This window comes from Podarcis erhardii (assembly GCF_964252035.2).
Source record: "Podarcis erhardii genome assembly, chromosome: 11".
Classification (NCBI taxonomy): domain Eukaryota; kingdom Metazoa; phylum Chordata; class Lepidosauria; order Squamata; family Lacertidae; genus Podarcis; species Podarcis erhardii.
In genome coordinates this window covers 56,357,083-56,495,255 of record NC_138501.1, presented here as the reverse complement: position 1 = coordinate 56,495,255, position 138,173 = coordinate 56,357,083, and the positions used below count along the sequence as shown (strand labels likewise).

The 138,173-nt window shown below is 50.5% G+C and overlaps 5 protein-coding genes, 2 long non-coding RNA genes and 1 pseudogene across 15 annotated transcripts; 4 read left to right on the top strand and 4 right to left on the bottom strand.

Moving 5' to 3' along the window:
* Nucleotides 1-10,157: 10,157 nt before the first annotated feature.
* LOC309352417 (small ribosomal subunit protein eS4) lies at nt 10,158-19,447 on the top strand. 2 transcript variants are annotated; one of them, XM_081880842.1, is made up of 7 exons: nt 10,158-10,162; nt 16,684-16,761; nt 17,285-17,465; nt 17,607-17,704; nt 17,940-18,111; nt 18,306-18,463; nt 19,202-19,447. In XM_081880842.1, exons 1-7 carry the CDS (start codon nt 10,160-10,162, stop codon nt 19,301-19,303), a joined length of 792 nt encoding a protein of 263 aa, XP_081736968.1. In that variant the 5' UTR covers nt 10,158-10,159; the 3' UTR covers nt 19,304-19,447. The 2 variants fall into 2 exon arrangements, with proteins under 2 accessions (XP_081736968.1, XP_081736969.1); XM_081880843.1 differs by lacking the exon at nt 10,158-10,162 and adding an exon at nt 16,121-16,143.
* LOC309352418 lies at nt 11,417-15,776 on the bottom strand. Of its 2 annotated transcripts, XR_014161306.1 has the most exons (4): nt 15,613-15,776; nt 15,163-15,272; nt 12,275-12,711; nt 11,417-12,168 (listed from the first exon to the last, which is right to left on the bottom strand). It is a non-coding gene; the product is annotated as an uncharacterized lncRNA (long non-coding RNA). The 2 variants fall into 2 exon arrangements; XR_014161307.1 differs by lacking the exon at nt 15,613-15,776 and having other exon boundaries at nt 15,163-15,586.
* A 21,912-nt stretch (nt 19,448-41,359) lies between the features above and the next one.
* On the top strand, nt 41,360-46,223 carry LOC309352587 (lysozyme C-like). The gene is made up of 4 exons (XM_081881150.1): nt 41,360-41,540; nt 41,835-41,996; nt 44,509-44,587; nt 45,884-46,223. The coding sequence occupies exons 1-4, from the start codon at nt 41,405-41,407 to the stop codon at nt 45,948-45,950; spliced, it is 444 nt and encodes a 147-aa protein (XP_081737276.1). The 5' UTR covers nt 41,360-41,404; the 3' UTR covers nt 45,951-46,223.
* An 8,928-nt stretch (nt 46,224-55,151) lies between these two features.
* Nucleotides 55,152-56,119, bottom strand: LOC309352450 (FANCD2 opposite strand protein pseudogene; annotated as a pseudogene). Its single transcript has one exon. The product of its transcript is annotated as an FANCD2 opposite strand protein pseudogene (transcript).
* A 2,455-nt stretch (nt 56,120-58,574) lies between these two features.
* MRPL17 (mitochondrial ribosomal protein L17) lies at nt 58,575-60,603 on the top strand. Its single transcript, XM_081880869.1, has 3 exons — nt 58,575-58,778; nt 59,481-59,549; nt 59,635-60,603. Exons 1-3 carry the CDS (start codon nt 58,605-58,607, stop codon nt 59,917-59,919), a joined length of 528 nt encoding a protein of 175 aa, XP_081736995.1. The 5' UTR covers nt 58,575-58,604; the 3' UTR covers nt 59,920-60,603.
* Nucleotides 60,002-77,911, bottom strand: ARHGEF39 (Rho guanine nucleotide exchange factor 39). Of its 4 annotated transcripts, none has more exons than XM_081880865.1 (11): nt 77,845-77,904; nt 76,521-76,612; nt 76,078-76,226; nt 69,195-69,289; nt 65,820-65,940; nt 65,420-65,538; nt 65,153-65,223; nt 64,860-64,988; nt 62,708-62,937; nt 62,180-62,268; nt 60,002-62,083 (listed from the first exon to the last, which is right to left on the bottom strand). In XM_081880865.1, the coding sequence occupies exons 3-11, from the start codon at nt 76,213-76,215 to the stop codon at nt 62,050-62,052; spliced, it is 1,026 nt and encodes a 341-aa protein (XP_081736991.1). In that variant the 5' UTR covers nt 76,216-76,226; nt 76,521-76,612; nt 77,845-77,904; the 3' UTR covers nt 60,002-62,049. The 4 variants fall into 4 exon arrangements, with proteins under 4 accessions (XP_081736991.1, XP_081736992.1, XP_081736993.1 ...); XM_081880866.1 differs by lacking the exon at nt 77,845-77,904 and adding an exon at nt 77,007-77,231; XM_081880867.1 differs by lacking the exon at nt 76,521-76,612 and having other exon boundaries at nt 77,845-77,911.
* Nucleotides 77,912-89,135: 11,224 nt separating this feature from the next.
* On the top strand, nt 89,136-137,479 carry CA9 (carbonic anhydrase 9). 2 transcript variants are annotated; one of them, XM_081880870.1, is made up of 14 exons: nt 89,136-89,294; nt 94,763-94,804; nt 95,525-95,695; nt 120,548-120,693; nt 130,846-130,938; nt 131,115-131,181; nt 131,647-131,804; nt 132,089-132,230; nt 134,663-134,743; nt 134,962-135,027; nt 135,862-135,885; nt 136,038-136,073; nt 136,357-136,450; nt 136,826-137,479. In XM_081880870.1, exons 1-14 carry the CDS (start codon nt 89,174-89,176, stop codon nt 136,893-136,895), a joined length of 1,311 nt encoding a protein of 436 aa, XP_081736996.1. In that variant the 5' UTR covers nt 89,136-89,173; the 3' UTR covers nt 136,896-137,479. The 2 variants fall into 2 exon arrangements, with proteins under 2 accessions (XP_081736996.1, XP_081736997.1); XM_081880871.1 differs by lacking the exon at nt 135,862-135,885.
* On the bottom strand, nt 92,502-95,798 carry LOC309352442. Of its 2 annotated transcripts, XR_014161319.1 has the most exons (3): nt 95,709-95,798; nt 94,674-94,771; nt 92,502-92,627 (listed from the first exon to the last, which is right to left on the bottom strand). It is a non-coding gene; the product is annotated as an uncharacterized lncRNA (long non-coding RNA). The 2 variants fall into 2 exon arrangements; XR_014161320.1 differs by lacking the exon at nt 95,709-95,798 and having other exon boundaries at nt 94,674-94,790.
* Nucleotides 137,480-138,173: the final 694 nt, after the last annotated feature.

The following is a 138,173-nucleotide window of genomic DNA, read 5'->3' as shown; positions in this document are numbered from 1 at the left end:
CTAACCCCTAACCCCAACCCTAACCCTAACCCTAACCCCACCCAACCCAACCCTAACTCTAACCCTAACGCTAACCCTAAACCCTAAACCCTAACCCCCTAACCCAACCCCTAACCCTAACCCAACCCTAACCCCCTAACCCTAACCTAACCCTAACCCAACCCTAACCCAACCCTAACCCTCTAACCCTCTAACCCCCTAACCCAACCCTAACCCTAACCCTAACCCAACCCTAACCCTTGACCCTAACCCCTGACCCCTAAACTCCTAACCCTTAACCCTAACCCCAATCGTAACCCTTACCCCTAAACCATGGGTCCTGACCCTGCCTTTAGACCCTAAATCCTAACCCTAACCCTGTCATGTGGCATCATCACTAAGCCGCTTCTGGTGAACCAGAGCAGCGCACGAAAACGCCGTTTACCTTCCTACCGGTACAGTACCTATTTATCTACTTCCACTTTCACATGTGTCAGGGGTTCAGAAGGAGAGACACAGGAGGGGGAGCAAATGGAGAGTGAGGAGGAGGAGTACGAGGGGGGAGCAGGCAGTGACAGTGGAAAGAGTTATTCCACAAGCCTCTCCAGCGAATCGGAGGACTCACAGAAGGGAGCGCCGATGGCCAGGGCGAGGGGGGTTCCAGGGGGGAAGCCCCAGGAGGAAGGGGCCAGCGGGGAGTCCCTGAGCAGCAGTTGGAAATCAGGACCAGCTTCCCCACCAGAGCGCAGTGGGGAGGGGAGTCCCAGGAATCGGGACCAGTGCTCTCACCACCAGCGGGAGGAGAGGAGTCAGGTTTGGTCACGCCCACATCAGGAAGCGGGGAAACAGTCAGGAGGAAGGTTACCGGCTGGGCGCGCACGCCAAGTTCAAATGTACAGGCGAGCGGCACAGCAGGGAGCCCGGGTAGGGAGCCAGGTCCTAAAGCCAGCCGGAAGGAAGGGGAAGACCAAGGGGGGTCAGCGTCAGAGGAGTCCAGGAAGGAGGAGACCCCAGAGGGCAGAAAGACCCAGCGAAGGAAAGAACAGCGTAGGAGGTGGAGCCGGGCGAGGATCTTAAACTGGTGTGGGAGGAGCAGTGAGTCAGAGGGGACTTAGGGTTAGGGTCTAGCGTCGAGACGTGGGTCTGCGCGCCCAGAGCCTTGAAACGGAAACTAAACTTCAATAAAGACTTTGTATATTATATCCACCGGGCGTTGGTCCTCTGTGAGCTGGGATCTAGAGGCAGACCTGACAGCACCGAAAGCGTGGGCATGCGCCTCAGCCACGGTGGACCTGGACGCAGTACGTCGCGCACTGCAGACGGACTCCTTTGCACAAGCCAAGATGGAGGAGGTGCGCAGCGGCACAGTGAAGGACGACGAGTTCCAGATACGCGACGGACTGTTCATCAGAAAAGGGGCCCTCTACGTGCCGGGAGACGACCTCCGCGCGAGAGTACTGCAACAGTTACACGACGCGCCCAGCGCTGGGCACTTCGGCAAAGAGAAGACTGTGGAATTAGTAGCCAGAGACTTTTGGTGGCCCAAGATGAGGGGGGAAGTCGCGGATTATGTCAATAGGTGCGACACCTGCCAAAGGGCCAAGCCAGTACACAGGCCGCCGGCGGGACTGCTGGAACCGCTACAGACACCGCTCGAACCGTGGGAGAGGGTGGCCCTGGACTTTGTCACGGATCTGCCCAGCTCAAGGGGCAAAACAGCAGTACTCGTGGTTGTGGACATGTTCGCCAAGATGGCCCACTTCATTCCTTGCGCGAAGGTGGCCACAGCGGAGCAGACCGCCAAGCTGTTCATAGACCACGTGTTCAAGGTGCACGGCCTACCACAGTCTATCCTGTCCGACCGGGGGCGCCAGTTCATCTCCAGCTTCTGGCAGAAGCTGATGGGCATCCTGAACGTCAAGGTCAGCCTAGCGTCGGCAAGACACCCGCAGACCAATGGACAAGCGGAGAGGGTCAACGCCATCATGCAGCAGTACCTGAGATGCTATGCGAACCAGCAGCCCTCGACCTGGGTGGACTACCTACCGCTGGCCGAGTTTGCCTACAACAACACGAAACACGTGTCCACGGGGGTGACACCGTTTTTCACCAACAATGGGCGGCATCCCAGAACCTTCCCGGGTTTAGAGAAAGTGAGGGAGGGGAGCCACAGGGAGCAGAGGCCTTGGCAGCAGAGTTACAGGAGGTCCACGAGCAACTCCGAAGGCAGTTAGAGCTAGCTAAACACGCGTACAAAATGCAAGCGGACAGACACAGGAGACTTGGGGAGGACATCCAGGTAGGGGACTGGGTCTGGTTGGCAGCCAGGCAGTGCCGGCCAGATCGTTAGCTAAGAAGAAGCTCGGACACAAGCAGATAGGCCCTTACCAAGTCGAGGCACAGATCAACCCAGTGGCCTTCCGGTTGACACTCCCGGAGGGATCCAGAATGCACCCGGTCTTTCATAGATCGGTGCTCACGCCCTACAAGGCACCTCACAGGTTTCAGGCGCCAGGGACAGCACCAGACCCGCTCAGGGGAGCGCCCACGAAGGGGGGTCACCGAGAGGGGAGCCACTCAACAAGGCCACAGCGATTTTAGACTCGAGATGGGGGGAGGAAGGGATTGAATATCTCCTTGCCAGGGAAGACACCCCGGTCAGCGCCAACAGGTGGGTACCGGACTATGCCGTGGAGGAGCAATGGCTCAAAGACGAATTCCATGCAATTTTCCCACACAGGCCCATGCCGGCAGATTATTTCGACGCATATCTTTTCACACCCACACTCTCAGCCAGCACGTTTCAGGGGTTCTCTTCAGCTGAGGACACGACGCTAGAGACTAGCTCTCCAGAGGGATCGCTCTCGGGGTTTGGCACAGGGGGCTCCTATTGGTGGGAGGATCAACCTGACGTGGGGTGGTGCAGAGAACTGCTGAGAGGGCCATTGCACGCAGCATCACCCCAGGCGACAGGGGAAGAGGGGGTCATGGGCGAGTTGGGGGAAGATCCCGGGTTCGAACACACCGCCCAGGAGATGGAAGCAGAGGAGCTCGCCGTCGACGAGACCATGGAGGACTTCCCGGACTTATCCGGCTGGCTGCACGCCACGGGGGACGAACTGCATCCTGCACTCACCCCCACAACAATGGAGCACCCAGAACCCGCACCTGAAGAGGGGAGGGGGGAAGGGGGCTTCGAGGGGGGGATGGATGTCAGGGGCTCAGGAGCAGAGGCACAGGAGAGGGAGGAAATGGAGAGCGAGGGGGAGGAATCCGAGGGGAGTGTAGGCGGTGACAGTGGTCAGAGGGATTCCATGAGCCTCTCCAGCGAATCGGAGGACTCACAGAAGGGAGCGCCGATGGCCAGGGCAAGGGGGGTGCCAAGGGGAAACCCCAGAAGGAAGGCCAGCGGGGACTCCCAGAGCAGCAGTTGGAAATCAGGACCAGCTTCCCCACCAGAGCGCAGTGGGGGGGAGGAGTCCAGGCATCAGGGACCAGTGTTCTCACCACCAGCGAGAGGAGATGAGTCAGGATTGACCACGCCTCCATCGGAGAGCGGGGAAACGGTCAAGAGGAAAGTTACCGGCTGGGCGCACGCGCCAAGTTCAAATGTACAGGCGAGCGGCACAGCAGGTAGCCCGGATAGGGAACCAGGTCCTAAAGCCCGCCGGAAGGAGGGGCAAGACTCAGGGGGGTCAGCGTCAGAAGAGTCCAGAAAGGATGAAACCCCAGGGGGCAGAAGGACCCAGAGGAGGAAAGAACAACGGAAGAGGTGGAGTAAGGCTAGAGTCTTAAACTGGTGTCTAGAGGGCGGAGACTCAGATGGAGCTTCGCCGGTCTAGGTTCTAAGATGTAGAGTTGCACGCTGCGGTTTGGAAATGGAAACTAATCTTCAATAAAGGCTTTTATATGTTATTACTGACTAGCGTTGGTCCTCTGTGAGCTGGGACCTAGAGGCAACTCTGACACGTGTGAAATGATTGCAATTGTGCAGTAGTTGGAGCATTCTTTGGCACTGCCCTTCTTTAGGATTGGGATGTAGACTGATCTTCTCCAAACCTCTGGCCAATGCTGAGTTTTCCAAACTTGCTGGCATATTGAATGTAGCACCTTAACAGAATCATCTTTTAAAATTTTAAATAGTTCAGCTGGAATATCATCACTTCCACTGGCCTTGTTATTTGCAATGCTTTCTAAGGCCCATTTGACTTCACTCTCCAGGATGTCTGGCTCAAGGTCAGCAACCACACTACCTAGGGTGTACGAGCCATCCATATCTTTCTGGTATAATTCCTCGGTGTATTCTTGCCACCTCTTCTTGATGTCTTCTGCTTCTGTTAGGTCCTTACAACTTTTGTCCTTTATTATGGTAATCTTTGTATGAAATGTTCCTTTCATATCTCCAATTTTCTTGAACAGATCTCTGGTTCTTCCCATTCTGTTGCTTTCCTCTATTTCTTTGCATTACTCATTTAAGAAGGCCTTCTTGTCTCTCCTTGCTATTTTTTGGAAATCTGCATTCAATTTCCTGTATCTTTCACTATCTCCCTCGCATTTTGCTTGCCTTCTCTCTCCTGCTATTTGTAAGGCCTCGTTGGACAGCCACTTTGCTTTCTTGCATTTCTTTTTCATTGGGATGCTTTTTGTTGCTGCCTCCTGTATAATGTTGCGAGCCTCCACCCATAGTTCTTCAGGCACTCTGTCCAGCAAATCTAAATCCTTAAACCTGTTCCTCACTTCCACTGTGTATTCATAAGGGATTTGGTCTAGATTGTATCTTACCGGCCCAGTGGTTTTTCCTACTTTCTTCAGTTTAAGCTTGAATTTTGCTATAAGAAGCTGATGATCTGAGCCACAGTCAGCTCCAGGTCTTGTTTTTGCTGACTGTATATAGCTTCTCCATCTTTGGCTGCAGAGAATATAATCAATCTGATTTCGATGCTGCCCATCTGGTGATGTCCATGTGTAGTCGTCTCTTGTGTTGTTGGAAAAGCGTGTTTGTGATGACCAGCTCTTGACAGAACTCTATTAGTCTTTGCCCTGCTTCGTTTTGATCTCTAAGGCCAAACTTGCCAGTTGTTCCTTTTATCTCTTGATTCCCTACTTTAGCATTCCAATCCCCTATAATGAGAAGAACATCCTTCTTTGGTGTCTCTTCTATAAGTTCTTGTAAGTCTTCATAGAATTGGTCAATTTCAGTTTCTTCAGCACCAGTAATTGGTGCATAAACTTGGATTACTGTTACATTAAAAGGTCTGCCTTGGATTCATATCGAGATCATTCTATCATTTTTGAGATTGCATCCCAGTAGAGCTGTCAGAGCCGCCCCTAGGTCCCAGCTCACAAAGGACCAACGCCCGGCTGTAGTTATGTACAAAAGTCTTTATTGAAGTTCAGTTTCCATTTCAAAGCCGCAGCGTGCAACTCTACGTCTTAAAGCCTAGACCGGCAAAGTTCCGTCTGACTCTCCTCCCCTTCCACACCAGTTTAAGACTCTAGCCTTGCTCCACCTCTTCCTTAGCTCCTTCCTCCTCTGGGCCCTCCTGCCCGCTGGGGTTTCACCCTTGCTTCTGGGGTGTCTCCCTTGGGGCCCCCCTTGCCCTGGCCATCGGCGCCCCCTTCTGTGGATCTTCCGATTCGCTGGAGAGGCTCATGGAATCTCTCGGGCTACTGTCATCTTCTCCTACGCTGCCCTCGGATTGCTCCCCCTCGCTCTCCATCTCCTCCCCTCCCTGCGCTCTCGCTGCGTCCCTGACATCCATCCCCCCCTCGAAGCCCCCCTTCCCCCCTCTCCCTCTTCTGGCGTGGGTTCCGGGTGCTCCAATGCTGTGGGGGTGAGTGCCGGATACAGTTCTTCCCCCCTGGCATGCTGCCAGTCCGTGACGGGCACATCGACGTCGATCTCCTCCGCTTCCATTTCTTTGCAGGTGTGCTCTAACCCAGGGTCCTCCCCCAACCCGTCCATGCCCTCCTGTCCCCCCATCTCCTCTGGTGAGGCTGCGTGCCAGGGCCCTCTTAGCAGTTCCCTGCGCCACTCCTCCTCGGGTTGAGTGTCCCACCAATAAGAGCGGTCCGTACCAAAGCCTGAGATCGACCCCTCCGGCGAGGTAGTCTCTGGCGCCGTTTCCTCAGCTGAGGAGAACCCCTGAAACGTGCTGGCTGAGAGTGTGGGTGTGAAAAGATATTCATCAAAATAATGTGCCGGCATGGGTCTGTGTGGGAACAGTGCATGGAACTCGTCTTTGAGGAATTGCTCCTCCACGGCATAGTCTGGTACCCACCTGTTGGTGCTGGCCAGGGTGTCCTCCCTGGCGAGTAGATATTCAATTCCTTCCTCCCCCCATCTAAAATCTCTGTGGCCTCGTTGAGTGGCTCCACCCTCGGTGACCCACCCTTCGTGGGCGCTTCCCTGAGCGGGTCTGGTGCTGTCTCTGGCGCCTGAAACCTGTGAGGTGCCTTGTAGGGCGTGAGCACTGATCTATGAAAGACCGGGTGCATTCTGGATCCCTCTGGGAGTGTCAACCGGAAGGCCACTGGGTTCATCTGTGCCTCGACTTGGTAAGGCCCTAGCTGCTTGTGTCCGAGCTTTTTCTTAGCTAACGATCTGGCCGGTACTGCCTGGGCCGCTAACCAGACCCAGTCTCCCACCTGTATGTCTTCCCCAACTCTCCTGTGTCTGTCTGCCTGCATTTTGTATGCATGTTTTGCTAGTTCTAACTGCCTCCGGAGTTGCTCGTGGACCTCCTGTAACTCCGTTGCCAAGGCCTCTGCTCCCTGTGGCTCCCCCTCCCCCACTCTCTCTAATCCCGGGAAGGTTCTGGGATGCCGCCCATTGTTGGCGAAGAATGGTGTCACCCCCGTGGACACGTGCTTCGTGTTGTTGTAGGCGAACTCGGCCAGCGGTAGGTAGTCCACCCAGGTCGAGGGCTGTTGATTCGCGTAGCATCGCAGGTACTGCTGCATGATGGCGTTGACCCTCTCCGCTTGTCCATTGGTCTGCGGGTGTCTTGCCGACGCTAGGTTGATCTTGACGTTCAGGATGCCCATCAGCTTCTGCCAGAAGCTGGAGATGAACTGGCGCCCCCGGTCGGACAGGATAGACTGTGGTAGGCCGTGCACCTTGAACACGTGGTCTATGAACAGCTTGGTGGTCTGCTCCGCTGTGGCCACCTTCGCGCAAGGAATGAAGTGGGCCATCTTGGTGAACATGTCCACAACCACGAGTACTGCTGTTTTGCCCCGCGAACTGGGCAGATCCGTGACAAAGTCCAGGGCCACCCTCTCCCACGGTTCGAGCGGTGTCTGTAGCGGTTCCAGCAGTCCCGCCGGCGGCCTGTGTACTGGCTTGGCCCTTTGGCATGTGTCGCACCTCGTGACGTAATCCGCGACTTCCCCCCTCATCTTGGGCCACCAAAAGTCTCTGGCTACTAAGTCCACCGTCTTGTCTTTGCCGAAGTGCCCAGCGCTGGGCACGTCGTGTAACTGCTGCAGTACTTTCGCTCGGAGGTCGTCTCCTGGCACGTAGAGGGCCCCTTTTCTGATGAGCAGTCCGTCGCATATCTGGAACTCGTCGTCCTTCGCTGTGCCGCTGCACACCTCCTCCATCTTGGCACGTGCGAAGGAGTCCGTCTGCAGCGTGCGACGTACCGCGTCCAGGTCCACTGTGGCTGAGGCGCATGCCCACGCTTTCGGTGCGAAAATGTGCTTGGCCGCCGCCGGTGGCTCTTCCTCGAGATACTGCGGTTTCCTGGATAGCGCATCCGCCATGATGTTGTTGTCTCCCGGGATGTATTCTATCCTGAAGTCGAAATCCGCAAAGAACTCCGCCCAGCGGATGTGTCTCTGGTTCAGAAACCGCGCCGTGCGCCAGTACTCCAGGTTCTTATGGTCCGTGCGGACCTGCACTGTGTGTTTGGCTCCGATGAGGAAGTGCCGCCACGCCTTGAAGGCTGCATGAATTGCCAGCAACTCCCTGTCCCAGATGGTGTAGTTCTGCTCTGACTTGCTGAGTTTTCTGGAGTAGAAAGCACACGGCCTCCAGTCCCCTTGCAGGTCTCGCTGCAACAGGACTGCCCCCACGGCTCTGTCTGAAGCGTCCGTTTCAACCCTCATGGGTTTGCTGGGGTTTACGTGCAGCAGCTGCTCTTTGGACGCGAAGAGACGCTTGAGCGTCTGAAAGGACCGCTCCGCCTGCTCCGTCCAGATGAACTTCTTCTTCTTGGAGCTGAGGGTGTCCGTGATGGCCGCCGTTTGCATGGCGAATCCCTTGATGAAATTGCGATAAAAGTTGGCAAATCCGACGAACTTCTGGACCTCCTTCCGATTGCGCGGGCTCTTCCAGTCCAACACCGAGCGGACCTTGGCGCTGTCCATGGCGAGTCCCTTGTCGGATAGCTTGTAGCCCAGGAAATCCACCTCCGTCATGTCGAACTGGCACTTCTCCAGTTTGGCATAAAGTCTGTGCTCCCGTAGTCTCTGCAGGACCTCCTTGACGTCTCTCTCGTGATCCTCCTGTGATTCCGAGAAGATCAGGATGTCGTCCAGGAAGCAGACGCACTTCTTGTAGAGGAGTCCCGCTAAGACGTGGTGCATGAAGGCTTGAAAACAGTGGGAACCATTTTGTAAACCAAACGGCATAACTCTATATTCATAGGTGCCTAGGGGCGTAAACATGGCCGTCTTCCACTCGTCGCCCTCCCGCATGCGTATAAGATTGTACGCCCCACGTAGATTCAACTTGGTGAAGATGCGTCCCTTCCTCACCGTCGCGAGCAGGTCGTCGATCTTGGGCATGGGGAACGCCGTGGGCTTAGTTTTTGAATTTAAAATTCTATAATCAACTACCAGCCTCTTTTGGGGCGTGTCTTTTTTCTTCACGAAGAACACAGGACTGCCCCCCACTGCTTTTGATTCTCGGATGAATCCCCACTTCAAGTTGTGATCTATGAACTCCCTGAGTTCCTGCAGTTCATCCTCAGACATGGAATACAGTCTCCCCGTCGGCAGCGTCGCCCCCGGCAGGAGGTCAATCTTGCAGTCGTAGGGCCTGTGGGGAGGCAGCTTGTCCGCTTCCTTCTCGCAGAAGACCTCCAAAAACGCCTTGTACTTGTCGGGTACCGCTTGCAGCATGCCCAGTTGTAGCTGTGGTTCATCCTCTGGCCCCTCGTCTTCCTGGCTGGTCAGGATGCAGTGTTCTGCGCAGTAGGAGGAGCAGAAGGTCAATTGACGCTGGTACCATGCTAATGCCGGGCTGTGCCTGTGCAGCCAACTCATGCCCAACACTATGGGCGTGTCTGACAGGTGTGTGACATTGAAGCTGATGACTTCCCGGTGATTTCCAATTCGCATCACCATTGGCGGCGTTTGCTGTACCACCTGTCCCCCCAGCAATTCTCTTCCATCGACAGTAACTACTTTCAGGGGCATCGTGGCTGGCAGGAGCGCTATGCTATGTTGCTTGATGAAATCCACTCCTATAAAGTCTGCATTGCTACCAGAGTCAATGGTAATAGGGACTTCCATGGTGAGCCCATTGGGAAGCTGGAGTGATGCGGTGAGCTGCACCACTGGTTTGGGTGGGAGGGGGTCTGTGGGCTGTAAGATTCCTGGGGACTGCTTCACTGACTCGTCTGGCTGGCCCCCAGTGCCTCCGCTTCCAGCCAGACTCCGTCGTTTCCCTGCTGTGGCTCTCTCTGCTGAACTGCTTCTGTTACTGTTGCTGAGGCTGCAGTGTGCTTCTGGAGCCTCTGGGGACACTCTTTCGCCATGTGCTGAGCACTTTCGCAGATGTAACACTTCCTGCTCCCTCTAGGAGGCTTCGCCTTGACTGCTCCTGGTGTTTGGGCTCTGGTTGCTGTCTGAGCCCTGGCACCACCTATCTCCATCGGCTCTTCACCCCCTCCCAGTGGAGGCGTGGACTGGGCGCGCGCTGTCTCTCTGGGAAAGAAAGGAGGTGATCTAGCTGGCGTGCGTCCCCAACGTCCTTCATCCTTGCTCCAAGGACATTCTTCCAGCCGCACTCCTATCGCCAGCGCTCTCTGGACAACTTCCTTAGTGGTCTGGGGTCTCTCCCCCCTCGCAATTTCATCTTTAACTGGCCCATTCAGCCCCTTAATCGCCTTAATAAAGGCATCCGCATTTCGGAGGGCTGGGTCATTATCGCGCCATAGATTGCGCAGCCATGCTTTAGCTTCTCCATGGAGATGAGTTAGTATGAACCCCACTTTCTCCTCCTCATCTCTAAAATCCTTCTCCAGCAACTTGAGCGCGAAAACTACGTCTGCTCTGAAGTTAGGATACTGCTGCAGGCTCCCATCGAAATGAGACACGAGGCTGCCTCCCCTCTTTCCTAGACCAATCCCCTCTGGTCTGGCACCCGGTAGCCCCTGTTTGGTTAACACTTCCAACCTGGCTTGCAGATCCCGGCAGGCAGCGGCTGCGTCATCCTCCCTCTTTCTGGATGCTGCTATTTCCAAGTTAAGCCTTGTGACTGCATCTTGCAAGGCTGTTATTCTTTCATCGGTACTCATCCTTCCCGATCTTCGTGAGCTAGCAAAGCACCAAGCTTTGTCCCTCACTGCGTCTCTCACGCTGCGAAGGTTTTTATGTGAGACGGAACTTACTGTCAGAGCCGCCCCTAGGTCCCAGCTCACAAAGGACCAACGCCCGGCTGTAGTTATGTACAAAAGTCTTTATTGAAGTTCAGTTTCCATTTCAAAGCCGCAGCGTGCCGCTCTACGTCTTAAAGCCTAGACCGGCGAAGTTCCGTCTGACTCTCCTCCCCTTCCACACCAGTTTAAGACTCTAGCCTTGCTCCACCTCTTCCTTAGCTCCTTCCTCCTCTGGGCCCTCCTGCCCGCTGGGGTTTCATCCTTTCTGGACTCTTCTGACGCTGACCCCCCTGATTCTTGCCCCTCCTTCCGGCGGGCTTTAGGACCTGGTTCCCTATCCGGGCTACCTGCTGTGTCGCTCGCCTGTACATTTGAACTTGGCGCGCGCGCCCAGCCGGCAACCTTCCTCTTGATCGTTCCCTCGCTCTCCGATGGAGGCGTGGCCAACCCTGACTCATCTTCTATCGCTGGTGGTGAATACACTGGCCCTGATACCTGGGACTCCTCCCCCCCACTACGCTCTGGTGGGGAAGCTGGTCCTGATTTCCAACTGCTGCTCTGGGAGTCCCCGCTGGCCCCTTGCTTCTGGGGTGTCTCCCTTGGGGCCCCCCTTGCCCTGGCCATCAGCGCCCCCTTCTGTGAATCTTCCGATTCGCTGGAGAGGCTCATGGAATCTCTCGGGCTACTGTCATCTTCTCCTACGCTGCCCTCGGATTGCTCCCCCTCGCTCTCCATCTCCTCCCCTCCCTGCGCTCTCGCTGCGTCCCTGACAACAGCTTTCGCCATTCTTTTGTTGACTATGAGGGCCACTCCATTTCTTTTACGGGTTTCTTGCCCACAGTAGTAGATATGATAGTCATCCGAACTGAATTCGCCCATTCCCGTCCATTTTAGTTCACTGATGCCCAGGATGTCAATATTTATTCTTGCCATCTCATTTCTGACCACATCCAACTTACCCAGGTTCATGGTTCTTACATTCCAGGTTCCTATGCAATATTTTTCTTTACAGCATTGGACTTTCCTTTCGCTTCCAGGCATATCCGCAACTGAGCGTCCTTTCGGCTTTGGCCCAGCCGCTTCATCAGCTCTGGATCTACTTGTACTCATCCTCCGCTCTTCCCCAGTAGCATCTTGGATGCCTTCCGACCTGAGGGGCTCATCTTCCAGCGTCATAACTTTTATATGCCTGTTGTCTGTGTGCATGGAGTTTTCTTGGCAGGGATACTGGAGTGGCTTGCCGTTTCCTCCTCCAGGTGGATCACGTTTGGTCAAAACACTCCACTATGACCTGTTCATCTTGTGTGCCCTGCTCGGCATAGTTCATAGCTTCTCTGAGTTATTCAAACCCCTTCGCCATGGCAAGGCAGTGATCCATGAAGGGGCTAAGAACATTTATACCTCCACAAAAGGAAAAAAAACCATGAGCCTACTCTAAGGGAATGCTCATGAGTGTATAAAGTGTTTTTCTTTAGAACACCTCTCTTAACATTACAAACAGCTGCTAATTTCCAAAACGCATACATATATGCCAGTATTTGTAAATGTAAATGATTCAATCGGCTTTTGGTTTTGGCCCCTGTTGCAGGGGCTCAGCCCACTTAGTCTTGTGGCATTGGAGCAGCTGTGGGGCTGCTGTGGGGCAAATTGCACAGTTGATTTTTAAGGGGTGACACCCCCCAAACTTTATTTAGACATTACTAAATGCTAAGAAACCGTGGGAAAATGCAATCTCCCTGACCATCGAGGAATAGAGACTGTTATCTGGGTGGTTGCCAGGGTTACTGGTGTGAGGATAGGAAAAGAGACTTTTTGACCAGCTGTTTGAGCTGAAATCCATCTTTGGAGAAGGCAGGCTGCACCTCTGGAAAGGACCAGGCCTTGTGGAAGTGTAGGGACTGTGCGGTCTTACCGATTTAGAGAGATAGATAGGTATTTCCCACCATTCCCTTTACTCCTTGCTGCTAAGAAGCTTTTCCAGTGGATGGAAGTGGACTTAGGCAGATGTAGCATTCGACATTAAGGAATAAAGCAGAGCCCATACAGGCAACCCACCTTTTGCAACTGCATGGAGATGTCTGGGAGTTGCCTCTGCCACATTTTCTTTTCTTTGGCTGCCACGCTGATGGGCAAATCAGATGTTTGGAAAAGCAACTTAAAGGAGTTGTTTGAGGCACTGGCATCTTGTCTCAAAAGATCCCCTTTCTCTCTCTTGACCCTCTTCTCAATCCCTCCGTCAGGCGAGGCCTCCCCTTCTCCTTCCCCTTTTTTTGGATCAGGAATTCAGCAGAGCCCATAGAGACCTGAGAAATATCACTGGGGCAGATTTTTTTCAGAACTAAAAGAGGGGGTCTGTGTAAAAACAGGCATAGGAACTCCCAAGCTCAAATTAATGTGTAAGGAATAATAAGGTAGGTCACAGGAAGTGAGGCTATCTACTGTTGGAAAATTCCATTCCACCTTTAGTTGCAGACATGGAACTGTTGCAAGTCACATATCTGTTTACATACCAGCACAGCTTGCTGGGAACTTCCGTTGTGTATACAGTGGTACCTCAGGTTTATTATTTATTTATTTATTTATTTATTTATTTATACCTTGCCCATCTGGCTGGGTTTCCCCAGCCACTCTGGGCGGCTTCCAACAAAACACTAAAATACAATAACCTAGTAAACATTGGTATGAGCTTTCGTGTGCATGATCTGAAGAAGTGTGCATGCACACGAAAGCTCATACCAAGAACTGACTTAGTTGGTCTTTAAGGTGCTACTGGAAGGAATTTGTTTTGTTTTGACTATGGCAGACCAACACGGCTACCTATCTGTAACTAGTAAACATTAAAAGCTACCCTAAACAGGGCTGCCTTCAGATGTTAAGAACTTAATTCGTTCTGGAGGTCCGTTCTTAACCTGAAACTGTTCTTAACCTGAGGTACCACTTTAGCTAATGGGGCCCTTGGCTGCCGCCGAGCGATTTCTGTTCTCATCCTGAAGCAAAGTTCTTAACCCGAGGTACTATTTCTGAGTTAGTGGAGTCTGTAACCTGAAGCGTCTATAACCCTACGTACCACTGTATAGCTTTTGCTTCTCTCTGTCTCTCTGAGCAGACAAAGAGAGAGATGACATGTTTCTTTGTCCTGATTTATGATCAATAAATCCATAGTTGTAGTATGCTTCCACAAGCCTCATGCCTATTCTGTGTATGCAATTTGCTTGGCTGATATAGTGTGCCCTGGCTTTGAAGCCTGGGTCGCTGATTTATGTCGGAGCAGAGGCAGATGGGTCTTCGCAGCGGGACGGCTGGAAGAACATGATCCAGCTGGGGCTAGCCAGCTGGCCTTGTGACCTTCTGCATACCGACAACTACAACTAACTTAAAGGAATGCTATTTCTCTTTATTCTTTCTGAAGCACTTTCCAAAGAATCATATGATGGTGGTTGAGTGGGTGAGTATATATCAGGAAGGGACCCCAAGGGTCATCCAGTCCAACCTGCTACAAGGCAGGGATTTGTGTATGGCTGAGGGATCCACACTTCTCCTGCAGCTGCAAGTTAAGTTACGCCATGAAGCATATCTTGCCATCCCCTTTTGCTGACTGAGAGCAGAGGAAGTGCTGCTTACAGCCTCTCCAAGAGCATTTCGACAGTCAGGAGCAGGCCTGAAGTTCTTGGGGTGTTTGTACATATGCTAACAACATTTATACCTCCAGGCAAAGGAAAAACCATGAGCCTACTCTGAAGGCTCATAAATGTAGAAAGTGCTTTTCTTTAGAGCACCTCTCTTAACATTGCAAGCTGCTGCAAGTGTCCAAAACCGGTGTGAAGTTGCTGGTTTGTAAATATTAATTATTCCTACTTTATTGATCTGAATTACTCAAATTGCTTTTAGTCCTGGTCACTACAGCAGGGGCTGATCCCCATTTATTCTTGTGGTGTTCAATTCAGAGTATCTGTTTAAAAAATCAAACAGAAAGCAATGGAGGGTTGCCATTAAGGCTGGGGGGAGGGGGCAAACTGGGTCTTATAGACCCAAACTGGGTTTTGGATGCTCCATTAGACAAATCAGCCAGCTCACTGCCTATCTAATTCACTGGGCATTCAAGTATTTGCTTGCAAATTAATTATCTTTTTAAATTTATGCCTTTTCCAAAACATTTATCTAAAGATGTAACGTGCAAGTGTACCACTTTTGGATGCTAATTAATCTCCGCTTGGATTATGTGGATAAATCAATAGGTGAAAGAATCAGTGCCTTGAGTAATACCTGGTTAAAGCAATGGTTCATTTGAAGAAATTAAGTTTTCAACACATTCCTTGGTCACCTTTAGATAGCCTAACAAGAACAAGAAGAAGGAGACAAACCACACCAACATGGGTGAAGCCAGGAGGTGCTGCCCTACCCCAATCAAATAAATAAAAATACTTTACTGTATTTTTACTGTACTGTACTGTGCTGGTTAGGGGGGATGAGGTCAAGCCCCACTTGGGTGGGTGTGATATATCAGGAGTGGGGTTGTTTAAAAATGTTCTTAAGTGTTATATGTTAATTTGTATTTCTATTTTTCCCCCTTTACCTTCATGCCTGCAGCTGACTTTTCCTCAACCTCCTCTTCTCCCTTCCTCAGGCAAAGCTTCCTCCTCCTCCTCCTCTTCAGAGCAGGAATTCAGCAGAGCCCATACAGACCTAAGAAATATCAGTAGGATCGATTATTTTCCCAAGAAGGGAAAGAGGGGGTCTACGTAAAAGCAGATATATAATATGTCAAGCACAGATTGCAGTGGAAGAAATAATAAAGTGGGAAATAAGCCTCCCTTCCCTATGAGCCATCATACGACTAACTGGAAGAAATGTGTTTTTTCCCTAGTTTATTCTTTCTGAAGCACTTTCCCAAGAATCATATAATGGTGTATATAGCTGGAAGGGACCCCAAGGGTCTTCCAGTCCAACCCGCTGCAAGGCAGGAATATGCGAATGAACCACAAGGTGATTGCATTTAATAATAAGTCAAGGAATTGGGAATTACCTGGTTACAAAAACACTGCTTACAGCAGTGGTTCATCTGAACAATACATTGTTCAGATACAGTTTCCAATACATTAAAGGCGGCCTGAGGGGGAAAGCAATGGAGATCTGAACTCACTGCCAGTCACTCTGGAGTTGCTGTAGCCAAGGGGAGCTTCCCCGCCCCAATTCAAATAAATAAAAATACTATACTGTTAAGGCTTAGGGGGGAAGAGGCCATGTCCCACTTGGGTGGATGTGATTTATTAAAATAATAATAATTTAACGTTTAATGATAATAATAATTTATTACTATTTCCCAGCCACCAACAGGATATTTAAACAAAACGATAAAACATACGGTAATATACTACAAATTTCCCTAACAGCCTCTCGGGATCCCAAGTCCCCATTTGATTGGCTGCGAAGCCCCCGCGCGGCACAACGCCGCTTCCATCCGCCAGGGCTTCGTCGCCCCTCCCTGCCTGACCCGGATATATAACCCCCGGGCGGCGGAAGTGCTCTCCTTTTGCGTCGAGAACCCGCCGCCATGGTGAGTGCTCGGGCTTCGGGTCGGTGGAGCGATCCGTAGCCATCCGCGGCGGCGGCTCCGCCGAGCGCGGCGCTTTCGGGGCCGGGGGCGCGGGAGACGCCGCTCTTCCGTGGGGCGGGGAAATGGGGCGCGGAGGCGCCGCGGCGGGGCTCGCTCGGTCTCGGGGGGGGGGGGCGCCAGCATGCGCAGTGCGGGCCGCAGGGAAAAAGGCCGCCGGTCAGACATGCTCTCTAAAGCGATCGCTTGGGAAGGGGCCGGGGGAACTGCCTGCCACTGAACTAGGGCGCAGCAGCGGGGCTGGATCCTGCTGGGGGGTTGCCCTAACGGAGAAGGGAGCCCAAGGATGCTCGCCTAGAAACTAAATGGGAATCAATTAACACGGGAATAACTGAAGAGCTGGGTGTGGGTTCATAGAACAGGGGCGGCTGGAAGGGGTCCGAGGGTCATCTAGTCGAGCCCGCCGCCTTGCGAGAATGATCCGCTTAAACATCCGGGCACATTCGAACCCACGCCCTTTGCCTGCTTCCCCCCCCCCCCCAGGCTCGAGGACCCAAGAAGCACCTGAAACGGGTGGCAGCCCCCAAGCACTGGATGCTGGACAAGCTGACGGGAGTCTTTGCAAGTATCTTTTTTCCAACTTTGCATAAAAGGAGATAGGAAAAAGCATATTTATATTTCTTTTTACAACCCTTTTTAAAAGGGGAGCCTTGCACTTCAGGCATTAGTTTGCACCTGGGCTTCTTCATTAAATGCCTTACCCTTAGTTTTGTTTCCTTATTTACATATGGTGGTTTATTAAATCTGTATTAAATCTATAAATTCCTTATGATGGTTTATTGAATTTCTAATCTATAAATTCCTTGTGGTTTCTTATTAATTCCCACCGTTCATCCCGGGATAGTTTATAGCAGAAAAATGCAAAATTAAACACAGTGCATAACAACAAGAACTGATAACCAGTAACAGAGAAACTAACACAACATTATACTTCAAAGTAACGGAAAAGTAGAAAATAAAGGATCTTGAGGAAGGATAAGTTGGGGAGTCTGTTGAACATTGTGACAAAACAACAAAGGGATGTAAAATATCTGAGAAAATGCATGCCGCCCTGTAACCTTCCCTTTCTCTTTTGGGGTTCTAGGCACCACGCCCGTCAACGGGACCCCACAAGTTGCGTGAGTGCCTCCCGCTTGTGATTTTCCTCCGCAACCGACTCAAATACGCCCTGACGGGCGACGAGGTCAAGAAGATCTGCATGCAGCGCTTTGTCAAGATTGACGGCAAGGTTCGCACCGACGTCACCTACCCGGCGGGCTTCATGGGTAAGGCCCTAGATTTCTAGCAGCGGGGTTTGAAATGCCAGATTTCCAGCGGTGGGGCATTCCGCACAGCGGAAAACGGGTTTATGCAGCGGTTGCACCACATTGGCACCCCGTCGTAACTCCCGCCCTTTCTCCCTGCAGACGTCATCAGCATCGAGAAGACTGGCGAGCACTTCCGCCTGGTGTACGACACCAAGGGGCGCTTTGCCGTGCACCGCATCAGCCCTGAGGAGGCCAAGGTGAGAATTGATTTGAATCCTTTTCTTACCAAAAGACTCAGCCTTGCTGGCATCTTAAGATGGACAACCAGAGGAAGGAACAATAAATGCTCGGAGTGGTTTCGTGATTTAAGTCACGATTTAAATCCCTCGTGAGCTAGACTGGGTTCAAATCCCTTTTTTACAGAAATACTTGACCTTGCTGGCATTCTCTTAATATTGACAAAATGACTGATTTCTCCATTCCTTTTGGCAGTACAAGCTGTGCAAGGTGCGCCGCATCCTGGTGGGCACCAAGGGCACCCCCCGCCTGGTGACTCACGACGCCCGCACCATCCGCTACCCAGACCCCCTGGTCAAGGTCAACGACACTGTCCAGGTCGACCTGCAGACTGGCAAGATCACCGACTTCATCAAGTTTGACACAGGTGACGGTTCCTCTGAGCGTGTCAGGAGCGCCAGAATCCTTCCCCAATGAGGGGAGATGGGGAGACTTCCTCTGGCCCTGGAAGCTCCCTTCCGGAGCACCCCCATTTTTGGAAGCATATATATATATTTCTGTCCCCCCTGCCCAGTCCCAATTCCACCTTCTGACCCTTTCCCTCCCTCTTCTCCCCAACAGGCAACCTCTGCATGGTGACAGGGGGCGCCAACTTGGGGCGCATCGGGGTGATCACCAACCGCGAGAGGCACCCTGGCTCCTTTGACGTGGTCCACGTCAAGGACACCAACGGCAACAGCTTTGCCACCAGGCTCTCCAACATCTTTGTCATTGGCAAGGTGGGTGCTTTTTATTTAATATTATTTCAAATTTTCCTGGAATTTATTAAGACCTTTTCACCCCCCGAGATGCATAGAATACCACCATGTAGGAATGCCTAAATGGGGAACCTTTTCCATGGTTTTGAACGTTGGGTGGTATTCTATGCCTTGCGGCTTGCTCCTTCTTTTTTTTTTTTTTTTTTTTTTTTTTTTTTTTACTAAAGCAATAATCCATTCAAATCTGATAGGAAAGACGTGAAATTAAACACCAGCAAATAATAATAATTAAACAGTTTGCGCTTATCGATTATAAGGAAGAATAGGAATTTATGGCATCATCTCCAGAATGTGAGATCCATGTCGATTGAGGGCTTCCTAGACAGGAACCCCACCGGTCGTCCAGTCTGATCCCATGCAAGGCAGGAAGAAAACCTATTTTATGTCATAAACAAAAAATCTGACCCCCTTGCCTATTTCCCTCTTTGCAGAAGTTCCTTGCCCAACCCCCATTTCAGCCCCTCGTGTCCTAGTTTTATATTATTGCAAACAAGACATTAGTTGTGCAACACTGTGTGGATGGATTGAGGGTGCCGACTTCCTTGAATATTTCTGGTGGATCTCGTAGATAGAAAGCTTTGAAATTTTGGGAGGTTGCAGAGGTTACCATGGAATGTTTTTTTAAAAAAGTTATTGTTACGTGAAGAAATTTTGATGAGATCTTTTGTGGTTTATATTTTGCTTTTGTAATAAATCCAGGGGAACAAGCCGTGGATCTCTCTGCCTCGTGGGAAGGGCATCCGCCTCACCATTGCCGAGGAGCGAGACAAGCGGCTGGCAGCCAAGCAGAGCAGCGGGTGAAGATGCACATGGAAACTCGATTGGGACTAGACACTCTCGGTTTTATAGTCTTGCATCTAGTCAACTCCCCTGAGGTTTCAAGGGTTTGTTTTCCATCAAGTGGCTTATGCCTTTTAGGAACCAAATAAAGAAATTACAAAAATAGTCATTTGGAGGGATTCATTACTTAATTTCTTGAGATTTGTAGCCTGCTGGATTGTCAAAAGCGATTCGCAAGGAGGTAATATGGGGAAAAGGAGGAAAACCCATCCCTATGAAAGTTAAAAGGCCTCAAAAGGAATTAAAATTAATCTCAGGGTTAGGCTTCTCCGAAGGGGAATCTTTGGCGCAGGTGCTGAAAAGAAGGATCTCCAGAGCTGGTGAGCCACCTGCCCTAAATATGTGGCAGGGAGTTCCAAAGGGCAGATGACCAGGTACAAATGCCTCAATTGTATAAACAGAAGCAACGTACACAGGTTAATACATTGGCAGGGTTATAAGAATACTTGTAATTTGATTATGAATGGACAATAAGTATTTCAAATGGTTAAAACTTTATAATGGACATGTAGTACCTTGCTATACAATAGAACCAAGGAAGGGTTTTTATTTCGTGTTATTGTTGGAAAATTAATAAAATGTTATGGGGGGGGGAAATGCCTCAAATAGATTGTGGGCAGCACTGCAGCTAGCCTGGAAAAACAGGCCAGAAAAAGGATGGCAAAAGTGTTCGGGGACAGGGGGCTCGGGAGGAAGCCAGGAGAACTTGGCAATGCTGGTGCGATAAATCCTTTTTTAAAAAATCCCCTGTAAGCAACAATAAGCTTTCAAATATGGGTTGGGAAAGTGAACCGCTGGAAGGGTTGTTTTTCCATATATGGTGGTCCTTTGCAAAGGCCAAGGATTTATGGGAAATGAATGAAAAAAGATGTTGAAATGGAGAAATCCCAAAGCCTTTTTACGAGGGATAATTGGGACGGAGGTTCCGCAGAAGAGGACTCAACTGGCAACAACCTGATAGGCAAATCACAATCGTAGCATTGGAGGGGAGGGGTCCCAACAGTCATCTAGTCCAGCCCCTGACAAGACAGGTATCTTGGCTCAAGCATCCAGGATAGATGGCTTATAAAATAATGGATTATGCTGACATGGTGAGGTCCAAACGGGGAACTGTCTATGGGCAATTGGGCTATCCATCAGAATATTATCACGCTAAGGAAAATAGGGTTTGAGAGATGAGCAGTGAAGAAAAAGGAAGTTTCGGGAGTTGAGTGACAAAAGTATCATACAGCAAGTATGAGGATACAAACGCCAGCCAGAAAAAGTGAATGACTATAGAATCATAGAGTTTGAATGGGTCCCATGGACATCTAGTCCCATCCCCTGCAATTCAGGAATAATAGGTGATTTTTTTAAAAAAAATGAAAAGCCCAATAATAATTCATAATAATAAAAGGATCAAGGCTTTGTGTTCTTATCAGTTCGGAAAAACAAGGAACAGCCGGGAGGCTGGCTGAAGCGTCTAATGAGTGGCATTAGAAGCTGCCTTGGAGTGTCACTTGAGAACGTCCCCAGAGAAACAAGGAGGAGCCGGGCTTTTTCCCAGGGAGAAAGGCACTTCCTGTCCATTTTGCTTGCCTGCCAGCTGGATGGGAAGTGTCAAAACGCCTCCCTCCTAGCTCTACCACCCGATGATTCTAGGCTGAGATTCCTGTCAGGCCGGGGTTGGGCTGGATGAGCCTCTGGATCCCTTGCAAGGTTCAATAAGCCATGTGGCAACTTGGCTCTCACTGCTACTCCCAGGACCCAGGATCATCCAGTGCGACTGCCAGAGAGGTGAGTGCCAACCGTTTTCTACAAATGTGGTTTATTTAGTTTTCAAAAGTTTGCGTGCTTTAATATTACCATTCTTGAACAAGAATAACAACTACAACAATACATTTAATTTATCCATTGACTTCCTACCCCCTTGCAATTTGTGTCGAAATTATTCCACACACACACACCCTTGCAAATCAGGAAATTCAGTTGCAAATCAACTTCTCTGGGCTTCTCCAGTCTGACGATGTGAATTTGGGGGAACCATTTCAAGCATCCGCCGTGCTTTGGAGTGATTTCCTCCTTTGCAAACTGCTGAAAGTCAATTTTGAGAAGAAGCCTGATTTGCAAAGGGTGGGTGGGTGGAATGATTTTGATGGCAACTATGTATTATTATTTACTGGCTTTATATACTGCTCAGGGCACCTCGCAGAACAAAACCAGAACAAAAACCACACAAAATATATAATCAAAAATGACAAACCTATAATTGCCCCCACCAAAAAGACCACATTTTAAAACGGCATAGGATACACCCTAAATAGTTATCTGTAACATCTTTCTGCTTTTGCTCCTATTCCAAATCCGCTTCGCGATTTCCTGCCCTTACAACCATGCTAGAGATCAACGTGACGGAGAAATGTCAACCAAAGAGAATAAACTGATATGACCACCAAAATTAGGGACCCAGAGGAGTCAAGGGAGGAGTGGAAACCCTTTTGTAAAGCATTTGAAAGAAGCTTTCTTTCTTGGCTTTCATGAATTTTCCATAAAGACTGGAGAAGAAATTGCCACTGAAATATTAGACATCTTAGAGAGGCTCAATTTGAACTTTTTCAAGACTGTGTCGGTCAAGCATACAACAATGGGTCTAACATGGCTGGAAAGTACGCAGGTGTACAGGTGTCAGTGAGCTGGGACCTAGAGGCAGCCCTGACAACAGGCTATCCTAAATGGAAAGAATGAGAACTGCATTTTCTCTAGTTGTGCCAATCATACTCTGAATCTCGTTGGTACCGATTGTGCTGAAGCCTGTAACGAAGCTATTACGTTTTTTGGAACCATTCAGAAAATGTTCAATGTCTTCAGTGCAAGCCCTTCACTTTGGGAGGTACTGAAGAAAAATGTTCCTGCCTCACTTCATTCAGTCTCAAAAACAAGATGGTCAGCAAGGATTGATAGTGTAAAACCAATTGCAAACCATTTTGATGGTATTCGAACTGCAGTATCTGAGTTCAGTGAATTTAACTGCAGAATGTAAAGCTGATCTTCGGTGAATAAAAAAATACTTGAACACTTTTGAATATGTTGTAATGTCAAGGATTCAGAGCAAACTTCTCACAATGATACATGAGATAAATTTGGTAATAGAATCATGTAATGCCACACTGGATGTTGAAAGGGACAACATAGATCAACTGCTGTCAGGGGTTCAGGAGCAGAGACACAGGGGAGAGAGGAAACGGAGAGCGAAGGGGAAGAATCTGAGGGCAGCGTAGGGGAGTATGACAGTGGCCCGAGAGATTCCATGAGCTTCTCCAGCGATTCAGAAGATTCCCAGAGGGGGGCACCGATGGCCAGGGCAAGGGGGGTCCCAGGGGGGACACACCAGAAGCAAGGGGCTAGCGGGGACTCCCAAAGCAGCAGCAGGAGATCAGGACCAGTTCCCCCACCAGAGCGGAGTGGGGGGGAAGAGTCCCATGAATCAGGGCCAGCGTCTTCTCCAGTAGGGAGAGAGGATGAGTCAGGGGTGGCCACGCCTCCATCGGAGAGTGAGGGAACGGAGGAGAAGTCAGGTCCAGCTACCCCCCCCCCCGAGGGGGGAAGCAGTGACAGGAGCAGTGAAACGGTCAGAAGGAAGGTTGCCGGCTGGGCGCGCGCGCCAGTTCAAATGTACAGGCGCGCGGAACAGCAGAAAACCCGGATTGGGAACCAGGTCCTAAAGCCCTCCGGAGGCAGGGGGAAGACTCAGGGGACTCAGCGTCAGAAGAGTCCAGAAAGGGCAAGACCCCAGCGGACAGGAGGACCCAGAGGAGGAAAGAGCAAAGGAAGAGGTGGAGCAAGGCTAGAGTCTTAAACTGGTGTCTGGGGGGACGAGATTCAGACGGAGCTTCAGCGGTCTAGAATTGAGACGTAGAGCTGCGCGCCGCGGCTTTGAAATCGAAACTGAACTTCAATAAAGACTTTTGTATATAACAAGAACTGGCGTTGGTCCTTTGTGAGCTGGGACCTTGGGCAGCTCTGACAACTGCGTACAGACATTTTGAATTTTAGAGAGAAATGGAATAACATACTTCAAGAATGTCAACATGTATCAGTCAAACTAGGTGTTTCAGATACTTTTATTACTCGCAGGGTAATGTCTAACTCAAGAGGATGCTGAAAAAGACTTCAGAGTGAATGTATACTTCAAAATAATTGACTTTGTTATTGTTGGACTGACACTGCGATTTTCTGCTGTTAGGAAAATATGTGAACTTTTCAAATTTTTGTGGAAGTTACAACACTTCAATAATGACGAACTGATACAAAAATGCACTCGGTTTCACTTGCGATACTCGAACCATATTTTCCGTGACGAAATTCAGAGTAAGATGCTCCTCCTTAAGCGAACTTTTGATACGAATTTCAAACTTAATTCTCCATCACCAAAAGAACTTGCCAGTCAAATACTAAACTTGAATTTAGTATTCAAGTTTAGTATTTGATCCCTTCTGGGCCGCTTGGCAGCATGCTTAGGCCTTCTGCGACTGGTGCTGCTTGTGGGGGTGGCTTTTGGGATTTGGAAGTCTCCCAGCGCCAGGACAGTCCCTTCTCTCCCACCCTTGACCTCCTCTTTATACAGTTGCCATTTGGCTTTGGGGATGCAGTTCTTGCTGCTAACTTATTGCACATATGTAGTAGGTTGCTGTCTCTTAATTAACCACTCCTTTCATTCCCAGCCTATGGCATTGCATGGACTGCCTCCCAGTGGCTTACAGTTCTGGCCACCAGCACACGGCTTAGGTGGTGCAGTTCTGGCTTTAAGAGTATGAGATTGCAGCAATCTAACATATTATTTTGCTTGTTTTTCAGTATTTCCTTTAGCAGCACATGTGCAGTAAGGTTGCTGGTTCTGTCTGTTAGACCTTCGTTTAGTTATCCAACTGTCAGATTTCAGCTGGCTTCCACAGTGTTACATTGTCAAGTAGCTGGTAATTCCTTGTTTTCACACGCTGGTTACGCTATCGTGTCTCCTGCTATGGCAAGTGAGTGATATCTCTCCCACCCCCACCCCCGCAGGCATAGGTGCACAGTGAGGGGCACCCCTAGCAGTGCTGTGTAGGCAGCAGATAAGATCAAGAAAAGGGTCCTGTCTATCAGCAGGAAAGTCGCCCCTCTCCCACGTGCCATGACCAAGTAAGTCCCTTATGAGGTTGGAGCCTTTTAGTTTAGAAGGAAGGAGGCAGTCCTTCACGTATTTGTCACACTCTGAGTCACAATGACCCTTGGTATCTCCGTTGCCCACCATAAGAACATTAGAAGAATCTGCTGGATCAGGCCAATGGCTTTAAAAGACATAGATGACAGATGATAGATAGATGATAGATAGATTAGATAGACAGGCAGGCAGGCAGGCAGGCAGGCAGGCAGGCAGACAGACAGATATAGATAGATAGATAGATAGATAGATAGATAGATAGATAGATAGATAGATAGTGTCAGAGCTGCCTCTAGGTCCCAGCTCACAGAGGACCAACGCCAGGCTGATGTTATGTACAAAAGTCTTTATTGAAGTTTAATTTCCATTTCAAAGCCAGAGCGTGCAGCCCTACGTCTAAACTCTAGATCGGCGAAGTCCCGTCTGAGTCTCCGCCCCTTCCACACCAGTTTAAGATCCTAGCCCTGCTCCACCTCCTGCGCTGCTCTCTTCTCCTCTGGGTCCTCCTGCCCTCTGGGGCATTGCCCTTTCTGGACTCTTCCGACGCTGAGTCGCTTAGCTCCTCTCCCTGCCTCCGGCGTGCTTTAGGACCTGGTTCCCAATCCTCACTCTCTGCTGTCCCGTGCTCCTGTACATTTGAACTTGCTTCTCGCGCCAACCCAGTGACCTTTCTCCTAACCGTTACACTACTTCTATCACTGCTTCCCTCTTCCGTGACACTGGCCGGATCTGACCTCCCTTCCGTTGTCCGACTCTCCGAGGGAGGCGTGGTAGACTCTGCCTCGTCTCCTCTCCCTGGTGGGGAAAGCACTGGCCCCGATGCCTGGGACTCTTCCCCCCCACTCTGCTCTGGTGGGGAAGCTGGTCCTGATTTCCAACTACTGCTCTGGGAGTCCCTGCTGCCCCCTTGCTCCTGGGGCGTTCCCCTTGGGACCCCCCTGCCCCTGGCCACTGGCGCTCCCCTCTGTGAATCTTCCGATTTGCTGGAGAGGCTCATGGAATCCCTCGGACCACTGTCCCCTCCTACGCTCCCTTCGGATTCCTCCCCCTCGCTCTCCATCTCCCATCTTCCCTGTGCCTCAGCTCCTGAGCCCCTGACATCCATCCCCCCTCGAAGCCCCCCCTTCCCCCTCCCCTTCTTCCGGTGTGGGTTCTGGGTGCTCCAGTGTTGTGGGGGTGAGTGCAGGGTACAGTTCTTCCCCCGTGGCATGCAGCCAGCCGGATAAGTCCGGGAAGTCCTCCATGGTCCCGTCGACGGCGATCTCCTCTGCTTCCATCTCTTGGGAGGTGTGTTCGAAACCTGGATCTACCCCCAACTCGCCCGGTGCCCCCCCTTCCTCTGTTGTCTGGGGTGACACTGCGTACCATGGTCCCCTCAGCAGTTCTCTGCGCCAGCCCACCTCAGGTTGATCCTCCCACCAATAAGATCCGCCTGTACCAAACCCTGAGAGGGATCCCTCTGGGGAGCTGGTCTCCTGTGACGCCTCTTCAGCTGAAGAGAAACCCTGGAATGTGCTGGTTGAGAGTGTGGGTGTGAAAAGATATTCGTCGAAATAATCCGCCGGCATGGGCCTGTGTGGGTACAGTGCGTGGAACTCGTCTTTGAGGTAGTGCTCCTCCACCGCATAGTACGGTACTCAGTTGTTGGCGCTGGCCGGGGTACCTTCCCTGGCTAGTATATATTCAACCCCCTCTTCCCCCCATCTCGAGTCCAAGATCTCTGTGACCTCGTTGAGCGGCTCCTCCCTCGGCCGCCCCCCCCTTTGTGGGTGCGCCTCTGAGCGGACTGGGAGCTGTCCCTGGTGCTTGGAACCTGTGAGGTGCCTTATAAGGCGTGAGCACCGATCTATGAAAGACCGGATGCATTCTGGATCCTTCCGGGAGTGTCAACCGGAAGGCCACTGGGTTCATCTGTGCCTCGACTTGGTAAGGCCCTAGCTGCTTGTGTCCGAGCTTCTTCTTAGCTAATGATCTGGCCGGCACTGCCTGGGCTGCTAACCAGACCCAGTCCCCCACCCGGATGTCCTCCCCAACTCTCTTGTGTCGGTCTGCCTGCATTTTGTAAGCGTGTTTAGCTAGCTCCAACTGCCTTCTGAGCTGTTCGTGGACCTCCTGTAACTCCGCCGCCCAATCCTCAGCTCCCTGCGGCTCCCCCTCCCCCACTTTCTCTAACCCCGGGAAGGTTCTGGGATGCCGCCCATTGTTGGCGAAAAACGGTGTCACCCCCGTGGACACGTGCTTCGTGTTGTTGTAGGCAAACTCGGCCAGCGGTAGGTAGTCCACCCAGGTCGAGGGCTGCTGGTTCGCGTAGCATCTCAGGTACTGCTGCATGATGGCGTTGACCATCTCTGCTTGTCCGTTGGTCTGTGGGTGTCTCGCCAACGATAGGTTGACCTTGACGTTCAGGATGCCCATCAGCTTCTGCCAGAAACTCGAGATGAACTGGGGCCCCCGGTCGGACAGGATAGACCGTGGTAGGCCGTGCACCTTGAACACGTGGTCTATGAACATCTTGGCGGTCTGTTCCGCTGTGGCCACCTTCGCGCAAGGAATGAAGTGGGCCATCTTGGTGAACAAGTCCACTACCACGAGTACCGCTGTCTTGCCTCGCGAGCTGGGCAGATCTGTGACAAAGTCCAGGGCCACTTTCTCCCACGGCTCAAGGGGCGTCTGTAGCGGTTCCAGCAATCCCGCCGGCGGCCTGTGTACTGGTTTGGCTCTTTGGCATGTGTCGCACCTCTTGACGTAATCCTCGACTTCTCCCCTCATCTTGGGCCACCAAAAGTCTCTGGCTACTAACTCCACCGTCTTCTCTTTGCCGAAGTGCCCAGCGCTGGGTGCGTCGTGTAACTGCTGCAGTACCTTCGCTCGGAGGTCGTCTCCCGGCACGTAGAGGGCCCCTTTGCGGATGAGCAGTCCGTCGCGTATCTGAAACTCGTCGTCCTTCGCTGTGCCGCTTCGCACCTCCTCCATCTTGGATCGTGCGAAGGAGTCTGTTTGCAGCGCGCGACGTACTGCGTCCAGGTCCACCGTGGCTGCGGCGCATGCCCACGCTTTCGGTGCGAAAATGTGCTTGGCTGCCGCTGGTGCCTCTGCCTCGAGATACTGCGGCTTCCTGGACAGCGCATCCACCATGATGTTGCTGTCTCCTGGGATGTATTCTATTCTGAAGTCGAAATCTGCAAAGAACTCCGCCCATCGGATGTGTCTCTGGTTCAGGAACCGCGTCGTACGCCAGTACTCCAGGTTCTTGTGGTCCGTGCGCACTTGCACTGTGTGTTTGGCTCCGATGAGGAAGTGCCGCCACGCCTTGAAGGCTGCATGAATGGCCAGCAGTTCCCTGTCCCAGATGGTGTAGTTCTGCTCCGACTTGCTGAGTTTCCTGGAGTAGAAAGCGCACGGCCTCCAGTCTCCTTGCGGATCTTGCTGCAACAGGACTGCCCCCACGGCTCTGTCAGAGGCGTCCGTTTCAACCCTCATGGGTTTGCTGGGGTTCACATGTAGCAGTTGTTCTTCGGATGCGAAGAGTCGCTTGAGCTCCTGAAAGGACTTCTCCGCCTGCTCCGTCCAGATGAACTTCTTCTTCTTGGAGCTGAGGGTGTCTGTGATGGCCGCCGTTTGCATCGCGAAACCCTTGATGAACTTGCGATAAAAGTTGGCGAAGCCGACAAACTTCTGGACCTCCTTCCGATTGCGCGGGCTCTTCCAGTCCAGCACCGAGCGGACCTTGGCGCTGTCCATGGCGAGTCCCTTGTCGGACAGCTTGTAGCCCAGGAAATCCACCTCCTTCATGTCGAACTGGCACTTCTCCAGTTTGGCGTAAAGTCTGTGCTCCTGTAGTCTCTGCAGGACTTCCTTGACATCTCTCTCGTGAGCCTCCTGCAATTCCGAGAAGATCAGAATGTCGTCCAGGAAGCAGACGCACTTCTTGTAGAGGAGCCCCGCCAACACGTGATGCATGAAGGCTTGGAAACAGTGGGAGCCATTTTGCAAGCCAAACGGCATAACTCTGTATTCGTAGGTGCCCAAAGACGTAAACATGGCTGTTTTCCACTCGTCGCCCTCCCTCATGCGTATGAGGTTGTACGCCCCTCGCAGATCCAACTTGGTGAAGATGCGACCCTTCCGCACCGTCGCCAGCAGGTCGTCGATCTTGGGCATGGGGAACGCCGTGGGCTTCATCCTCGAGTTTATGACGCGGTAATCAAGTACAAGCCTCCTTTGGGGCGTGTCTTTTTTCTTCACAAAAAACACAGGGCTGCCCCCCACCACTTTGGATTCTCGGATGAATCCCCGCTTCAAGTTGAGGTCTATGAACTCCCTGAGTTCCTGCAGTTCATCTTCAGACATGGAATACAGTTTTCCAGTCGGCAGCGTCGCCCCCGGCAGGAGGTCAATCTTGCAATCGTATGGTCTGTGGGGGGGTAGTTTGTCCGCCTCCTTCTCGCAGAAGACCTCCAAGAACTCTCTGTATTTGTCGGGTACTGCTTGCAGCATGCCCAAGTGTAACTGTGGTCCATCTTCCGGCCCCTCATCTTCCTGGGTGGGCAGTATGCAGTGTGCTTTGCAGTAGGAGGAGCTGAAAGTCAATTGGCGCTGGTACCATGCTAATGCCGGACTGTGCCGGTCCAGCCAACTCATGCCCAACACTATGGGCGTGTCTGACAGGTGGGTAACGTTGAAGCTGATGACTTCGCGGTGGTTTCCAATTCGCATCACCATTGGTGGTGTTTGCTGTAGCACTTGTCTCTGCCGTCGACTGTCACTACTTTCAGGGGCATCGTGGCAGGCAGGAGCGCTATGCCATGTTTCGTGATGAAATCCACTCCTATAAAGTCTGCATTGCTGCCAGAGTCAATGGTAATAGGCACTTCCATGGTGAGGCCATTGGGAAGCTGGAGCGCTGCGGTGAGCTGCACCACTGGTTTGGGTGGGAGGGGGTCTGTGGGCTGTAAGATCTCTGGGGACTGCTTCACTTACTCGTCTGGCTGGGCCCCAGTGCCTATGATTCCAGCCAGACTCCGTCGTTTCCCTGCTGTGGTACATGCTGCTGAACTGCTTCTGTAATTGTCACTGAGGCTGCAGTGTGCTTGTGCAACCTCTGGGGACACTCTTTCGCCATGTGCTGAGCACTGTCGCAGATGTAACACTTCCTGTTCCCTCTAGGAGGCTTCGTTTTGACTGCTCCCGGCGTTAGGGCTCTGGCTGCTGACTGAGCCTTGGCACCACCTATCTCCATCGGCTCCTCTCCCCCTCCCAGTGGAGGCGTGGATTGAGCGCGCGCTGTGTCCCTGGGAAAGAAAGGAGGTGCTCTTGCTGGCGTGCGTCCCCAACGTCCTTCGTCTTTGCTCCAGGAACGTTCTTCCAGACGCACCCCAATCGTCAGCGCCCTCTGGACCACTTCTTGAGTGCTCTGGGGTCTCTCCCCCCTTGCAATTTCGTCTTTCACAGCCCCATTCAACCCCTCCCAAAAAAGGTCCCTGACGGCAGCTGAATCTTTCTCCCATCCCAGCGCGTTGACTAATGCAAAATAGTGGGAGTGATATTGCCTCACAGTGGCTCTGCCTTGTTTTAATCCATGTATCTCTTTCCTGGCAACATCCGCATCTATCGCTGATAAAAAACAAGCGTCCATCGCCTTAAGGAAGGCTTTTGCATCTTGGAGATCTGGGTCCTTATCTCGCCACAGATTACGCAGCCACGCTTTAGCGTCTCCGTGGAGATGAGTTAGTATGAAACCCACTTTCTCCTGCTCATCTCTAAAGTCCTTCTCCAGCAACTCTAGCGCATACATCACGTCTGCTCTGAAGTTAGGATACTGCTGCAGATTCCCATCGAAATGAGACACGAGGCTGCCTCCTCTCTTTCCCAGCCCAATCCCCTCTGGTCTGGTTCCCGGTGCCCCCTGTTTAGTCAACATTTCCAACCTGATTTGCAGATCCTTGCAGGCAGCAGCGGCTTCGGCTTCCCTCTTCCTAGAGGCTAGAATTTCCGCGTTAAGTTGTGCCACTGCGTTTTGCAGGGCTGTTATGCGTTCTTCTGTAGTCGTCTTGCTTTCGTGAGCTCGCGAAGCACCAATCTTCGCCCCTCGCTGCGTCCACTCACGCTGCGAGGTTTTTAACGAGACGGGACTTACTGTCAGAGCTGCCTCTAGGTCCCAGCTCACAGAGGACCAACGCCAGGCTGATGTTATGTACAAAAGTCTTTATTGAAGTTTAATTTCCATTTCAAAGCCAGAGCGTGCAGCCCTACGTCTAAACTCTAGATCGGCGAAGTCCCGTCTGAGTCTCCGCCCCTTCCACACCAGTTTAAGATCCTAGCCCTGCTCCACCTCCTGCGCTGCTCTCTTCTCCTCTGGGTCCTCCTGCCCTCTGGGGCATGGCCCTTTCTGGACTCTTCCGACGCTGAGTCGCTTAGCTCCTCCCCCTGCCTCCAGCGTGCTTTAGGACCCGGTTCCCAATCCTCACTCTCTGCTGTCCCGCGCTCCTGTACATTTGAACTTGCTTCTCGCGCCAACCCAGTGACCTTTCTCCTAACCGTTACACTACTTCTATCACTGCTTCCCTCTTCCATGACACTGGCCGGATCTGACCTCCCTTCCGTTGTCCGACTCTCCAAGGAAGGCGTGGTAGGCTCTGCCTCGTCTCCTCTCCCTGGTGGGGAAAGCACTGGCCCCGATGCCTGGGACTCTTCCCCCCCACTCTGCTCTGGTGGGGAAGCTGGTCCTGATTTCCAACTACTGCTCTGGGAGTCCCTGCTGCCCCCTTGCTCCTGGGGCGTTCCCCTTGGGACCCCCCTGCCCCTTGCCACTGGCGCTCCCCTCTGTGAATCTTCCGATTTGCTGGAGAGGCTCATGGAATCCCTCGGACCACTGTCCCCTCCTACGCTCCCTTCGGATTCGTTTCTTGAGTTGCTTCGCAAGACGATTTTCCCTATGGTCTTGCTTCGCAAGATGAAAACGTCTTGCGGGTTTCTTCCTTTTTCTTAAAGCCGTTAATACCCAGGGAATCCGCGCTCCGCAAGACGAAAAAATCGCAAGATGAAGCAACTCGCGGAACGAATTAATTTCGTCTTGTGAGGCACCACTGCACATACATACATACATACATACATATGTCAGGGGCTCAGGAGCAGAGGCACAGGGAAGAGAGGAAACGGAGAGCGAAGGGGAAGAATCTGAGGGCAGCGTAGGGGAGTATGACAGTGACCCAAGAGATTCCATGAGCTTCTCCAGCGATTCAGAAGATTCCCAGAGGGGGGCGCCGATGGCCAGGGCAAGGGAGGTCCCAGGGGGGACACACCAGAAGCAAGGGGCCAGCGGGGACTCCCAAAGCAGCAGCGGGAGATCAGGACCAGTTTCCCCACCAGAGCGGAGTGGGGGGGAAGAGTCCCATGCATCAGGGCCAGCGTCTCCTCCAGTAGGGAGAGAAGATGAGTCAGGGCTGGCCACGCCTCTATCGCAGAGTGAGGGAACGGAGGAGAAGTCAGGTCCAGCTAGCTCCCCCGAAGGGGGAAGCAGTGACAGGAGCAGTGTAACGGTCAGGAGAACGGTTGCCGGCTGGGTGCGCACGCACGCCAAGTTCAAATGTACAGGCGCGCGGGACAGCAGAGGACCCGGATTGGGAGCCAGGTCCTAAAGCCCGCCGGAGGCTGGGGGAAGACTCAGGGGACTCAGCGTCAGAGGAGTCTAGAAAGGGCAAGACCCCAGCGGACAGGCGGACCCAGAGGAGGAAAGAGCAAAGGAAGAGGTGGAGCAAGGCTAGAGTCTTAAACTGGTGTCTGGGGGGAGGAGATTCAGACGGAGCTTCAGCGGTCTAGAGTTTAAGACGTAGAGCTGCGCGCCACGGCTTTGAAATCGAAACTGAACTTCAATAAAGACTTTTTGTATATAACAAGAACTGGCGTTGGTCCTTTGTGAGCTGGGACCTCGGGCAGCTCTGACAGCATGGTTTGGACCACTGCGGCTAGCTGTCACTGGGGTGAACCACACTAGCTTACAAGTGGACGTGGATGCCATATGCAAGGAATTTCCGGGGGTTTTCGACGGGAAATTGGGACAGTATATGGGCCCCCCCCCCATTGCTCTACAGCTTGACCCCGCAGTACGACCGGTCAGGCTCAAGGCCCGCCGGGTCCCGTTTGCCCTGAAACCCCGTATCGATGAGGAATTGGACCGGCTCATGGAGCAAGGAGTGCTGGAACCGGTGCCTAATGCCCCCTGGGAAACCCCAATCGTCACACCTGTCAAGCCTAATGGTTCAGTCCGCATCTGCGCAGACTACAAATGTACCATAAACAAGGCCCTCACGGCCCATGCATACCCAGTGCCAGTGGTCAGCCATGTCCTTGCCACCCTGGCTGGGTCGAAAATTTTTGGCAAGCTGGACTTGGCCCAAGCATATCAACAGCTGCCAGTAGATGAAGCCACAGCAGAGGCACAGACGATTGTGACGCACAGAGGAGCATTCAGGGTAAAGCAGCTGCAATTCGGTGTCAGCGTGGCACCAGGCATCTTCCAGAATCTAATGGACTCTCTTCTTAAAGGGATTCCTGGCATCACCCCCTTCTTCGATGATGTGTTGATTGCCGGGCCCACACCAGAGGAGTTTGAGGACCGCCTCCGCACCGTTCTGCACCGTTTCCAGACAGCGGGTCTCAAGGTGAAGCGGGAAAAATGTCTACTAGGAGTGCCCCAGGTGGACTTTCTGGGATTTATGGTGGACACAGAAGGGGTCCACCCGACTGGGGACAAGGTACGGGCCATTTGTGATGCCCCAGCGCCCAAGAACAAGACTGAACTACAGCCTTCTTGGGACTATTGAACTTTTACCATTCCTTCCTTCCCCACAAGGCGGCGGTAGCGGAGCCCCTACACAGGCTCCTGGACAAGCGGGCCCCTTGGGTGTGGGGCCAGTGCCAGGAGGCCGCATTCCAGGCAGTCAAGGACTTGCTTGTCTCAAACTCGGTCTTGGCACACTTCGACGAGAGGCTGCCGGTGGTGCTAGCATGCGACGCCTCGCCCTATGGCATTGGCGCTGTCCTGGGACACCAACTCCCAGATGGAAGAGAGGTACCGGTGGCATACTTTTCCCAGACACTCAACGCAACCGAGCGGAACTACTCACAAATCGACAAGGAGGGTCTGGCAATCGTGAAGGGAGTTAAAAAATTCCATGATTTCTTGTATGGGCGGCCCTTCACCGTGGTGACTGACCACAAACCGTTGCTTGGCTTGTTTGCCCCCGAAAAGCAGACCCCCCAAGTGCTGTCTCCTCGTGTCCTCAGGTGGTCAATTTTCCTTGCCAGCTACCAGTATGCACTGATTCACCGCCCGGGGAAGGCGATGGGCCATGCGGACGCCCTCAGCAGGCTACCACTACCGGAAACAGGCCCCAACCCAGCACCTGCACAAGAGGTTATGAGCCTGGAGCTGCTTCCCGACCGCCCCATTCAGGCACAAGAAGTTGCACATCATTCCAAGAAAGATAGGGTCATCTCCCGGGTCCTGGACTGGGTGTGGAGGGGATGGCCCAGCAGCAGCCCCGGGCCAGAATTCGCCGGCTACACAACCCGCAAACATGAACTGTCGGCCCACAAGGGGTGCCTGTTATGGGGAAGCAGGGTCGTTGTTCCCCAGCCCCTCCGCAAAAGGGTCCTCACAGCCCTACACGAGACACACCCAGGGGTAGTAAGAATGAAGGCCCTTGCCAGGAGTTATGTGTGGTGGCCGGGGATCGACGGAGAGATAGAGGCCTGGGTCAAACACTGCCAGGCCTGCCAAGAATCCCGCCCAGATCCCCCAAGGGCCCCAGTCCAGTCCTGGGAGTCCGCCCGAGCACCATGGTCACGCCTGCATGTGGACTTCGCTGGCCCCTTTCAGGGGAAAACATTCTTCATAGTGGTGGACTCCTACACCAAATGGCTGGAAGTCGCACTGGTACCATCCACTTCTACGTCTGCAGCCATCCGGGTACTACGTAGGCTGTTTGCAACCCACGGGCTCCCTGACACTCTCGTCTCAGACAACGGGACTGCATTTACATCAGGAGAATTCCAAACCTTCACAGCGCAGAATGCCATCCGTCACATCCGTTCGGCGCCATTCCACCCTGCCACCAATAGCCAAGCAGAACGCATGGTGCGGACCACCAAGGAAACCCTTCGCTGCATGACACAAGGGGATTGGGAGTACCGCCTTGCCACATTCCTTCTAGCACAGCACAGCACAGCACCCCCAGCTCAACGACTGGCCGGAGCCCCGCTGAACTACTAATGGGTCGGCGCCTTGCAATCAGATTGGACCGCCTTCACCCCGATAGAGCTCAGGATGAGGTAGTGGTGGGGGAAGGCAGGAACCCCCGGACCTTCGAGGCCCAGGACCCAGTGTACGCAAAGAATTTTGGGGCAGGCCCTGCATGGGTACCCGCCACAGTCACCAGGGTCACTGGCCCCGTGTTGTACGAGGTGCTAACAGATGGGGGGCAATGCTGGCGCCGCCACTGCGACCAGATACGCCGACGATTCCCGGGAAAAAACCAGGAGGAGGAGGACAGGTCAGAGGAGTGTTGGAATTCAGGCTCGGTCAGAGGTATGTGCCTATCTGCAGGCAGTGGCTGAATTCCTTTGACCTCCCTCCGGCAACTCCCGGCAGAAAAAACACACGAGGTCCGTTCCGGCGATTTTCCTCAGGCTGTGAGAAAAACACACCAACTGCTTCTCCTCCTTCTCCTCCTCCCTGCATATCCCCAGGGAGGGGAATCAGACACAGACAGAAATGTAACTACATGCTTTTATTCCTGTCTCTAGCAGTCATACAGTAAAGATGTCTGCTCTCTTCAACAAACAGAGAGAAACTTAAACTCCACCCATGTACATCCTGTACAGGTCATATGACACACACTGAGCTCATATCCTGTGCTCAATAAGGATGGACTGCCCCTTTGTTTCCATGGCAGCAGTCACACACATCCTGTCTGGCTTTGCAGCCACTGGCAGCTGTCTGAGCTGTTAGAGCCTTTGCTTGCTGCAGCATTGCTGCTTTAGAATAACATACTCCCCCTAAAGTATCAATGCGTGCTGCGAGCAAAGCGTCATCCAGAGAAGAAAACAAACAGTTGTTATACTTATAACACTCCCCTGTTGTTTCAGTTCCACTCTTGGAACTACCCGCCACTGGTTCTACCAATGTACCTCTCTGGTTGTGTGACTTCCAAGGAATGAGTGCATCTGCATTATCTTGGTTAACAACTCCCTGTTGTGCCTTTGTCTCTGACTCAGACACAGCTTCAATTTGACCTTGGTCGTTTACAACAGCAACAGCTAGGTTAGCAAACTCCTTTGAATACCTCTTGGGTGGTACACCCTTCGTTGCTCTCTCAGACCTACGTAAGAAGTGCTGCTCTTCTTTGCTTTCTGGTTCAGCCTTTGGACTCTTTGGAGAACCAGTACCAATTGTAAACAGTGGTTCGTCTTCCTCCTCTTCTGAGGGTCTAGTCATTACGTGAGATTTCCTCTCAATGACTGTGACAACTGAGCTGTCTGAGCTATCGCTGTCATCAGTACTACTGAACTCAACAAAATCAACATCATCATAATCAGAATCATCATTGTCAGGTCTGCCTCTAGATCCCAGCTCACAGAGGACCAACGCCCGGTGAATATAATATACAAAGTCTTTATTGAAGTTTAGTTTCCATTTCAAGGCTCTGGGCGCGCAGACCCACGTCTCGACGCTAGACCGGCTAAGTCCCCTCTGACTCACTGCTCCTCCCACACCAGTTTAAGATCCTCGCCCGGCTCCACCTCCTACGCTGTTCTTTCCTTCGCTGGTCTTTCTGCCCTCTGGGGTCTCCTCCTTCCTGGACTCTTCTGACGCTGACCCCCCTTGGTCTTCCCCTTCCTTCCGGCGGGCTTTAGGACCTGGCTCCCTACCCGGGCTCCCTGCTGTGCCGCTCGCCTGTACATTTGAACTTGGCGCGCGCGCCCAGCCGGTAACCTTCCTCCTGACCGTTTCCCCGCTTCCTGATGTGGGCGTGACCAAACCTGACTCCTCTCCTCCCGCTGGTGGTGAGAGCACTGGTCCCGATTCTTGGGACTCCCCCTCCCCACTGCGCTCTGGTGGGGAAGCTGGTCCTGATTTCCAACTGCTGCTCAGGGACTCCCCGCTGGCCCCTTCCTCCTGGGGCTTCCCCCCTGGAACCCCCCTCGCCCTGGCCATCGGCGCTCCCTTCTGTGAGTCCTCCGATTCGCTGGAGAGGCTTGTGGAATAACTCTTTCCACTGTCACTGCCTGCTCCCCCCTCGTACTCCTCCTCCTCACTCTCCATTTGCTCCCCCTCCTGTGTCTCTCCTTCTGAACCCCTGACAATCATCATCTCCTGTGGGAAATGTGTGAACAATCGCTCTCTCCTGTTCAGGAGCACTCTCTAGAAATTTTGTGAGAATCACTTGACCAGATTCAGACAAAATTACTCTGTAGAAACCCTTTTCATAACCCACAAAAATGCCTCTGGCATTCTTTACTCCACCCGGAGCTTCTGTCCTCACATGAGACCCAAAAACCTTGAAATGGGCAACAGAAGGTTTTCTGTGGAACAGTTTCTCAAAAGGAGAACTTCCCAACTCTTTTGAAAACTTTCTCAACCACGTATAACAAAACGACGTTAGCGACTCAGCCCAGTACTCATGTGGCAGATGTGAACTAAGTAATTGCGCTTCCATTCCCTTTTGCAATTCTTTGTTCACCCTAACACAGACACATCTGTTCCAAGCTTCTTCTGAAGCTGCAATTTTGTGTCTTTTCCCTTTGGAAATCCTGTAAAAGAAAAATTGGCTTCTCATCTGTGCAAAGACAATCTATGTCAGCATCATGCATATTTTTAACCTTGTCACAAAACTCTTTAAACCTTTCTAAGGCTTCTTTCGGTCTCTCCAAAAGATAAATCCAGACAAAACCTGTGAAAGAATCAACACATATTAGGTAATACTTTGCATTGCCTCTAGACGGTGCTAAAGGACCAATCACATCAGCATACACCCGCTGAAATGCCTTGTCGACCCTCGAGGTGACCTGCTTGGCGTTCTTCTTGGCTAGACCTGCAAAAGAAATCATGTTAGAATCACAAGAATTACATTCCATGTAATCACTTTGATCAAAAGTCAACAAATACAGTCCATCTTTCTCTTTGGCAGAAAGATACAACTCTCCATCTTTGTAGATCTCGCAGTGTTGATCATCATAGGACAGTTTTAGTCCCTTCTTGGCAATCTGCGAAACGCTGAGCAGATTGTACTTCAACTCTGGAACCAAATAAACATTGTTTATAGTCAAGTTCTGACTTTTAAGATACACAGTCCCAATTCCGGTGGCTTCCAGCTCTTGACCGTTGGCTTGTTGTACAATGAAGCTTTGCTTCTTAAACGACGAAAACAAATCCCTGCGATGGGTCATGTGAAATGTGCACCCAGTGTCCAAAACGAAAGAATTCCCCACTTCTGGTGTGGCTCCTTTCGACATCAAAACCTTCGCAGGCTTCGTCTGTGACTTGGCATGACCTCTGCCTGACGCCTCAGACTTCGTGGAGCTTCCCTTGGCTCCCTTGTTCTGACGTGGCTTCTTGCAGTACCGCTGAAGATGCCCAGTCTGTCCACAATTGTAGCATCGGACAACGTTCAAAGCTACGGCGTCTCCTCCAGTAGCTGTAGCAGTGGGGGTGTCAGAACTCCGTTCTTGTCTCCCCCTGTCCTTGACTTCCAGGGCAGCAAGTCTGTCATGTTCACAAAGAACCACGGCAAAGACCCTCTCCGACGTTAGATCTTGCGCTGGGAGGGACCCCAGCTGACTGGCAACCGTTTTGTAAGTCCGATTCAGGCTGTTGATCACCATGAAGCAAAACACTTCCTCCTGCAGACGGAAATTGCGTTCCACCATCTGTTGACGCAGATATTTCATTTCCGTCAGGTGCGCTTGAACATCTCCATCAGGCGCAAGCCTCAGGTTGGTCAGCTTCTCAAAATACAGCAACGCTGAAGAACCTGCATCTCTCTGATGTGTCCTTCTCAGCGTGTCCCAAACATCTCTCGCGTGCTGTAAATCTTGTATATGGATAAGCTGAGAGTCTGACACGCACAGAATTATAGCAGTTCTGGCCTTCACATCCTGTGACTCCCAAGCACGCGTTGGTGCTGCAGGGATGGGGTTCTCAATCACCCCAAACAGTCTCTGATTCTGCAGCAAGGCCTTCATCTTAATAGACCAAGATGCATAATTGTCACTGGTCAAAAGGGGCGGAGAAGGCAGGGCTCCCCCCTTCTTAGCATCCATTTCGAGTCCTTGCATTGACTCTCAAACACAAGCCTCTAAAATCCAATAGCTGGCTTGTTTACACTCTGTGCACCTGGCAGCTATAACACTGGCCGCTTTGGAAAGTCCCTTTCCAACAGTTCCTTCTGGGCCTAAGTCAAATCATCAAACTTGTTTTCGCCTCTCCGAGGCACTGTGTGACTGTACAGCCCTTATCTTGAAACTGGCCTGCGTTGCTAAGCAACTGCATTCTTTTCCTTGGACACGAAAAACCACAGGAATGTTTGGAATGCAGAGTTCTCCTCTCTCGGAGCTGTTTTTCCCAAACGTTGCTCCCTTGAAGCAGAGAATGAATCAATCTGCATTCACACTTCTAAGCCCGAAAATCTCATACCTGGGCTCCGTAGCTTGGCTTTCAGCTTCCTCTGGTGAGCTCCTGGCTGCAGAGAAACAGCTTTCTCACCTCAGGCCTCCATGGAGCAATGGATATCAGCAGCTCTGCCACTCTTTCTGCAGACTTCCATGGATCGTAGCAACCATCAGCTCTGGCTACCACTGTTGGAATTCAGGCTCGGTCAGAGGTATGTGCCTATCTGCAGGCAGTGGCTGAATTCCTTTGACCTCCCTCCGGCAACTCCCGGCAGAAAAAACACACGAGGTCCGTTCCGGCGATTTTCCTCAGGCTGTGAGAAAAACACACCAACTGCTTCTCCTCCTTCTCCTCCCTGCATATCCCCAGGGAGGGGAATCAGACACAGACAGAAATGTAACTACATGCTTTTATTCCTGTCTCTAGCAGTCATACAGTAAAGATGTCTGCTCTCTTCAACAAACAGAGAGAAACTTAAACTCCACCCATGTACATCCTGTACAGGTCATATGACACACACTGAGCTCATATCCTGTGCTCAATAAGGATGGACTGCCCCTTTGTTTCCATGGCAGCAGTCACACACATCCTGTCTGGCTTTGCAGCCACTGGCAGCTGTCTGAGCTGTTAGAGCCTTTGCTTGCTGCAGCATTGCTGCTTTAGAATAACAAGGAGTCCCAAGGGAACAGTGGGGCAGTGAGGCCCATAGAGCAGCAGGGGCCAGCAGGAGAGACAGAATCAGTAAATACAGAGAGGACCCGTGAGGCCGAAAGGACACCGGAACCAGAACCACGACTGAGCGAGCCGGTTGCGCCAGACCAAACAGCCCCATCACAGCCAGCATCCTTGGAACACGAGCCAGAACCTGAACCCCGGACGAGGGAACACCCCAGGCCGCAACGCACACGTAGGCCGCCAGCGTACCTTGAGGACTATGAATGCGACCTCCCGGGCAGGACTGGAACTTAGAGGGGAGGGGTGTTATGTACTGAGTCGAATAGGATCCAAACTGCAGCAGTCTGATTGGTCCTAGAGCAATAGGATCCAAAAGGCAGCAGTCTGATTGGTCCTAGAACAATAGGATTCAGAATGCAGCAATCTGATTGGTCCTAGAACAATGCAGCAGTATGATTGGTTGGCAGGAACCACCCAATCATGCTCCAGATTGAAGTGAATCCACAACCTGATTGGCTTACAGTAGAATTCCAGAATTAGCCAATCATGTGCAGCCCATTGTGTAAATAATGTATATAAAGCAGATACTTGAGGGGACATTCATTCCTCCTCACCACTATGAGCTGAATAAAGAGCATGAAATCACTTTGCGACTCTGAGTATATTTCAGTTTTGGTAACCAAGATATATATCCCGGTTATCTTCAATCACTGCATAATTATGCCTAGTCCGCCATTACCTCCCCAGAAGTCGCAGAAAATGTGAATTCCTGTTTTCATCTCATTCCAGTCTCACTACATTTCTATTTCTTTTTCTCCACTGCTACATATTTTGTTTCTCAACAAATGCTTTCCTTGCCATTTGGCAGGAATGACTGCTGAGGAGCAGTACTGCTATGAACCTGACCTTCCAGCACCAGAGTTATCTTTTGATAAAGGGTGGTGTATAAATAGAATATAACAATAACAATAATAAAGTATTCATTTATTAATCTTTAAGATGCCACAAGGCTCTCTTGATTGTTTTTGCTGGAAAAGACAAATATATTGCTTTTTTCCTATTACAGATAGGTAGCCGTGTTGGTCTGCCATAGTCAAAACAAAATAAAAAAATTCCTTCCAGTAGCACCTTAAAGACCAACTAAGTTAGTTCTTGGTATGAGCTTTCGTGTGCATGCACGCTTCTTCAGATACACTCTGCTTTTTTCCTATTAGGTTATTATTATTAGGTTATTATTTAATATTACACAGATGCTAAATCTTTAAGCGCATACATGCTGCCTGCTTTAATCTTTTCCGTTGAAAATGTTAAGTGAATGTTGAAATATTTCCTAAGTTGCACACTGGTATCATATATCAAACCAGAATTGCACCATGTGTCTGTTTTTTTGCAGGGGGCGGGGTTCCTATCAATACTTATTCCCCTCCCCCCCCCCCGTCAGTGTTCTGCTCACCATCTGGACTCCGCCCAAAACATTGGTCTACAAAAGCTGGGGATCCCAGGGAATCCAAGCTTCACTCTCCAGGGAGCTGCAGAGATGAAGGTTCTGGCCCTCACCCTCTTCTGCCTCCTCCTTGCAGGAAATGAAGCCAAAGTGTTTGGGAGATGTGAACTGGCTGCGCGACTGAAACGGGCTGGGTTGGATGGATATCGTGGCGTCAGCCTGGCCAACTGTGAGTTTGCTCTTTGCTATTTCTGGTGTTTTGGGGCAAAGCTGAAATGGGGACTTCTTTTCAGGAAAAGGTTCACACACCCTGCTGCCCATCAAAATGTCCCAATTTTCTTTCATAGTTTGTGCAAATTTCTATTTAAGACCATGGGGGGGGGGAGTAGACGTTACAGGCAGCTTCCATAGTGAACATTGAAAGAATGTTTTAAAATTATTCTATTTCTAAGCTTTGACAAAAAAGATTGCACACCGAGCGTATACCCAAATTGCAGTCCTTTTCTTGTTCACTTTGTTCCAGGGGTCTGTACTGCTTTTTATGAAAGCAGATTTAATACCAGAGCCGTGGGGCCACCAAACTCCGACGGCAGCCGTGACTATGGACTCTTTCAGATAAACAGCCGCTGGTGGTGCGACAATGGACATCGCCCAACAGCCAATGGGTGTAGAAGCTCCTGCAATGGTAAGCAACTTGATACTGCAGGGAATGCTAGCTTACACTTCTTTAATTCAGTTCACATTTGAAGGTGAATCTACCTAACTTGCACTTTCTGAAATAATACACGGAAAAAGACACAGCACATTCTTCAAAACTCACACTTCTAATCTTCCAATGCACTTCTCAAGCCAACTACATTGGGCACAGCATGCTTATAAATAGATATATTTACAAACATTGCATACAAAAGTACATTAGATTACAAAAAATTGCATACAAAGCTGTCATTCAGGAGAATTTCACACTAAAAAACTGCTGAATTTACATGAAGACTTTTTAAAAAAAGAATTCCACAACCTCCATACCTTCACCCCCAGGTTATCTGTCCAGCTCTCAGGACTGTCCTTAGTCGGTGGTCCCCAATGTTTTTGGTATGGTGACCCACAAATCCAAATTTGCAAGACATGGTGACTACAGATTTATTGTCAAATGAATTTTGGACTTCCAGAAATGCTGGTACTAATATCTTAATAAACTTTAAAATGTGTTTCCAACACTTCTCTCTTCCTGTGCCCCCTTCTCTGTTGAATTTGTGATGAACTTTTAATGACACAGTTAATAATAAAAATTGGAACTACATAATGAAATTCAAAATGTTTCACATAGTATAGGTTCCATTTATTTGTTAGAGTTAAAGCCATTGGGGTGAGCATAGGGAAAATTGTAGAGAGTACAGTATAGTCATTGCTGCTTCCCTACCCACAAACTTCATGTTTACCATGGAAAGCCAGTTGTGCCCTGTTTGTCCTGACTGTGTCACTTAATATTGTTTTTACACGCAAACGTACACACTGGTACTGCTATTGTCCAATAACACCAAGGGAGCACTCCTTGTACCAGGAAAATCTATACAAGGTAGCCGCACGACACTATTGCGTACACACAGAGCACACACATGCCCTCACATATACAGACCACAGGCATACATGCAAGTTTTGTGTCTCTTGCTCCGCCTTATACTGCACAGATATACGTTCACTCAGATATGCCTCTCTCTCTCTCTGCTCAGATGCTTGTCTTCCTCTCTCTCTCATGAACCACATGTGCATGTGCCCATCCCTCTGCCCTCACCAGCAGCGTAGTGTGGGCTGCCGCCCCCTCCTCCCTTGGTGGACTGGGCAGTTGGGGCGGGCACCAAGGGTGGCATGCAGAGCCCCCACAGAGAGTGGATGGAGCCCGCCTCCAACAGGCTCTTCGACTGCTGCCTCCATCCACCTGCCCACCAGACCAACCTGCCTGCCAATGTGCCTCAGCTGCCAGGGCTCAGTGCCTGTCGTGGGGATACCTGATTGCACACCCTCAAAAATGTGTACCAGGGTGATGGGCCCCCTGGCTCCCCCTGGCTCCTACACCTCCCCCTGACTCCTACACCTCAGCCTCCCCCCCACACTGCTCTCCCTCTTTACTCAGATACATATCTTCCCTTCTGAGCACACATACATGTAACCCCTTTTTCTCACTTGCACGAAACAACACTTGCAGGCCATGACCCACAGACTGGGAAACAATGCCCTAGGCCATGACATCTCACTAGGCCATGCTCTGCCCCACTGCCTCTGCTTTGTATCCTCCTGCTTTTACCGGGTTGCAATGTGTCCTGGAACTGTGACCTTGCTTGTCTGTGTTACGGCTAAAATCTGGGTGCGAGGCTGCTCTGCCACCCAGCTCATCGGACTAAGTCCGTGGGTCCCTGCGGAGGAAAATGAGCTCAGCCGGAGACAGGAGCAAGCAGCAGAAGATCCAAGTTTATTGTGCAACAGGTTCAAGGCGAGATTGAACAGTGAGAAAGGGGTGACATGAGTTTTTGAAACTCCCTCCATGTCCCAGAATACAGTGCAAAACACGTCATGAATACATTAAAGAGAGGTTTGGTTACACAGATTACATCATGAATATATTAAAGGGAGGTTGGGTTACACAGATTAACATATGGAGGAGGGAGGGGGGAATATGCAGAGTCGGAGATATGCGCAGATAAACACTTCCTGAGTATTGGAGATGAGAAGACAATGGTCCAGTCTGCCACCTGACATTGCCTGGAGGAAAGGCTGATCAGAGCGATTTGACCGGATTAGGGTCTTGACACCTTGAGGGATTATGGAGCACAGGGGAGGGGTGATGGAGTCCTAGAGAAATTGAGCAAATATATTGTAGCGAAGAAGGTGAAGAAGACATGCCCCCCCCCTTCCGTAACATCTGGATGGAGGATGAGATGGGCCATTTTTAAAGAACTGATTTCTTTCTCTGGCTAGGATGCAGCTGACTAGAAGGGATCTCCCGCTTGGTGCTATAACGATTGAATGCCAGCTCAAGGGGGAAATGCTTTAAGTGTTCCCCAAAAGTTGGATGGACCTCTAGGAAAAGGTTTTCCACAGTTCAGAGGCAGCCCCTGCAACCTTGGGGGTGTTTGTATTCTGGGGTTTGCATTTTAGGAATCCCCAGTAACCTCCTTTGCTTTCTGACAAATCTTTGCCAGCGTTCTTAAATGATGACATCACAAATGATATTAACTGTGTCAAGAGGATTGTCCGTGACCCTCAAGGGATGAACGCCTGGTAAGTGCTAATATCTCAGTGCTTGAAACATTCAATACCAGCCAAGTTTTCAGTTCACATAACTATGTGAAGAGGAAGGTGGTTTCACTTGACTGTTGTACAGCTGGCAGCTAAAGATCCTTCCCCAATAGGCACCGACAAAGGCCAAAGATGCTTCCTTACATGTACAGCCAGTAGTACCCTCACTGCTGGGGACCCTGCTGCCCTTCTCCACTTCCTCTGAGTAACTGGCAGCATCACACAGTGCTGGGAAGCCAGGAAAAGACCGCAACCCCACCCGCATCACAAAGCCAGCCACCACTGTGTGCAGCAAACACTTGGTAGCTGTCTTGGTGGGGATTTAAGGAAATGATTTGGCAACTGAGCCAATGTGGAGTAGTGGTAAGAGAGGACCTGGGAGACCAGAGATCAAATCCTGACTCAGCCAGGAAGTTCACAGGTTGACATTGAGTCAGTCACTGTCTCACAACCCAGCCTACAGTGTTTTTCTAAGGGGAAGAACCATGTATGCCACCTTGAGCTCCTTGGAGAAAAGGTGGGGTATAAATGTAGTAATAAATAAATTGGAATGCAGGAAAGGAGGAGACAGTCTGAGTTCTGTCATGGGCTGGAGCGAAGTCCTGGGGCAGATGGTTCACTTCCCAGGTTTGCTTGGAGGTCTTTCACAGAAGGCTATCAATGCTTAGCAGCCACAATGACTCTGTTCCACCTTCATTGTTAGGCACAATATGCCTCTGAATGTGCTTCTCACTCACTGGATCATCACCTTGTCGTGGTGTGTGGGCTTGCACGTTCCTATGACCCTTGGGAGCGAGGCAGTTGGGAGTGTCGTACTCCCAGCAGGGTCCCCCAAGGCGGTAGGGTCAAAGGGGAGGAGCTAGACAAAGAATGATCCAAGAAGTCCTCAGTGGCAGGACCGTGAAATCTGGAAGCCCCTAGTCATATACCGGCACATGGGAAGTGGATACAGATTCAGTTGCTCAGACTCAAGGAATGAGGCAGTTGAGCAGCTTGACAGCTGTATCCATGACTGAGCAGTAAAGTTCCATGGGATGGGATGGGAAGCAAAATTTTGCTAGAAGGGCACCACGGGCTGTTAATAGGTAGACTTCCCGTTGACCGCTTAAACTGATCATCAGCATGAACAGAAAGAATGATCCTGCAGCTGACCCAAATGCCTCACTTGGAAATGTTGTGGAGCTTTTAAAGAAGATCCACCTCACTTGTAGTTAGTTATACAAGCAACAGTCATGTGGCTTCCCTTGCTTCATCTTTTGCTCTCATTCTGACTTTTAGGGTTGCTTGGAGGAATAATTGCAAAGGAAAAGATCTCTCTGGGTGGACAAAAGATTGCAATCTCTGAGTTCCATGGTCCTGAATGAATTCCAGCATTTCTCTTGAGATCCCCTTTGATGAAACATCTACCTACTGCCATATAATCAAAATCCAGCTGCTTCTTTCTAGGATAGCATTTGCATGTTGTGCCCCACCCCATGGTGGAGGGAAATGGCCCTCTTTCTATATGAATGAGGGAAAGTGGTTATTATTTTTAATGTGTCTGGGGTGGTGAGTCATCTTGCTTTGGATTGAGAGCTTCTCTGCTTGAAAATCTTCAATAAACTGAACATAAACAAAACTCTTTTCTTGCTTGATTGGTAAATAGAAATAACAGAATTAGGTTAAGCATCATCGTCTCATCATAATTTGCAGGGAGGTATAGAGGCATATCTAGGTTCCTTGCACCCCTGGCAAGGAGCTGTATGGGCACCCACCCACCAGAAAAATCACTTCTCGCACATGTGATCTTGCTACGACAGCAGCAATGCACTGCCACACACATACACATCATAATTTCCCGCAGTCTACCTTCATGCTTCCTTGCCATCTCTCCCACCACCCAGCTCTTGTCTAAACTCATGACCTTATACAGATAGTGACAGATTTCTGGGGTGACTTACAAATGTCAGATAGATTGGAAAATGGGCCCCAAGTTTGCAGTCAATTTAAAATCGGAACACACCCTATAATATTCCCATTACTTCCTAACTGACTTTCTCCTGCTTATAACTTCTGGTACATCCTATTATTATGAAGTTTTCCAGGCATTCTATTAACCCTCCAAAGGACCAGGATTGCCTTGATTTGGACTGGGTCTGCAGTGCTGAGGAAGAGGCTGTGCCTAACCCTTTCTCCCTACATCAGGTGCAACTGCCTTCCTGAAGCTGTCAGCTGAGGGGGAAACACAAACGTCAAGATAGCTATATCAAGCAACACACGTCTCTCCTCTTAAGTTGAGGGGTACTGCTGGGTTTAAGCAGGGTTGGGCAATGGGGATCAGGGGCATGATGGATGAGAGAGAGGGAATGACACATCAGACATGAAACCTAAAACAGGATGTAAGTAGGAGCCCACGGCCCTTCTGGTCCCATGTATTTGTGCTTGAGCTTTAAAAATGGGGAAGTTCCAGCTTGGCAAACGGTTTTTGGAAATATTCCTTATTTCCCCAATTGCTCAACTGAATTGAACCTTGTTCCGCTGGTATGGATTTATTCGGTTGGGGTGGTGCACATCTCTTTGTATAAACTATCCTTTCAGTTCCCCATTGCTGGTGGCCAGGAAATATACAGAACATTTCTTTCTTTTTTTTGGCCAGAGCTTAAGGGAACTTCCAATAAAACACTTTAAAAACAACAACATAGTATTGCCCCTTAGCTGGACAGAGAGCATGGAGAAAGAGAGAATCTCTATAGACCACAGCAAGTACCCTTCCCTGAACCCCAAGTCTGCCCTGATGCTGCACCAAGTACCCAGGTGGGCACAGTTGAGCGAGTCCAACTCCACCCTGCTCATCCACCCAGGTCTCAGTGACAAAGGCCAGATCAACATCTATAATCAGATCATGGGTGAGGGAGATCTTATGTATTTCCTGTTTTAATATTATTATTTTATCCTGTGAAGCGCCCCGAGACCTGCTGGTATAGGGTGGTATACCTTGTATTATTATTATTTAAATCTTATTCTGAGCTGCCCTGGCATTCAACAACAGTAGTCACAGACCTGAGGGCTGGCTGATAGGACCAGCACAATTCCCCAGGTTGGAGGAGGGGCTGGCACGTGTGCCCCTTACCTGGCCTGCCCCCCTCCATACCTCTCCCTACCCTAAACCACTGTGATTGAGGGGCCCTGCTCCTCTCCTCTCCTCCGAGGCACATCCCCCAAAGAGCCTTTATAAAACAGGTTGAAAACAGTTGAAAACAATTTAAAATTATTAAAACGCTAAAGGCCATTTAAAACACTCTAAGCAGTTGGGGCCACAACAGCAACCAAAGCCAACAAAGCTCAGGCCAAGGCTCATCTGGCCCTCCTTTTTCCTTTTTTTGTAAAAAAAAAATTATTCATTTTCCAATAAAGAGGGAAAAAACATTCATATTAATAACAAATCAAGCCAAATCTTACCACATTCAAAAACAAAAAACAATACAGTCCAAATTATTTAATTTCAATGGGACTTCCCATGTTCTGGATTTCAAGAGCTAAATATCCATCCTTTATCTTTCTGCTATCTTCTTTGTTACTTCACAATTTTCCAATCCTGATATTGACAATCTCCTCTCTCAATCAGTCAGTCGCTGGTATAACTCTCAGTCTTGTTTTATTTAACCATTCCTTATTTCTATAATCATGCAGGGGCTTTCTCCACATTGTTCAGTCTTAATATTTTGAAGCACAGACTTCCTTCAGTGACCCCTCCTTTTTCTGCTGATTGTTGCTCTAATAGGCTCTGAGCTTCCATCCAAGGTTGAAATTAATTAACGACTTTGCACTGTCTTTGATCTTTCCAAACCAGCCGATATTTCAAATGTACTGTAGGGGAGTACTTGGCAATCAGTAAGTTACACAAAGATTGTTTTGGTTTCCGCATAAAAACCCACGCCAGCTCTCCGGGGCCCTTGGACAGCTGGCAGGCATCCAGAGTTCACCGCCACTCTCTTTTCAAACTGTATGTTATAATATTCCATGCAAGCAAATGCATCTTCTGTAAAGTACACCCCTTTTGTAATTCCAATTAAAAAATATCTCCAATCTCCCCCCATTAAAGGAGACTTTTTCTGATCATAACCTTTTTCTTTCTGCGTCAGAGCTTCTACCGTTGCCATCTTCCCTGCTCAGCCCAAGCTGACCTGATCATATCTGATCTTACTCCGCCAGTTTTGATCAGGGGTCTCTGCTGAGGACTGTGATGATGCCAATCCGTCCAATTATTTTACGCCTCCTGCGATCCTTTGTGTAATTAATTCTTTCTTGGTGAGTTTCACCAAATCATGAAACAGCAGATATAACGAATACAAAAACACAGCAGCCTCTCACCTCATTCACCAAGACAAGATAGGAGTCTTTTTGAAGTCCAAAACTTGGCTTCCAGCAACTGTGTAGTTTAGCAGATTTTTCTTTTAACTCTTTCTGCCCAGAACACGCCTGTTTGTTTCTTTTTTTGCCAAATCTTTTTAATTTTAGGAGACAGGGGCTTCCGGCTGATGAGACTGACTTTGGAGAGTTGCCAAATTTGCGCCTTGGACATCTTCCAGCTTCCAGCGATGAAATATGGCAGCCTCCCAAGAGATCAAACAGCCAGTTATGCCAGTAATTCATGCGGGCTTCAGTTTCCCTGATATCAGTTGGGACTCAAACCTGGATGAGCAATTGAGAGGATGCTCATCCAATTTGCAGCTGACACCAAACTGGGAGAGGGAGCTAATGCTGCAGAATAAAGAATCAGAATTCAAAATGACCATAACAGATTGAAGAATTTGGCACAAGCTAACAATATGAATTTCAATAGGGACAAATATCAGTTTCTGCACTTAGGCAGGAAGAACCAGATGCACAAATATAGGATGGGGAACACCTGGCTTACTTGCAGTACATGTGAAAAGGATCTAAGGGTTTTGGTGGACCACAAGTTTAACAAGTCAACAGTGTGATGCAGCAGCAAAAAAAAAAAAAAAAGAAAAGAAAAAAAGCTAATGCTCCTGGGGGCCACTAGGTGGCGCATCGGAAGATGGCTGACAATAACATCTCTCCGACCCACACGAGGTAATTTGGAGGCTATGATGGGGGTAATTAGCTTCCTTAACCCCACCAGGATTGTGGTGGGGACGGCCCTTGCCTGCTGTGCCCTATACCACCCCCAAATTTGTGGGGGTGGGGGCACTAGGCACAAAGCCCTCCTGTGGGATTTTCGGCACTCCTTGACGCCGTCCCTGATTCGCACCGCTGGTTGCAATGATCTTTAAAAGAAACAATTTGGACGAGATTAATTGCACATACATCAAGGAAAAAGGGGAGTAAAGACTGCTGACAGAAGAGATCTCTGATAACAAGACAACAATAAAATACGAGAAGATACGTCAAGAAACGGTATGATAAATGACTGAGGGGGGAGGGGGAGAAAAACCTGCCTTTACCTTTTCTATTTGATTTAACAAGAATCCCCTTCCCCTAATGAGTCAGAAATTAAGGACTTAAGCTGTGGATTTAAGGCTGTATGGAGATAAACTTTCGATCCAAAGCAATGTTTCAAGAGGAAGCTGGAAAGCTAAGAGTTTTGGAGTGACGCTATCAGAGCTGCCTCTAGGTCCCAGCTCACAGAGGACCAACGCCCGGTTGATGTAATGTACAAAAGTCTTTATTGAAGTTTAGTTTCCATTTCAAACCCCAGAGCGTGCAGCCCTACGTCTTGGCCCTAGACCGGCGAAGTCCCCTCTGAGTCACTGCCCCTTCCGCACCAGTTTAAGATCCTAGCCCGGCTCCACCTCCTGCGCTGTTCCTTCCTCCTCTGGGTCCTTCTGCCCCCTGGGGTTTCCTCCCTCCTGGACTCTTCTGACGCTGACCCCCCTGAGTCTTGCCCTTCCTTCCAGGGGGCTTTAGGACCTGGCTCCCTATCCGGGCTACCTGCTGTGCCGCTCGCCTGTACATTTGAACTTGGCGCGCGCGCCCAGCCGGTGACTTTCCTCTTGACCGTTTCCCCGCTCTCCGATGGAGGCGTGGCCAATCCTGACTCATCTCCTCCCTCTGGTGGTGAGAAGACTGGTCCCGATGCCTGGGACTCCTCCCCCCCACTACGCTCTGGTGGGGACGCTGGTCCTGATTTCCAACTGCTGCTCAGGGAGTCCCCGCTGGCCCCTTCCTTCTGGGGTTTCCCCCTTGCCCTGGCCATCGGCGCTCCTCTCTGTGAATCTTCCGATTCACTGGAGAGACTCGTGGAATCTCTCTGACCACTGTCACTGCCTACACCCCCCTCGTATTCCTCCTCCTCACTCTCCATTTGCTCCTTCTCCTGTGTCTCTGCTCCTGAACCCCTGACAGACGCAATCAGGAAAAAATGCTGTCGCCATTTTGTGAGGCATTGTGGAAGCTCTTGGGTCTGGGAGGAGTAAGAGAGAAATAGAGTTGTTTACATATCGTGAATCAACTTCTCGGTGGGACTTAAGAGCGACAAATGCCAAAATTTACGATGGAAAGAGTGACGTTATCTATGAAGGAGATATATGGAAACCATCCGGACTTAGTGGAGGAACGGGAAATCCACACAGGAACATAACACTTGCTATCGGCTTAAGGAGACTAACAGAAGAGATCGTAAAGGAAAAAGAGAAATTATACGAACAAGATATGATGTGGCAACACCAAGATAAGACTGGATGAACTTTGTTTGGACTGATTGGGACTGATTGGGACATTAACGCAGTAATAAGATGATGATCTGAATCCCCCTTTGGATCTTGAAGTATGGGTTCCCTCAACAAAATTTAAAAATTTGGCTTTGTAATTTGGAATTTATATGATGTGATTTAATTTGATGTGATTGGCCAGTTAATAAAAATTATTTATTAAAAAAAAAAAAGCTAATGCTCCAGGAAGAACAATTCTTCCATTAGTGAAACAGATGTTGGTACAGCAATAAAAAATTTCTCCTCTTCCCAATTCTTTTCATGAGGGTAGGGGAAACCCCAAAATCTGTTTCTAATGGGCATGGGGGTGAGTTTGCACAAGCTTAAATCCCCGTACTGACAGCATTACTTGGTACTGGACCAAGTACAACCCATTTTCGACTCCCCCTGTGGTTCTTTCTGCTTCCCATTGCCATCATTCTGCTGCACTCATATTTCCAGACTGCTTGCCCATGTGCTTCCCTTGTCATGGATTGGGCTGAACACCGCCACCCGACCCCACCCCCATCCATCCCCCCCTCTCCCCACCCCCCCTTTCTTTTTTATTTCTGTTTTCTTCTCCCCCTAATGCCTCAACAAATGAAACGGATTTGTAAAAACGTTACATGGAAGAAGAAGAAGAAAAAAAAAAATACGAGGCACTACCCTTCTGTAAAACAAGAAAATCCTTAATAAAAAATAAAAAAATAAAAATAAAACAAGGTTTTAATAAGAAAAAAAAAAAAGAACGGTGCACACAGAAGTAGTTTGCATGCAGAGCTCCTCCTGCTGGCCAGGGATATTCCTACCTGCACATGGCAATGCCCATCTTGCCCCCAAACCCATCCAAGGAGTACAGAAACATTTCTTGCTCATCACTCCTTTGTGGAGAATTTTTGTTTTGTTTTGAAGTTGGTACACAGAAATTTGACAGAAATTTTGATCAAACTGCAGGAAGCAGTGGAAGACAGAAGTGCCTGGCGTGCTCTGGTCCATGGGGTCACGAAGAGTCGGACACGACTAAATGACTAAACAACAAACAACAACACAGAAATTTGGTGGTTGTGAGGGAGTCCCTCTCTCTGTGAGCCTCAGCTTCCCTTAGGTCTCAACCTGTGTAAGTAAAACCTTTGCCTCACAGAAGAGTTGACCACAAAGACACCAAGCAAAAACGCAAACCATTTATTGGAGTGTGTCATGCAAAAGGTTTCCAGTCAAAAACGGTATATTACAAATCACTGAAAAAGACAGAATTTGACATGCATATCCATAATGCAAAAGTCTAGATCACAGTTTGCTCCAAAGGGTGGATAAGTTTGTTTTATTCATGCAATGCCTGTAAGCTGCACACAATCAACAGCTTTTCCCTTTAAGCATGGCTGTTTCAATAGGCATTTTAAGTTTCCCAGTCTTCAGTAGGAAGTTCCTCTTCTCCCCCACAATTCCTCACTTGATCCCCACCTAGTATGCCAGTTGCTATAGTGAGTGCTTTGTGAAAATGGATGTACAGATGACACAGGATATACTGGATAACAACCTTATCGCAAGTGATGTATGGTACATGTTTGCCTGTGATGTGACCAGCTCAATGAAATCTGATGACTGAGAACTTGCAGCCAAGAAATTCCTGGGGGAGACTCCGCAAAAACACTCACACAAAAGCTGTGTCTGAAAGGCTGGTGGCAGCATTGGTCAATGAACACCACCAGGTACCTCCCCCTTCCTTCTATTCAGTGGCTGGGTGGGTGGGCTTCACAGAAAAACTCCTTTGCATGGTGATCCAGATGCAAATGTTATCCTTGGTATAAGGCAAGAAATACACAGGAGATTTTCAAGTTCAGGCAGGGGTATATAAGGTGCTGTCTTAGAGCACTTACTGGTTCCCTGTATTTTGATCTCAGGTGCATCCAGTAAAGGGATCTGTGCTTCTCTCTCCAGGATCCCCTTTGTCCCCACTTTTATAGAAGCCACCTCTAAACCAACCTTCATAAAGAGGCCAAGGGATCTCTGGAGCCCTCTAACACTGTCACTAGCCCCTTGAGGCAACACTAATCCCTGAAAAGACAGAGCTGCACATTTTAAATCATCTAGAAGAGCTGGCTCAAACAGCAGACTCCACTGTATGATGCCCAGCACATCACGCACCAAACCAGCATCCCTCTGACTCCACAGCACTGTCCAGAAACCACCTCCAACCAACAGTCCTCTGCCATCCTCCTTGGTAAGTTATCATCTAGCTGTCAATCATGATTGCCCTGGTTTTCAAAAGCATGAAGCAAGGCACATACCTACAAACATTGTCCCTCACTTCTAACCCCAGTGGACCTCCATGGCAGAGGTGGCTGTAAGGCCGTGTTCTGCCATATCAGATTCTCTAGTGTTGTTCTATCTGGACGTATAGGGTGGGATTCAACGGAAGCCCGATGCAAAGATTTCCACTTGTGCAATGGACCGTTCTACTCTCCCTCCACCTCACGTGCCCTTCCCCTACATTCACCCACCAGTTTCCCAGCATAACTCAACTTTTAACTTCCAAGCACATAGAGCCAATGGCTTTCTCCTCAGCAACTGAATAATTGCAATTCCCATGTGGATTAGAATCCTACAAAAGTGAGCAATAACTACATTAGCTGTAATTCAGAATTCAAAAGCCCCATTCTCATTACACATGTGGCATTAACATCCCATTTCCCCATTCCAAATGGGCAAGCATCCTGGCATATCCATAATGGTTTGGTGCTTATCCAGCAGGATGGAGGCCTGGGGGGTCTTGGGCAGTCTTAGGTAGCAGGCTGGCCTATGGCAGGGAGGGAGGATTAATGCCCACCAGTCGCCACCCTCCACAGAGGGGTTCTTGCTGCCAGATAGCAACCAACCCCAGAACAGCTCATTCCTCTAACTGCATCTCAGTCACCCACTCTGAGTGCTTAAAGAGTTCCAAGTCCAAAGCGTAGATCTGGCAGGGGGCATCACTGAATTTGGACAAGCAGCTTTAGGAATTGAAGGGGGCTAATGTAGCCCCAGATGCTGAAACAGGAACCCAACCACAGTCCAAACTTTTGTCCTAAATAAACCAGCACCAATCCCCTGAGTACTCTAACTGCAGGGAAGGGGGGGAATAGCTCCAGGTGGTAGCCCCCTGCCAACTTTCAAAAGGGCTCAAGCACCTCTCCCTGACTGATTGGAGGGGCTTGTGAGTAGCTGGTTAAGTGCCACTGGTCAATCAAGGCCCACCTGAGCCACAACCTTAGACCTCCATTTGTGGGGCTTTTGTTATTCCATCCTTGCTGTGTTGTGTGGGGGTAACTGGGGGACGGTCTAGTGCTTCTAGTTATACATAAATTATCTAGAGGAAGACTGAGTTGGCAAAACTGGCAGATGACACAGGGGATAATTCACCATCAAAATATTTCTTCACTTGATTAGCTGAGGAAGGTTGGCAGATGAGTTTTCGTAGCCAAAGGTTATATATATCTATCTATATATGCTCTAAAAACTCCTCCACCTGACAATCCACAAACATGTCTGTGTGTTCTTCCGTTCCACATATTATCCTTTGTTGGCTAATGAATATTTGAACTAATTTTACAATTGTTTTTCATTTTCATTCAGTAGAGCAGAATGTTTCTCCAGTGCTGAAAATTTAAAGTCTCTCTGCTTCACAAATAGGTTTCCGCTTCCATTTTAAAATATTTTCCCTACAGGCTCTATTTAGCACGTTGAAAACAAGAGGTTGGCAGCTTTGGGGGAAATAATCTCCTTTACTCCTAAGGATGTACAAATTATATTTAACCTACATGTCTCTGAATATCATAAATCAATGAGGAAGAGGGAAAATTCAAGTTAGATCCAAGTTCCACTGCTCTCGAACTATTTATTTTTATACTCTTCTGGTATCTGACCTGCTCCTTCCATTGAAGAGCCACTCATATTGCAAGGGTGATAGCTTCAGAGTGTCTATAGAACCCTTTGTCTGTTCTTCTTTGTAGGGGATCAAAGGCCATATGGTGGACTCTGCAAACTGAGAAGTGTGTCCCTCCATGGACGGACACCTTATAGTCTGACACTGGTAACTAAGTTTTGTCTCTCAATGGGAGGAACATGACTGAGAAATAGAGGCTGCTGGTTCTTTGGGGAGCAAGGAAATAGGCCAGCCTGCTGGGGCACATGTACAGGGATCCGCTAAGGTGCCACGTAGCCATGACCCTTCTTAGTCAGGAAAGTTTCTTAGCGGGAATGTTGCAGGGCAAAAGCACATTTCTTGTAGACAGCATAGAGAAGAAGGATGGCTCGCAGCATCTGTCGGCACATGGCCATAGCCACGCGCACTTGTGGCTCCTGGAGTCCACGGGGCCAGCGCTGGCGGGGACTTATGACTTGACTGAAGGCCGAGGGCTCAGAAACCCTGAGAGAGCCAGTCCAGCGTGGGGGCTGTGCTGTCACGAGGTGTCCAAAGACAGAGTCAAGCCCTGAGAGGCGCACGACCTGTGGCCTGTGCACACTGCTGGAGCGCCCCCTTGTCTCTCCTGCGGCTCCAGGAGGTTGCAGCTGCCCTGCCCCCGTCTTTGCGCCAGGCTCTAACACCAGGCTGAGTCCCTGGAAGCAAAGCTGCACTTCCAGGTCAGCTGCTGCTGGGCTCTGCCCACTTCGGAAGGGGTGCTTGGTGCCAACAGACCGGGCACCCCTCAGCCATTGCAGGGACTCATCAAGAGGAGACCAGGGTGCCCAAAGCTGGTACCCACCAGCCATGCTCAGTGCCAGCAGGCGTCCATCCCTCTGCACTGCCGCCCAGGTTCCAGGTGCATCTTTCCTCTACCCAGCGCCCTTGGTAACCTATTGTGAGCACAGCCAACCTAGAACTCTCCAACCAAGGCAACGTTCCAGAACCTCCTCATTCCCCAGGACGGTGCTTCCTGCAGGAGCTGTGTGTCCGTTATAAGAAATTATCTTCAGCCAAATGAAAATAGGTATTGTCAGGGACGCAGCGGGAGCGCAGGGAGGGGAGGAGATGGAGAGCGAGGGGGAGCAATCCGAGGGCAGCGTAGGAGAAGATGACAGTAGCCCGAGAGATTCCATGAGCCTCTCCAGCGAATCGGAAGATTCACAGAAGGGGGTGCCGATGGCCAGGGCAAGGGGGGCCCCAAGGGGGACACCCCAGAAGCAAGGGGCCAGCGGGGACTCCCAGAGCAGCAGTTGGAAATCAGGACCAGCTTCCCCACCAGAGCGTAGTGGGGGGGAAGAGTCCCAGGTATCAGGGCCAGCGTATTCACCACCAGCGAGAGAAGATGAGTCAGGATTGACCACGCCTCCATTGGAGAGCAGGGGAACGGTCAAGAGGAAGGTTGCCGGCTGGGCGCGCGCGCGCCAAGTTCAAATGTACAGGCGAGCGGCACAGCAGGTAGCCCGGATAGGGAACCAGGTCCTAAAGCCCGCCGGAAGGAGGGGCAAGAATCAGGGGGGTCAGCGTCAGAAGAGTCCAGAAAGGATGAAACCCCAGCGGGCAGGAGGGCCCAGAGGAGGAAGGAGCTAAGGAAGAGGTGGAGCAAGGCTAGAGTCTTAAACTGGTGTGGAAGGGGAGGAGATTCAGACGGAACTTCGCCGGTCTAGACTTTAAGACGTAGAGCGGCACGCTGCGGCTTTGAAATGGAAACTGAACTTCAATAAAGACTTTTGTACATAACTACAGCCGGGCGTTGGTCCTTTGTGAGCTGGGACCTAGGGGCGGCTCTGACAGGTATAATAAATGATACTTATGTATAAAGTTACTTTATCCTTTCCCAGCAGCAAAAGAGCTCTGACGGCTTCACAGCGCCATCTACTGTATCTATAATGAATAACACCAATTCACAATGTCAATCCACTCCATTCAGTGAATGAGGGCTCATTCATAAAAGCTGTCAAATGGCGTTTCCCCCACACACATTGCATGATGCCCTTCCGTGATCTACATAGTACGTATATAAGTCAAAGAACTGGGTACAGGTAAAACAATAAAGTTTATTATTTACACAAGAAATAAGATGATAATTTAAGCCTATACATTCTATATAGCTTTGCTTCCATATACTCTGGTTGGCCTCTGCTTCTTCTCTCAAATCGACAGAGAGCTTCCCAAGGGGCTCTATACGGGACCCCAGAAATGAGATTATTTTTTCTTACGTCTATAGTCTTCTCTCACACATTCACAGAAACACTGCATCAATTGTAGAGTTGGAAGGGACACCCAGGATCACCTAGTCCAACCCCCTGCAATGCAGGAATCATAAATAAGCATCCCTGACAGGGGGCCGACTGACCTCTGCTTAAAACCTCAAAGGCATTAAGAGTCAAAATAGGATGGTAGGCAGCATAAGTGAACAGAGTCAAATCTCTCGAAAATGCTTTGATAATTGTCCAAAACCACAGCAGAAATATGTGCCGCTGGAATAGGCATTGTTGTTGAGTCGTTTAGTCATGTCTGCCTCTTCGTGACCCCCTGGACCAGAGCACGCCAGGCCCTCCTGTCTTCCACTGCTTCCCGCAGTTTGGTCACTCATGTTTGTGGCTTCGAGAACACTGTCCCACCATCTCATCCTCTGTCGTCCCCTTCTCCTTGTGCCCTCCATCTTTCCCAACTTCAGGGTCTTTTCCAGGGAGTCTTCTCTTCTCATGAGGTGGCCAAAGTATTGGAGCCTCAGCTTCAGGATCTGTCCTTCCAGGGAGCACTCAGGGCTGATTTCCTTCAGAATGGAGAGGTTTGTTCTTCTTGCAGTCCATGGGACTCTCCAGAGTCTCCTCCAGCACCATAATTCAAAAGCATCCATTCTTTGGCGATCAGCCTTCTTGATGGTCCAGCTCTCACTTCCATACATCACTACTGGGGAAACCAGAGCTTGAACTATACGGACCTTTGTTGGCAAGGTGATGTTTCTGCTTTTTGGCTTGGGCATAGCCAGGATTTATTCTGGAGTGGAACAGGCACTGCACTGGGGGCTTCAGCATCGAGTTCCTGCATCGCAACTGGCTGGTCGGGTGTTCTCCTGCATTTGCCCGCCTGCTTGACCAGCAGAATCCTCCGAGCAGCCCGGGAAGCCGGCGGCGCCCTTTCCCCGTCGGGGGCGAGGCAGAGCAGGAGGCCGCCCCGCCCCGCCCCGCCCCGCCCCTTCCTCTCGCCGCGCCGCCTCGCCGAAGCGGCTGGACCGGCGGCCTCGAGCCCTGACGTCAGGGGGCGGGACTTCCGCCGCCGGGAACACCGGCCAATGACAGCGAGGCCGGGCGGGGCCCCGTGACCGAGGGCGCTTCCGGCGTGGGCGCTGGGTGGCTCCGCGATGCGTCTCTCGGCGTCGGCGTGGATCAAGCATGGGCGCGTCTACCGGCGCCTCGGCCTCGGGCCCCGCTCGCGCCTCGACCTGCTGCGGAACCTCGTCACGGCCCTGGTGCGCCACGAGCGGATCGAGGCCCCTCGCGGGCGCGCCGACGAGATGCGCTTCTACGCCGAACACGTGAGAGGGGGCGGGCGAGAGCGGGGCACGTCGGAACGCGAGAGCCTCGTAGACACGCGTCCGGGCGGGCGGGTGGGCGGGCGGGCGCGCAGCAGAGAAATGCCCGTGAAATGCCCTCCGCGTGCGCGCGGCCATGAAAAAGCAAAGCCCTTCCTGGGGATCCTTAGCAAAATGAAACTGCCAGGAGGCAAACCTCTGGCGCGGCCGCATCCTCCAAAGGGTTATTGCCGAGTTTGGAAAGGGCGAAAGGATCAAGGGGGTGGAGGGACTTGCCTATGAGGAAAGGGGGCAGCGTCCCTCCCTTTCTCATAACAGTCCAACTTGTGGGCGTCCAGTGAAGCTGCATGTTGGGAGATTCAGGACAGGTGTACATCGTTCAACCTTGGAACTCCCTGCCACAGGAGGCAGTGATGGCCTGAATGGCTTTAAAAGGACTGGACAAAGTCCCCGATAGATAGCTCCTAGCCGGGATGGCTCTGCTGTTCCTCCACAGCTGGAGGCAGCAATGCTTGTGAATATCGCTGCTGGAAACCACATGAGGGGAGCGTTACTGTTGTGGTCGAATCCTGCTTGCAGGTTTCCCATTGGGGGCACCTGGTTTGCCACTGTGAGAACAGGAGGCTGGACTACATGAACCCCCTTTGGCCGGATCTAGTAGGCTGTTCTTACCTTGACATCCTCTCCTCTCTCTCCTCCCTTCAGCTGATCAACTATGCCAAGCGTGGGGACACGGACCCCCAAGCAATGCGCATGGCCGACTTCTGGTTGACGGTGAGGCTGCATCCCTTCTGGGGGGGGGGGTCTCCTGCCACCTCTGCCCCCACTGAGCCCCCCTCTTTTGCCTCCCCCACCCCAGGAGAAGGATCTCCTGCACAAGCTCTTCAAGGTGCTGGCTCCTCGCTTCCAGGCACACTCCAGCAACTACACACGCCTGCTGCGGATCCCCAACCGGGAGAACCTGGACCGTGCTGAGATGGCCGTCATTGAGTACAAGGGGAACCCGTTCCCACCCCTCCTGCGCCCAAAGCGCGACAGCGAGAAGACGCTGGTGAATCAGCTGCTGAAGGGCTTCCGGGAGGATGCCCTGAGGGCGGCGGAAGCTCCACTCCAGGGGAGCCCATCTGAGGGCACGGCAGTGTAGACAGAAGAACAGACACCACTTCCTCCCCTTCTCCTGTCGCTTGGAAGCCTGCCACGACCTCACCTTGATGTTGGGGAGAGGAGCTGCATTTCTTTGGGTTTTTAGAGACCACTTCCCTGCTTTCATCTACTTTGCTATGCAGGTTACTAGTTTTCTCTTGGGACTGGAAACTTGAAAAAAGAAAAGCTCTCTTACCTTCATGCACACAGAAATAAACGACAGCAGCCGTGGGGCAAATGCCTTGGTTTCTCTGAATTCTCTTTGTGCTGCTTGCAGCCGAGTGATGGTGCTTGGTGACATATCTGGCCTGCAGTGACACCAGCGGAGCCAGGAGCAGGTGACTTACTAGGACTAGGTGGTTAAGCTGGGGAGGGAGAAAACCTTATGCTGGAATGCTCTTGCAATTTAAGACAGCCATTCTCAAACTTGTGTCCCCAGATGTTGTTGAACCACATCTGCCATAATCACTATTTAGCAGAACCAGTGGTCAGGGATGATGGGAGTTATAGTGCAACATCTGGGGACACAAGCTTGAGAAAGGCTGCTTTAGGAACACAAAAGCGCCGCCTAGCAGCTGGAGCCACTGTTTGAAAACCAACCTTTGCATTTAACTAGTAACTTCCACTGGATCATTTCTGTAAATCCCAGATCTCTCCTCTCATTAAAAGTCTTTTATTAAAAGAATACATCGCTTTGCTTTTTCATTTATTTTGCCCCAACATCAGAAAGAGCTTGCTGACAGTAAGAGCTGTTCGACAGTGGCACAGATTCCCTCGTGAGGTTAGGGTCTGTCCTTCCTTGGAGCTTTTAAAGCAGAGATTGGGTGACCATCTGCCAGGGACTCGGTAACTCCGATTCCTACATTGCAGGGGGTTGGACTAGATGACTTTTGGGGTCCCTTCCAACTCTACAGTTATATGATTCTATGACATTTTAAACAACTCACATTGCTACATTTCCAGCCGAGGTTAAAAGATAGGTTTTAATACACCAAAATCTCAAAGAAAGTATATGAAAGCTACACAAAACTTGAACACTGGTAACACAAAAACCATAATCTCAAAATATATTTTCTGATGGCAATGTAAAAATGGTTATCATTGCAATTATAAGTGTCAGGAGTGAGTAGAACATACGTCAGTTAAACTTGACAAGCCAATTCTTTGCGGAAGCTGTTGCCTAATGGAGATGCATTTTATTTGGGTGGTCACACAGAGGGCAAGTAGAGAGAGGAGGGGCAGCTTCCTGAGAAACCTTGGGCTGCATTGTGTCCAATCCCAGGTCCACACAGCTATCCCTTGGCAGAGAAGCGGAGGGCATCCTTAAGAAGAGGAACTTCCTAAAGTTGCTTAAGGCCAGTGTGAAGAACCTTTTTCTCTTGGGGTCTCCCCTTTTCTGCCTTGCTGAGGGACGTAGGTTCCTCACCCCTGGCTTAAGACATCACTGTGCTTGCTGACATCACAGACTTTAATCACTTTGCGGAGACCACAGTGTACATCAGATTCTTCAAGGGATTTTGTTTCTTAGTAGTAGAGAATAAACAGGGAGCAGCAGCTGCACAGGATACACCACTCAGAGGCATCATGCCTTCACCATCTTCATCATGCCAAACGGACCCACGGGGTTTTTTGGCCCCAGAAGCAGTCTAGTGTTAAGAATTCTAAAAGGATTGTCATTTTTTATACAGTCATGAAGGTAAAATGCAGATTTTAAAAGGTCACAGCTTGTTCAAGCCAAGGGAAACTTGCACCTTTTGTTCCCTTCCCAGCCATCTTGGAGTGAGACTGCTGATGCAGCTCAAGCCAGATGGACATTTTGCTTTTTCACCTGACTATGCTTAAGGCTCAGGGGCCTCTGCAGCCTGAAGAGGCAGAGTGGCCTTGCAGGTAGCTGGTCCAATGAACAGGCCAATTCTGGACATCTTGTGGGTCTCCAGGTAGAGTCAAGGGGAAGCAAAAGCAAGGATGGGCCAGTGCTAGGTCAGGTTGCGCCTTGGGCTGCGGCTTCCAAAGAAGGGAAATGGTGGCTTTGGTAACCAGTGGTTTCTGTGTAGCCCGCACAGCCGTTGGCACCCACTGGCCTGGTCCTGGCTTGTCTGGCCCCAGCAGGAGGGGGCCCTGTGCAGGTCCTCTATTCAGCAGGAGGCGAGTCCATCTGCAGCTGCCTGTAGGTGGAAAGGGAAGGAGGTGAATTCTGGATCTCAAAAAACACAAGCCTAGCAATGTCTCCACAGTCAGCAGAGGGGCGGGGTGTAGCCTACCTGACAGCAGTCAACAGGGTCTGGTGCCATTCATGAAAGTCCTCCTGATTACAAGACATCAGCAGCAACGTCCTGTGGGGGAAGGAGACCTGGAAGAAGGGAAGCATTGCTGGGAGATGGCAAGCTCTTGGGCTAAGGCAGGAGGTTGGGCCACAGAAATGGCCCAGGTAAAGGTGGTCCAGGACTTCCTTCTCAAGGCAGCCTATGACGGGGGGGGGGGTGGGGGGCTTGGAGGCCTGCCAGAAGCCCAGAAAAGCACTGCCTGGCCCTTTCCATCCCCACCCATTTCTTGGACCTTTGGGTGTTTGTTCCTGTGTGTGCACGCAAACACACACCCCAGCAGCTCCCCTTTGTTGTTACAGCAGACTTGCTTCAGCCAGCTTGTTGCCTCTCTGCCCCTTGCACCTGCCCTGATGTTGCTGCCACAGGATTTACCCAGCAGGCCAGGTGTGGACCCCCCAAGTGAGGTGGTCGGGACAAGGGCTTCCTACACCAAGGCAGAATTTGCTGGGTTTGGGAAGAACTTACACTGAGCAGCCCCCCTTGGCTCTGCGTGTGACCGAAGACTTTCTGCACCGTGCCTTGCCTGAGAGGGAGAACGGCCTGGCAGGCAAACTTGTGTGCGTTCCAGGGGTGGAGTGGGTGGCAGGGCTTGGTCACCAGCAAGATGTCGGAGAAGAGGAAGAACATCCGGCGCTGCAGCTCCTCCCCCTTGGGGGGCACCACCGATAGCCAGCCTTCCCGGAGAAACCAGCGCCCTGTGACAAAATGTGGGGCCACAGAGGCCAATTGGGGTGTTGGGACTGCTGGAGTCAGGCAACCTCCCCAGACCCACTGAGGGCGGCAGCTCCCTGACAGGCCGGGACCCTGTTGGGCCTGTAAGCTGCTCTCATGGCCTTTTCAGCCATCAATGCATGGCTCTGTCTTGATGAGACTCTGCCCTCTTTCTCCCCAGCATGGAGGAGGTTTGCTACTGTCACACCGGAGGAATCTGCTGAGATTACCAGGCTCCCCTACTTCACAGGGTGGTTGTGAGGATAAAAGGGGGACAGGGAGAACCACGTATGTCGCCTTGTATTCCTTGGAGAAAAGGTGGAACACAAAGGCAAAACCAACAATAGCCAGAGCACAGGTTGACTTGCACACCAGCCCTTCCAGGGCGGCACAAGGGCTTCTCACTCCCGACTGGCCCTTGCAGGGACTTGGTGACCCTTCGCCTGAGCATCTTTCCCTGTCTCTTGGGTTTCCCTCCAGCTTTTCATCTGTGACAAAACTGACTAGGAGGTCCTTAGCCACAGAGAACAGGGAGAGGAAGGACAAGGGAAAGGGGCAAGCCCACCCCCCACCCCCTATGCACTGGGGTGGATAAAGCCTGGAGGTGGGAGCAACAAGGGTGCAGAGCAGCCCTGTGCACGCAGGATGTGGCCGCAGATGCCTCACTGCCAACCTGGAAAGCCCTTTCATGATAAGAGAACCAAAGCGAAGGTTTGTAAGTCACAACTAATAAACACCCAAAAGAATCTTGTGTTCTGAGGCTGGCATGTGAGTCACCCATAGAGTAGGATTTGCCAGCATCCCTAACATGGAATCCTAGGACTGTAGAGTTGGAAGGCGACCAGAGGGTCATCTAGTCCAGCCCTGAGGAGCATCCCAAACCTGCAAATCCACGGGGAGCTCCTCTGTCCTCAGCGGCATAGCAACCGGACATGGGCTGTGCTGCCTTGCAGCGCCAGTACCAGGAACCAACTCCTGTGCTACCCTGCAGCTCCAATGCTGCCCTTCAGCGCCCCCCATGGCGCCCTGTGGTCCACCCAATGCAACCTGCGCTTTATGCCCAATGCACTGCCCCCCTCCTTGTGCTGATGGTGGGACCCTGGTGCTAAGGGCTGCTCCATGGCTGCTTGTCTTGTGAGGAGCTGAGCAGCATCCTTGACGCTGTTGCTCTTGCCTAGCTCAAAGGCCATTCCATTTCAGGTGAGGCCACTGCTCTCCCCACTGAATTATCCTTTTAAACTAAGCAGCAAAGCATTGGGAGAATTGCCTTAATCAGTGCAGGAGGACCAGGTGGAATGATGGGGTCCAGGCAGAGGAAACGGGGGCTGAGCAAGGACGAGAAATGGGAGGTGGGAGTCTTTGGGGTGGAATCGCCAGAGACCAAATGGTCTCTGCCCCCTACTGGGCAAGCCACCTCTATCTCTTCCACCTCTCCTTGGTCACCTGGTGGGAAAGGCTGAGCCCATGTTCTGGACAGAGCATAAGGAAGGGGATTTAGTGCCTCTCTTGCTCTGAGCTTTTGGGGAGTGCCCAAAACAGCAAAGTCTCCCCAGAAAGTGAAACTGAACAAAACTACATTATGCTACCGTTTCTGCACAAACCTTTTGCTTTTGTTTCCTGCATTTAGCCCAGAGGAAACGGGGGCTGAGCAAGGACGAGAAATGGGAGGTGGGAGTCTTTGGGGTGGAATCTGGCTCTAGCAAATGATCTCTGCTCCAGTTGCCAGAAATGTCCAGCCCCAGGAGCTGCCCGTCAGCTGCATCCCAGAGCAACACAAGCAGGAACCCAAAGCGTCCTGTAGGGCCACGTTTGAGGAGCAAAGATGGGTGGTTTACCCAGCTGAAGGGTGGCTTCTTTGCTGCCTGCCCTGCCTCTTTGTCTCCTGTTACCAAAGCAGAGCACCCACCTGGAGCCAGAATCCAGGTCTTCTGTCCCTTAAGGAGCTTCTGAACCCGGTGCATCTGGTTGGCATTGTCACGGCAACGAGATATTTCCTGGACTCGGTGATATGCCTCAGAGACAGACTTCAGAACTCCTGCAAGGACCACAACATCACCTGAGACAAGGCACACAGCCACACCAAGGGGAAGTAGTTTGGAGCCTCTGTGGCTCAAGGGAGTTAATATTATTTACTTGATTCCCCTCCCCCTGTCCTCCAGCAAGTCCCCCAGGCTGCTCACAGAAAAGTTAATATCCTACCTGTCAGCTGCTTAAAGTCAGAGCTTTCTGGGTGGGTATTTCCTACCAAATCCTTCAGCAAGTGCCTGTACCTGCCAAAGGGAGGGGGCACTGTCAGATGGGTTGGGGAAGGAGGGGCAGGTGCACGCCTTCCGGCTCAGCCCTCCAGCAGCCTCCTCCCTGGGGCTGAGGGGGTGCAGCCAGGCTGTGGAGCCCCAGTGGGGCCAGCTGAGCAGCCCCTCCCAGATGCGATGAGCACAGCATCCTCCTGCAGAGGCGGCCACCTACCGAGAGAGCCTCTGGAGGGGCAGCGGGAGCAGCTGTTCTAGGCAAAGGCCCCCAAACTCTGGCCGGGACTCCTGGAGCTTCTTGAAGCGGGAAAAGGGTTTGTTCTTCCGCACCTGCCTCTGGAAAGGCAAGAGAGGAGAAGCAGGAGTCACTAGCTGACCTGCCACCCACTCCCCACCCCAGGTCATCACAGAATTGTAGAGATGGAGGGGCTCCAAGAGGCATCTAGCCCCGCCCCCTGCAAGGCAGGAATCACAGCTAAAACATCACTGAAACGGCTTGATCAGCAAAGGGCAGGAAAAGGCTCCAGGCCCGGGGGTGGGGGCTGTGTGCCCAGAGCAGCGACCTGCAAGATTCCTGCTCAAAGGGTGTGACAGGGACAGAAAAAGGAAACAGGTACCTCCAAGGTGCTCTGGGCCTTTCCCAGGTTTTCAGCATAGCAGACGTAGAGAACCAGCTGGTGGCAGAAACCCTCCAGGCCAAGCCCCAAGCGGCCTCCCTCCAGATGGAAAAGCAGAGTCCTGGGTGCAAAGCGGGAGAGGGCTCCTTGAATCAAGAAGTTTGTGGGGGGCAATGCCACTTTACCCGTATTGCCTCACACTGGCGCTCCCCCTTGCTCCCCCCTCCCCAGCTTCCATAAGGGGCTATATGAGGGGTGGGTGCGGGACTACCCACGACACTTGTGGTTAGTGGCATATCCTGCCTTGCAGGAGATATCCTGCCTTGGAGGGGAGCTCACAGGGATTCAGAGGTAGGCTCTGTTCTGCACCAAGGGGGGGGGGGGTTTGATATCTCAACACAGGACAAAGCTTCCTCCTGCCCAAAGGAATACTATTCAGCTGTAGATGTCAGGACGATTCACAACATAAAAACACAAATACATAATAAAAATATGAGCAAAACCAAACCAACAATCCCTGTTTCCACATTTAAAAGAGCATCAGGTGTCAATCAGTCAAAGGCCTGGTTGAAGAGGGACGTTTTCACCTGGCACCTTTTTGTTGTTGTTTAGTCGTTTAGTCGTGTCCGACTCTTCATGACCCCATGGACCAGAGCACGCCAGGGACTCCTGTCTTCCACTGCCTCCCACAGTTTGGTCAAACTCATGCTGGTAGCTCCGAGAACACTGTCCCACCATCTCGTCCTCTGTCGTCCCCTTCTCCTTGTGCCCTCCATCTTTCCCAGCATCAGGGTCTTTTCCAGGGAGTCTTCTCTTCTCATGAGGTGGCCAAAGTCTTGGAGCCTCAGCTTCAGGATCTGTCCTTCCAGTGAGCACTCAGAGCTGATTTCCTTCAGAATGGAGAGGTTGGATCTTCTTGCAGTCCATGGGACTCTCAAGAGTCTCCTGTAGCACCATAATTCAAAAGCATCCATTCTTCGGCGGTCAGCCTTCTTTATGGTCCAGCTCTCTTCCATACATCACTACTGAGAAAACCATGGCTTTAACTATACGGACCTTTGTTGGTAAGGTGATGTCTCTGCTTTTTAAGATGCTGTCTAGGTTTGCCATCGCCTTTCTCCCAAGGAGCAGGCGTCTTTTAATTTCGTGACTGCTGTCACCATCTGCAGTGATAATGGAGCCCAAGAAAGTAAAATCTCTCACTGCCTCCATTTCTTCCCCTTCTATTTGCCAGGAGGTGATGGGACCAGTAGCCATGATCTTCGTTTTTTTTATGTTGAGCTTCAGACCATATTTTGCGCTCTCCTCTTTCACCCTCATTAAAGGGTTCTTTAATTCCTCCTCACTTTCTGCCATCAAGGTTGTGTCATCTGCATATCTGAGGTTGTTGATATTTCTTCCGGTGATCTTAATTCCGGCTAGGGATTCATCCAGCCCAGCCTTTCGCATGATAAATTCTGCATATAAGTTAAATAAGCAGGGAGACAATATACAGCCTTGCCATACTCCTTGCCCAATTTTGAACCAATCAGTTGTTCCATATCCAGTTCTAACTGTAGCTTCTTGTCCCACATAGAGATTTCTCAGGAGATAGATGAGGTGATCAGGCACTCCCATTACTTTAAGAACTTGCCATAGTTTGCTGTGGTCGACACAGTCAAAGGCTTTTGCATAGTCAATGAAGCAGAAATAGATGTCTTTCTGGAACTCTCTAGCTTTCTCCATAATGCAGCGCATGTTTGCAATTTGGTCTCTGGTTCCTCTGCCTCTTCTAAATCCAGCTTGCACTTCTGGGAGTTCTCGGTCCACATACTGCTTAAGCCTGCCTTGTAGAATTTTAAGCATAACCTTGCTAGCGTGTGAAATGAGTGCAATTGTGCGGTAGTTGGAGCATTCTTTGGCACTGCCCTTCTTTGGGATTGGGATGTAGACTGATCTCCAATCCTCTGGCCACTGCTGAGTTTTCCTAATTTGCTGGCATATTGAGTGTAGCACCTTAACAGCATCATCTTTTAAAATTTTAAAACCAGATATGGCGCCTAAAGGTGTATAATGAAGGTGCCAGCCGAACCTCCCTGGGAAGAGCATTCCACAAATGGGGAGCCACTGCAGAAAAGCCCCGTTTTTGTGTTGCCACCCTCTGGACCTCTCATGGAGGAGGCGCACAAGGAGGTACACTCAGTGGATGATCTCAGGATCTGGGTAGGTTCATATGGAATATTTTCAGCACATTGTTCACATGTGAGTTTTGCACAGTGCTAAAATTAGGGCTGGGCGATATCTGGTTTTCAACATCAGGCTATATCAGCAGCTAACCATCGTGATATACTGGTATCTCATGATGTCTGAAATAAGGAGGGGTGGCTGGGCTGTGGCGGGAGGGAAGCTTTTTGCTGCATGATCTCCATGCTCTTTCTTAGAGTACCAGGTTGTCCTTCCCAACAATGTGCACAATCGAGGCCTCCTGGGCTGGGTAGGATGGGAGGGAGCAGAAGAAGTGACCAGGAGAAGGAAGGAAGGAAGGAAGGAAGGAAGGAAGGAAGGAAGGAAGGATCGCCCCCCCTGGGCTGGCAGAGTTCTTTGCCATCCTTCCCAGCCACATGCAGGATCACATCACCTAGGCTGAGGGTGCTGGGCTGGCAGCACTTAGCTGTCCTTCCCAGCACAACTGTGGTGCCTCGGCTGGAAGGAAGGCAGGAAGGCAGGAAGGAAGGCAGGAAGGAAAGCAAGCAGTGCTGTTTCTTAAGTACCAACACTGCAGTTTAGGGGAGGTGCTGAGGCTGACTTCTCAATTTTTTCACAATTATATTGCCCCCTGGAATTTTGAAGGCTGTTCACAGCGAACTGCTGGGTCAAATATTGCAATGTGAGCTTCAAACCGGATTTGAACTATGTATTGGTACATCGCACAGGCCTAGCTAAGATGTTGTCCCAAAGGCCAAAATCCAGCCAGGGGCAGCGGTTGTCCCAAATATCTGAGGAGACAGCTGACTCCCCCAATTTCCTTTACAGATCCATGTCTGTCATTTGAGAGCCTACTCTAGTCCACGCATATCAGGTTGAGAGGCAGCATTGTGGTTCTTGCAAAGAGGACTGCCAAGTGTCTGTTTAGTCTGATTGAAATGTAATCTGAAAATTTAAGAGGGTGCAATCCCCTCCATCATAAAGCTAACCCCTAAACCCAGCTCCCATTTACCCCCACCCATATTAAACAGGAGGTGTCTCAGTGTACTGAGGTTTGGAAAATGTGGGCTACAGAACCAGACAGGATACAGAGCAGGAAGTTAGAGGAAAACTCTCAGAGCCCACTGCCACCACCCAACAGACCCATGCTACCCCACCCATCGACAAAGGCTCCCGCGGTGGGTCCCTTACCGGTTGGCAGAGCAGATGGACTCCAGGCACCCAAAGATAGCCTCCTGATCCGCTGGCTTCAAGGTCCCTTTGGCCTTCAGGATGGCCACAAAGTACTAACAAGAGACATGCAAAGCAGTTACTCCTCCCCAGATACAAAGACTTTTCTAACTAACCTAACCCTTGACTGGATATATGTGTTATGATAAGGATGCAATGCAGCTGCAAAGTGCTAGCTTGAAAAGTAAACATGATGGGAATGGGACTGCCCGTGGGAATCACAAGGACAGTCTATTCACAGTGCGAAGCACCGGAATTAGCTCAGAGTGTAATATGAGCTCTTCCGTTTATTCCTATCCAGGAAGTGTTTGTCTCTTCACTGCTGGAGCTTGAAGAGAGCAGTCATGTTTTTTGTAACGCTGCAAAGACAGAAATAAAGGCATGTAAATACGTTTCTGTCTATTTCTTTCCCCTGCCCGGGGGGGCAGGAAAGAGGGGTGTGTTCTTCTCATGTTTGAGAAGAATCGCCTATCGAGACCTTGCCTGCACCTGCTGGGGAATGCAGCCAGGCAGGTCAACAGGGAATCAAGCCGGGTGCCTAGGATTGTTGCCAGTTCCTCTGATAAAGGGCTTGATATCTCGACATCTGGTAGCACGGAGCCGATGGCATCGATCCATGAAAGCAGCTAAAGAGGTTGATGGATCGTACTTCATCCTCTGCAAGGAGATAAAGGAATTTGTGGTAGCATGCGGATGGAGACTACTACAAACGGCTGAACACCAAAGCAGACTGTCAGGGCTGCCTCTAGGTCCCAGCTCACAGAGGACCAACGCCAGGCTGATATTATGTACAAAAGTCTTTATTGAAGTATAATTTCCATTTTAAAGCCAGAGCGTGCAACCCTACGTCTAGACTCTAGATAGGCGAAGTCCCCTCTGAGTCACTGCCCCTTCCGCACCAGTTTAAGATCCTAGCCCGGCTCCACCTCCTGCGCTGTTCCTTCCTCCTCTGGGTCCTTCTGCCCCCTGGGGTTTCCTCCCTCCTGGACTCTTCTGACGCTGACCCCTCTGAGTCTTGCCCTTCCTTCCGGCGGGCTTTGGGACCTGGCTCCCTATCCGGGCTACCTGCTGTGCCGCTCGCCTGTACATTTGAACTTGGCGCACGCGCCCAGCCGGTGACTTTCCTCTTGACCGTTTCCCCGCTCTCCGATGGAGGCGTGGCCATTCCCGACTCATCTCCTCCCTCTGGTGGTGGGAAGACTGGTCCCGATGCCTGGGACTCCTCCCCCCCACTACGCTCTGGTGAGGACGCTGGTCCTGATTTCCAACTGCTGCTCAGGGAGTCCCCGCTGGCCCCTTCCTTCTGGGGTTTCCCCCTTGGCACCCCCCTTGCCCTGGCCATCGGCGCTCCTCTCTGTGAATCTTCCGATTCGCTGGAGAGACTCGTGGACTCTCTCTGACCACTGTCACTGCCTACACCCCCCTCGTCTTCCTCCTCCTCACTCTCCATTTTCTCCTTCTCCTGTGTCTCTGCTTCTGAACCCCTGACACAGACGTTTTTGCTGATAAGCAAGGAGCAACGGAACCCCAAGGTATGCTGATTTATGGGCTAAAAGAGTGAACGCAGATTGATTCTTCTCTGGTTCAAAAAAGCTGCTTTTTGGATAGAAAAACAGCACTGGGAGACAGCCACATTCTTCGCATTCTTGGGATTGATAACAGTTTGCTTGCTCAAAGAAGGAATGTCCAGTTGCTAAGCAACGAGACGTCAGTTTTTTTCAGCTACTTCGGAGAAAGTTAGCTTGAAATGAAAGTGGAAAGTTACTAGCCAACACGAGAAGGAGGGCAACCAAAATGGTCAAAGGCCTGGAAACGATGCCTTATGAAGAACGGCTAAGGGAGCTGGGCATGTTTAGCCTGGAGAAGAGGAGGTTAAGGGGTGATATGATAGCCATGTTCAAATATATAAAAGGATGTCACATAGAGGAGGGAGAAAGGTTGTTTTCTGCTGCTCCAGAGAAGTGGACACGGAGCAATGGTTCCAAACTACAAGAAAAAAGATTCCACCTAAACATTAGGAAGAACTTCCTGACAGTAAGAGCTGTTCGACAGTGGAATTTGCTGCCAAGGAGTGTGGTGGAGTCTCCTTCTTTGGAGGTCTTTAAGCAGAGGCTTGACAACCATATGTCAGGAGTGCTCTGATGGTGTTTCCTGCTTGGCAGGGGGTTGGACTCGATGGCCCTTGTGGTCTCTTCCAACTCTATGATTCTATGATTCTATGACTCTATGATTCTAAGTGAGGCTGGGACTGTAAGAGGCTAGAAAAACAACGTTTGTTGTGTCTGCTATCTCACTGCTCTTGGAAGGACATCCAAAGCAGCCTGCGTTTAGCTGCCAGGTGCAAGGCAGTAAACAACCCAATAGACTATTGGATTTTAGAGGCTTGAGAGTGAGAGCTCAGACTTGGATTCAAAATGGATACCAAGAAGGGGGGAGGCTTACCTTACCCACCTCCACTGACTAATGACAATTATGCCTCATGGTCTGTAAAGATGAAAGCCCTGCTTGAGAATCAGAGGCTTTTTGGGGTGATTGATAACCCCATCCCTCCTGTACCAACGGCAAGTTGGAATTCACAGAATGTGAGAGCCAGGACGGCCATAATTCTGTGTGTCTCAGATGATCAACTTGTGCATATTCAGGATTTGGAATACGCACGTGAGATTTGGCAAACGCTGCGTAGAATACACCAAAGAGATGCTGGTTCTTCAGCGTTGCTGCATTTTGAAAAACTGACCAATCTGAGGCTAGCGCCTGATGGAGATGTACAAGCGCATTTGACAGAGATGAAATTCTTACGCCAGCAGATGGTGCAACGCAATTTTCCTCTACAGGAAGAGATATTCTGCTTCATGATTATTAACAGCCTTAATCGGACTTATAAAACGGTTGCAAGTCAGCTGGGTTCTCTACCTGCCAGAGATCTTACAGCAGAGAGAATTTGTGCCGTGATTCTCAATGAGAGACCGCCTTGCTGCAATAGATGTCAAAGACAGGGGGAGAGAAGCTCAGAGTTCTGACACCCCCACTGCTTCTGCAAGTGAAGAACAGGCTGTTGCTTTGAACGTTGTCCGTTGTTTCAATTGTGGACAGACTGGGCATCTTCAGCGGAATTGTAAGAAGCCACGTCAACAGAAAGGAGCTAAGGGGAGCTCTGCGAAGCCTGAGGCGTCAGGCAAAAGTCGTACCAAGTCCCAGATGAAACCTGCAAAGGCATTGCTGTCAACAAAAGCCGCATTTTCAATGGAGAACGCTTTTGTTTTGGACACTGGAGCGACTCAACACATGACGTCGCGCAGACAACTGTTTTCTACATTTAAGAAGCAAAGCTTCGCTGTGAAACAGGCCAATGGCCAGGAGCTGGAAGCGACCGGGTTTGGAACTGTGTATCTTGAAAGTCTGAACTTGACTATTAACAATGTGTATTTGGTTCCTGATTTAAAGTTCAATCTGCTGAGTGTTTCGCAGATCACAACGAAAGGACTGACTTTGTCCTATGATAGTGAAAGCTGCAAAATCTTCAAAGATGGAGAGCTGTATCTTTCCGCCAGAGAGAAAGATGGACTGTATTTGTTGACTTTTGATCAAAGTGATTGCATAAAGTGTAATGCATCTGAATCTAACATGATTTCTCTTGCAGGTTTGGCGAAGGACGACCAGAAGGCGACCAAAGTTAACAGTGCATTTCAGCGAGTGTATGCTGATGTGATTGGTCCTCTAGCACCATCTAGAGGCAATGCAAGATATTATCTTGTGTGTGTGGATTATTTCACTCATTATGTGTGGATATACACATTGCAGAAACCACAAGAAGCCTTAGAAAGGTTTAGAGAGTTTTGTGACAAGGCTAAAACTGTTCATGATGCTAACATTGATTGTCTTTTCACAGATGAAAAGCCAATTTTTCTTTTACAGGATTTTCAGGATTTCCTGGATAAGAAAGGCATAAGGCACAAGGTTGCTGTTTCAGCAGGTGCATGGAACAAAAGTGTCTGTATGCAAGTGAACAAAGAATTGCAAAATGGGATGAAGGCGCAATTGCTCAGTTCACATTTGCCACATGAGTATTGGGCGGAATCGCTATTGTGTTTTTGTTACTCGTGGTTGAGAAAGGTTTCAAAAGGTTTGGGATGTTCTCCTTTTGAAAAGCTATTTCACAGAAAACCTTCTGTAGCCCATTTTAAGGTTTTTGGGTCTCATATTTTCACTGAAGCTCCAGGTGGAGTAAAGAATGCCAGAGGGATTTTTGTGGGTTATGAAAAGGGTCTCTACAGAGTAATTTTGTCTGAATCTGGTCAGGTGATTCTCACAAAATTTCTAGAGAGTGCTCCTGAACAGGAGAGAGTAATTGTTCACACATTTCCCACTGAGGACAATTCAGATGATGATGATGATTTTACTGATTACAGTGGTACTGAGAATGACAGTGATAGCTCAAGGAGCTCAGTTGACACAGTCATTGAGAGGAAATCTCACACAATGGCTAGACCTTCACAGGTGGAGGATGAACCCCTGTTTACTATTGGAACTGGTTCTCCAAAGAGTCCTGAGACTGAACCAGTGAGCAGAGAGGGTCAGCACCTCATACGCAGGTCCGAGAGAGTTACAAAGGGTGTACCACCCAAGAGGTATTCAAAAGAGTTTGCTAACTCAGTTGTTGCATGTGTTACTATTGTTGACAACTCAAGACAGGTTGAAGCTGTGTCTAAGTCAGAGACAAAGACGCGACAGGGAGTTGCTAAGCGTAACACTACATTCCCTAGCCAAGGTAATGCAGATGCACTCGTTCCTTGGAAGTCAGACAACCAGAGAGGTACACTGGGGAAACCAGTGGCGGGTAGTTCCAAAGGCGGAACTGAAACAACAGGGGAGTGTTATATGTATAACAACTGTTTGTTTTCTTCTCTGGATCAAGCTATGTTCGCAGCGCACATTGTTTCATATGGGGGAGTATGTTACGATATGGATGCAATGCAGCTGCAAAGTGCTAGCTTGAAAAGTAAACATGATGGGAATGGGACTGCCCGTGGGAATCACAGGGACAGTTTATTCACAGTGCGAAGCACCGGAATTAGCTCAGAGTGTAATATGAGCTCTTCCGTTTATTCCTATCCAGGAAGTGTTTGTCTCTTCACTGCTGGAGCTTGAAGAGAGCAGTCATGTTTTTTGTAACGCTGCAAAGACAGAAATAAAGGCATGTAAATACATTTCTGTCTATCTCTTTCCCCTGCCCGGGGGGGCAGGAAAGAGGGGTGTGTTCTTCTCACGTTTGAGAAGAATCGCCTATCGAGACCTTGCCTGCGCCTGCTGGGGAATGCAGCCAGGCAGGTCAACAGGGAATCAAGCCGGGTGCCTAGGATTGTTGCCAGTTCCTCTGATAAAGGGCTTGATATCCCGACATCATGCATGTTCAGGTCACAATCAAGGGGGAACATTGCTATATACTGTAAATGACGGCATCCTACAGCAGTTGGTGATGTGACTGACCAGAGGGGTGACCATGCTGGACTTCATCTTAAAGTGGGGCCCATAGCTTGGTGTGACATGTGCTGCTGAACCAACCAGTGACATCAGCCAGAGTGCTGCCCAACGTGAAGTGGGCAATTGTCAAGAAAGTGTGGCACCTTTACATTGGACTTCAAAAGAGATAACTACCCAAAAGAAAGGAGTCTGGTAAGAAGGAAGTTGAACAAGAAAATGATGGTGGCCAGATTTACCCAGAATGCTTGTGGGTTGTTCAAAGCCACAGCAATAGCAGTTCAGTTAGAACGCAGTAGAGGGCAGAAAGGCCTCCTTCAGAAAATGGAAGGCCTGTCCAAACAAGGACAACAAAAAGGAAAGTCAACTTGGGCCAAAGAAATGCAAGCAGACAATCAGGGGTGCAGGGGGGGAAATACGAAAGAAAGAGAATTTGAAGAGCCAACTGCTAGAAACAAAGGCCCACAAAACCATTTCAATACATTATTGTACGGCCAACCAATGAAGCGGAGTGTTGGAAGACTCAAAGCTAGAAAAAAGGAAACCCTTCTTCATACTGATATATCACAATGTCTGAAATATGGATGGAACTATGTAGAGGTGAACAGTAGGGTTGGGAGATAACTGGTTTTCAACACTGTGATATATCACCAGCTAAACAAAGCAATATACTGACATATCCCCATGTCTGAAATAAGGATGGAGCTTTGTAGAGGCATTGGCTGCCTTCACAGTTTTTCCCACATTGTGATTTTTGCATTATGGTTCACAATATATTGCCAAGTCAAAAATTATGAAACCATTATCATGGTATGGACATTAAACTGGTTTTGGATAATATATATCACCCAGCCCCACTGATGGTGACTAACTGCAGTGGCTACATTCCACCTCCACTGTCGTGGGCAGTTTGTCTCTGAACAATATCAGTTGCTGGGACTCCTAAGTTGGGAGAGCATGGCTGTTGCACTCTGAGCCTGCTAACGGATTTCCCATTTGGGACATCTGGTTGGTCACTATGAGAAGGGGCTGGACTAGGTGGGCCCACTTGGGCCTGATCCAGCTGCAGCTGCAATGCTCTGCTTATGTTCTTGCCAGAACCAAGAGAAGGCTGCAGTGCTCAGGGCTTGAGGGTGGTGAGAATCTGCCTTCTCCTTTCTGCTCCTCCTTCCTCTGGTCTCTCTCCCTGCACCATTTGGCTGCTAACAGCAACAAAGAAAAAGCAGCACATCACTGAAAAAAGCGAGCCAGGAAGCCGGGTCAGCTTGCTCCTTCAAGAAAGAGCTGGGAGCAGAATGGCACCCTTAGTCCTGCACAGTATTTGAGCTCAGAGAAAGGTCCAGGGCCCTGCAGCCCAGCTTCTCACCGTGGCTACCAAGCCCAGCTGCTCCAGGTACTGCTGCTCTGTTTCCACCAGTTCCTTAGCCGTCCGACAGCGCTTCCTCTCCCACCGGGCTCTCTGCTCCTCCACCGGGTGGCAGCTGCTCCCAAGGGTGCTGGTCATTGTGTGTTTTTCTTGGGGGGGAAAGGAGAAGCCTTGAAAAGAAAGTTGCTCCAGCTAGCCCATACTAAGGATCATTAGGAAAGGGACTGGGAATAAAACTTCAGATATGATAGCGATTTCTGTATATGAACTCTCTCCTAAGAGGAAATGCTGCAACATTAGGGACTTTCTAGTTTAGAGAAAAGGTAAGCAAAAGTGGGTGGGGCATGATAGAAGTTAAAAGATAATGCAAGGGATGGAGAACATAAGAAGAACCTGCAAAACCCACAAGCAGGACATGAGCACAACAGCAGTACTCTCCTCACCTGCAATTCTCAGCACCTGGTATTGTCAGAGCCCTACCACCTGCAGCCTTCCAGCTTGCTCCCCAGCTCTTCCTCCTTCCCTGACCTTAAGCCTGCACAAGGTCGAGAGTAGGAGTCAGGGACAAAGCTCCCGTACTATAATTTGGGGCCATCCATTGAAGCAGACTGCTGGAAGCCTCAGGACACACAAAAAGAACTTCGTCACATGGCACATAGTTACACTATGGAAATGGCTCTCACAGGAGGCAGTGATGGCCAGCAACTTTAATAGAGGATCAAAAGAGGATTAGACAAATTCCTGGAGGAGAGCTGGACTTTCTGTGGATACTATCCTTGATGACTGTGTTGCCCCTCCATGGTCAGAGGCACAGTTGCTGCCTTGCTTGCAGGCTTCTCATGAGGCACCTGGCAGCCCCTGTGAGAACAAGAGGGGTCTTTAGCTTAGTTCAGCAGGACTCTTAGGTGGCCCCTGAGCAGTGCAAGTACCTGATCTTTGGTTCTTCACCAGGCACTATCCAGAATCAACACAAGTCAGTGTGCAGCCCTTTGGCACACAGGTCAGACACAAGCACACAGCAAATGGAACCACAGTCCATGATTATTCAAAGCGCTACCAATGAACATGGCATAATACAGAATAACAGGGGAAAGAACATGGGCTTGGGAGAAATGCCGGGGTGTGAGAGTCCCCGCCTTGAGTTCAGAGGAAGCGCACCAACCTTGCACAAGGCCCTGGCAGCAGCTTCCCCGCCCCCGCCCCCCCCCCGCCAGGTCAGAAGGCACCAACCAGCCCAGAAAGCCTTTCTCTGGAGGTTTGCGGCAACGTGGGACCGGGAGGGCCTTGTTCCAAGTCCAGTCAGCCACGAACCTCGCTGATAAAATGGGGAGGTGGGGGGGGCAGGGCGAGGTCAGGACCTTGAGCTCCTTGGAGGAAAGTGGGGGGCAAAGGCGAGCGAACCCCGCTCTTGCCCGGGCTGGGCAGGCTTCCCCGGGGTCCCCCGCAGCCCTTGCTCGGCAGCCCTTCGGAAATGGGGCCGCTTCGCTCCTGCCTGAGCCCCCTTCCGGGGACCCCGAGAGCAGAGGCTCCCCAAGACTCAGGTCTACTCGGAAGCAAGTCCGACTATAAGCGGAGTTCGCATGGCGGCTCCGGGTAAGGCAGAAGAGTCGCCGCGCGTGGCGGGTGGCTCGGGGGTGGGAAGCCCCCGAGGGAGGGAGGGAGGGAGCGGGAGAGCCAGGCGGGGCTGGGGGTCCCCCAAGCCCGGCCACGCTCAGCGGAACCAAGGGGGTCCGAGGAAGCCCCCTGCCGGCGTCGCCGCGCCCCTACCTTGCTCCGTCCAGCGGCGCCCGCCCAGCGTTCAAACGGCCAGCTGGTCCGGCCCCTTCCGGGCGCCTCCTCGGACGGGCGGGCGGGCGGGGCTGAACTCGGGGGGCGGACTCGGGGGGCGCCCGAAGGGGAGAGCGGCTCTTGGTACACAGTAGATGGCTCCCCTTCTCCGCCCCCATCGGATTGCCCGGCACTTGTTCTTCTTTCTTTTTTAATCATAACTGTATTCATAGAATCATAGAACTGTCGAGTTGGATGGGACCCGAGTGTCGCCTAGTCTAACAGCCTGCAATGCAGGAATCTCAGCTGAAGAATTTCTTTCAGATGGCCATCTCTGCTTAAAAACTTCCCATGAAGGAGAGTCCATCACCTCCTGAGGGAGGGAGACTGGTCCACTGTCTAATAGGTAAAAGCAAAATAAAAAAATTCCTTCCAGTAGCACCTTAAAGACCAACTGAGTTAGTTCTAGGTATGAGCTTTCGTGTGCATGCACACTTCTTCAGAACTGGAACTATAATAGGTAAAAGGTAAAGGTAAAGGTAAAGGTAAAGGTAAAGGCTTCTGTTCCCAAGGAGCAGAAGCAGGTCTTTCCTGCCCTCCTTCCTGGTTTCCAGCCCATCTCACCTTTGCTTTGTATTGATCTTCGTCCTGCCTTATTGGCCAGCCCTTCCCTCTTCATAGGATCAAGGTTGCATCCAAATAAGATTCGTTTTTTGGAGGAAAAAAAAAACATGATTAAAAATAAATATATTGGCAATGCAGATTTATTTATTTAGCATTCCAATTTCTCTCTGCCCAGGGATGGTTGCAGCTGGCAGAGCCACGTGTCACTGATGCCACCCAGGCCTCCAATGATAAATGTGGGTCAAAGAGAAGCCCCAGGCTCCCCACCTGCTCTTTCAAAGGGAGCGCAGCCCTTTCCAGGACACGCTTTGCACCCAGTTCCAGGGCCTGAGAGCCGCCAGTCCACAACACCTCTGCCTTGTCAGGATTCAGTCACCGTTTATTGGCCCTCACCCAGATATACCTATGGCAGGTACAGGTACTGAACAGATAACGAAATGTCATTAAGGGGGGGGGGGACAAGTGGCAAACAAGCATTGCATAATACAGACACATGGATCAAATAAAATATGGAGTAACCTTTGATTTATTTTTATCTATTATACAAAATGTATATGCTGTTTAATTGTAACAAAACCTCTAAGTGGTTTACAAGAAATCATTCAAGTCACTTCAGGCATTCAGGATCATTTTGCTATTTGTCCCTGTGGGGTCCGAGGCAGCAGCAAGTGCTGGGTCTTCTCCTCCTCTGCTTTCTTCCTTTGATCAGTAGCGTTTCCTAACCATCAACTGACCTCAGAGGCTTTTAACTGCATGGCAATGCTGAGGATGAACAAAATTAAGTAATTTTTGCAAGATAGCCTATTAGCCTAATGAAAATATTTTCAATGTGACAGGCTTTGACATTTTGTGTCATTTTATTTGAACCATTTCAGAAAATACTAAATTCCCTTGCTCAAAAGCATCTTTTACCACTGGGATCAGTGGAATGGTAGTTTTCTAAAATGTGCGATGCTTCTGGGCGTTGCATCCTTATTTGGCACCCAGGGAGCGCCAGGCCAACAGAAGCCACCAGGCCAGCCCTCGCTGCCAATGCTGCTAGGCATGTGCAAACAGGTGTGGAGGGTTCACGGAGCCCATGCACCAGCTCAGCCCTGGGCACTGGAGCCAAGCGGGGGTCCTAGCCACCCATGCAGGGTGGCTGGGGATGTGGTTGGCAAGGCCAAGCCGGGCTCCAGGGCTCAGAGACCCCTGGCAACAGGCAGGGCAGGACAGTGATCCTTGGGGGGGGTCTGGCTTCCATCCTGTAAAAATCATGTGCCCAGGGCTCTGCTCCCACCCACCCCCACCCCGCTACACCCATGCTTCTGCAGTTTGTGTGAAAATGGCAATCATGTGGATGGATGGGTTATGCCAATCACATGTGCTCCTGGGTTCCTCACCAAAGACTCCTGAGTAAGCCATGGAATATGAGGAGGGGGCTCTGTTCCCCTTCCCAGCCAGGACTAGACCTTTGCTTTCTGATGTGGTTCCTTCTGACCAAGAACCACTCTGGTCACTCTTCTGTCTTCAGCATGTCCTGGAACTGCAGGCATCCACCTCTTGCATTGCCAAACAAGCTTAATGTCCCAGTAACTGCATCATTGCTTGCTTAGCTCCCTATTTTCTGTGCTTATAATCTACCGTATTTTTTGCTGTATAAGACTCACTTTTTCCCTCCTAAAAAGTAAGGGGAAATGTGTGTGCATCTTATGGAGCGAATGCAGGTTGTGCAGCTATCCCAGAAGCCGGAACAGCAAGAGGGATCGCTGCTTTCGCTGCGCAGTGATCCTTCTTGCTATTCTGGCTTCTGGGATTCAGAATATTTTTTTCTTGTTTTCCTCCTCCAAAAACTAGGTGCGTCTTATGGTCTGGTGTGTCTTATAGAGCGAAAAATACGGTATTTTCTTTGCTAAAATGGTTGTCTTTATCCCCAGGGCTTTCTGAGCCTCTCTTCTAGGCCTTGAAATGCTGCTGAAAGGAGTGAGGTGGTGATGGACTGCAGGGGTGACCCTGGAAACTACAGGCTGCTCAGCTTAATGTATAACTTGAGAAAATTGGTGGAAAGTATTGTTAAGGATAAAATAACTAAGCACATAGAAGAACAAGCCCTACTGAAGCAAAGCCAGCATGGCTTCTGCAAGTCCTGTTCCATTAATCTATTTGGGTTATTTGGGATTGTCAACAAGCATAAAGATAAAAGTGACCTGGCTGACATGGTGCACTTGGACTTTAAAAAAACTTAAAAACTTAAAAAAACTTTCAACAAGCCAAAGACTTGTGAGTAAGCTTAGCAGCCATGGACTAAGAGGCAAGGAGGTCCCCTTGTAGATCAGGAATTCGTTAAGTTGCAGAAAGAAGAGAGCAGGAGCAGTGGCAAAGCTGCATGCCCCGGCACTGGGGGCAGAGTGTGCGTCCTGGGGACGAGGTGCTGCCTGTGGGGCCGTGACACCAGGCGCGGTGTGGGGGGGGGGTGTGCGCAGCACGTGTCCAGGGGGCTGCTGCGATGGTACCTCCCTCCCTGATGGTGCTGGTGCTGGTGCACTCCCCCTGCCCCCCTGTTCCTCTGCCAGTGAGTAGGAATAAATGGACAGTACTCCAAATGGAGAGAAGCAAACAGTGGAGTCCCCAAAGGTAAAAGGTAAAGATAACAGACTACTGGACAGTTAAGTCCAGTCAAAGGCAACTATGGGGTGCAGTGCTCATCTCGCTTTTCAGGCTGAGGGAGCTGGCGTTTGTCCATAGAAGCTTTCCAGGTCATGTGACCAGCATGAGTAAATTGCTACTGGCACACGGAGGACTGTGACAAGTGACAGAGCGCATGGAAACTGGGCGTGTGCTTTTTTACTTGTTCATAAATGAGTAACAGTACTGGAGTCCTGTGTCCAGTTCTGAGCAGCACATTTTAAGAAGGATATTGGCAAACTGGAACGTGTGCAGAGGAGGGCAACCAAGATGATAAAGTGTCTAGAAACCAAACATTATAAGGAGCAGTTTAAAGAGTTGGGTATGTTTAGCCTTGAAAAGAGGAGACACAACAGCCATCTTCAAATATCTGAAGGGCTGTCACATGGAAGTTGGAATGAGATTGTTTTCTGCTGTTCCGGAGGGTATAACTCACCAATGGATTCAAGGTACAATAAAGGAGGTTCCAACTAAACATCAGGAAAAACTTTCTGATGGTAATAGCTGTTCAACAGTGGAACAGACTCCCTCAGGAGATTGTGGACTCTCCTTTCTTGGAGGTTTTTAAGCACATGTTGGATGATCAACTGCCAGGTGGGGCAGAAGTAAGTGGCCAGCTTGCTCACTGAGGCAGGTTAATCTACCTCTCATTTAAATCAGAACCAGGGAAAGTCTGTGTGAGTGTCTGGAGGCGGTTGGAGGATGGATGGCGCCTAACGGAATGAAGTTGAATCCCAGCAAGACAGAAGACTGTTTCTGAGGGGCAGGGGACTCCCTGGTCCTGAATGGTATAACTGTGTCCTTGAAGTACCAGGTGTGCAGCCTGGGGGTCATTTTGGACTCACAGCTGTCCATGGAGGTGCAGGTCAATTCTGTGTCCGGGGCAGCTGTCTACCAACGCCACCTGGTACGCAGGCTGAGACCCCCACCTGCCTGCAGACTGTCTCTCCAGAGTGGTGCATGCTCTGCTTATCTCCCGCTTGGACTACTGCCATGCGCTCTATGTGGGGCTCCCTTTGAAGGTGACCTGGAAACTACAATTAATCCAGAATGAGGCAGCTAGACTGGGGACTGGAAGTGGCTGCCAGGACCATATAACACTGGTTCTAAAGGATCTTCACTGCCTCACAAGACTTTTCTGAGCAAGCTGACCTTTAAATCCCTAAATGGCCTCAGCCCTGTATACTTGAACGAGTGTCTCCACCCCATCTTCCAGCCCAGACACTGAGGTCCAGCTCTGATGATCTTCTGGCAGTTCCCTCACTGAGAGAAGTGAAGTTACAGGGAACCAGGCAGAAGACCTTCTCAGCAATGACACCTTTCCTGTGGAATGGCCTCCCATCAGATTTCAAGGAGATAAAGAACTACACAACTTTTAGAAGACATCTGAAGGCATCCCTGTATCTGGAAGTTCTTAATGTTTGACATTTTATCATTGTTTCTATGTGTTGAAAGCCAGCCAGAGTGGTTGGGGCAATCCAGCCAGATGGGCAGGCTATAAATTATTATTATTATTATTATAATTATTATTAATAATAATAATAACACCAATCATGGCCTGACTGCACTGGTTGCCAATTAGTTTCTGGGACCAATGCAAAGTGCTGGTTTTGACCTGTAAAGCTGTAAGCAGCTCAGGAGCACAATACATCAAGGACAGCCCTTCCCCATATGAACCCACCCAGACCCTGCAATCATCATCAGAGCCCTTCTTTGTGTGCCTCCTCTATGCAAGGTCTAGAGGGTGGCAACATGTGAATGAACCTTCTGCAGTGGCTCCCATTTGTGGAATACTCCTCCTAGGGAGGTTTCCCTGGCACCTTTGTTACATGTTGTTAGATACCAGGTGAAAACTTTCCTCTATGATCAGGCCTTTAGCTTTTAAGTATCTGTGGCCTTTTAGAAGTGGGTGGGACATTTTTAATGGCTTTCTCTTTCCTCTTGGTTTCCTAGGGTTTGGTGTTTTGTTTTTTTGGTTGGTTGGTTGGTAAGTTGTTTTGAACAAGATAAAGTTACTAACAAGTTTAATAAATTGAAATATACTCGGAGTCGCAAAGTGATTTCATGCTCTTTATTCAGCTCATAGTGGTGAGGAGGAATGAATGAATGTCCCCTCAAAGTATCTGCTTTATATACATTATTTACACAATGGGCTGCACATGATTGGCTAATTCCAGGATTCTACTGTAGGCCAATCAGGTTGTGGATTCACTTCTATCTGGAGCATGATTGGGTGGTTCCTGCTAACCAATCATACTGCTGCATTGTTCTAGGACCAATCAGACTGCTGCATTCTGAATCCTATTGTTCTAGGACCAATCAGACTGCTGCCTTTTGGAGCCTATTGTTCTAGGACCAATCAGACTGCTGCAGTTTGGATCCTATTCAACTCAGTACATAACACCCCTCCCCTCTAAGTTCCAGTCCTGCCCGGAAGGTCGCATTCATAGTCCTCAAGGTACGCCGGTGGCCTACGTGTGCGTTGCGGCCTGGGGTGTTCCCTGGTCCGGGGTTCAGGTTCTGGCTCGTGTTCCAAGGATGGGGCTGTTTGGTCTGGCGCAACCGGCTCGCTCAGTCGTGGTTCTGGTTCCGGTGTCCTTTCGGCCTCGCGGGTCCTCTCTGTATTTACTGATTCTGCCTCTCCTGCTTGCCCCTGCTGCTCTATGGGCCTCACTGCCCCACTGTTCCCTTGGGACTCCTCTGACCTGTCCTCCTCCTCCTGGTTTTCTCCCGGGAATCGTCGCCGTATCTGGTCGCAGTGGCGGCGCCAGCATTGCCCCCCATCTGTTAGCACCTCGTACGACACGGGGCCCGTGACCCTGGTGACTGTGGCAGGTACCCATGCAGGGCCTGCCCCAAAATTCTTTGCGTACACTGGGTCCTGGGCCTCGAAGGTCCGGGGGTTCCTGCCTTCCCCCACCACTACCTCATCCTGAGCTCTATCGGGGTGAAGGCGGTCCAATCTGATTGCAAGGCGCCGACCCATTAGTAGTTCAGCGGGGCTCCGGCCAGTCGTTGAGCTGGGGGTGCTGTGCTGTGCTAGAAGGAATGTGGCAAGGCGGTACTCCCAATCCCCTTGCGTCATGCGGCGAAGGGTGTCCTTGGTGGTCCGCACCATGCGTTCTGCTTGGCCATTGGTGGCAGGGTGGAATGGCGCCGAACGGATGTGGCGGATGGCGTTCTGCACTGTGAAGGTTTGAAATTCTCCTGATGTAAATGCAGTCCCGTTGTCTGAGACGAGAGTGTCAGGGAGCCCGTGGGTTGCAAACAGCCTGCGTAGTACCCGGATGGCTGCGGACGTAGAAGTGGACGGTACCAGTGCGACTTCCAGCCATTTGGTGTAGGAGTCCACCACTATGAAGAATGTTTTCCCCTGAAAGGGGCCAGCGAAGTCCACATGCAGGCGTGACCATGGTGCTCGGGCGGACTCCCAGGACTGGACTGGGGCCCTTGGGGGATCTGGGCGGGATTCCTGGCAGGCCTGGCAGTGTTTGACCCAGGCCTCTATCTCTCCGTCGATCCCCGGCCACCACACATAACTCCTGGCAAGGGCCTTCATTCTTACTACCCCTGGGTGTGTCTCGTGTAGGGCTGTGAGGACCCTTTTGCGGAGGGGCTGGGGAACAACGACCCTGCTTCCCCATAACAGGCACCCCTTGTGGGCTGACAGTTCATGTTTGCGGGTTGTGTAGCCGGCGAATTCTGGCCCGGGGCTGCGGCTGGGCCATCCCCTCCACACCCAGTCCAGGACCCGGGAGATGACCCTATCTTTCTTGGAATGGTGTGCAACTTCTTGTGCCTGAATGGGGCGGTCAGGAAGCAGCTCCAGGCTCATAACCTCTTGTGCAGGTGCTGGGTCGGGGCCTGTTTCCGGTAGTGGTAGCCTGCTGAGGGCGTCTGCATGGCCCATCGCCTTTCCAGGGCGGTGAATCAGTGCATACTGGTAGCTGGCAAGGAAAATTGACCACCTGAGGACGCGAGGAGACAGCACTTGGGGGGTCTGCTTTTCGGGGGCAAACAAGCCAAGCAACGGCTTGTGGTCAGTCACCACGGTGAAGGGCCGCCCGTACAAGAAATCATGGAATTTTTTTACTCCCTTCACGATTGCCAGACCCTCCTTGTCGATTTGCGAGTAGTTCCGCTCGGTTTCGTTGAGTGTCTGGGAAAAGTATGCTACCGGTACCTCTCTTCCATCCGGGAGTTGGTGTCCCAGGACAGCGCCGATGCCATAGGGCGAGGCGTCGCATGCTAGCACCACCGGCAGCCTCTCGTCGAAGTGTGCCAAGACCGAGTTTGAGACAAGCAAGTCCTTGACTGCCTGGAATGCGGCCTCCTGGCGCTGGCCCCACACCCAAGGGGCCCGCTTGTCCAGGAGTCTGTGTAGGGGCTCCGCTACCGCCGCCTTGTGGGGAAGGAAGGAATGGTAAAAGTTCAATAATCCCAAGAAGGCCTGAAGTTCAGTCTTGTTCTTGGGCGCTGGGGCATCACAAATGGCCCGTACCTTGTCCCCAGTCGGGTGAACCCCTTCTGCATCCACCATAAATCCCAGAAAGTCCACTTGAGGCACTCCTAGTAGACATTTTTCCCGCTTCACCTTGAGACCCGCCATCTGGAAACGGTGCAGAACAGTGCGGAGGCGGTCCTCAAACTCCTCTGGTGTGGGCCCGGCAATCAACACATCATCAAAGAAGGGGGTGACACCAGGAATCCCTTTAAGGAGAGAGTCCATTAGATTCTGGAATATGCCTGGTGCCACGCTGACCCCGAATTGCAGCCGCTTTACCCTGAACGCTCCTCTGTGCGTCACAATCGTCTGTGCCTCTGCTGTGGCCTCATCTACTGGCAGCTGTTGATATGCTTGGGCCAAGTCCAGCTTGCCAAAAATTTTCGACCCAGCCAGGGTGGCAAGGACATGGCTGACCACTGGCACTGGGTATGCATGGGCCATGAGGGCCTTGTTTATGGTACATTTGTAGTCTGCGCAGATGCGGACCGAACCATTAGGCTTGACGGGTGTGACGATTGGGGTTTCCCAGGGGGCATTAGGCACCGGCTCCAGCACTCCTTGCTCCACGAGTCGGTCCAATTCCTCGTCTATACGGGGTTTCAGGGCGAATGGGACCCGGTGGGCCTTGAGCCTGACTGGTCATACTGCGGGGTCAAGCTGTAGAGCAATGGGGGGGCCCGTATACTGTCCCAATTTCCCATCGAAAACCCCCGGAAACTCCTTGCATATGGCGTCCACGTCCACTTGTAAGCTCATGTGGTTCACCCCGGTGATGGCTAGTCCCAGTGGTCCAAACCATGCCAACCCCAGTAAGCTAATGTAGGGGCCCTTGACCACAAGCAAGTCCAGTTGCCGCGTCCGCCCTCGGTATTGCACCCTGAAGGTCCCCACCCCCATTGTGGGGACCTTACGTTTCTGGAAGTCCCGGAGGGTGAATGGGGCCGGCCTGAGTTTGGGACCCCCAGTAGGACACAGTTTCCTTAAGGTCCTTGCCGAGATTATGGATAGAGTTGAACCCGTGTCAAGCTCCATGCGGCATGGGGCCCCCTCTATCTGTACCTCTACATAAATTTTCTCTACGTTGGGGTGGGGCAACTGGTATACCTGGAAGTCTGTGAGCTCCGTCGAGTTGCCTTGGTGCGTTGGGCCCCGGGACCTGGGGCTCTTGGATTGGTCATCTGATGCCTGGCTTCGGGTGGGCCGAGCCCGACACACCCGGGCGATGTGTCCCAATTTTCTGCACTGCCTGCACTCTGCGTTGCGGAAACGGCAGGTCCTCCTCTCGTGACTTTCTCCACAGCTTGCGCAGTTCCCTCCTTCTCGTCGAGGCAGCTGTGGTATGTGGGCTGCTTGAGTGCGCTGCTGTACTCGGTGCACCTCCTCCCTGTCGGATCCCGAGTCGTTGGTGAGGTCTTCGTGGTGGACCCTCGGTTGGGACGGCTGGCTCAGCCGTGCCTCTTGCGTCGACCTCTCAGCAGCTTCCGTTGCCAGGGCCTCCTCCAGAGCGACCTGGAACGTTAGGTTCTTCTTAGCGTAGAGGCGTCGTTGCAGCTTCTCATCCTTCAGGCCACCGACGAGGCGGTCACGAAGCATGTTCTCCAGCTCTGAGAAGTTGCAGAACCGGGCAGCTTGGCGGAGAGAGGTCACAAACCCAGTTATGGTTTCCCCAGGGGCTTGCCGCTTTGCGTAGAAGGCATTTCGACGAGCCACCACTGAGGGCTGTGGCGAAAAGTGCCCCTTCAGCTGTTCCATTATTGTTTTGTATGGAACAGTAGCGACGTCTTCAGGCGCAAGGAGAGCCCGGGCGATTTCCAATGTCTCCTCTCCGCAGACGCTGAAGAATATTGCCCTCTTCTTGGCGTCTTCTTCATCGGTGACCCCTTTGGCTTCTAGGAGGAAGGTGAAACGGGAGGCGTACGCTTCCCAGTCTCCAGATGCTGGGTTGAATGGCGAGAAGCTGCTGTCAGTTGCCATTCTGAGTTCCTTGTGTCCCGGAGCTGAAGCCTGGATACACGGTGCGAGGCAGCGGTGCGGCAGGTGGCGGTGCTGCGGTGCTGTGTGTGGCAGTCAGCTCAGCGGGATCCCATCCTCGTCGCCAGTGAAATATACTCGGAGTCGCAAAGTGATTTCATGCTCTTTATTCAGCTCATAGTGGTGAGGAGGAATGAATGAATGTCCCCTCAAAGTATCTGCTTTATATACATTATTTACACAATGGGCTGCACATGATTGGCTAATTCCAGGATTCTACTGTAGGCCAATCAGGTTGTGGATTCACTTCTATCTGGAGCATGATTGGGTGGTTCCTGCTAACCAATCATACTGCTGCATTGTTCTAGGACCAATCAGACTGCTGCATTCTGAATCCTATTGTTCTAGGACCAATCAGACTGCTGCCTTTTGGAGCCTATTGTTCTAGGACCAATCAGACTGCTGCAGTTTGGATCCTATTCAACTCAGTACATAACATAAATAATAATAATAATAATGTGTAGTATGTGAAAACCAAAAGTTTATTTTAGGATTGATATGACGACAAATTCCAGGGAGTGGAGTGGGCAGTATTAATCTTTGCAAGAGAACACAACAAAGGGTCTTATGCCACAACAAACCTTAGTCTTCAAGCTGCAACAAGACTCTCTGTTTGGTTAGCGAGAGGTGGAGATCCTGATTTGCACTCCAAAATATGGAGGTGTGGCAGCATTCACAGGTGAACATTCTCACCTGCCCTCTTGCATTGGGATGTGGTCACCTTCCCTCTTACACCATTTCCAAGGCTTGAAAGGAGACCTGCTGTTGCAGCTCCTTCTGAGATCAGTTTGGGAGCTGAGTCTCTACCCCACAGGATCAGTGCACCTGAGAATCCTCAGCAGCTGCTGGGGCCTCACCACTGAATGACCCCACTGGTTCTGGCAGGCAGGCAGCTCCAAACCACCCATTAAAGTAGGGGCATTGGAGGCTGCTGCCTATCTCGCTACTGTCTACTCTGACTGGCAGCTGCAGTTCCCCAGAGTTTCAGGTAGGAACCCTTTCCTTTGCCCTACCTGGAGATAGTGCCAGCCAGGAATTGAACCTGCAACCTTCTGCATGCAAAGCAGGCAAATGCTCTGCAACTGAGCTAAGGTTCTTTGGTGCCCCACAATCCAGCAGAGCAATGCTCTATTGGAGACTCTGGGTCATTGTGGGTAATTTAGACTGGTGGCTACCAAGCTCCGAAGGGGCCTTTAAGACAAAGAGAGGCTCTGTAGGAGCAGCTGAGAGGAGTAAGCCGGCGACCATGGCCGAGGGTGTCCTGGCGAGCGCTGGGAAGAACGGCACCAGGGCAGGGCAGAGCTCCCAGGCTCAGCCGGGAGATAGTCCCCCAGAGCCAGGAGCCAGGAGGGGGCGCTTTCAGCCCGCGGGGCTCCCCGGAGGAGGCGGCGGTAGCAGCGACAGATCCTGGCTATAAAAGGGCGCGCCCGCCCCGTCGGCCGTCCTGAGCGCCTGCCGCTCCCACTCGGCCAGGCGTGGAGTGAGCCGCGTGCAGCGAGGACGATGCGCGCCCGGGACTGGCGAGGGCTGCCCCGCAGCCGTCTCCTTCTGCTGGCCGCCCTGCTCGCCTGGGCCGCCGCCGATGCCCACGAAGAGGACGCGGAGGGGCCCCACTCGGAGGCAGGTGGGTCAGCAGTGCGGCTGAAGCCCCCAGATCCGCCCCCCATCCCCGTGTAGACATGGTAGAGCCGCCGATCTTCCAAGGGACCCACAAGGGAGGCCCCGCCCCCGGGGGCAAGTGCATCTCCCCCCGGGATGGAGGGCGCGTGGAGAAGGGAGAAGGGAGAGCCGCTCCGTCAGGGACCGCCACGCGTGCCGCTGCTGCTCTGGTGCCGTCCTCCGGCTCCAACCTCGCCTTTACTCCCGGGGCCGGAGCCGGAGGTCGCCCCTGGAGGGGCCGAGAATGCCGACGCGACCTCCAGGCGCCGGCGGAAGAGGATGCCTCTGAACATGCTCAGAGTGCCCTTCGCTCTCTGCTCCCTCCCAGCCGGTTCGACTTCTCAGCGGGAAAGGAAAGTGTCTCCCGGGACTCCATCCTGCTCTCGCTTTATCACCTGGGTACCAGCGGCCCCCACGCCGCGCCCAGAGCAGCGCAGCAACGCGGCCGGCCAGGAGTGAACAAAAAGGAGCGAGGGGAGGCGCGGATGCTGGTCTGTTTAGCTGGCTTGGCTTGCGGGGTCCGGAGGATCCTGATCGGGAGAGAATCTCGGTGGGAGTCCCCCCCCCCGGGGGTCCTGATAGTCCCGCTCCAGCTGTGGAGGCGCCCCGACGCGCCTCTCCGCCTCCCTCACTCCAGAGGCATCTCTCCCCCCCCCCCATTCCCGCCTTCTCCGACGGGCCCCCGGCCTGAGGCCTCTGTGAACAATGGCTGGAGGAGAGAGGGGGGAGGTGGTCTAGTTTGGGGAGCCGGATAGGCAAAGACTGGCCCACCTCCCCCCGGCAGCCCCCTCCCTTTCCCGCGGGGCTTTCTGGGCTTTCTGCTTGTGCCATCCTCAAGTCAAGGAACAAAGTTAGTCGGGCCCCGGGGAGGGGCCCTTTGGCGGCGCGGCGCCCCCTCCCCGCCCGGCGCTGCTGCCCCCGAGGCTTCTTTCTCTTGAGCCCCGGACAAGAGGCAGCCGGGCTGTGCCGAGGCTCCCAGAAGAGCTCGACTGAAAAGTTCTCGGCTTCTTTTTCAACACCGGGAGTTCCTCTGTCCTCCCCTCCAGCCTGCTCCTTATGGTGGGACCCTGGTGCTAGGGGGGCGGACCGCAGCTGCTTGTCTTGTGAGGAGCTGAGCAGCATCCTTGACGCTGTTGCTCTTGCCTAGCTCAAAGCCATTCCATTTCAGGTGAGGCCACTGCTCTCCCCACTGAATTATCCTTTTAAACTAAGCAGCAAAGCATTGGGAGAATTGCCTTAATCAGTGCAGGAGGACCAGGTGGAATGATGGGGTCCAGGCAGAGGAAACGGGGGCTGAGCAAGGACGAGAAATGGGAGGTGGGAGTCTTTGGGGTGGAATCGCCAGAGACCAAATGGTCTCTGCCCCCTACTGGGCAAGCCACCTCTATCTCTTCCACCTCTCCTTGGTCACCTGGTGGGAAAGGCTGAGCCCATGTTCTGGGCAGAGCATAAGGAAGGGGATTTGCGTGGCAAGTCACCTCCCCCAGTGAAATAAAGACACGGACACAATGATGTAAGGTTAATGGGCATAAAAGGCCACAACTTTATTGATTACGAAAATTGAAGGTATTGGCCTTAGGCATTGGCTCCTATCGACTACCCGGCATGGTGACCGGGAAGGGTTGAACACAACCGCGGGAGTCCTGTTGAAGTACGCCAACTAGGATCCCACGGGCGTCACCGCTCGGGGGCGGGCCGGGGGCCCTACCTCACAAGGCTTCGGACAAGGCCACGCCCCCCGGAGTCCTCTACCGGACTACCCCTTCACATTGGGGGAAGGTGATGGCGCTTCCTCCCCCCCTCCATTTGTCTAACCTTGGCCCATGCCAATGCCTAACCACCAATACCGAGAAAGTTGTGACGATTGCTACGAGGTAGGCGAAAAAACCAAAAGGCCGGAAATTGCGCCAACTTGGAAAAATTCCTACCAGGCCCCTTGCGGCGACCAACCGAAGTCCATAGCAACGCCAAGCCTGCCTAATCTAAGGGTGGGTGGGATGGGAAAACCGCTCCTCAGCTGGGCGAGGGGGAAAAGAGGGCGATCCCCGGGCGTGCCTGGCCCTAAATAGCCCGGGCCACGCCTCCCCCACCCGCCGATTGGCGGGCTGGGTGCAGTCACGCCCAGGGATTCCCCCAAGTCTCGCGGGGCAAGGGAAGCCCCCGCGAATGTGGGAGGATCCTGCATGCAACACCCTCTCCGCTGGAAGGGGCGGAAAGGGCTTTAGTGCCTCTCTTGCTCTGAGCTTTTGGGGAGTGCCCAAAACAGCAAAGTCTCCCCAGAAAGTGAAACTGAACAAAACTACATTATGCTACCGTTTCTGCACAAACCTTTTGCTTTTGTTTCCTGCATTTAGCCCAGACCTCCCACAATCCACCTTGTACCTAACTTACTCATGTTAGCAGTAAATGGCCTCTCTGGTTGGTATGAGAGGAAGCAGACTGCATCTTTCGCATTACTTGGGGCAGTTCCAGGAGGCCTTGGGGTGCACTGTCAGCTTCACCCTAGAACCTGCGGTGGGCCTCGTGGTGGCTTAAGGCCTGTTGAGCAAGGCTTAAAGAGGCACCTGCAGTCCCCTCTTGGAACCACTGAAAGACACCAGCACCCGTCTCCTTAGCAGGCTCAGCCACATCCATGTGGGGCTTGTGGGAAGAGAGACACTGGCCACCTGAGGGGCCTGGCATGTGTGTACACCCTTGGGGTGGGTGGGCAGGGAGGAAGCACATTACAGTCTGTGCCACCAGCATGGGCGGGCGGGGGGGGGGACTTGCAGGAATCTGGCCCACTCCCAGCCCTCAGGCACTGCTCTATCCATCAGGCACATGAACTCCTGGCCCAAGTTGCCAGGAGGGGATTATTATGTGTGGCATAAGTTGTTCTGAACGGAAAAATGTTTTTCAGGAAATTTCATTAATTACATCTCAGGGTGTTCCATTTTCTTCCGCATTAGCTATGCTTAATTTATAAATGGAAGAAATTGAACAGTTAAAAAGCAAAGAGCTTGTAACATGTCTTTTACTAGCACATACAGCCATAGCCAGAAACTGGAAAACTTAAATTCTCCAGATATGAACCAGTGAGATAACATAGTTTGGCAAACAGCCTTACTGGGGAAGCACTATCACACAAATTAAATGTCATGTGGACAAAACAAAAAGCACCTGACAATTTCCATGAAATCTGGCATTATTTTATTGTATATACAAATAATGAAGCAAGGGTCTGGGAAGAACCTCCAGTTCAGGGTGCAGTTGGCTTGTATAGACCAGAGGTGTTTGTTTGTTTCCCACCAGCCATATCCTGTAACAAAGGAAGTAAAGAAGTTAATGATATAGTGTATTATAATTTGTTTGGTATTATGGCAGCCCTGTATCTGGATCTCTTTAATGTTTGGTGTTTATTATATTTTTATATGTGTTGGAAGCTGCCCAGAGTGGCTGGGGAAATTATTACTACTACTGCTACACCATGAGAGAGAGAGAGAGAGAGAGAGAGGAAGAGAGAGGATGAGCTCTTAGATCCTAATGACTTTTTATTTATTTAGCTTTTGTATGCCTGAGAAACTTGCTTTTTCCCTTTTTGTATTTGTTACTGTTTTGAAATCCATTAAAAACGATTTGGTGGGGGGAGTTGTTCTGAGCAGGAGGTTGCAGAGGAAACACTCCAGCAAAGTAGCTGCCAAGGAGGGGGGCTGAAGGCCCACCTGGCCCACCCATCCTTTTTAGGTGTCGATTTTATTAGAGCTTTCATCTTTTCACAGTAAAATGGTTCAGTCCCTTCTGCCACTGGAGCCTCCACTCATCCTCCAACCCCATCATCTTTTTGCAATAATATTTTCATTTCTGCTTTGGAGTCCTTGGCACATTCTAGTGCTCAGCTTTGCTTAATCCTCCCTCCTTCTAGAGGAAATGCCTCAGGTGGTTTCAGTGCCACCTCCCAGATGATGTTATTGTTCCTTCTTACATCCCCAAGTCTGAATGCAGGTGGGGAAAAGGCAAGAGTAGGGTGGTTAGGAGTCCAATGAATAGGGCTTGGAGGGACTCTCTACTTGAGACCCCAGAGACCCAGTGCTGCCAGTCAATTTGGGCAACACTGGCCTAGATGGACCCAAGGATGTGCCTCAGTATAAGGCAGCCTCCTGTGCTGTGTGCTAGAGGTTTCAATAGGGACAGTCCAGGGTCTTTTGCTTCCAGGGGCAGCTGCATCCATCTGCCTAAGGGTAGGGCTACCCTCTGTCCCAGGTCCAGTCCCCCATGTCATCTCCAGGTAGGAATGGGAAAGAGCCACCAGCTAGTCAGTGGAGGCAATGCTGAGCTGGGGGGTGCAGGAAATAGAAGGCAGTTTTCTCTGCAACAGAGGGCACACCTGTTGATCAGAACAGACTCTCAAAACTGGGCAACTGTGTTCAAGTCTTGTACCTGGCCTTCCTCTTGGTTTCTAAGGGTTTGGCATGTGGGGAACATGTGGGTCAAGGGCGAGTAGGGTGTATGTGGAGCTCCAGGAGCAGCAGGTTTCCAAAGGGCAAAAGATGGGGTTGCAGATAGTGCAGAGCTAAGAGCGGGGTCTTCCCTGCTTGATCTGGGAGTGGGCACAGCCCAGAGTTTTCTTTGCAGTCATGCAGGAGATTAGGAAGGAACCGCCATCTAAACAGAGGGCCCTGAACTAAGAACTGAAAGTGCTTATTGGGACAAGTGCCCCGAACAGCTTCATGGGAGGGGGCCCCAGTGCCTGAGTGCTTGTCCAGAAGCCCTCCAGGGGAAATCTCAGCTCAGTCGTGGACCCAAGAGGGGAATTTTCGCAAGAATCTCTCCCTCCCATTGTTCCTTCAGCAGGACAAGAATAATCCTGTTGGACCACTTTACAGGGTTGTAAGAGTTACTGAGAGGATGTGTGTGAAAAACTTTCAGCATGAGAAAAGAGCCATAAAAGGCTCCCATATATTCTTCCACTTGCCTCTCCTGCAATACATTGACACCAAGTTCTGCCACCCTCATGAGGCTGCTTGGCTGGCTATGGGGACCTGGCCTCCCCATCACCATAGAAATGGAGCCAGGTGTGGAGTGCACCTGAGCAGGGGAGGGGGAAGGGCAGGGAGGGAGGAGCAGCCACTCACCTCTCTTCTCTGGACCACCTGGCCTCCCTTTGGAGGCAAGCAGGATTATACCTGGCCTAGGTAGGTAGGTAACTTGATTGGTAGCCAAGCTGCCTTACCAGGTAGGGACTGGTAGACTCCTGGCACTCTCCCACCTCTGCCATGCAGTGGGGTTGCATGGGATGGGAGTAGAGGACCCTTTCCCAGGATCATGCCTGACCCAGTAATATCCCCTTCCTCCACCAGAGGCTCACCAGGCGGATGGGAGCCGGTAAAGCAGCTGTTGAGCCTTGCTGGAGACCCTCCAGACTTTCTGATCCCTGGCTTTCCTTTCTCTTTCCAGGTCTTCCTCCTGGCCATGGAAACAGTCACTGGAGCTATGCAGGTAAAGGCTGGCGGTGAAGGCTGCCCCCTCCCTCTCTCCTCTAGGCTTCTGGCCAGAAAACAGACGCTGTGGGGCTTAATGATTAGCCAGCTCCCTGCTCCCTCCCTCTCACGCAGAGCCAGCCGCCCTGCTCTCCCTGGGCCTGATCAGCACCACCCCAAGGCCTGCATGGGTGGGTCTGGGTCTGGCTAAATGAGAGTGGGGGCAAAGACCTCTTGCCAGTGAGTCCTGTTGGTCCCCCAGCTCAGTCCCCCATCTCCCGTGAGGCTGGGCCCCCAGGGCCTCCTTCCGTGGCTCTGGCACTCCTTGGCCCCCTCCTCCCCCAGCAGGAAGCTCAGGTGCCTCTGCTGGCACTTTGCCCTGTGGGAACCGGCTGCTTCTGAGATTCAGCCGGTTTGCCTTGGGGAGGAGAGCAACCTTGGCACGTGCCCTTGAAGGCCTGGCTCAGCGCGGAGGTGTGTGGGGCCCAGCTGGGGGGGGGGAGTGATAGCAGGGAAGCAGGCGCCAGGAAGGCACTTTGCAATAAGGGCAAGACAGGAGAAGTTGAGCCTCTTGCCTCTCATCTGGGCTCCTTGATGGCCTCTTAGTTTATCCCCCAACAACATCAGGATGAGAGTGAAGGGCTTGCTCAAGGTCAACCTCATCAACCCCCAAGATGGGCCACAAGCAGCTAGAAGGAAAAACCCCTCCCCTCCCCTGATGCCTGCCCTCCTCTTTCAGACAAGGCAGAGTGGGCCTCTGATTTCCCCCACTGCGGGGGCCACATGCAGTCCCCCATCAACATTGAGACGGGGGCCGCCCTCTTCAGTCCCCAGCTGGAGCCCATCCTCCTGCCTGACTACAGCCTGCCTCCCAGGGAGATGCTCCGCCTCCAGAACAATGGACACACAGGTGAGACCCCTACCGGCCCATGCCCAGCCACACCCAGGAAGCACCAGTGGGCAGGGAGGCGTTGGCACATCAACCGTTTGGGATTTTCATGAGGCTGGCAAGGCTGCTTCTCTGTTGATGTTCCAGTTCTGCATTGTTATGGTTCCCCTCCCCCCGGCCAGGGGGAAGCCCCCCAGGGGACTTCATATCTGAACCTAGATTCAAACCTGTGGCTGTCATGCTGTACTCCAACCCTTCTTATTATTCAATGGTTTATTCACTTAAAATGTTTCTCAGCCCTTTCCTTAAAGCGCCTGTCCAAGGGGGCTTGCAACAGTCAACATTTACAAAAGGATCAACAGCACACACAAAAAGAAAAAACTTCCATTTCCTCCCCATCCCCCACTTTCCCAAGACAAAAAAACCAATAAAGATATTCAGCCAAGCAATTAAAACATTTTCCACAGCTCAGCAACCCACAGTCTGAGCCAGAGGGCATTTCTCAAGGACAGGCTGGTCATAAGAGAAACTTCAACGCCTCCCCAAAGGTGAACGGGTGGCTGAGTCTGCTTCAGATCCACCAGCAGGGAGTTCCAAAGGCATGGGAGCCACCACAGGGAAGGTCCTCTCTCTCATGGACACCAACAGCACTGAGCTAGGAGTTGGGCGCATGCAGAGGGCTTCAGCCCATGGGTTTTATGGAAAACAGCGGTAAAGGAACAAAAGCTAACGTAGTATGGGAAGCAAGTAAGGCAGTAATAAGAGGTTACTTTATCCAGCAGAATGCAATCAAAAACAAGAAGAGAGAAAAAGGGAAAGATGAGATTTTGAAGCAGATAATGGTAAATGAGCAGAAATTATCCCAAAAACCTAATTGCCAGAAAGCAAAAGAAAATATAAAAATTCTACAAGCTCAATTTGCTACAATAATAAATAGAGAGGTTGAATGGAATATAAAAAAATTAAGACAAAAAAACTTCGAGTTTGCAAATAAGTCAGGCAAGTGGTTAGCATGGCAAATTAAAAAGAGGAAGGAAAGGAGCACAATAAATAAAATAAAGGTGGGAGAGGAAGAGAAATCAGATCCTAAAGAAATTAGGGGAGAGTTTCTCAATTATTATAGAAGATTATATTCCAACAAAGAGAAAATTAGTTTAAGGAGAATTGAGAGATTTCTGAAGGATAAAGGGGTGAAAAAAATCTCAATGGAGGAAAGACAACAGCTGAACACCCCAATAGGAAGTGATGAAATAGAAGACGCAATTAAAGAGTTAAAGAGGGGGAAAGCTCCAGGCCCTGATGGATTCACCGCAGGTTATTACAAAGAGATGAAACCCATTTTGGTGGGACCTTTGAAAGAAACTATGGATAACATTTTAAGGAAAGGGGAATTCCCAGAGACCTGGAAAGAGGCATATATTACATTTATCACCAAGCAAGACGCAGATTTAACCCAGGTTAAAAATTATAGACCGATCTCACTGCTAAATGTAGATTATAAAATATTTGCGGGGATCCTTGCAAAAAGACTGAAGAGGCTATTATCAGAGACTATTCATGGGGACCAAGCGGGATTCCTGCCAGGACGGCAGATGAGAGACAATACAAGAAATATAATTAACATGTTAGAGTATTTATCTGTCAAGATTAACAAACAGGCCATAATGATGTTTGTCGATGCCGAGAAGGCATTCGATAATGTTATTTGGGACTTTATGTTGAAAAATTTAGAGCATATAGAAGTGGGGGAGGATTTCTTTAATGGAGTAAAAGCCATATATACAGATCAGAAAGCCAAGCTGATTATCAATAATATAGTGACAGAAGAGATAAAGATACGAAGAGGAACAAGACAGGGCTGCCCGCTCTCCCCGCTTCTGTTTATAATGACCTTAGAAGTATTACTAAACTCTATAAGGCAGAATCAAAAAATAAAAGGAGTGTTAGTTGGGCAGAATGCATATAAGATTAGAGCCTATGCGGATGATGTAGTTATAATGACAGAAGAACCAACAACTGCAACAGGAGAGATATTAAAAGAATTAGACCAGTTTGGAGAGGTAGCAGGGTTCAAATTAAATAAGAGTAAAACAAAAATAATAGGTAAAAATTTGGATCAGAAACTAACAGAAACAATTCAACAGCAAACGCAAATAGAAGTGGTTAAAAAAGTGAAATATCTTGGCATTTGGATAACACCTAGGAATATAGATCTGTTTAAGAATAATTATGAATCGACGTGGAGGGAAATAAGAAAAGATTTGGAAATTTGGGGAGGGTTGAAACTGTCGTTTTGGGGAAGGATTAACACAATTAAGATGAATGTGCTGCCGAGGTTGATGTTCTTATTTCAAACTATCCCAATAATTAAAGGAAGCCGAATCTTTAAAGAGTGGCAACGAGTGTTGTCGAGATACATATGGCAGGGAAAGAAACCTAGGATTCAATTTAAACTATTAACAGACATAAAAGAAAGGGGGGGCTTCGCCTTGCCGGATGTGAAATTATATTATGAGGCGGTTTGTCTGTGTTGGGTTAAAGATTGGGTAAGGCTAGAGAACAGGGAATTATTAGACTTGGAGGGTTACGACAACAACTTCGGCTGGCACGCTTACTTATGGCGGGATAAATGGAAGATATATAAAGGATTTGGGAATCATATTTTCAGAGGACCTTTAATTGAAATATGGGATAAATATAAAAATCTGCTGGAACCAAAAACCCCACATTGGCTTTCACCTCTAGAAGTCATGTGTGTGAAGACTATTAATATGAGAAATAAATGGGCAACATATAACCAGTTAATAATTAAAGAAGATGGGAAATGGATTGTACGACCATACGATCAGGTTAAAGAACATGTCTATGACTGGTTACACCATCTCCAGGTGAACCAAATGTTCAGGAAGGATCTTAAAGAAAGAGGCTATGCAGAGAAAGAATCTAAGTTCCAGACGGAAATTATAAACAAAGAAGAAAAAATTGTTTCGAAAATGTATAGGATACTGTTGGATTGGAGTTTAGGGGATGAGGAGGTTAAGTGTGTAATGATTCGCTGGGCAAAGGATGTAGGACATAATATACTATTTGAAGATTGGGAAAAACTCTGGAAGGAAGGACTAAATTTCACGGCGTGTGTAACGGTAAAAGAAAACATAATGAAGATGTTTTATAGATGGTATTTAACACCTATGAAACTGTCGAAAATGTATAAGGTGGATAATAAGTGCTGGAAATGTAGGGTTAGTGAGGGTTCCTTCTATCACATGTGGTGGGAGTGTGGAAAAGTTAAACAGTTTTGGGAAAAAATCTATATAGAACTGAAGAAGATTTTAAAATACACGTTTCCAAAGAAAGCAGAATTTTTCCTACTAGGTATATTGGGTTATGTGATAAGAAAAGAGGATCGTAAATTAGTATATTATGCGGTTACAGCAGCAAGAGTAATGCTGGCCCAGATGTGGAAAAAGCAGGAGACACCAACGGTGGAGGAATGGAGATTTAAGCTGTTGGATTATATGGAATTGGACAGACTTACAGGCAAAGTAAGATACATAAGAGACCAAAAGTTCACGGAGGATTGGGGAAAATATGTAGATTACTTGGAATTCATTAGTCAAGGGAAAATAACGCTAAAGGGATTTAGAGACGCACTGTGAAAGACTGTGAGTTATTGTTTAAAGAGAATAGGAGACCAAATAATATGTAAGGTTAATATACATTAAGAAATGTATATAAAAAGGTACAATGACAATATATACTAAGAAATGTGTAATTTAAAGTGTTACTTCGAATGATTTTCGGGAAAGCTAAAGGAAGTTTTGAAAACGAAGATTAAGAAATGTAACCAAAGTAAAAATTAAGTTTCTATATATTTCTCTTACTTTTATTTCTTTCTTTATTTCTATTTGTCTGTGCAACACTTTTATTTCTGTATGTTTATATGTGTGGGTGTGTACATATTCTTTACTTCTATGAAATAAAAATTTAAACGGGAAAAAAAAAAATAAAACATTTTCCACAGCTCAGCAACCCACAGTCTGAGCCAGAGGGCATTTCTCAAGGACAGGCTGGTCATAAGAGAAACTTCAACGCCTCCCCAAAGGTGAACGGGTGGCTGAGTCTGCTTCAGATCCACCAGCAGGGAGTTCCAAAGGCATGGGAGCCACCACAGGGAAGGTCCTCTCTCTCATGGACACCAACAGCACTGAGCTAGGAGTTGGGCGCATGCAGAGGGCTTCAGCCCATGGGAAGGCTGATAGTGTGTGCTGCAGGCAGTCCATTAGATAACTTGGGCCCAAACGGTTTACAGCTTTAAAGGCTAAAGCCATCACTTTAAATTGGGCTCAGAAATGCACCAGAAGGCAGGACAGAGCCAGGACAGCAGAAGGGGTTACAGTAGCTGACCACTTCTCTTCCTCGTCAAAGATCTAGTCAGAGGTAGACTTTGGTCTTTCAAATTTCAGCAGCCCCCAATGCAAGGCCAAAATTTGGGGAGCCCCCAACTGAATGATGGGGGGGTTCCTGCAACATGTGACACCCCCTTAGTTTGGCATCCAGTGCGGGAAAATTGGTGCCACTGCCCTAAAACCACCTCTTCTCTAGTGGCCACATTTGGGACCAGCTGATGTTTTCAAGCTGCTTTTCAGAGCAACCCTATGCAGAGCACATTGCAGTAGTTAAGCCTGGATGTGACTCTGGTGTAGGTCAGTTTCTAGGTCAGACCTTTCCAGGTGGGCTGAAGCTGATGCACAGTGCTTCTTCACCTGTCAGCCAAGCTGCATGTGGGATATAGAAAAGGCAAGATCTAGCCCAGAGCTGTTCCCCTGCACCAGCTGAGGATACCAACAGCCTTCCTGGGATAAGGAGGTGGGGGAAAGAGGCAGAGCCAAATGTCATACTGAGGATGCTGCACCACAAATCTTGGGATGACAGCCTCCCAGCAGTTCATGTAGAGGTTGAAAAGCATAGATGTGGACCCCTAAGCTAGGGGGCATGGGGCAGAGCAAATGCCTCCTCCCCAGGCTCCATCATTCTGAAAAGGCTCGTCCTGAAAGGGCTGGGACCTTGTGAAGCCAAATCCCAGTCCAGACAGCTGACCAGAAAGTTGCTGTGATTGAGGGTATCGAAACCACTAAGAGGTGAAGGAGAGACAACAGGAGTGCCCCTTGTCCCCCCTTCATCCTTTGCCATAAGTCGTCCATTAGGACCAGCAAAGTGGTTTCATAGCATAACGAGGCCTGAGCTGGAATGGATCCAAATAATCAGCCTCATGCGAGGCCACCTGGAACTGAGAGACCTTCAGCCCCTTGCACCAAAATGACACATTTGAGAGCAGATGGTGGCTTTTGATACTTCTGGTGTGTCTCAGGGAGGTGGGACACTGTGCTTCAGTGATTCCACTCTTGCTCCTGGGTCCGTTTACATGGTAGTCATGGGAGGCTACAGTTCAGCGCCATGTGAGTTGCCCTGTAGTGTCCCAAAGGGTTCCATCTTGTTCCCTGTGGACTTTAACATCTATATAAAGCTTCTGGGAGAGTCAGAGTGGAGATGACACCCAGCTCTATCTCTGCTCCATCTGAATCAGGAGAGGCAGCTGAGGTTTTAGAGCAGGGCCTGGAGGCAGAGAAGGGCTAATAAACTAAAGCTGAATCCAGAAATGACCAGTATTATGTGTCCTGGGTTCTCACATCTGAGAGGTAGGGAGGCAGCCTGCCCTAGACGGGGAAGGAGCAGGCTTGCAGCTTGGTGGGACTCCTGGATTCAACAGCATCCCAGAGGCTAAAGCCTTTGATGTCTCCTGCCATCTTGCCCCAATTTGCTTTGTGCTGCTAGTTTCAAGGGTGTCTGGCTGACTGGTCGGCAGGCAGAAGAAGGAGCAGGTGGTGTGAGCAGGACGGTGCTCCCAATGTAGGGAAATCTCTCTGGCTGTCTTGTGCTTTCGCCCTTCTACCCACCTTCCTCCAGCCCTCTTCTCCTCCTCCTCTTTTTTGCTGGGCCAAGCAGAATTATTCTTGTAACCTCCACACAGAAGAAAGGACTTTTGGAGCTCTCCAAGGATCAGCTCCACTCATTTGCAAAGTCTTCCTCTGTTCAATGTGAGTCATATGGGGGAGGGAGGATGAGGGCTCCCCCCTCATTACTCTCCCATAGGCAGCAGGGAGCCTCTTGAACTCCCGGGGGCTGCCTGTGCACTCTGGAGCCCTTCCCCCCCCCGAGCTCTAAAATGTGTGAAGAGCCAACAGGATCCACGGAGTCTCCCTGCTCAAAGTGGCTTGACCCTCTGCCTCTTGGAGAACAACCAGGAAGGCGAGGGAGGGTGTTGGGCAAGCAGGTTCATCCTCTGCATGATTAATATCTCAAGGGCAAACCCAGCTTTGAATGGGGCTCTCGTGTTTTACTGCAGATACTCAGATGACTGATAATACCTTTTTGCAAAAGCAGCAGTGGGGGGAGGGAGGTTGAGGCTCCTTAGAAACTAGTGAATGCATAGAAGCAGAAATACATTTTTGTGGAATCAAGCCTCTAGATGCACCTGATAGACTCCAACCTTCAAAAGCTTCTTCTGTTGTGTATCTGTTTGCCTGAGGAGCCTAAAGACTCAGTGCCAGCAAAGTGTCTTTAATGCTCGTCCAGTAGGCAATAGAGAAAGTGAGCCCAAGGAGGGGGCAGGCAGGTCTCACTGGGGCTGAATTGCCCCAAAGGCCTCCCCCCAGTACTCTGGCCGTCCTGACCATGCCCTGAACGCAGGCTATTATGCCTCACCAGGCTGTTGTGAAGACAAGGAAGAGAGGGCTGGCTGGGCACTTTCTGCAAGGCGCTTCTCGGATGTAGGATGACTGTAGGGCTGGAATAGCTGCCATTTGAGGAGAAACATAAACAGCCCATGCTCCAGGAAGTGGAGAGGGCAGGATACCTGAGCTCATGAATCATTTCTCTTCTTTTATAATACGAAAGTGTAAAGGAAGCTCAGTGAGAGGAATCGGCTGCAGGTGTAAAGCCAGTCAGGGGGCGGTGGCCGCTTTTCCACACCCAAAAAGGTCACGGAAAATAAAGAGAGGCAAAATGATTATGGTGGATGCAGTAACCGCACAAAGGGCCTTTTGACAACTCAAGGGGCATTGTGGGAGAAAGCAGGACTGAGCATGTGCAGAAAGCGGGGGGGGGGGGAGGCACAAATGCCTCAGGAAGAGTGAGCAAAAGTGTTTTTGCAAATGGGTGGAGGGAGCCTGGAGTAAGTCTCTTTTGTCAGATCACGAGGGGACGTCTGCTGGAACCCAGGCAGAAACCCTGTCTGTGGGTCCTGGTGGAGTGCCAGGAAGGGCAGCAGTGGGGGGTGGAGCTGAAGGTCCCAGTGGGCAGAGCTGACTCCTAGTCTGGTCTCCTCATCCTCCCCATCGCAAAGACCGCTGAGCTGCAATCCTTTACGTGGCAGGAGGAAGCGCCATTGAGCTCAATGGGATTGATGTCTAATTCATGTACAGTGGTACCTTGGGTTAAGAACTTAATTCGTTCTGGAGGTCCGTTCTTAACCTGAAACTGTTCTTAACCTGAAGCACCACTTTAGCTAATGGGACCTCCTCCTGCTGCCGTGCAATTTCTGTTCTCATCCTGAAGTAAAGTTCTTAACCCGAGGTACTATTTCTGGGTTAGCGGAGTCTGTAACCTGAAGCGTCTGAAACCCGAAGTACCACTGTATTTAGGCAGCCTCTAGACCCCCTTGCACAGACCACAGTGTCATTTACAATAAAGCAACTAAAGAAGGCCACACAAAACATTTTCTATGAATTTATAACAGAAGCGTTGTTTGTGAGTGAGTGTGTATGTGTGTGTGTGTGTGTGGTGTTTCTACAAACTGAATGATTGGGCGGGGGGGGCTTCCTGCAACAGAGACACGCTTGGAATGGACTCTGGGCACGGCAGTGCAGACCCCAAGAAAGACATGAGAGAGAGCAGAAAGTCAGTTGTTATGGTTGGGGGGGGGGGATTGGTGAGGAAGACTAGGCTCAAGGTGTGGGCTGGGGGGAGGCAGTGCCCCAGTTCCCCATAGCAAAAAACATCTTCTGGCATTGCTTGGAGGTCATCCTCTGAGCGTGCACACTACATTGTCATCAGTATACTGAAGCTCTATGGCGGAAGTTACAGTAACCTTACAGTAGCCTCACTCAGCCTGCTCAGATTAAAGAGCTTTCCATCTGTTCGATATATGATTTCTACACCAGGGGGGAGTTTCCCTTCAACGATGTGTAGGATCATGGCAATGGGAATAATAGAGTTGGGGTGATAACACATCCTTGTTTAATGCCTGATCCCACTGTGAATGGTTGACTTTGAGAGGCATTGTTATCCGTGATTGTTGCCATCATATTATCTTGGAGGAGCCAAAGGATGTTCACAATTTATATGGTTAGCTGATTTTCAGAAGGAAAGTCCACAGGGCAGTATGATTTACAATGTTGAAGGCCTTAGTCAGGTCAATAAACGCCATATACAGGGGTTGGTTTTGCTCTCTGCGTTTTTCTTGAAGCTGTCGAGCAGTGAAAATCATATCCACTGTCCCCCTAGAAGGTTGAAAACCTTTTTGGGATTCAGGAAGGGTAGCCTCAGATATAGTTAGGAGACGGTTTGCTAAGATCCTTGCAAGAATTTTGCCGACCGCAGCTAATAGAGAGATGCCACAATAATTTGAAAACTTTGACAGGTATCTTCTGTCTTTGTTGTTTTTCATTTGGTTAATACCTGTACACAACTCTCCCAGATTTGGAGATACTGCATATTGGAGATATTGTGTACAGCATCACTGTGTTGTAACCCCAGCAAAGCTTTCGTCCTAGATCAGGCACCCCCAACCTGTGGCCCTCCAGATGTTTTGGCCTACAACTCCCATGATCCCTAGCTAACAGGACCAGTGGGCAGGGATGATGGGAATTGTAGTCCAAAACATCTGGAGGGCCGAAGGCTGGAGATGCCTGTCCTAGATCCATTTGTTCTCTCAAAGCAGGAGTTTTTCCAGTGAGGGTGTTGGAAGGATTGTTTAGCCTGGCTCAGAAAAAGAGGCCTTGTGCAGACCAGAGTTTACTGTGTCAATTAATACATTCACACAATTTGCCTGTGCAGTTTCCTGGTGATTCTACGGGCAAATCTGAGGGGTCTAAATGGTGGGGGGAGGAATGCACCAGATAAGGCACTGCTCTCTACCTCCCTGTCCTGTGGTACTTAATGAAGTCAACCAATGAGATGGTAACGAGTGTCTGCTGGCTTGGGTGCAGAAGATCAAAGTTGCTCCTCATAGGCAGATTCAAATCTGGGGGCGGGGGGGGGGGGGGGGTGGCCAGAGAGAGAGCGGATGAGCAGCTCAGTAATGCTCAAATGTGGACAAGCCCTTAGCAACAAGGTGCTTCCTTCCTCTGTGAATGGGCAAATGCCTCTCGCGTGCCTCCTGGGGATAGAGGGTGCCAGGCTCTGCCCGCTCCCTAGCCAGGCTGTGTTCTGGTTAGGCAAGAGTCAAAGTCCCTTCAAGCCTATTGTGCTGCTTGTTGGGCGGGGGCAGGATAAGAGCAGCCTCTTTTCTTTGCCAAACCTTTTCACTCTGGCTCACTGAAGCCAGCGGTGGAGCGAGCAGGAAGTGGATCCCTGCCCTTCTGGGTGTGATCTGCTGAGGACAAGCACCTGCTGCCAGCTGAGCTCCCTGCTTGTTGGCTACTCTTGCGTTTGGGAAGATGTGGGCACCTCATTTCTTGGCAGGGGGTGGGGTGGGGGGAACAAACTGATAAGGAGCTGGGACTCTCTCCAGCAGATGTGGCAGCCAAGGCAATTTGATCCCTGGACAAATTTTCCATTGCCAGGTTGCTCTGGCCTTAGAAAGACCACTTGCTGATCTTGGCCCGTCTTGCTCAGAAAGCCCTGCCCACTCTCCCTGGCATATGCTCTCAGCCATCTCTAGGGATGGGACCAGGGTCCCTGCCACTGCCACATGAAGTCACTGGAGGGGAGACGCTCTGAATTATAACGGGGGGGGGGGGCAGATCCATAGTACAGTGGTACCTCTAGTTATGAAATTAATTCGTTCTGGAGGTCTGTTCTTAACCTGAAACTGTTCTTAACTAGAGGAGTGCTTTCACTAATGGGGCCTCTTGCTGACACTGTGCAGCTGGCACATGATTTCCGTTCTCATCCTGGGGTAAAGTTCTCAACTCGAGGTAACTCTTCCAGGTTAGTGGAGTTTGTAACCTGAAGCATTTGTAACTCGAGGTACCACTGTACTGTACTGTAGATGGCTCTACTGCTGAGTTATGCCATCTTTCGGCTCATGATCTCCTTTCACAATGTGCTGTGCAGCAAAGCAGGTTTCCTCTCTGCCTATTTTTTGAGTGGATTAGAGCCCAGCAAAGTCTGAAAAGAGTCTACTCTGGGTCAGTTTGGTTTGGATGGAGGAATGCAAAGTTTTTGCCTTCAGCACATTTGACTGATGCAAATATGAGGCAGATTGCAAAGTTGAGCAAAGCTGAGCAAATGCACAGGTGCCCTTGCAAAGCGATTGCATAGGCAGGGAGTAGAGGCGAGTCTGGAAACTCCTGTGGGCTGCAGACTGAGCAGGGCTCCATAGTGACAAGAGCCTGTTGTAAAAGAAAGAGGAAGGAAGGAAGGAAGGAAGGAAGGAAGGAAGGAAGGAAGGAAGGAAGGAAGGAAGGGAAGGAACAACCATGATTGTTCAGGCAAGTGAAAAGGGCACACATCTTCTTGCACTTGGCCCGGACAGATCTTGCTCCGTCTTGCTCTTGGCCAGTAGTCGAGTTTCCTTCCTTCATTGCTGAAGCTGTGCCTTTGGCCTAAGGCCCTCCTTCACTTATTTCTATTCTGAGAAGCCTCTTGATCTTCTCCTCCCTTCAGTTGGGCTTCCATGGGCTGAGGGGGGCAGGGATGGATGCCTAGGGACCAGGAGGGCGGCGGGGGGGGGGGTGTTCCTCCTCCTTGTGGCTGCCCAATTCCATGGGAGCTCTTTGAGGCTACAGAATTTTCTCCTGCAGATGTAAAACCCCAAAATCAGAGGGACACAGAGTGAGAGAAATATCTTAAGTTTGAAGACAGCTGGAGAGTCCATTTCTGCATACTCTCTGAATAATAGTTGCTACTTGCAAGTACATACCCTCATTCTGATAAAAAGCACTACAGTGGTACCTCGGGTTACAGACGCTTCAGGTTACAGACACTTCAGGTTACAGACTCCACTAACCCAGAAATAGTACCTTGGGCTAAGAACTTTACTTCAGGATGAGAACAGAAATCGCGTGGCGGCAGTGGGAGGCCCCATTAGCTAAAGTGGTACCTCAGATTAAGAACAGTTTCAGGTTAAGAACGGACCTCCAGAACGAATTAAGTTCTTAACCCGAGGTACCACTGTAGAAGGAAGTTTAAATTGCCACAGATTTACACACATCAATGAAAAAATCAGAACCAACAGCCCCCTTCTTACTATGCTGGAGTGTGGAATGCCTGATTATTCTTACTATTCTTCTTCTTCTTCTTCTTCTTCTTCTTCTTCTTCTTCTTTTATTTTGTTTTATTTTCTACCTTATCTTAATTAACCACAATAGGCCACAAACATGTATCACAGAACTGGGTTTTTTTTTCCATCCCCAGGTCATGGATTTTATTTTTATTTTATTTTTTATGGGGAGGGATATTTTAGTATATGCAGTGATTTTACATAAGTTGTATTGTTTACTTAGGGTTCTTACATTGCCTGAATTGGATGATTACTTTTTTTGGGGGGGGGGTTGATCACTCATATGAATGTCTGCTATCTTTTCCCACCAGTTTAAGGTGGGATAAACTTGCATTGTACAAAAATCTGCATGACATGTGAGTTGGTATTTGTATGCTTTTATTTGAAAATGAAGAGAAAGAGACCCGCCATTTAGGCTAAGGTCCTCAGGGGCCCCTCTGAGTCCCAGAGGCACCTGCCACAGACCCAGCCTCCAGCTCCTCTTCCTGGAGAGAGAGGCAGCCCGCTGAGAAGGAGGCAGTGCAAGGAGCTCTGCTACGCAGCCCAGAGAGTCTTTGCTGGAAGGTCTTGCCTCTGCCACAAAAGCAGCAGCTGTCATTGCCAACCAAATACGCCATATAATCCCATATATACTAGAAGATGAGACAAAACAATGGGTGCACCTAGAGAGGGACACAATTGAAAATACCTGCACCACAGCGTACCCACTCCTCCCAAACAAACTAAAGAAAAATCCCACAACACTTTTAAAAAAAATAATATTTATTGAAATTTCCAAGAAAAAAGAGAGAGGGAAAAAGAAAAGAAATTACATAATCCAAAAAAAAAAAGAAAAAAGTACAAAATACGGGGGGGGGGGGGGGGGAAATAAAAGCAGGTTAAAAACAAATCCCTCTTTCTCTATCTTATGATTCATTTACTTATTTCCATGACTTCCTCACACCTCCCTCCTTTGTATTCCAATTCAAATAATTAATTCAGCAAGTTTCCCCCTCTTTGTTTTATCTTAGTTCTTTATCTTAAACATATTATATCATTCTATTTTTCATCTAATTATCAAACCATTTTTTGCATATTCCTTTTTAACCTTATTGTTAGAAATCACTTCGTTTCCTTCCTACTTCATTTTAAGCTCCATTGTTTTTACACTGTTTCTGCAAATAGTCCTTAAATTTCTTCCCATAAAGTTTCAAAATTTAAACCATATTTATACCTAACTTCTTCAAACCTTTCTACTAATGCCAATTATTTCCTTTCCAGCAAATTCCCTGTTTTTTCATTAATATCAAACTAATTCCAAAAATAAAAAGAAGTTCTCCTCAAATTTTTATCCAACGTCCCTTCTTCCTGGTTTCGGGTTATGTCAGTCCTTTCAGTCTCACATCCAGTCCATCAATCTGGTGTTCTGATATCAGAGGCTCTTAAGTCACTTCCATGCCCCCTCTGCAGATTTTCTTGTTCCTGTTTATTCTTACACCCTTCCCTGTCCCTTGTTGGTTTCTTTCATGATTTCTTCCCTTTCTCCTTGGGAGATGGGCTTCCGGGGAACTCTAATCGGTAGCAATCTCCATTTTCTTTCATCAGGCTAGCCCATTCCCCAGAGTCCCACTCCCCCAGGTTAATTTTGTAATCCAAAAAATAGTTGTTCCAGAAGTAGTTATCAACCCGTTCCAGAGTCCCGCCAGAGCTGAAAGCTTCCTTAACTCCAAACACTTCCAGAGACACATCGTATTCAATCTTGCAGTACTGCGACTTTTGGTCATGCAGCACTTTAGGTTTCTCCATCTGTATCTTTTGAAGTGCAATCACAACCTCTTCCGTCGTCATCTGCCCTTGGACTTGCCCTGTCAAGCCAGTTTCCTGAGTTAGTTGTTGTGAAGCTTCTTTATCCTTATTTTCTGTTGGTTCATATTTACTGGTTACAACAGATATAGAGTCTAACTTTTCGTTCATTAAGTCCATTTTCTCATGCAGCTGCTGTAGCTTAGCATTTATTCTGTCAAGGTCAGACAACAAGGTTTCTTCCCGGCACATTGCTGTTCAAGGTCAGGCGGCTGGTCCCACGGTCTAATTCCCAGAATTGTAGAATTTCACTATAAACTGCAGCAACAAATTAACAAGCTCCCTCTAGGGGACACAATTTCAGTTCACATCCATCTTTAAAATGTATCTGTCAGGGGCTCCAACAAAGGAAACTTTACTTTCGGTTTTCAAATACTTTGTTTCCTTAACATGCAAGATGCAGAAAGTGGCATTAAAGTTAATTTATTTCTCTTCTTTTTACTATCTGTCAAGAGTAAACCACTTTCAATCGATGGGCATCTCCAAAACTTTCTGTCCTGACACCCCGTCCCCAGGTTTGGGACAATGGAGGCTTATGTTCCTTTACTCTCTCCCCGCAGGCTTAGGAGATCAAAGATTTTTTCCCCTTTTCCCCTGCTGTCAAGGGGGGTTTTGTTGTTTATAAATGCAGGAAATTTCAGTCCTTAAGTCAATTTTCCAGGCTGATTAGCTTATAAGATCTTTGCTTCAGTCTATTTACAAAGCGGAAGACGGACTTCCTGTTTAGACCTTCCCGCTACGTACCTAATTCGTAAATTTTGTAGTTTTCTTAATCAAATCTTCCGTTTTTACTCACGGGTACTTGTTTTAGAATCCAATTGTCATCAGGAAAACGTCAGCGCTCTCCGGCGATGGCTGCGCGGCTTCCCTCCGTGAAAGTAGCACTCGGTTCGATGCACCGCGCTGCTCACCCCACTTCGCTCCGGAGCCCCAAAAGGGGTTCCCCGCGAGTAGGGGAGGCGCTCCTGGTGCTCTGCCGAACCCCACGTTCCCAGGCTTCTTCCACCTGGGATAAGAAAAATCCCACAACACTTAACAGGTACACACAGACCATGCTCAAAGCATGGAAAACACAAATAGGCAAACTCTCCCCAACCCCATCCCCACTAATCCCCCTGGCATACCACCCATTATTCCACCATGCAGCACAAAACCTCCAGATAAAAACCTGGCGAACCAAAGGCTTATATTGCCTAATAGATTTTTATAAAAATAACAAACCCTTGTCAACACAAGAAATACAAGACAAACTAGAAGACACCCAAATGCCCTGGTTAACACAACACCAACTACATGCCCTCTTAAACAACCCAACAGTAAAATCGGCAGCAACTAGGCCCCTGACAACCTTCAAAAACCTCCTCCTAACAACAAAGGGAAACGGTAAAGGGACGGTATCCGCAATATACAAAATACTACTCCAAAATCCCGCAAATCCCCTAGACGCAATCAAAAAACAATGGGAGAATGACATAGGCTATGAGATTAACTCCACTCAATGGACCAGAATGTGGTCTAAACCCCCCTTTAAATCCATATCAACGAAAAGAAAAGAACTCACACTGAAACTCACCTACAGGTGGTACCTAACCCCAAGGAAACTAGTGCTAATACACCCAGGAACCTCACCAAAATGCTGGAGAGGGTGCACCTCCACAGGCACATACCTCCACATGTGGTGGGAGTGTCCCAAAATCCAACTATTCTGGACAACAGCCATACAAGAAATATGTAAAATAACTAAGAAATAACTAAGACTTCACCCCAGAATTGGCCCTACTAAACATCTTCCAAGACAACAATGCCCATTTACACCACAAAGAACTCATAACCCACCTGCTCTCAGCAGCCAGAAACATCATAACCAGACACTGGAGAGACCTGTCAGGAGTAAGCATGGACCAATGGTACCAAATAGTATGGGAAACAGCCCTACTAGAAAAATTAACTAATAAACTGAAACTGACACGGGGACAAACAGAAGAAGACACCTTCACCCCGGTATGGCTCCCCTTTATCACATACACAGCCCAGCAGGACAATGACAATAATCCACCAACAGCATAAAAATCAATATGGCTAACCTGATCCAAAACACCCACCCACCTCACTCACACACGAAAACAAAGATTACCACAGCCAACCACAAACAAACAATCACACCCTAGGCCAACCCCAACCTCTCTCACCACCAAAGGAACACAAGTGAACAACACAAGCACGCTGACACCAAACTCTACATACATTAAGCATAATAGAAACACCGCTACCCGACCCCACCCCCATCCATCTCCCCTCCCTCCACCCCCCTTTCTTTTTTTCTTTTTTTCCTTCTCCCCCTAATGCCTCAACAAATGAAACGGATTTGTAAAAATGTTACATGGGGAAAAAAATACGAGGCATTACACTTACACTGTAAAACAAGAAAACGCTTAATAAAATATTTTTTTAAAAAGCAGCAGCTGTAGCTCTCAAGAAGAGGCAGGAGAAGGGGCCTCCCGCCAAGTTTCCCACCCCAGAAACCGGTGCCTCTTTCTATCAATTTGGCAAAGAAGTCAAAGTATCCAAATGAGATGGGGAATTTTTAATCTCACCCCATCCCTTGGATGCAAAGGTCTGTGTGGGGTCAGGGGTTTGGAATTAGGCTGGCTGCAGACCCTCACCCAGTGGCGGGCGGGGGGCACCTGGGAATACATTTGCCATTGCAATGCCACCTGCAGACTCCTGTCCCCGGATGCCTCAGATTTGTTCCAGCGTGCGAGTGCCAGCACTTATGCCCAAACTGTGCCGGCTGTCGGAAGGGGGTCTCCTCCTCTGACTGACTTCCTTGTGCAGTGCAAGCAGCGGCCTGCAGAGAAGACAGAAAAGCTGATGGAACTCACTGTGTGCCCCCCGCCCATTTTCCTTACAACTTTTGCCCAGAGTAATGGCCGCCCACCCAAGGGGGGGGGGTGGGATTCCTGGAAGAGAAACCTACTGATATCTACTAGACATGAGGACTGTGCTCTGCCTGCGCTGCCAGAGGAGTCAGTGCCTCTGAGTGCCAATGGCTGGGGGGAGAGTGGCTCAACTTGCACTCAGGTCCTGCTTGTTTCTAGGCTTCCCTTTGGTGAGAAGACAATGTGGATGAGGTGTCCAGCAGGCACTGAAGAGCATAAGAAGAGCCCTGCTTCTTGTTGTTTAGTCGTTTAGACGTGTCCGCCTCTTCATGACCCCCTGGACCAGAGCACGCCAGGCACTCCTGTCTTCCACTGCCTCCTGCAGTTTGGTCAAACTCATGTTTGTGGCTTTGAGAACACTGTCCCACCATCTCGTCCTCTGTCGTCCCCTTCTCCTTGTGCCCTCCATCTTTCCCAACATCAGGGTCTTTTCCAGGGAGTCTTCTCTTCTCATGAGGTGGCCAGAGTATTGGAGCCTCAGCTTCAGGATCTGTCCTTCCAGTGAGCACTCAGGGCTGATTTCCTTCAGAATGGAGAGGTTTGATCTTCTTGCAGTCCATGGGACTCTCAAGAGTCTCCTCCAGCACCAGAATTCAAAAGCATCCATTCTTCGGCGATCAGCCTTCTTTATGGTCCAGCTTAGGACTTCTGGGTTGGTGCCTCTGGCAATGGCGGAGTTCCTCCAATCGGGAGGAATTTGCTCCATGGAAATCAGGGTCTGACCACCACGGCTAAGGCGGAGACCCAGTAAAATCACAGGCGGGAGAAGCCTGTGAACGTGGGATTCGGCTGGCACCTTTTGCGCCTCCCCTACTCGCGGGGAGACCCGGTTTCGGGGATCCGGAGCGTCGTGGGGTGAGCGGCGCGGTGCTTCGAATTGACTGCTTTTTTCACGGAGGGAAGCCGCATTGCTGTTGCCGGAGAGCGCTGACTTTTTCCTGTGGACAATTTGACTCTAAACAACTACCCATGAGTGGAACGGAAAATTGGATTTACAAACGTCTTAATTTGGTACTGAAACGGGAAGGTCTCAAACAGGAAGTCCGCCTTCCCCTTTTGTAAATAGATTGAAGCAAAGAAGCTGCAAGCTAAGGTCTTGGAAAGCCGTATGTAAAGGATTAAACCTCCATCAATTAAAATCATTAAACCCCCCTTGGAAGCAGGAGAAGAGGGGGAAATTTTGGATCGTGTAAACCTGCAGGAGAGAGTGATAAAAATTAAATTACCACTGCTCTGAACCTGGAACGGGCTGCCAGTAGATTGACGTTTTGGGAGAGTTCAATGACTGTGAATAAAACTTATGTTGACAGTTAGTTAAATAAGAGAAATATATTGTTTCCATTGTCCTCTTCTGCATTTAAAAAGGAAGAAAAGTAACTGAAAATTGAAACTAACTTTACTTTTGGAACTGTGCTTGAAAGGATTGATACAAGTGGAGACTGTTTCCCTCTAGAGGGAATTTTTGAAACTGTTACAAGAGTGGAGCTGGGGAATCTCCAGCTACAGGATAAGAGCTGTGAGAATCAAGGATTGACCTTGGACCATTTAAGAATGTCGACAGGAGAAGCCTTAGTGATTGCATTATGCAAGATAAGCTATTCGTTGGAACAGCTTCACAAAAAGACGGATGTTATGGCTACTAAAATTGATAATTTGGGACAAAAAGTGATTAATTTGGGACAAAAAGTGAGCACCAATACAGAAATTATTCAGGACTTGCTGCAGGAATCTACTTTAGCAGAACAAAATGTGGAGGAGAAGAAGGAGAAAGTTGTTGTAGCCTTACAAAGGCAAATTGAGGACTATAAGTTGAGGCCTTTTATGATTGAATCCAGAAAAAGTCAGATTTTGAGGACCGAAGCCCGGCCTGAACTGGAGAAGGAAAGTTGGAAAGATCCCCCCATGCAGGGTTTAACTGACTTTTGGGACATGGACCTGGGTCAGGAGGAGACTGGAGTTCTGGGGCCTTTGGATTTGGAGGAACTTTGAAACATGTTCTGAAATACTTCATGGACGTTAGCTTCAACCATGGAAATTTGGCTGACCTGTCAAGAAGGAACAAAAGGATTGATAGGTCGGAGTTTCCCCGAGATCTGCTCTATAGCATCAAAGAATATGAAGAAGACCTGCAGAAGGGACTTGGAAAAGAGTTAAGAGCCTCGGACATAAGATCTCCAGGTTGATGGACTGTATGGAGTTGACGGAAGTGACTGGCAGAGTCCGAGACCGGGGAGAGGAGATGGTGGAAGAAGATTGGAAAACTTAAAGTTTATATATAGAAATATTGTAAAATTAATGAGTGATAGAAAAATGTTGGAATGAAATTTTATGGCCTTAGTAGAAATGCTATAAGAAGTTAAGCTTAAATAAGTATATTAATTTTAATGGAAATAAGATTAAAAATATGTTAAGACATTTATATGATAGAAAATAGAGAAAGATGGAAAGGAATTGCTGAAACAATTAATGGAAGTGGAAAACAAAGAGGGAGGTGAGAGGAGGTCGATGAAACAAGGGAATGAAAGATAGAATATGGAAAAGGTATGATGTATGTTTTTAAATTGTTTTTGTTTTGTATTGTTTAGTTCATTGTGTTAAGGTTGTGTTTTGTATTGTTTATATATTGTATTGTATTGTTTTTTTCTTTTTTGTTTTCTTTCTCTTTTTTCTTTTTTGTAAGCTTTAAAAGTAATAAATATTATTTTTTTAAAAAAAAATATGGTCCAGCTTTCACTTCCATACATCACTACTGGGAAAACCATAGCTTTTACTATACGGACTTTTGTTGGCAAGGTGATGTCAGAGCCCTGCTAGATCAGGCCCAATAGTGTGGGATGTAAACACAGGAGCAGTCAATGACAACATTCCTAGAGTGTACATGTTAGAACATGGGGAGGGATGTCTGTCCAGCAAGCAGGTAAACTTCCTGGGGACGGACTTCCTCCGCATGTGACCAGAGGTGGGTGTGGCCTCACCTGTGCAGGTAATGATAAAAGCACAGGGCAGGCAGCCACTCTCTCTCTTGCCTCTTGCCTCTTGCCTCTCTGCCATCTTCATCTTCTGAAGGAGCAACATGCCCTCTTGGCTCCCAGCCAAGAGAGGACAGCAATATCTTGCTACAAGATAGATTCTAACTGCATGTAACCTTTTTAAGCCTGCCTACCTTCTGGGATCATATTGTGAACAGAACGTGAGTAAACTCTTTTATACTTTTATAAAGACTGTGTCGTGTCTTGTATTTTAAGAGGGAACAAAGGGGAAATTACCAGAGTAATTATTATAGAGGTTCTAACGAACCTGTGCAAGCGTTACCGTTGCGTACTTAAAGGGGAATGTCTATAAACTCTGCTGATATTTTGGGAACTTGTTAGTACAAGTTGGATAAGGATATAATTAGTCAATATATCCTCTCCTGCACCCCAGAACATTCCCACAAAGGGTTATTGGCCCCAGTATTGCATATTTCTGCGTATTTTTGAAGGATTGCGTTGGATTGTGATTTTGAGTTGAGTAGTATTTTTCTGAGTTAACTTCCTGGTAAGCACATGGTCCTTTGTTCCATTGTGCAGTGGGGATTAAGCACCCCCCCTTCCCTCAGAGTTCACAGTGACCCAAGGCAGTGAAGAATTGTTTTGCATTTTTGAGATTTTTGAGATTTTGATTTTAAAATTTTGAGAAATTTTGAAATTTTGAAGAATTTTCAAATTTTTGGATTTTAAGATGGCTAGAGCAGCTTTTGATAGTGATGCAAAGCTAGGAATGCCTGTGCTGAATGAACACAATTTCATACACTGGAAGCAGCGCTTGATAGCATGTTTAGATTATAAGCACATTTTGGAAGCTTTAAACCCTCAACCTACGGGATCGTCTGAGGAAGCTTTAGCCAAGATAAGTGCTTGGAAACGCATGAACAGCGAAGCTAGACACATAATTTTGAGTGGACTTCGCGATGAGCAGCTATCATTAATAAATAGTACAGATGATGCATCTCAAATCTTAAGAGATATAGAGCGCGTGTATGGAGAATCTAGCATAAACTGCTTCAGAAACTTGGTGTGTAAATTAACCAGAGTGAGGATGAATTCAAAAGAGGAATTCACAGAGCACATCAACAAGTTTACTGAGATTATTCAAAGAATTGATTTGACTCCCAAAGCTTTTGATGAAGATACAAAGATAGCATTTTTGTTGTCATCACTTGGACCACGCTTTAGCGCATTTGTAAGTTTGATGGATCATAGACAAGGTCTGACTTTTAAAGACTTGATTGGTTATTTAAAAGAAGAATGCAGAGATAGAGCTGAATCTCCAGTGAGAAATGCTAGAAGCAAGGACAGCAGTTATGCATCTAGGCAATGTACAAAGTCCAAAGAGATGCCTAAGAAAGTGATTTGTTTCAATTGTAACAAAGAAGGACACATTGCAAAGAATTGCAAGGCTCCTAAAGCCAAGAAACCCCACCCCTTTCAGCCAAAAGGGGAAAAGAAGGGGAAATGCGAATGCACATGGCTACTGCAAGAAAGGAATTTAGCTGTCCAGAATCGTGAGAATAGACGTAATAAATGGATAATTGATTCAGGTGCCAGCTCACATTTTTCATATAAAAAGGACTATTTTAATGAGATAAATGATGAAGAAGGATCTGAAATTGAAATTGCAGATGGGAACATTGTTAAAGCAAAAGGTGCAGGTTCCATGAGTCTGAAATGCAATATAAACAATGAATGCATTGAGAACACAATCTCTAGAGTTTTGTATGTACCAGAGCTGAGCTGCAATTTAATCAGCGTGTCCACATTGGACAAGAAAGGTTTCCAGATCACATTTGGAAATGGAGAATGCAAGGTGACTAGAAATGGCAAAGTGTTTGCTCAAGCAGAGCTAATCAATGGTGTATATGAGCTTGATTTTTCAGAGAATCAGTCTGCAAAAGTGGCACATTCCAGCCAGAAGGATGAAGCAGATCTGGACCTATGGCACAGAAGGCTTGGACATAGAGACACCAACGTCATTCTGGATCTACAGAAAAGAGATCTTGTAAGAGGTTTGCAGGTAAAGCAGAGCAACAAAGCTCCAGCAAAGTGCATAAGCTGTATTACTGAGAAGGCTGTAAAACCTTCATTTCCACGTTGTGCAGAACAAAGAAGCAACAAAGTGCTTGACATAGTGCACACTGACATATGTGGACCCATGAGTGTTCCCTCACTGGGAAAGAATAGATATATTTTAATATTTCTGGATGACTTTTCAAGATTTTGTGTTGTGTATTTCCTCAAAGAGAAGAGTGAGACAGTGGACAAGCTCCAGGAATACATTGCCATGGTCAAGAATAAATTCCAAAGAGCTCCAGCTGTGCTAATGAGCGACAATGGAGGTGAGTACTGCTCAAATGAAATGCAGGCTCTCCTGGCCAAGGAAGGAATTGCACACGTAACCACAATTCCTTACACACCACAGCAGAATGCCATAGCTGAGAGAAAGTTTAGGTCCATTATGGACATGACAAGGTGCATGCTAAAGGATGCATGTTTGCCACAGAAGCTGTGGGCCGAAGGAGTGTACACGTCGGTCTATTTGCAGAATAGACTGCCAACTAAAGGTGCAGAGCGCACACCATTTGAACTTTGGCATGGGAAAGCTCCCAATCTGTCGCACATACGTGTGTTTGGAAGTCCGTGTTACTTCCACGTGCCCAAGGAACACAGACACAAGCTTGACTCCAGGGCAAAAGCAGGTATCCTTGTGGGATACGCCTCTGGAGGCAAAGGATATAGAATTATGGACTTACAAACTGGTAAGACAAATGCATACCATGCGGTTTATGTTGATGAATATGGAAAGGTAGACACTAAGAACACTGTTGTGGATTCTTCAGATGAGTCAGAAAGGACTCAAGAGTTTGTATATTTCCCTTTTGAGACCCCACAAAGTACTAATCTGCCTTCGAGTGTTACAGCGCCCCCTACAGGCGACGCACCAGAAGACGCAGAGGACCAGAACCCTGGCGGCACCAGAGACGAAGATGAGGACTCAGATGGGGACATGCCTGCGTTGGAGGAGGATGAGGAAGCTGATGCGGTCGCAGAACCAGAGGTCAGGCGCTCGTCCAGAACCAACAAAGGTGTCCCACCATTACGGTTGTCCTACTTTGCAGGGTCGGCGTTTCCACAAGAACCTTCCACTTGGGAAGAGATACAGGAGATGCCAGCTGCAGAAGCCAGTCTCTGGAGGAAGGCCGCGCAGGAGGAGATGGATGCACTGCATCAGAACAAGACCTGGACACTCACTGAGCTGCCTCCCGGTAAGAAGGCCATTGGCAGTAAATGGGTTTTCAAGGTTAAGAAGGGGTCAGAAGGAGAAGTGCAGCGCTACAAAGCTAGACTTGTAGCACAGGGATTTTCACAGCGTTTTGGTGAAGATTATGATGAAGTTTTTGCACCAACCGTGAGGTACAGCAGCGTAAGAATGCTTTTAAGCATTGCAGCCTCCAAGAAAATGAGAGTGAAACACATAGACATTGCTACCGCTTTTCTACATGGGCAGATTTCTGAAGAAATTTACATGAAGCAGCCTAAAGGTTTTGTGAAACCACATGAGGCACATTTAGTGTGCAAACTGCAGAAAGGACTTTATGGACTTAAACAGGCTGCTAGAGCCTGGAACCAGAAGTTGCATAAAATGCTGACGCAACTTGGGTACAAGCAAGGCGACGCTGACAAGTGCTTGTACAGTAAGTCAAATAATGGACAATTCTCATATATCTTAGCATTTGTTGATGACCTGATTATTGCCACAGCAAGTGAGAAAGACTATACACAGATAGTAAAACACCTTAGCAAAGAGGTGGAGGTCAAGGAGCTAGGAGATGTCCAGTACTACCTCGGGATCCAGGTGGAAAGAGAAGAGGACGGCTCATTTCTTCTCAGCCAAAGACAGAAGATCCACGAGCTGATTGAGCACATGCAGATGCAAGACGCACATCCAGTTGCTACACCGATGGCTACTGACTTCCTGAAGAATCAGCAGGATTCGAAGCAGTTGCCAGACAACAATGACTACAGGTCGGCGATTGGTAAACTTTTGTATTTAGTTACCACATGTAGACCTGACTTAGCAAATGCTGTGGGGATTCTTAGCAGAAAAGTGAATTCTCCCACTGAGCATGATTGGGCAGGTGTAAAGAGGGTGGTGCGATATTTGAAGGGTACCATGAATTGTAAATTAAGGTTACCAGCCGTCAGAGACCCTAAGTTGGTTGGGTATACTGATGCGGATTGGGCTGGGGATAATGCTGATTATAAATCAACAAGTGGTCATGTTTTCATGTTTGGTGATGGACCTGTTTCATGGGGCAGTTATAAACAGAGCTGTGTAGCATTATCTTCCACAGAATCAGAATACGTTGCAGCAACAGAAGCCTGCAGAGAGATCGCCTGGCTTGATCAACTCATAAAGGACTTTGGGTTGGTGAGAAAAGGGCCTGTCAGCTTGCTAGAGGACAATCAAAGTTGCCTGAAGCTGACGCAGAGTGAGAAGTTCCTGGCCAGAACAAAACACATTGGGGTTAAATACCACTACATACGCCAGATGATCCAGGATGGACTTGTGGAACTATCCTACTGCAGCACCCAAGAGATGACTGCTGACATCCTGACGAAACCCCTACCAAGAGAGAGTTTCCAGAATCTACGTGTCAAGCTGGGACTCTGGGTGGTTGAATAAAGTTGTTTATGTTTTGTGTATGTTGTATTGCCTGAGAAGGGGTATGTGGGATGTAAACACAGGAGCAGTCAATGACAACATTCCTAGAGTGTACATGTTAGAACATGGGGAGGGATGTCTGTCCAGCAAGCAGGTAAACTTCCTGGGGACGGACTTCCTCCGCATGTGACCAGAGGTGGGTGTGGCCTCACCTGTGCAGGTAATGATAAAAGCACAGGGCAGGCAGCCACTCTCTCTCTTGCCTCTTGCCTCTTGCCTCTCTGCCATCTTCATCTTCTGAAGGAGCAACATGCCCTCTTGGCTCCCAGCCAAGAGAGGACAGCAATATCTTGCTACAAGATAGATTCTAACTGCATGTAACCTTTTTAAGCCTGCCTACCTTCTGGGATCATATTGTGAACAGAACGTGAGTAAACTCTTTTATACTTTTATAAAGACTGTGTCGTGTCTTGTATTTTAAGAGGGAACAAAGGGGAAATTACCAGAGTAATTATTATAGAGGTTCTAACGAACCTGTGCAAGCGTTACCGTTGCGTACTTAAAGGGGAATGTCTATAAACTCTGCTGATATTTTGGGAACTTGTTAGTACAAGTTGGATAAGGATATAATTAGTCAATATATCCTCTCCTGCACCCCAGAACATTCCCACAAATAGGACCCATCCATTCCAGCATCCTGCTCTCCCCTTCACCAGCCAGACGCAGGAGCTGAGCACCAGAGCCCTCTGCCCTCAGGCGCCTTGTGAGGTTTGCCTGAGAGGTGCCCTTGGTGCAAAGGATGCCAAGGAGGGTAGCTCTGTCTCCAGTGTGCAAAGAAGGAGAGGGAAGCAGCAGCCTCTCATCTTGAGTGTCTCTCCCCCGCAGTGGTCCTCGACCTGCCCAGGAATTTGACCCTCACCGGCGGGGGACTCCCGCAGCCATACCAGGCTGCCCAGCTGCACTTGCACTGGGGGTCTGCCCTGAAGCCCGGCTCTGAGCACACAGTGGATGGGCACCGCTATGCTGGGGAGGTAAGTCCCACTGCCCCTTGCGTGACTCCCGCCTGCTTCTGGCCTCTTGCTTGGCTGCTTTGATGCAGAAAGGTGGTGTCAGGGCTGCCTCTAGGTCCCAGCTCACAGAGGACCAGCGCCAGGCTGATATTATGTACAAAAGTCTTTATTGAAGTATAGTTTCCATTTTAAAGCCAGAGCGTGCAACCCTACGTCTAGACTCTAGATCAGCAAAGTCCTATCTGAATCACTTCCCCTTCAGCACCAGTTTAAGATCCTAGCCCTGCTCCACCTTCTGCGCTGCTCTCTCCTCCTCTGGGTCCTCCTGCCCTCTGGGGCATTGCCCTTCCTGGACTCTTCCGACGCTGAGTCACTTAGCTCCTCCCCCTGCCTCCGGCGTGCTTTAGGACCCGGTTCCCAATCCTCACTCTCTGCTGTCCCGCGCTCCTGTACATTTGAACTTGCTTCTCGCGCCAACCCAGTGACCTTTCTCCTAACCGTTACACTGCTTCTATCACTGCTTCCCTCTTCCGTGACACTGGCCGGATCCGACCTCCCCTCCGTTGTACGACTCTCCGAGGAAGGCGTGGTCAGCTCTGCCTCGTCTTCTCTCCCTGGTGGGGGAAGTACTGGTCCCGATGCCTGGGACCCTTCCCCCCCACTCTGCTCTGGTGGGGAAGCTGGTCCTGATCTCCAACTACTACTCTGGGAGTCCCTGCTCCCCCCTTGCTCCTGGGGCGTTCCCCTTGGGACCCCCCTACCCCTGGCCACTGGCGCTCCCTTCTGTGAATCTTCCGATTCGCTGGAGAGGCTTATGGAATCCCTCGGACCACTGTCTCCTCCTACACTGCCCTCTGATTCCTCGCCCTCGCTCTCCATCTCCCATCTTCCCTGTGCCTCTGCTCCTGAGCCCCTGACATCCATCCCGCCCTTGAAGCCCCCCCTTCCCCCCTCCCCTTCTCCCGGAGTGGGTTCTGGGTGCTCCAATGTCGTGGGGGTGAGTGCGGGGTACAGTTCTTCCCCCGTGGCGTGCCGCCAGCCGGATAAGTCCGGGAAGTCCTCCATGGTCTCGTCAACGGCGATCTCCTCTGCTTCCATCTCTTGGGAGGTGTGCTCGAAACCTGGATCTACCCCCAACTCGCCCGTGACCCCCTCTTCCCCTGTCGCTTGTGGTGACACTGCGTGCCATGGTCCTCTCAGCAGATCTCTGCGCCAGCCCACCTCAGGCTGATCCTCCCACCAATAAGATCCTCCTGTGCCAAACCCTGAGAGGGACCCCTCTGGGGAGCTGGTCTCCGGTGACGCCTCTTCAGCTGAAGAGAAACCCTGGAACGTGCTGGTGGAGAGTGTGGGTGTGAAAAGATATTCGTCGAAATAATCTGCCGGCATGGGTCTGTGTGGGAAAAGTGCATGGAATTCGTCCTTGAGCCATTGCTCCTCCACTGCATAGTCCGGTACCCACCTGTTGGCGCTGGCTGGGGTGTCTTCCCTGGCGAGGAGATATTCAATCCCTTCCTCCCCCCATCTCGAGTCTAAAATCTCTGTGGCCTCGTTGATCGGGTCCGCCCTCGGCGGCCCCCCCTGTGTGGGTGCGTCTCTGAGCGGGCTGGGGGCAGTCCCTGGTGCCTGGAACCTGTGAGGTGCCTTGTAGGGCGTGAGCACCGATCTATGAAAGACCGGATGCATTCTGGATCCCTCCGGGAGTGTCAGCCGGAAGGCCACTGGGTTGATCTGTGCCTCGACTTGGTAAGGGCCTAGCTGCTTGTGTCCGAGCTTCTTTTTAGCTAACGATCTGGCCGGCACTGCCTGGGCTGCTAACCACACCCAGTCCCCCACCCGGATGTCCTCCCCAACTCTCCTGTGTCGGTCTGCCTGCATCTTGTAAGCGTGTTTAGCTAGCTCCAACTGCCTTCGGAGCTGTTCGTGGACCTCCTGTAACTCCGCTGCCAAGTTCTCAGCTCCCTGCGGTTCCCCCTCCCCCACTTTCTCTAAACCCGGGAAGGTCCTGGGATGCCGCCCATTGTTGGCGAAAAACGGTGTCACCCCCGTGGACACGTGCTTCGTGTTGTTGTAGGCAAACTCGGCCAGCGGCAGATAGTCCACCCAGGTCGAGGGCTGCTGGTTCGCGTAGCATCTCAGGTACTGCTGCATGATGGCGTTGACCCTCTCCGCTTGTCCGTTGGTCTGCGGGTGTCTCGCCGACGATAGGTTGACCTTGACGTTCAGGATGCCCATCAGCTTCTGCCAGAAACTCGAGATGAACTGGCGCCCCCGTTCGGACAGGATAGACCGTGGTAGGCCGTGCACCTTGAACACGTGGTCTATGAACATCTTGGCTGTCTGTTCCGCTGTGGCCACCTTCGCGCAAGGAATGAAGTGGGCCATCTTGGTGAACAAGTCTACTACCACGAGTACCGCTGTCTTGCCTCGCGAGCTGGGCAGATCTGTGACAAAGTCCAGGGCCACTTTCTCCCACGGCTCAAGGGGCGTCTGTAGCGGTTCCAGCAATCCCGCCGGCGGCTTGTGCACCGGTTTGGCCCTTTGGCATGTGTCGCACCTCATGACGTAATCCGCGACTTCCGCCCTCATCTTGGGCCACCAAAAGTCCCTGGCTACTAGTTCCACCGTCTTCTCTTTGCCGAAGTGCCCAGCGCTGGGTGCGTCGTGTAACTGCTGCAGTACCTTCGCGCGGAGGTCGTCTCCCGGCACGTAGAGGGCCCCTTTGCGGATGAGCAGTCCGTCGCGTATCTGAAACTCGTCGTCCTTCGCCTTGCCGCTTCGCACCTCCTCCATCTTGGATCGTGCAAAGGAGTCTGTCTGCAGCGCGCGACATACTGCGTCCAGGTCCACCGTGGCTGAGGCGCATGCCCACGCTTCCGGTGCGAAAATGTGCTTGGCTGCCGCCGGTGCCTCTGCCTCGAGATACTGCGGCTTCCTGGACAGCGCATCCGCCATGATGTTGCTGTCTCCTGGGATGTATTCTATTCTGAAGTCGAAATCTGCAAAGAACTCCGCCCAGTGGATGTGCCTCTGGTTTAGGAACCTCGCCGTGCGCCAGTACTCCAAGTTCTTATGGTCCGTGCGGACCTGCACTGTGTGTTTGGCTCCGATGAGGAAGTGCCGCCACGCCTTGAATGCTGCATGAACGGCCAGCAACTCTCTGTCCCAGATGGTGTAGTTCTGCTCCGACTTGCTGAGCTTCCTGGAGTAGAAAGCGCACGGCCTCCAGTCCCCTTGTGGATCTCGCTGCAACAGGACCGCCCCCACGGCTCTGTCTGAGGCGTCCGTCTCAACCCTCATGGGTTTGCTGGGGTTCACGTGCAGCAGCTGCTCCTCGGACGCGAAGAGACGCTTGAGCTTTTGAAAGGACTGCTCCGCCTGCTCCGTCCAGATGAACTTCTTCTTCTTGGAGCTGAGGGTGTCCGTGATGGCCGCCGTCTGCATAGCGAAACCCTTGATAAACTTGCGATAAAAGTTGGCAAAGCCGACAAACTTCTGGACCTCCTTCCGATTGCGCGGGCTCTTCCAGTCCAACACCGCGCGGACCTTGGCGCTGTCCATGGCGAGTCCCTTGTCGGACAGCTTGTAGCCCAGGAAATCCACCTCCGTCACCTCGAACTGGCACTTCTCTAGCTTGGCATAAAGCCTGTGCTCTCTCAGCCTCTGCAGGACTTCCTTGACATCTCTCTCGTGGGCCTCCTGCGACTCCGAGAAGATCAGGATGTCGTCCAGGAAGCAGACGCACTTCTTGTAGAGGAGACCCGCTAAGACGTGGTGCATGAAGGCTTGAAAACAGTGGGAGCCATTTTGTAATCCAAAAGGCATAACTCTATATTCATAGGTGCCTAGCGGCATAAACATGGCCGTCTTCCACTCGTCGCCCTCCCGCACGCGTATGAGATTGTACGCTCCGCGTAGATCCAACTTGGTAAAGATGCGACCCTTCCTCACCGTCGCCAGCAGGTCATCGATCTTGGGCATGGGGAAGGCTGTGGGCTTGGTTTTCGAATTCAAAATTCTGAAATCAACTACAAGCCTCTTTTGGGGCGTGTCTTTTTTCTTCACAAAAACACGGGGCTGCCCCCCACTGCTTTGGACTCCCGGATGAATCCCCGCTTCAAGTTGAGGTCTATGAACTCCCTGAGTTCCTGCAGTTCATCTTCAGACATGGAATACAGTTTTCCCGTCGGCAGCGTCGCCCCCGGCAGGAGGTCAATCTTGCAGTCGTATGGTCTGTGGGGGGGTAGCTTGTCCGCCTCCTTCTCACAGAAAACCTCCAAAAAGTCTCTGTACTTGTCGGGTACCGCTTGCAGCATGCCCAAGTGTAACTGTGGCCCATCTTCCGGCCCCTCATCTTCCTGGGTGGGCAGTATGCAGTTTGCTGCGCAGTAGGAGGAGCTGAAAGTCAATTGGCGCTGGTACCATGCTAATGCCGGACTGTGCCGGTCCAGCCAACTCATGCCCAACACTATGGGTGTGTCTGACAGGTGTGTAACATTGAAGCTGATGACTTCGCGGTGGTTTCCAATTCGCATCACCATTGGTGGTGTTTGCTGTAGCACTTGTCCCCCCAGTAGCTCTCTGCCGTCGACTGTCACTACTTTCAGGGGCATCGTGGCAGGCAGGAGCGCTATGCCATGTTGCTTGATGAAATCCACTCCTATAAAGTCTGCATTGCTGCCAGAGTCAATGGTAATGGGGATTTCCATGGTGAGCCCATTGGGAAGCTGGAGCGCTGCGATGAGCTGCACCACTGGTTTGGGTGGGAGGGGGTCTGTGGGCTGTAAGATCCCTGGGGACTGCTTCACTGACTCGTCTGGCTGGGCCCCAGTGCCTATGATTCCAGCCAGACTCCGTCGTTTCCCTGCTGTGGTACATTCTGCTGAACTGCTTCTGTAATCGTCGCTGAGGCTGCAGTGTGCTTGTGCAGCCTCTGGGGACACTCTTTCGCCATGTGCTGAGCACTGTCGCAGATGTAACACTTCCTGTTCCCTCTAGGCTTCGTTTTGACTGCTCCCGGCGTTAGGGCTCCGGCTGCTGACTGAGCCTTGGCACCACCTATCTCCATCGGCTCCTCTCCCCCTCCCAGCGGAGGCGTGGATTGAGCGCGCGCTGTGTCCCTGGGAAAGAAAGGAGGTGCTCTTGCTGGCGCGCGTCCCCAACTCCCTTCGTCTTTGCTCCAGGAACGTTGTTCCAGACGCACCCCAATCGTCAGCGCCCTCTGGACCACCTCTTGAGTGCTTTGGGGTCTCTCCCCCCTTGCGATTTCGTCTTTCACAGCCCCATTCAGCCCCTCCCAAAAAAGGTCCCTGACGGCAGCTGAATTTTTCTCCCATCCCAGCGCGTTGACCAATGCAAAAAAGCGTGCGTGATATTGCCTCACAGTGGCCCTCCCTTGTTTTAATCCATGTATCTCTTTCCTGGCGAGATCTACATCTATCGCTGATAGAAAACAATCGTCCATCGCCTTAAGAAAGGCATCCGCATTTTGGAGGGCTGGGTCCTTATCTCGCCACAGATTACGCAGCCACGCTTTAGCGTCTCCATGAAGATGCGTTAATATGAAGCCTACTTTCTCCCGCTCATCTCTAAAATCCTTCTCCAGCAATTCTAGCACGTAAACCACGTCTGCTCTGAAGTTAGGATACTGCTGCAGATTCCCATCGAAATGAGACACGAGGCTGCCTCCTCTCTTTCCCAGCCCAATTCCCTCTGGTCTGGTTCCTGGCGCCCCCTGTTTAGTCCACATTTCCAACCTGATTTGCAGATCCTTGCAGGCAGTAGCCGCTTCCTCTTCCCTCTTCCTAGATGCAAGAATTTCCGCGTTGAGTTGTGTCACTGCGTTTTGCAGGGCTGTTATGCGTTCTTCGGTAGTCATCTTGTCTTGCTTTCGTGAGCTTGCGAAGCACCAATCTTTGCCCCCCGCTGCGTCCACTCACGCTGCGAGGTTTTTCTTGAGATAGGACTTACTGTCAGGGCTGCCTCTAGGTCCCAGCTCACAGAGGACCAGCGCCAGGCTGATATTATGTACAAAAGTCTTTATTGAAGTATAGTTTCCATTTTAAAGCCAGAGCGTGCAACCCTACGTCTAGACTCTAGATCGGCGAAGTCCTATCTGAATCACTTCCCCTTCCGCACCAGTTTAAGATCCTAGCCCTGCTCCACCTTCTGCGCTGCTCTCTCCTCCTCTGGGTCCTCCTGCCCTCTGGGGCATTGCCCTTCCTGGACTCTTCCGACGCTGAGTCGCTTAGCTCCTCCCCTTGCCTCCGGCGTGCTTTAGGACCCGGTTCCCAATCCTCACTCTCTGCTGTCCCGCGCTCCTGTACATTTGAACTTGCTTCTCGCGCCAACCCAGTGACCTTTCTCCTAACCGTTACACTGCTTCTATCACTGCTTCCCTCTTCCGTGACACTGGCCGGATCTGACCTCCCCTCCGTTGTACGACTCTCCGAGGAAGGCGTGGTCAGCTCTGCCTCGTCTTCTCTCCCTGGTGGGGGAAGTACTGGTCCCGATGCCTGGGACCCTTCCCCCCCACTCTGCTCTGGTGGGGAAGCTGGTCCTGATCTCCAACTACTACTCTGGGAGTCCCTGCTGCCCCCTTGCTCCTGGGGCGTTCCCCTTGGGACCCCCCTACCCCTGGCCACTGGCGCTCCCTTCTGTGAATCTTCCGATTCGCTGGAGAGGCTTATGGAATCCCTCGGACCACTGTCTCCTCCTACACTGCCCTCTGATTCCTCGCCCTCGCTCTCCATCTCCCATCTTCCCTGTGCCTCTGCTCCTGAGCCCCTGACAGGTGGCTTATGAGTAGTTTGAATAAATAAAAACTATGACAGCCCCCCAAAAAGAATCCCCAGTCCTCCTGATCCACAGACATGACAGGAGGGGGTGCTGGTGACCCCTCCCCAGGCCCTTGGCTGATCTGGGGGCCCAAAGGTTGCATCAGCAGTGTCAGGGAAGGGCTTGGCAGTGGAGGGGGCAGCACAGCTGGATTTATAATAATAATAATAATAATAATAATTTATTATTTATACCCCGCCCATCTGGCTGAGTTTCCCCAGCCACTCTGGGCGGCTCCCAATCAGTATTAAAAACAATACAGCATTACATATTAAAAACATCCCTGAACAGGGCTGCCTTAAGATGTCTTCTGAACGCCAGGTAATTCTTTATCTCTTTGACATCTGATGGGAGGGCGTTCCACAGGGCGGGCGCCACTACCGAGAAGGCCCTCTGTCTGGTTCCCTGTAGCCTCACTTCTCGCAATGAGGGAACCGCCAGAAGGCCCTCAGCGCTGGATCTCAGTGTCCGGGCTGAACGATGGGGGTGGAGACGCTCCTTCAGGTATACAGGACCGAGGCCGTTTAGGGCTTTAAAGGTCAGCACCAACACTTTGAATCGTGCTCGGAAACGTACTGGGAGCCAATGCAGATCTCTCAGAACCGGTGTTATGTGGTCCCGGCGGCCACTCCCAGTCACCAGTCTAGCTGCCGCATTCTGGATTAATTGCAGTTTCCGGGTCATCTTCAAAGGTAGCCCCACGTAGAGCGCATTGCAGTAGTCCAAGCGTGAGATAACTAGAGCATGCACCACTCTGGCGAGACAGTCCGCGGGGAGGTAGGGTCTTAGCCTGCGTACCAGGTGGAGCTGGTAGACAGCTGCCCTGGACACAGAGTTAATCTGCGCCTCCATGGACAGCTGTGAGTCCAAAATGACTCCCAGGCTGCGCACCTGGTCCTTCAGGGGCACCGTTACCCCATTCAGGACCAGGGAATCCTCCACACCTGCCCGCCTCCTGTCCCCCAAAAACAGTACTTCTGTCTTGTCAGGATTCAACCTCAATCTGTTAGCCGCCATCCAACCTCCAACCGCCTCCAGGCACTCACACAGGACCTTCACTGCCTTCACTGGTTCTGATTTAAAGGAGAGGTAGAGCTGGGTGTCATCTGCATACTGATGAACACCCAGTCCAAACCCCCTGATGATCTCTCCCAGCGGCTTCATATAGATATTAAAAAGCATGGGGGAGAGGACAGAACCCTGAGGCACCCCACAAGTGAGAGCCCAGGGGTCTGAACACTCACCCCCCACCACCACCCTCTGGACACGGCCCAGGAGGAAGGAGCGGAACCACTGTATAACAGTGCCCCCAGCTCCCAGCCCCTCTAGACGGTCCAGAAGGATGTTATGGTCGATGGTGTCAAAGGCCGCTGAGAGATCCAGCAGAACTAGGAAACAGCTCTCACCTTTGTCCCTAGCCCGCCGGAGATCATCAACCAGCGCGACCAAGGCAGTTTCAGTCCCATGGTGAGGCCTGAATCCCGATTGGAAGGGATCCAAATGGTCCGTTTCCTCCAGGCATGCTTGGAGTTGTTCAGCAACCACCCGCTCAATCACCTTGCCCAAGAATGGCAGATTTGAGACTGGGCGATAGTTGGCCAAATTGGCCGGGTCTAAAGATGTTTTTTTAAGAAGCGGTTTAATGACCGCCTCTTTCAGCGGGTCTGGGAAGGCTCCCTCACAGAGGGAAGCATTCACCACCCCGCAGATCCCATCGCCCAGCCCTTCCCGGCTCGCTTTTATCAGCCAGGATGGGCAAGGATCAAAGAGACAGGTGGTCGGTTTCACTCGTCCAAGCAGCCTGTCCACATCCTCGGAGGTAACAGATTGGAATTGATCCCATGTAACAGGACCAGACAGAACTCTAGCACTCTCCCGCCCTGGCCCTGCTCCCACGGTGGAGTCTACCTCCTTCTGAATCTGAGCGATTTTATCTGCAAAAAACTTTGCAAAAGCATTGCAGGAGATCTTGGGGTCCCTACCAGGCCCCGGTGGTACAGGTGGTTCTGATAGATTGCGAACCACCTGAAAAAGTCTCCTGCTGCTGTTTTCTGCAGATGCAATGGAGGCGGTGAAGAAGGCCCTCTTCGCCGTCGCCATTGCCACTTGGTAGGCTCGACGTTGAGCTCTAACCCGTGTCCGGTCTGATTCAGAATGAGTTTTCCGCCACCGGCGCTCTAGCCGTCTCAACGATTGTTTCATCACCCTCAGCTCCGGGGAAAACCACGGGGCTGTCCGGGCTCCATGCAATCGGAGAGGGCGCTTCGGAGCCAGACAGTCAATAGCCCTGGTTAACTCCGCATTCCAGCGGGCCACCAGGGACATTATGACATTTACAGCCCCGCCCCGCCCCAAAAAATACCTCAGAGGGAAGCTCACCAGTCCAGTCTAATCCATAACAATGAGGGCAGTATCGCAATCGAATAGTATAAAATATTGTATGATGTCATATACTAATGACCATGATGACAGTACAAATAATAATATCAGGTAAGCACAGGTATTTATTTTTAAAAAATAGCAGCCATTAATTTCACTTTTGAATTTATAGGTAATAATAATAATAATAATAATAATAATATTTTTTTAATTTATACCCCGCCCTTCCTGGTTCAGAAACTGGGCTCAGGGCAGCTAACAACAAATTTAAAACACTTAATTGTAATACAACATAGAAGCAGCATAAAATAACAGTATAAAAACATGAATAACAATAAAATTCAAAGTTCAAATATCAATTTGGGGAAAATCCATCCAATAAGCATTAGATAGTCACCAGGGCTAGCTGGCTGAATTAGTCCTACTTGGGCCAGCGAGGAGACCAGGGGAGAATTAGCTGTGGGGTCTCAGAGCAGGTAATCTTCATAAAAGGGGAGGGGGAGGGAAGAGAAGGGAAATAGAAGATCAGGCTGAATTCAAATTAAAGGCCAGGTGGAATAGCTCTGTCTTACAGGCCCGACGGAAGAAGGTTAAATCCTGCAGGGCCCTAGTCTCCTGGGACAGAGCATTCCACCAGGTCGGAGCCATAGATGATTTTGTGTAGACTTTCCAGCTGAAAACTTGCTGAATTCAGCTAATGGTCCATTGAATCTGGCATTCTTTGCCCCAAAGCTGCCAGCTAGATGCCTCTGCATCTCAGGAAGAAATCCTGAAAGTAGGATGGCAATCCCTGGAGGAATATAGGAAAATAAAGTTACCAATATCATAATGCCATTCTACAAACATACTGTGTGAAGTGAAACACTTGGAGTATACTGCCTGACTTCTTGAGCTGCTGGAGAAGGTCCAGATGGGACTTTTGGGGGACTCATGGCTCTTCTCTCTTTCTGCTTCCAGATTCATGTGGTTTATTACAGCTCCCACTTTGACACCATCCAGGAGGCGCTGGTCGAGCCCGGAGGCTTGGCTGTGCTGGCTGCATTTCTGCAGGTGACAGTGGCAGGAAGAGGGGGCAAATGAAGCCGTGCAAGGGGTCTGAGCAGCCCCTCCTGCGCTCTGGGGCAGTGGGAGGGGACTGCGTTGGAGACATCCACAAGCACCAGCTCATGAGAGGTGCAAACACCCCCACTCAGAGCTCTCAAGAGCCCTTTCCACTGCCATTCCAGGTTGGGTCGGATGAAAACGAGCCATATCAGCACATCCTTGAACATCTGAATGATGTCCATGAGGAAGGTAAGAGCAAGGGGTGCTGCAAGGAGCCCATGAGCAGAAGATGCTCATCCAGCCTGTCAGCTCTTGCTGGGCTCCTTTTGCTTTGCCTTGTCTAGGAAATCAAGATTCCTGCAAGACTCTGTGGGTGCAGAGTGGGTGCTGGGCCATGGGGAGTCAGGGCTGCCTCTCCCTCGGCTCCAGCTCCTTTGAGCAGGGGTTCTGCTTTGCATTTGCACTTTTGGGGGGGGCGCACCTTGTGATGTTTTGGGACTGAGATATTTTGGGGCTGGAGCCACTCCCCTAGGAGGAGAGGCCACAATGTTTAGGGTTTGTCCATTTAGGAGAAAGGCCCATGAGGTGTGTTAGATTGTGCATTGTGTTTTCTCACACACACACTTGTTACTGGAACTCTCTGGGGCCGTCTAACAAAGCGGATGTTCTGGGTCCCTTCGCTATGGACCACCCTCCCCTCCTTTCCTTTCCCAGGAGAAGAAACCTGGATTCCTGCCTTTGATGTAGCCAAGCTCCTTCCTGACGACCTCAGTCGCTACTTCCGCTATAATGGCTCACTGACCACTCCACCTTGTTACCAGACGGTGAACTGGACGATCTTTAACCAGACAATTCGGCTGTCCCCAGATCAGGTCTGTCTGGGTGGAGGAACATGCAGAGGGGTTGTCTTGTAGGAAGACGGTTCCCTGCATGTTGCCTTGCTTCTCCATCATAGTGTGTGGTCTGGTGATCCAGCTGGGATTCCTGCATTGCAGGAAGTTGGACTAGATGACCCTGGGGAGTGCTTCCAACCCTACAATTCTATGTTTCTGTGATTTGCTGGACTCCCCTCTACAGTAGGTCTGTCTTTGGATCCTTGGGAGTGTTGTTTTCTGTCGGATGTTTCATCTCAATGACCTGTGCCTTCTCATTTCAGATCTCTGTGCTGGAGGACACCCTTCATGGAGATGAGGACGAGCTGATCCAGGACAACTTCCGCTTGCCTCAGAGTCTGCAGGGCCGGAGTGTCCTGGCCAGCTTCCTGATGCTCCACAGCCCAGAAGGGGCTCAACCGCCTGGTAAGGGAGCCTGTTGTTGGGCTTAGCTGAGAGTTCTGCCTCAGGACAGTCACACCTCCAACCCTGTAGAACAGCAACAAGGCAGCCTGTGGCTCCCTAGAGGGTCTTGGGGCGCAACTCTCATGATTTATGGGCTGGAGTCCAGCAACATCTGGATGGCCGCTGGTTCTCCATCCCCTCTGAAGGAGGGCCAGGGACCAGGGCAGGTGGAGAGCCTCCCCAGAAACACCTCTGCCACCACAGAGTCCGGCCACTTCTCTCTTTGGATGTTTCTTTTTTTAAATAGTATTTATTCAAATTTTAAAGATTACAAAGAGAAACAATAAAAAACAAAAATAAAAATAAAAAACACATAAGAAATACAAACAATTAAAAAAACCCAGATCAAACCTTTACATAGCTTTCTTTCCTTTACTTATTTCCTTGACCTCCTCACACCTCCCTTTTTTGTATTCTAGTTCAGTCAGATGTTTCAGCAAATCCTTTCCAGCTTTGTTTTTATCCTAATAATTTATCTTAATATACTGTAATTCTCGTCTTTCACCAATTAATAAATCAATTTTAACCTAATCCTTTATATCATTTCTGCTAAAACCACATTACTTCGTTCCAACAACCTTCTAACATTCCTTAATTTTGCAATGTTTCTGTAAATAAACTTTAAATTTTTTCCAATCTTCTTCCACCGACTCTTCACCTTGGTCTCGGATTCTGCCAGTCATTTCCGCCAGTTCCATATAGTCCATCACTTTCATCTGCCATTCTTCCCGGGTGGGTAAATCTTGTGTCTTCCACTCTCTTTGGATGTTTCATCCCCTGATGCTCACCAGTATTTATATCTCTCCTTTAGTCTTTGTTTCTAGTAGTGCCCCGCCCCGCCCTCTTTCCTTCTCCTCCTTGTTCTGCTACTTTGTCTTCCCTGTACCAGGAGCAGCTGTATTGCAGGGGTTGGACTAATTGACCCTTGGGGTTCCTTCCAACTCTACCATTCTATGATTCTCAGAGTTTTGAGCAGCCTCTCTCGCCCACTGATTTCTGCCTTGGTCTCGTTCTGGATCAGAGGATCAGTCCCTCCATTCAAGGTGATCTTGAGCAGCCTTGTCTCTTGTGTACTGAGGTCCATGACTCTGGGACAGACACAGCCCTTTCTTCTCCTCTCTTCTCCCTCCCTTGGTCCTTGGCTACTTCCTAGCCTCCTCAGTCCCACCCACAAAAACACACACAGTCTGACCCTGATTCCTCGGGCCGTGGGACAATCTTGTTATCAGGCAAGGCTGTTGATCTGGCTTCCCACTTGCCCTCCTTCCTGGTCTCCCTGAATGGGCTGTTGCGTCACAGGAAGGTTCCACCTCCTAAGCCAAGGTGTGCCTCACCTGGCGGCTAGGCCTGGTCGGGGGGGAGGGGGGGCAGGTGGAGTCCTTTGGAGGAAGAGATAGGATTGTTTGCCAGGCAGTTGCTCAGCAGCCACAGGAGAGTTTTGGGCTCCGCCATCTCCACCTGGCATGGACGTCACTTGAGGGCATCTGTGGCTTTGCTGGGGAGATACCAGACGGAGCCTGAATCTTCGGTGCCAGGGAGGACCTTACTGCCACTGGACAGGTGAAAGGGCTCTTAATATTAGACAGCAGCACCAAGCTTGGGTAGGAAACCTTTGATGGAGCTGAGCAAAGCCCAGGACCATTCCTTTGCCTGCCTGCCCACCCAGAGCCGCCAATCCCAGGAAAGCTGTGCAGAACAATGGCCCCCTCCCAAAGACAACCATTGATATGCATGGCACTTGGTACCTATGGGGGCAGTTTCAGGCAATCTGAATGGTTGGATGATGGTTAGCTCAGTTGGTGAGAGCCTGGCGCTAGTAAAATCAAGGTTGCAAGTTCTTTGAGCTCTGCCTTGCAGAGGGTTAGACTAGATGACCCTTGTGGTCCCATCCAACTCTACAATTCTATGCATCTATGATTCAGACCGTTATGGGGAAACCAAAGTGTCTGTCATGGGATGTGCGTTGCTGTTGCAAGTTCTGCTCAGGGAGAGCAGTACCCTCCCCTACTTTTCCCACCAAATGACAAATCCAGCAACGCTCCCTGGCGGTGCAGCTGTGGCAACTCCCTTGCCCTCCTCTTGGAGGCTGTGAAGTTGGGCCACAGGCCTGCAGATTCCCTGGGATGAGGTGGTTGCCCCAGGGACATAGGAAGCAGAGGGTCACAGGGTCAGATCCCTGGACCATCATGCTCCGAGAGACTTTCTGCCAGCCCTTTCTGTAAATGCCACCATTAGAGATTGCAAGGCAGCAGCTCCACCACTGGGCCATGCCCCCCCCCCCCGGCCCAAGGGGTCTCGCTATGGGGCTCCGTCTTTGCCTGCTGCCTTGAGTGAACACAAGGACCAAAAGCGCAAAACAAACACTGACCAGCTCCTTGTGCTTGATCCTGCAGGTGAGGGGGGATCTCCAAGGGCCCCGGATCCTTATGGTCCTGCAGAGGAAGGCGGGGGCGACAGTGCAGGATCTGAAGCAGGTAAGGCCTTGGGCTGCCCCCAAAATGAGGGGGGCCTGGCGGGGAGGTCTGGCTGGCAGCTCTGCTTCTGGGCTTCCTCTGGGGTGGAGGCCAGAGGGGGAGACATTCCCCCGCCTTGATACTCCAGTTGGCAGGGCAAAAGCAGCTGTGGGTGAGGAAGGGCAGCCCTGGGGGGCTTCCCTGGAGGGGCAGGTCTGACGCTCTTGGCCTCCTTGCAGGCGGAGGGCAGCCCCACACCCCAGATGGTGCCTCAGGGAGAGACCCTGAACCAGCCTCTGGAGAAGGTATGGCTCTCTGGCTGGTGGCTGGGCTTCCTCTCTCACCAGGCTCCTTTCCTTCTCTGCTCCCTCCCCAAATCCCTGCTCTTCATGCCGGGTTGGCCACTGCCGCCGCCCCCTGATGCTTGTCTGGGCTCTCCTTTGGCTGTGGTGCCCAGGGAGCTAAACTCTGGGCTGAGCTGCAACCTATAGGCTGTGGGCCTGATGTGGGGCTGGGTGGTGTGTTACATAACCCCCTCTCCTGCTCCCCAACCTGCTGCCTCCCTTCTTTCTCTTGCTCCTATTCTTTGGGGAACAGTCAAACCATTCCTCTTCCTGCCAAAGAAGATGTGAATGAACCCCTCAAAAGTTCTGCCACTGCCTCAGCACCACCCAGAGTTTGGGGGGGCAGTGGGGTCCTTGTGAAGCTCCCTCTGTGGCTACACAGTTGCTGTGGCTTTTGTGTGGTTGCTGCTGGGAAATCTTCCATGGTGGGCACATGTGAAAATTGGGAGGGGAGGAATTCACATCTTCTCTCTTCCCCCCACCAATCAATCAATCAATCAATCAATCAAAGCTCTACCTATTTTTTGGCACCAGGCTCCTCCCTCCCCTTTTACCTGGGCATTTGGTTCTGAAACTTAAGGGTTTTAAGTGCTGTTACGCCATTTCGTGTGGCAGGTGACGCCTTTCACTGGAGCTTTTGGGGTTTTTACTGTTCTGCAGGCTTGTTCTTGTTGGGTTTGGTGTCTAGAATCTGCTGTAAGCTTCTGTGAGACATTTTTGTGAGCAAAGCGCCTAATAAATATAAAAGAAAACAACCACAGCTCCTCCTACAATTCACTGTCTTGTGTGTTTTAGGTCAGAGTCCAGCCACAAGTTCAGGTAAGAGCAGAACTAAGGGCTGGTGTCTCCCCTCCTCCATCTTCACACCCCCCCCAACCTGAGACATTGATCCCTGGTTAGTAGCTCGGGAGAGGAGCCCCCCAGCTGCCCCTCCCTGGAGTCTGACTCCCATTTTTCTGCTTTGCTTCCAGGTGCTGACCAGCAGGTGGGCTCCTCCCTTCAGACAGGTATGTGCCCCATCCCTTGCTCCACCTGGGCACTATAGCTTGTGACCTCACTGCCTTCTTGCTGGGGGGTCTGGGGCAAGAGCTCTTCTCCACCAGTTTCCCTGCGGGCTTTGTGGTTCACACTGCCATCCTTTATGTGCGGGTCACGGCTCCCTACATGCAAGCCTGGAAGGTGCCTCAGAAGGGCTCCCCCCCCCCAGCCCAGTTTCTCCAGCCACTGCCCTCAAGGCCTCGCTTGGCTACCTTCCCCAGGACAAACCAACAGGTTGCTCTCTTTCCACAGGGGACGTGTTGGCCGCCATATTTGCAGCTCTCTTTGGCATCACTGCTCTGGCCTTCTTCCTCTATGTCCGGAAGCACCAGGCCCAGAACCGCAGGTAAGAGGGGAGGGGCATTGCAAGCCCCTGGAGCTGAAGGCACAAAGCCCAGCAGAGGCTCCTTCAGGGCAGCTCCTGGATCTGGGGCTTCTGCCTAGGACCCCCTTCTGGGAGGGGTGCCACGAGAGCCCACATGGCTGGGGGGGCCCCGTGCCTCCCCGGTGCTCTTTCTCAGCCTCTCTCCCCTCTCCCGCTTCTCAGGGAGGGTCCCCAGAGCTGCTCTCTTTCCTGCCTCTGTCTCTGGCCTGCCCCAGTGGAAGGACAGTCTGAGGCACAAAGGGGTCCAGTGGAGACCTGGCTGCTGGGGAGAGGGGGAAGAACTCTGTCCTAAACTAAATGTGCCTCTACTTGCCTCCCACTCCCCCCCCCCTGCAGACGGGATTCTCAGCCCATCAAGTCCAGCATCATCTACACAGCAGCCACCACGGAGGAGAATGCAGCCTAGAAGGAAGCCCTGGCAGCTTCTCTCCCCCTGCCTCTCACGACTCCCTCGGCCACGTCTGAACACCTCCCTGCCCCCACCCCACAAGGCACCCAGCCCCACGGTGTCCCCACAGCCTTGGCCCTGGCACTTGCCCCCCTGACCGAGCATAAGCATGCAGGAAGGAGCCTCGGAGACCAGCACAGGGACCTCGGCAAGGGCAAGGGCTCCTGGGGGAAGCAGTGGCAAGCCCCCTCTCCCTTCTCCCACAGTCCCGGGCAGCAGCGGCTGGATCTGGCCCACCAGAGGGGGCTCTGCTCTGCTGGGTCAGGCCCAAGGCTTCTTGATCCCAGCCTCCTGTTGCCCCCTGTGGCTACCCAAGGGCCTTGTGCAGGACGTCCCTGCGGTGGGAGACTCTCCCTGCGGCTGCTCTCAGGAGTCCAGGGGCCTCTCCTTCCATGGGGAGCCCACAGCCAGCATGCCCTGTGGCCACAGAGGGCCCCCTCCTCCTGCCTGCCTTGGTCCAGTCTGCCTTCCAAGGCACCCAGGTGGCTTACTGACACTGCGTCTAGTGGGAGCGATGTCTAGCCTTGGAAAAGGAGCCCTTCTGGTTGGTTCTGAATGGAAGACTGGGACCGAGCGCCAGATGAAACCCATCTCTCCATTCCCACCTTGCTAGGGAGGCAACTTGGGCCTGCTGCTCTGAGCCATTGCAGGGCAGGGCCAGGTGGGCATCTTGGCTGATGAAGGGATGCCCAGCCTGGGAGACGTCCTCCAGCCGACACACAGTAGAAGTGAGTGGGGCAGAGACAGGCGTCGGGTGGGCAGGCGCTAAAGGTTCTGCTGTGCACAAGAAGCGCCCCTGGAGTATTTCAGCTGCAAGAGCAACAGGAGCAGCTCCCTCTCTTGCTCTCACACTCACAATCTGATTCACGGCTTCATTTCTGTTGCTTGAGGCACCTTTCTTTTCTCATCCCGAAAACGTTTTTACTGGGTTTTACTGGCAATGTTACAACCAGGAGAAAGATGTACGGGGATGAGATGGAAGAGAAACGTAGCATTTCCGCACTTTCCTTTGGTCTCCTCTTCCTCTTCCCCTTTGTTTCCCGTTTCCGTTCCTTTCCTGTGGTTTCCTTGCCCACCAGCACTCTGGTCTGCCTGGATGGGATGGAAGCCTGGCTGGGCGTGGACTTCGCTGCGGCAGCTGCTGGGTCACAAAGGCCGCACACAGAGCATTTGTTGTGAACTGAGACCCTCTTGCACCCCACCCCCTTTTGACAAGAACCCACAATGGAACCAGGC

Coding starts and splice junctions, on each gene's coding strand:
- LOC309352417 (XM_081880842.1), top strand. Junction 17,466..17,606: donor CTACCCGGCGGGCTTCATGG/GTAAGGCCCTAG, acceptor TTCTCCCTGCAG/ACGTCATCAGCATCGAGAAG. Junction 17,705..17,939: donor TCAGCCCTGAGGAGGCCAAG/GTGAGAATTGAT, acceptor TCCTTTTGGCAG/TACAAGCTGTGCAAGGTGCG.
- LOC309352587 (XM_081881150.1), top strand. CDS start 41,405: ATGAAGGTTCTGGCCCTCACCCTCTTCTGCCTCCTCCTTGCAGGAAAT. Junction 41,997..44,508: donor GTGTAGAAGCTCCTGCAATG/GTAAGCAACTTG, acceptor AATCTTTGCCAG/CGTTCTTAAATGATGACATC. Junction 44,588..45,883: donor CCTCAAGGGATGAACGCCTG/GTAAGTGCTAAT, acceptor TCTGACTTTTAG/GGTTGCTTGGAGGAATAATT.
- MRPL17 (XM_081880869.1), top strand. CDS start 58,605: ATGCGTCTCTCGGCGTCGGCGTGGATCAAGCATGGGCGCGTCTACCGG. Junction 58,779..59,480: donor TGCGCTTCTACGCCGAACAC/GTGAGAGGGGGC, acceptor TCCTCCCTTCAG/CTGATCAACTATGCCAAGCG. Junction 59,550..59,634: donor TGGCCGACTTCTGGTTGACG/GTGAGGCTGCAT, acceptor CCCCCACCCCAG/GAGAAGGATCTCCTGCACAA.
- ARHGEF39 (XM_081880867.1), bottom strand. CDS start 76,215: ATGACCAGCACCCTTGGGAGCAGCTGCCACCCGGTGGAGGAGCAGAGA. Junction 65,224..65,419: donor CCCCTCCAGAGGCTCTCTCG/GTAGGTGGCCGC, acceptor TCCCTTTGGCAG/GTACAGGCACTTGCTGAAGG. Junction 62,084..62,179: donor ACCCTGTTGACTGCTGTCAG/GTAGGCTACACC, acceptor TTCCACCTACAG/GCAGCTGCAGATGGACTCGC.
- CA9 (XM_081880870.1), top strand. CDS start 89,174: ATGCGCGCCCGGGACTGGCGAGGGCTGCCCCGCAGCCGTCTCCTTCTG. Junction 131,805..132,088: donor TTCGGCTGTCCCCAGATCAG/GTCTGTCTGGGT, acceptor TTCTCATTTCAG/ATCTCTGTGCTGGAGGACAC. Junction 134,744..134,961: donor CAGTGCAGGATCTGAAGCAG/GTAAGGCCTTGG, acceptor GCCTCCTTGCAG/GCGGAGGGCAGCCCCACACC.